At 48.7% G+C, this 144,179-nt stretch overlaps 1 protein-coding gene and 8 non-coding genes across 9 annotated transcripts; all 9 read right to left on the bottom strand.

Moving 5' to 3' along the window:
- Nucleotides 1-71,453: 71,453 nt before the first annotated feature.
- LOC134946878 (U5 spliceosomal RNA) lies at nucleotides 71,454-71,573 on the bottom strand. Its single transcript, XR_010182454.1, has one exon. It is a non-coding gene; the product is annotated as a U5 spliceosomal RNA (small nuclear RNA).
- Nucleotides 71,574-83,068: 11,495 nt separating this feature from the next.
- On the bottom strand, nucleotides 83,069-132,126 carry NOP58 (NOP58 ribonucleoprotein). Its single transcript, XM_063932591.1, has 15 exons — nucleotides 131,962-132,126; nucleotides 96,500-96,576; nucleotides 95,847-95,899; nucleotides 95,525-95,649; nucleotides 95,270-95,406; nucleotides 94,878-94,942; nucleotides 94,663-94,797; nucleotides 93,801-93,946; nucleotides 92,922-93,048; nucleotides 92,460-92,623; nucleotides 92,109-92,243; nucleotides 89,896-89,957; nucleotides 89,388-89,545; nucleotides 83,765-83,868; nucleotides 83,069-83,415 (listed from the first exon to the last, which is right to left on the bottom strand). Exons 1-15 carry the CDS (start codon nucleotides 132,004-132,006, stop codon nucleotides 83,356-83,358), a joined length of 1,593 nt encoding a protein of 530 aa, XP_063788661.1. The 5' UTR covers nucleotides 132,007-132,126; the 3' UTR covers nucleotides 83,069-83,355.
- On the bottom strand, nucleotides 95,734-95,822 carry LOC134946971 (small nucleolar RNA SNORD70). Its single transcript, XR_010182508.1, has one exon. It is a non-coding gene; the product is annotated as a small nucleolar RNA SNORD70 (small nucleolar RNA).
- LOC134946970 (small nucleolar RNA SNORD70) lies at nucleotides 96,013-96,099 on the bottom strand. The gene has a single exon (XR_010182507.1). It is a non-coding gene; the product is annotated as a small nucleolar RNA SNORD70 (small nucleolar RNA).
- On the bottom strand, nucleotides 100,061-100,174 carry LOC134946830 (U5 spliceosomal RNA). Its single transcript, XR_010182415.1, has one exon. It is a non-coding gene; the product is annotated as a U5 spliceosomal RNA (small nuclear RNA).
- LOC134946876 (U5 spliceosomal RNA) lies at nucleotides 104,425-104,539 on the bottom strand. Its single transcript, XR_010182452.1, has one exon. It is a non-coding gene; the product is annotated as a U5 spliceosomal RNA (small nuclear RNA).
- LOC134946461 (5S ribosomal RNA) lies at nucleotides 113,973-114,091 on the bottom strand. Its single transcript, XR_010182168.1, has one exon. It is a non-coding gene; the product is annotated as a 5S ribosomal RNA (ribosomal RNA).
- Nucleotides 117,249-117,362, bottom strand: LOC134946824 (U5 spliceosomal RNA). The gene has a single exon (XR_010182409.1). It is a non-coding gene; the product is annotated as a U5 spliceosomal RNA (small nuclear RNA).
- Nucleotides 119,043-119,153, bottom strand: LOC134946927 (U5 spliceosomal RNA). The gene has a single exon (XR_010182480.1). It is a non-coding gene; the product is annotated as a U5 spliceosomal RNA (small nuclear RNA).
- Nucleotides 132,127-144,179: the final 12,053 nt, after the last annotated feature.

Here is a 144,179-nt window from a genome sequence, read left to right as displayed (position 1 = left end):
CCTGCCGTGGCGTTTGGAACCACGATTCTGCTCTGTATGTGCCGACACGCTGCCTTACCACAGCTGTGTGGTGCTGACGAATCCCCACTAGCCACTTGCTAGGCCTCTACCGGTAGCTGGCGGAAGGTGGAACTTGGAGACGTTTAGGTGCTTCCCTGGACAGCCGGAGGACGGGGCTAGGTTTGGCCTAACCCTGTAGGTCACAAGATGAAGCAATCTTCTTGAGGCAATGATGTTTATTTGCTCAATGATAATAACCTTTAAAAAGGCTCCTCCCTATTGCTAGGGGCAACAGCATACAATCAGATGTTTCAGCAGAATAAAGATGGTACAATACAATCTCTATGGGCCAACTGCCCTCCTTTTATCCCACTCCAATACACATTACCACAGGGGGTAAGCCCGCCCTGTGGTGTACAACCAATCAATGTTTACCCATGAGCTGTGCATGCCTTGGTCACATGCACAGCTAACATTGTTCCCTATGGACAGTGGGGAGTGGTCGTTCTCCTTTGACTGTCCCATCCTTGAGGATCAGGATACGCCCCGGTGCCGTTCAGTCTAGGCTGGGGGAAGTTTTCCCTCCTAAACTGACTTCCAGAAAACTGCCCGGGACCTAGCCCACTGCCTGCAGCCTGGATTTGGGCTCCAGAGCTGGGCAGCCTGGCTCCCCGGTCCAGGTTTCCAGGCCACCACAGGTGATCTCCATGGAGCTCCAAGAAACCACTCAGCTTGTTTCAAAGCTGAGCTTCTTCTCTTTCTCCCAATGCCCCTTTAAAGTGTGAGGCTGGATGGGAAAGCATTCCGTTTTTGGGGAAAGGTCTGGGAGAATCCATCAGCCTGCACAGCCATGGATTTCCCCCCTCCTGGGACACACAACCAAGTAAGTGCAATTTACCTTTAAATACATCACATTTAAATACATGTGTTTCCCTTTAAATATACACTGAGTCTGTGCCCTGCAGACTCTACATACTCAGGCACTGCAGTGCTTTACAACACACTGTACTTTTTATTATATTTAACACAATGTCTTGTTTTTAAATACTGTGCTCAGCGCTGGCTCCCCTAGCCCTGCAGCCTGGCTGCTAGGGCTCTCTCTCTCTCTGTGCTGGAGGTATGGGGCTGGCTTCCCCCATCCTCCAGCCTACCTGCCTGCCACTGGGGTCCAGGGAGCTGGCTCTCCCTGTCTCCCCAGTGTGGCACTATTTCACTGGCCCCGCCACACGGTGCGGCGCACCCCCCTGAGCCGAAGCCCGGTGGCCCGGGACACTTGTCCCGGCCGCCATGGCTCTGAGTCTGTTGCAGCGCTGAGGTGCCGGGAGCGTAGCTCCCGGACGCCAGCGCTCACCAGCCTAATTACACCCACGCCGCTAGGGAGCCGGCAAGCCTGGTCCCCCATGAGCGGCGCTGACTTGTGGCCTCGCCGCAGCGTCCGGTGGGGAGCCGGGCTGCGGCGCACCCCCCTTGCCGCCCAGCAGCCCGGGACTTTCGTCCCGGCTGCCGCGGCTGGCCACCTCCGATGGGCTGAGGCGCCGGGAGCAGAGCTCCCGGCCCCCAGCGGCGGCACACACAGAAAGCGCTGCAGCGGGAGTGGATCTCCCGCCTGCAGCGGCTCTCCCTTCTCCCCGGCGCGCACACAGCTAGTGCGCCCGGGGCTGCACTGACCGCTGCCGGGAGCGGAGCTCCCGGACTCTGGTGGTCAGCGGTTCCCCTCTCCCCCGGCGCGCACACTCTGCTCAGCGCGCTGGGGGCTGCCCTCACTGCCGTGGTCTCCGGAGAGGTCCGGGACCACGGCACATCATTTAAAAATACATTTGTTAAAACATCATTACAAACACGGCGCCTAGCGCCCACAACATTTTGAATATGGCACCAAGCACCCATTGTCCTCAATGGCGCCGGGCACTAGGGGTTAACCCCTTCAGTGCCGCGGCGGCCATTTTCCATGTGGCCGGGCCTTTCCGGCCACACTCCTCCCCCCCCATTCAAGCGGGTCAACCAGGGACCCATGTCCCAACGATTTGGGTCCTGGTCCCGCAGTCCGTTGGGGTGAAGGGGACGCTACCTGGGGGGGTGTAGGCTCTGGCCTAGACAGTTCATCCATAGTGTAGTGGGCCTCTCTTCGTGGGTGCACAATGTTCAAATAGTCCACCGGAAGTCCAAGTTCAAGGCTACACCACAAAAGTCTGTCCAATTTCTCCAAGGTAGGTTGCAGCCACCTAACAGGTGGGTGGTAAGTCACCACGGTGGGGGGCTGGTTACAAACAAGTGCCACCCACGGTGTCCCAATTGTGGCATACCCCACCTCCCACAATAGCAATATACTGCTCAACCAGGCCACAGGGTGCTCCTGCCCATATGGCTCTTTCTGGCTCGGTACTGCTCCCAGTCCGTGCAGTGGCGCAGTAGTGCGTAACACACAGTCCTGGTCCAGAATGTGCGCCATCAGCACTGGAGCGGGTACCCGAGCCTCCTTCAATGACTGGAATGCCAACTCGCAAGCGAGTGCAAAGGCCACTGACTTGGGAATGCCCTTCCTAGCCATCTCTGTCAAGGGGTTCACTACAGGACTAAAGTCAATGACAACATGTCCGTAGGGCCTTACAGGTTCTAAGGTCAATACCGGTCTGGGTGATGTGGGTCGGGGACAGCCTCTGGTTGCCTCCACCCCCTCTGGTTTGGGCCTACCCCTGTCTCCTCCCACATGGTGCCCCAGGCACTGCACCTCCGTCAAACCTATCTGGCAACTGTCTGCCCTAACTGTCAGACCTGCCCTCCAATCCTCTTCTGTCGACCTATGACTCAGGAAACCTACCCTGTCACCTAGGCCTACTCCTTCCTCCTCGTCCGCTACCTGTGCCACAGTGATGGCGGCCAGACTACCAGCCTCTGGATCCTGTGTGGCATCCACTACAGGGAGGCTGCATGTCTTCCCCGATCTACTGCGCACAGGCAGGGGACCTGCTATGTCCACAGCAACTTGCTGCAAGGGTTCCCCTATGGGCAGAGGCACAGAGACAACACAACCGCTGGAGTGCCCCAGCTGCCAACGCATGGCACCAGCCTTACAGTTGGTCTGGGCGTCATCCGACATTCCAGACCAGGGTAAGCTCTGTGTCAGGCACTTCAGGGTACGGTCTATCTCAGGGTTACTGTCCAAAGGGGTTTCGCTGGCAACCGACACCGGTTGCGCAGGAACGTTCCCTGGGGGGACCAGTTGGACACATTCCCTATCTGGTCTATCCCCTCCCACTTTCCTGGCTACCCTGTACCTTAACCCTTCCCGCCAGGTCAAACTTCCCGCCCCAACCCTGTCAAGGCCGCTGCCAGAGTGGCGCCTCATGCCTTTCGGGGATGGGTCAGAGAGTTGAGCCTCCCTAAACTCCTGCCTGTGGCCCTCAATCTCTCCTAAATTGGGACACTCTACAGGGGGATCTAGGTGGGGACTACTAGGGTCAGTCATGGAAAAGTCAGTGTGGTTTCTCATACTTACCGCCGGAGTTGGCAAACCACTTGGGTCAGGAGCATTATTGGGCACCCCCACAGGATCAAACGAGCTGGAACCGACATCCTCTGCATTGCTAGGGGACGTAGGCATACCAGAGGCAAAAGGCATGCGGGGTCGATGTGTCGATCTAGCCGCTGTAATCTTTTCCTCTGGGCTGGTTGATGCTGTGGTTGGCTGTGCTGGCAGTTGTCTAGCAGCTGTAGTCTTTTCCTCTGGGCTGGAGTAGCTGATGTCAACGGTGGTTGTGGAACTTGACTCCGGGGAATGGTGCCAACAAACATAGTGACGATCCCACCACCCAGATCATTTCCTAGGACCACATCAGTTGGGAGACCATCCATGACGGTAACTTCTCGCAACTCTGGTCCAGCTCCCCAGTCCAGGTAGACTCTTGCCATGGGAACCGCTTTCTCCATTCCATCTGCCAGGGTGACCTTGGCAGTGCGACCCTGCAATACTGCAGCAGGATCTATAAGGTGGGGGCTCACCAAAGTGATTGAGGCCCCAGAGTCTCTTAGGCCTTCTCCCTGCAGGGGTCCCATGTGGACCGGCTGCAGGTGCCTCCACATATTGTGTAGGGGCTGTTTGGCCATGCAGGTGACTCTCTCCGCAGAGTGCACCTGTCTCTCGCCACACTCCATCGGACTGACTGGAGGGGGAACAGTCTCTGTAGGCTCATCTCCTCTCGTCAAACAAGCGATCCGGTCTCCAGCACTCGGATTTGGGGCACGAGTCTGGGGTGCTTGGGATGCAGGACAGTTCATCCTCAGATGTCCGATTTTCCCACAGCCGTAGCACTTCTTCTCCAGTCGTGGCACCGATGATCTCTGATCAGTTGCAGGGACGCTGCGGTGCGGTTGCTGGCCAAGAGCACCCGGGTTGGAAGATGCTTGTCTTTGGGGGTTATGAGCTGAAGAGGGGGGTCCCCTTGGTGGTACAGTCTTTTGGAGCTGGCTGCTGGCTGGGCGCTTCTGGCCCTGTGGCCGAATTGCCACATACTTGTCTGCTAATTGGGCAGCCATTTTTAAGCTGGGTGGCTCCCGATCTAGCACCCACTCCTTCACTTCTTGGGCGCACCTGCGGTAGAACTGCTCCCTGCAGATCAGGTCGATCAGTGCGTCCCATGTAGTGGCTTCCGAATCCTTCACCCACTTCACCACGTACTGCCGCAGCTGGGTGGCGAACTGCTCATGGGTGCTGCTAGGATTCTTGGGCAAGTCTCTGAACTTCTTCCTGTAAGACTCTGGAGTGATGAAGAATCGCTGGAGGAGGGCATTCGCAACTTCGTCGTAATTCCCACAGTCCTCCGTGGCCACTCCTCGATAGGCCTCCAAGGCCTCTCCATGCAGAGTGGGCACAAGGTGTCTCACCCACTCCGACTTGGGTAAATCATGTAGTTTACAAGTCCTTTCAAAAACTTGCAAATGTCCATCAATGTCCCCATCACTGTCTGCAAACTGAACTCGTCCTGATCTGTGTACAACAGCTGACAACGGCTCCCGGGGTACCACGGCTTGTGATGCCCGCTCCGCATGCCACATCCGAATGACAAGCATGCGTTCTTGCTCCGTTGCCCTTTCCCCCAATTCCGCTAGCCGATCTGCTAGGGTATCCGGGCCGCCCCCCCCCTGGGACTTTGGGATCCTGGCCCTGCTAGGGATTGCTGGGAAACATGGCTGCTGTGAGAGAGGGCGGGGCTTGTGGATCTCACCGGTTCTGTACGAAGGTCCACTGGTGGGCCGTCCTCTGCGATGCTGACGCCGTCAGTGCTTTCCACCTCTGCCCGATGGGACTCCTCCCAGCTCCTGAGCACCGCCTGCATGACGCTTCTGGACGCGTTGAAAGGGATATCCACACCCTTCTCCTGGCATACGATCTCCAGATCATCCTTGGACATTCCGCCATCTTGTGCGTTCTCCTGCGCTGCAGTTACTCCTCTCCTGAGTAACTCGGCTTCTCCAATCGGGTGATGAAAAGCCGCCTGGGATAGTCCCACTGCTGCCACCAATTTCTGTGACAGGACGGTCCCGTACGAAAGCACTCGCCGCTTTCGCGTCCCGTCTCCTGCGTACAGAATGGAGGGTTAGGTCACACGAGGCCTGACCACAGAGGGGATTCCCGCTTACCGTCAGTAACCGCCTGTTACTGACTCCACCCACTGCGTTGTGGGCGGGTTTATGCTGCCACCACCAAACTCCTAACCTGCCGTGGCGTTTGGAACCACGGTTCTGCTCTGTATGTGCCGACGCACTGCCTTACCACAGCTGTGTGGTGCTGACGAATCCCCACTAGCCACTTGCTAGGCCTCTACCGGTAGCTGGCGGAAGGCGGAACTTGGAGATGTTTAGGTGCTTCCCTGGACAGCCGGAGGACAGGGCTAGGTTTGGCCTAACCCTGTAGGTCACAAGATGAAGCAGTCTTCTTGAGGCAATGATGTTTATTTGCTCAATGATAATAACCTTTAAAAAGGCTCCTCCCTATTGCTAGGGGCAACAGCATACAATCAGATGTTTCAGCAGAATAAAGATGGTACAATACACAATACCTATGGGCCAGCTGCCCTCCTTTTATCCCACTCCAATACACATTACCACAGGGGGTAAGCCCGCCCTGTGGTGTACAACCAATCAATGTTTACCCATGAGCTGTGCATGCCTTGGTCACATGCACAGCTAACATTGTTCCCTATGGACAGTGGTCGTTCTCCTTTGACTGTCCCATCCTTGAGGATCAGGATACGCCCCGGTGCCGTTCAGTCTAGGCTGGGGGAAGTTTTCCCTCCTAAACTGACTTCCAGAAAACTGCCCGGAACCTAGCCCATTGCCTGCAGCCTGGATTTGGGCTCCAGAGCTGGGCAGCCTGGCTCCCCGGTCCAGGTTTCCAGGCCACCACGGGTGATCTCCATGGAGCTCCAAGAAACCACTCAGCTTGTTTCAAAGCTGAGCTTCTTCTCTTTCTCCCAATGCCCCTTTAAAGTGTGAGGCTGGATGGGAAAGCATTCCGTTTTTGGGGAAAAAGTCTGGGAGAATCCATCAGCCTGCACAGCCATGGATTCCCCCCTCCTGGGACACACAACCAAGTAAGTGCAATTTACCTTTAAATACATCACATTTAAATACATGTGTTTCCCTTTAAATATACACTGAGTCTGTGCCCTGCACAGACTCTACATACTCGGGCACTGCAGTGCCTTACAACACACTGTACTTTTTATTATATTTAACACAATGTCTTGTTTTTAAATACTGTGCCCAGCGCTGGCTCCCTTAGCCCTGCAGCCTGGCTGCTAGGGCTCTCTCTCTCTGTGCTGGAGGTATGGGGCTGGCTTCCCCCATCCTCCAGCCTATCTGCCTGCCACTGGGGTCCAGGGAGCTGGCTCTCCCTGTCTCCCCAGTGTGGCACTATTTCACTGGCCCCGCCGCACGGTGCGGCGCACCCCCCTGAGCCGAAGCCCGGCGGCCCGGGACACTTGTCCCGGCCGCCATGGCTCTGAGTCTGTTGCAGCGCTGAGGTGCCGGGAGCGTAGCTCCCGGACCCCAGCGCTCACCAGCCTAATTACACCCACGCCACTAGGGAGCCGGCTAGCCCGGTCCCCCATGAGCGGCGCTGACTTGTGGCCTCGCCGCAGCATCCGGCGGGGAGTCGGGCTGCGGCGCACCCCCCTTGCCGCCCAGCAGACCGGGACGTTCGTCCCGGCTGCCGCAGCTGGCCACCTCCGATGGGCTGAGGCGCCGGGAGCAGAGCTCCCGGCCCCCAGCGGCGGCACACACAGAGAGCGCTGCAGCGGGAGTGGATCTCCCGCCTGCAGCGGCTCTCCCTTCTCCCCGGCAGGCACACAGCTAGTGCGCCCGGGGCTGCATTGACCGCTGCCGGGAGCGGAGCTCCCGGACTCTGGTGGTCAGCGGCTCCCCTCTCCCCCGGCGCGCACACTCTGCTCAGTGCGCCGGGGGCTGCCCTCACTGCCGTGGTCTCCGGAGAGGTCCGGGACCACGGCACATCATTTAAAAATACATTTGTTAAAACATCATTACAAACACGGCGCCTAGCGCCCACAACATTTTGAATATGGCGCCAAGCGCCCATTGTCCTCATAATGGCGCCGGGCACTAGGGGTTAACCCCTTCAGTGCCGCGGCGGCCATTTTCCATGTGGCCGGGGCCTCTCCAGCCACAATAACCTTTGGCTTTACTGTGAGTATTGGTCTCAATATATCATCACTCATCAGTATTTCCCAGTGCTTGTGAAGCACTCTTTCAATACATTTATATTTTGAGTTGTATGTTGTTACAAAGGAAATTGAGAAATCTTCCCATCTTTCTTTCTTTCTTTCTTTCTTTCTGGGCTGCAACAAAACCTCTCTATCTCTTCTATACTTTCCAATGTGTTTTGCAACATAGTTACATCGTATACCTTCTGTACAAATTGATCTTTCATTACCTCAGCTTGCTGTTTATAGACTGTCCCTTCTGTACAGTTCCGTTTTAACCGCCGGAACCGACTACCCGGCACCCCTTTCAACCAACTGGGATGATGGTTACTATATTTTCTTATATAAGAATTACTATCAGTTGGTTTATTATAGTTTTGGGTGCATATGGTCAGATCTTTGATATATACTGTCAAGTCCAAAAAATTAATATTGGATTCACTTTGTACATATGTTAATACCACCCCGTAATCATTAGCATTAAGTTTTTCTTGAAACTTGGAAAGCAGATCTTCTCCACCACTCCAAACAAAGACAATATCATCTATATATCTTTGGTAAAGTACGAGACCCGCCCCCAGCTCGCCCCACACATATTGTTCCTCCCATGCATCCATGAATATGTTTGCGAAACTGGGGGCGAATCTCGTACCCATCGCCATCCCGAGGCGCTGTAGGTAGTGCATATCCTTTAAGAAAAAGTGGTTAATCCGCCTCCCAGTTGTCTACTCCCGGAGTTAATACCGCCGACAATATCACCTGGTGATGCTCGGCCCAATTGAGGATTCGAGCTACTTCCCGCATGGCCATGCGGCTTCTCGTTCCTCCTTGTTTGTTGATGTACGCGACTGCTGTTGCGTTGTCTAACTGCACCTGGACAGTCTGAGACCGGAGCATGTGCACTGCTAGCCGCAGCGCGTTGTAAATTGCCCGGAGTTCCAGGACATTCATAGACAGCAATCTTTCGTGATCTGCCCAGAGACCCTGGAGCTGACAATTTTGGATCACAGCTCCCCAACCTCTGAGACTCGCGTCCGTCGTTAGAATTATCCAATTCCAGGCGCCGAACCGTTTCCCTGCGGTGAGATTGTGTACTTTGAGCCAAAGTAGAGATACTCTGGCCCGTGGCGACAACCGCACCCTGTGGTGAATCTGCAGATGCGAGACCGACCACTGTGCGCGCACATCCAGTTGAAAAGGACGTGAGTGAAATCTTTCAAACTGAAGCGCCACAAAAGCCGCCACCATTTTCCCCAACAGTCGAATGTACAAATGTACAGACACTGTGCGTGGCTTGAGCACTAACTGTACCAGATGACGAATAATCTGTACTTTCTGTTCTGGCAGATAAATTCTTTGATTCACCGTATCGAGAATCATTCCTAGGAATTGAAGTCGTTGAGACGGAATCAGATTTGATTTCTTGAAGTTGACAATCCAACCGTGCTGAACTAGGATATAGTACGTTAGCAACGCATGTTGGAGGAGTATCTGTTGAGACGGAGCTTTGATGAGCAGATCGTCCAAGTACAGAACTATTATCACTCCCAGGGATCTGAGATGAGCTATCATCACAGACATCACTTTGGTGAATACCCGAGGCGCTGACGAGAGGCCAAACGGTAGAGCCTGAAATTGGTAATGGTTTTGCCGCACCGCAAACCGTAAGAACCTCTGATGAGTAAGTACGCATCCTTGAGATCCAGCGCAATCATGAATTCCTGTGGCTCTAAACCTGCAATTACTGACCGCAGGGATTCCATCTGAATCTGTAGTAAGTGACGTACTGATTGAGCCCCTTTAGGTTCAATATTGGTCTGACCGAGCCATCCAGCTTTGGTACTACAAAAAGACTGGAATAACAACCCTGACCTTGTTGGTGACCAGGGACCGGAATCAAAACTGCTGAATCCAGCAGAGACTGAATGGCAATTTTCAGAACCGCCTTCTTGTCTTCCGACACAGGCAGTCCTGTCTTGAAAAACCGCACTGGTGGGAGACAGTCGAACTCTATTTTGTAACCTTTTAACACTAAATTGCGGATCCACCCATCTGTGGATGTCTGGAACCACGCCAAATGGAACATCTGAAGGCGTGCCCCCCACCACTGAAGATCCGAGATGGGCTGGGAGTCTGTTATGCCACTGGCTTGTCGGTGACCTTCGCTTCCTGACGACGGGGTGGTGGTTTGTTGAAAACCACGTCCTCTACCACGTCTACCAGGTGTGGTTGTCCCCCCCCTCCCTCCCCCGTGGCCTCAGAAATCCATTTGTCCAATTCAGGACCAAACAACTTCTCGCCACCGTAAGGTAACGCTTCTATTCCTCTCTTGACCTCTGCCTCCGCCTGCCAAGAACGCAGCCAGAGTGCCTGTCGTGCCGTAACTAGTGACGCTGAAAGGCGAGAACTGACCTGACAGACGTCCGTAGAAGCTGTATATAGATAATCAGCAGCTTCACAGATTTGATCAGCGAGAAGTATAAGGTGATCGTCTTGTAGGGCGGACCTGAGTTCCGTTATCCATACCATTAGCGCCTTAGTTACCCAAATGCCAACCAAACCAGGTCTAAGCAACACCCCTGCTGCTGTATACATGGATTTTAGCATTGCTTCTAGTTTACGCTCTGACGGGTCTTGAAGCGTAGTAGCAGTTGGTACTGGAATGGTTAATTTTTTAGAAAGTTTTGACACAGAAGAATCCACCATTGGAGGATTCTCCCATGTAGATGTCACAGACTCTGGAAACGGGTAACTAAACTTAAACCGGCGAGGTATAGAAAACAGTTTATCCGGATTCTTCCGTGCCTCTATTAACATCTTATTAAGTGATTCCGAAAAAGGAACACACACTGGAGATCTCTGTCGTTTAGTAAATACCTCCTCATCATTTGTCAGAGGTTCTTCAGTCTCTGTAAACTTTAGAGACTGACGCACCGCCCTGATGAGATTATCAATGCCCGGGCTGTCAATATCCTCACTATCTGACTGCTGGTCCAATTCGCCTTCCTCAAGGTTATCTTGCGCAGTAAGGTCTGGCATAGAATCGTCAGAATGCAACATAGCAGAAACTGGTAAATTATAAGACAAATGAAAATTATCCCTTTTACCCGAAGTGGACTTGGACCTTTGCAAAGGCTGAGACCCTTCTGGTATCTCTGGCGGTCTCACCCGAGACTCAGATCTTGCCGTCTCCCGCTCGTGGCGAGCGGCGGCCAATTCTGATTGCAACCCAGCCATTACATCCGCTAGCATTGCCCATGGAGGATCCGGGGATGAAATCAGTTTAGAAATCGGAGCAGAAATCATACTTGTAGCTGAATTTACAAAACATACTGTGCATGTGGTAGAACCATCCGGTAACACACTCTTACAGACACTGCAGGTAAACTGCTTTTTTGTTTTTGCTGGTGCCTTACTCATTGGCCCTCATTCCGAGTTGTTCGCTCGGTATTTTTCATCGCATCGCAATGAAAATCCGCTTAGTACGCATGCGCAATGTTCGCACTGCGACTGCGCCAAGTAACTTTGCTATGTAGAAAGTATTTTTACTCACGGCTTTTTCATCGCTCCGGCGAACGTAATGTGATTGACAGGAAATGGGTGTTACTGGGCGGAAACACGGCGTTTTATGGGCGTGTGGCTGAAAACGCTACCGTTTCCGGAAAAAACGCAGGAGTGGCTGGAGAAACGGTGGGAGTGTCTGGGCGAACGCTGGGTGTGTTTGTGACGTCAAACAGGAACGACAAGCACTGAACTGATCGCACAGGCAGAGTAAGTCTGGAGCTACTCTGAAACTGCTAAGTAGTTAGTAATCGCAATATTGCGAATACATCGGTCGCAATTTTAAGAAGCTAAGATTCACTCCCAGTAGGCGGCGGCTTAGCGTGTGTAACTCTGCTAAATTCGCCTTGCGACCGATCAACTCGGAATGAGGGCCATTATGCAGACAGACAACACAAATATACAAAGACAGACAGCTCGCACGACTCAGTAAAATTACTAAGGTGTGTCTATGGCCGAAGTGCAGTGCACGTGGCCAGTACTATAAGAAACCTCATCCAAAATTCCCACTAACACCCCTGCGCCATCCGGTGGAGTAGAGTTGTAGAACAGGAACGTTCTGGAAGGAAGAACAGGAAGCATGGTTAAAAATGAGTTTTATGGTAAGAACTTACCGTTGTTAAAACTCTTTCTGCGAGGTACACTGGGCTCCACAAGGATGGACAAAGCTTTGACTGTTCCCAAGATGCACCGCGTCGCCTCCTCTATAACCCCGCCTCCCTGCACAGGAGCTCAGTTTTTAGTTAACCAGCCCAATGCAGTAGCAGGCACTAGAGACGACAACGGTTAGTAGCCACATACACCCCACTCTCACGACAGGTGAAGTGTCAGCGGCTAATGCCATACCAACCCAAAGAAGCTAAGAGCATTAGGGTGGGGGCCTTGTGGAGCCCAGTCTACCTCACAGAAAGAGTTTTAACAACGGTAAATTCTTACCATAAAACTCGTTTTCTGCTGCGGGGTACACTGGGCTCCACAAGGATAGACAGAGGATGTCCTAAAGCAGTTCCTTATGGGAGGGGACGCACTGTAGCGGGCACAAGAACCCGGCATCCAAAGGAAGCATCCTGGGAAGCGGCAGTATCGAAGGCATAAAACCTTATGAACGTGTTCACTGAGAACCACGTAGCCGCCTTGCACAATTGGTCAAGGGTCGCACCACGTTGGTCCGCCCAAGAAGGTCCAACAGACAGAGTAGAATGGGCCGTAATGTGAGCAGGAGCTGACCGACCAGCCTTCACATAAGCATGTGCAATCACCATTCTAATCCACCGGGCCAGGGTCTGCTTGTGAGCAGGCCAGCCACGTTTGTGAAATCCAAGCAAAACAAAGAGAATCAGATTTTCGAATAGAAGCAGTTCTCTTCACATAGATATGGAGAGCCCGTACCACATCCAAAGACCGATCTTTGGGAGAAAAGTCAGGAGAGACAAAGGCCGGAACCACAATCTCCTGATTAAGGTGGAACGAGGAAACCACCTTTGGTAAATAACCGGAGCGAGTCCGAAGTACCGCCCAGTCACAGTGAAAAATCAGATATGGGGAACTACAGGAAAGGGCACCCAAATCCGACACTCTTCTAGCAGAGGCAATAGCCAGCAAGAACACCACCTTAAGGGAAAGCCACTTAAGATCAGCTGAACCAAGGGGTTAAAACGGAGGCTCCTGCAACGCCTCCAAAACCACCGACAAGTTCCAAGGAGCCACAGGTGGGACATAGGGAGGTTGGATACGCAACACACCTTGAGTGAAAGTATGATCATCAGGTAAAGTCGCAATTTTTCTCTGAAACCACACCGACAAGGCAGAAATATGAACCTTGAGGGAGGCCAGACGCAGGCCTAAATCCAGGCCTTGCTGCAGAAAAGCCAAAAGTTTGGCTGTACTAAACTTGGAAGCCTCGTAATTGTTAGATGCGCACCAAACAAAGTAGGAATGCCAGACCCTATGGTAAATCCGGGCAGAAGCCGGTTTCCGGGCCCGCAACATAGTTTGAATGACCGCCTCAGAAAATAGGATTTTGGTACTTACCAGGAAAATCCTTTTCTTTGAATCCATAGGGGGCACTGGAGTAATCTTGGGGATATGGACGGCTTCCACAGGAAGAAGGCACTGAATAAATTAATTTTGGAACTACTCCTCCCCTCCATATCCCAGAGTACTTCAGTGTTTTTTACTGAGCCGAACAGGAGCTATAGAGAGGTTGACAATGGAGAATTACATATAACATAACGGACAACAAAAAAGTTGACACAACATTACTGACAACTAAACAGTTGACACCATAACCGATTAGAACTTGTTAATTTGAACCAGTCGGTGAGAATGTGTTACCATAAGATCTACTGAATTTACCCCAAACCAGATAAACTGCTCTGGGTGGGCGTCCAGTGCCCCCTATGGATTCAAAGAAAAGGATTTACCTGGTAAAATCCTATTTTCTTTTTCATCCACTAGGGGTCACTGGAGTACTCTTGGGACGTACCAAAGTTTCCCCCGTGGGCGGGAGAGCTGTTTGGCACCTGTAACACTAGACGGCCAAAGCTAGATGCTGATGCCGCAAACGTATCAAACTTGTAAAAGCGCACAAACGTGTGCACTGATGACCATGTAGCCGCCCGGCAAAGCTGTGTCGTAGAAGCTCCACGACTCGCTGCCCATGACGTTCCCACAGCACGTGTGGAATGAGCCGTTACTGATGTAGGCAGCTGTAACCTAGCATGAAGGTAAGCCTGGCGTATGGTCAGTTTAATCCATCTGGATAAGGTCTGCTTAGAAGCTGGCCAACCCATCTTGGCAGCATCATAGAGAACAAACAACGTATCCATCTTACGAACTGTCGACGTTCGGGATACATAAACGCGTAATGCGCGTACCACATCCAACGTTCCAGAATCTCCTGTTAACACAGGAACTACGATTGGTTGATTGATGTGAAAAGATGACACTACCTTTGGTAGGAAAGCGGGATTCGTCCGAAGTTCCGCTCTGTCATCATGAAACATCAAATACGGTGGCTTGCACGACAAGGTACCCAAATCTGAAACACGCCTTGCTGAAGCTAAGGCTAAGAGAAAAATTTTTTCCAAGTGAGAAATTTAATATCCACTTGTTGTAAGGGTTCAAAGTATAAGGACTGTAAGAAATCTAAAACCAGATTCAAGTCCCATGGCGCTGTAGGTGGAAGGAATGGAGGCTGTACTCTGAGGACACCCTGCAGAAACGTGTGTACCGACGGCAATTGAGCCAATCGTCTTTGAAAGTAAATTGACAATGCAGATATCTGCACCTTTAGTGTAGATAAACGCAGACCTCCATCTAACCCCATCTGTAGAAATAAAAGACGGGATAACTTGAAAGATGATGTCGGAAACTTTCGAGCTTCACACCAACCTATATAGGCACGCCAGATTCTGTAATAATGAGCTGCCGTAATCGGCTTCCTAGCTCGTAACATGGTTGGTATAACCGATTCTGGAATGCCCTCTCTTCTTAAGAGGGCGGTCTCAACAGCCACCCCGTCAAACGCAGCCGCGCTAAATCGGGGTAAAGGAACGGACCCTGTTGTAACAGGTCCGGACGTAGTGGGAGCGGCCAAGGATCGTCTGCGAGTAGTCCGCGGAGATCCGAGAACCAAGCTCTCCGAGGCCAATGAGGTGCCACTAGTATGACTGTGACGGACTCTCTTTTGATCCGTTTTAGCAACAGAGGGAGCAGCGGAAACGGTGGAAACAGATACACGAGGCTGTACGGCCACGCGACTGTGAGAGCATCCACCGCCACCGCCTTTGGATCTCTCGTTCTGGACACATACTGGGGCATTTGGTGATTGTGGCGAGATGCCATCAGATCCACCTGAGGGTAACCCCACCTCTGGACCAACATGTGAAACACTTCTGGATTTAATGCCCATTCTCCTGGATGAAAATCCCGACGACTGAGATAATCCGCCTCCCAGTTGTTCACTCCCGGAATGAACACTGCCGACAATATCACTTGGTGATGTTCGGCCCACCTGAGGATCCGAGCTACTTCCCGCATTGCCATGCGGCTTCTCGTTCCTCCTTGCTTGTTGATGTATGCGACCGCCGTCGCATTGTCTGACTGCACCTGAACAGTCTGAAACCGAAACATGTGCACTGCTTGTCGTAGTGCATTGTAAACTGCCCGGAGTTCCAGGACATTTATAGACAGCAATCTTTCGTGATCCGCCCAGAGACCTTGGAGCCGATAACTTTGAACTACAGCTCCCCAGCCTCTGAGACTTGCGTCTGTCGATAGAATTATCCAATTCCAGGCGCCGAACCGTTTTCCTGCGGTTAGATAGTGTACTTTGAGCCACCAGAGTAGAGATACCCTTGCCCGTGGCGACAACTTCATCCTGTGGTGAATCTGCAGATGCGAGCCCGACCACTGTGCGAGCACATCCAGTTGAAATGGACGTGAGTGAAATCTTCCGAACTGAAGCGCTTCGAAACCCGCCACCATTGTGCCTAAGAGGCGAATGCACAAATGTATCGACACTGTGCGTGGCTTGAGCACTAATTGTACCAGATGACGAATGATCTGTACTTTCTGTTCTGGTAGGTAAATTCTTTGATTTACCGTATCGAGAATCATACCTAGGACTTTTAAGTCGCTGAGACGGAATCAGATGTGATTTCTTGAAATTGACTATCCAACTGTGCCGAACTAGTACATTGTATGTTAGCAACGCCTGTTGGAGAAGCATCTGTTGAGACGGAGCTTTGATGAGCAAATCGTCCAAATACATCACCTTGGTGAATACCCGAGGCGCTGATGAAAGGCCAAATGGTAGAGGCTGAAACTGGTAATGGTCTTGCCATATTGCAAACCGCAAGAACCTCTGATGAGGTGGCCAAATCGGAATGTGTAAGTACGCATCTTTGAGATCCAGTGCAATCATGAATTCCTGTGGCTCTAAACCTGCAATTACTGACCGCAGAGATTCCATCTTGAATCTGTAGTAAGTGAGGTACCGATTGAGACCTTTTAAGTTCAATATTGGGCTGATCGAGCCATCCGGCTTTGGTACCACAAACAGACTGGAATAATAACCCTGCCCCTGTTGGTGTACAGGGACCGGAATCAAAACTGCTGCATTCAGCAGAGACTGAATGGCAATCTGCAGAACCGCCTTCTTGTCGTCCGACACAGGCAGACCTGTCTTGAAAAACCGCATTGGCGGAAGACAATCGAACTCTATTTTGTAACCCTTTAACACTAAATTGCGGATCCACCCATCTGTGGACATCTGAAGCCACGCCCCCTGGAACGTCTGAAGGCGTGCTCCCACAATTGGAGATCCGAGATGGGCTGGGAGCCCGTCATGCCACTGGCTTGTTGGCGACCTCAGCGTCCTGATGACTTGTGTTGGTTTGTTGGAAACCACGTCCCTGACCTCTTCTACCAAGTGTGGCCGCTCCTCTGCCGCGCCCACGAAAGGACTGAGGTCTAAAGGATTTGAACACCGGGCCAGAGTATTTGCGTCTAGGTACCGTTGGAGGCAATGGTAAGAAAACAGACTTTCCTCCCGTGGCCTCAGAAATCCATCTGTCCAATTCAGGACCGAACAGCTTCTCGCCACCGTAAGGTAACACCTCTATACCTTTTTTGACCTCCGCCTCCGCTTACCAAGAACGTAGCCAGAGTGCTCGTCGTGCTGTAACTAGCGATGATGAAAGGCGAGAAGTAAGCTGACAGACGTCAGTAGAAGCTGTACATAGATAGTCAGCAGCTTCCCAGATTTGATCAGCGACTTGAGCTCTTTTATCTATACCATTAGAGCCTTAGTTACCCAAATACCAACCAATCCAGGTCTCAGCAGCTCTCCTGCTGCTATATACATGGACTTTAGCATAGCAGTTGGTACTGGTATGGTTAATTTCTTTGTAAGTTTAGATACGGACGAATCCACCAATGGCGGATTCTCCAATGTAGCTGTCATGGACTCTGGAAACGGGTAACTCGACTTAAATCTGCAAGGTATAGAAAACCGTTTATCCGGATTCTTTCGTGTTTCTAGTAACATTTTATTAAGAGATTCCGAAACAGGAAAACACATCGGAGATCTGTCGTTTAGTAAAGACGACTTCATCATTTGTCAGAGGCTCCTCAGTTTCTGTAAACTTCAGAGACTGACGCACCGCTCTGATGAGATTATCAATGCCTGGGCTGACAAAATCGTCACTATCTGACTGCTGGTCTATTTCGCCCTCCTCACCCTCATCTTGCGCAGTGAGGTCTAGCATAGCAGAAACTGGCAAATCATAAGACAAAAGAAACTTATCCTTTCCACCCAAAGTGGATTTGGACTTTTGGTAAGATTGAGACCCCTCCGGTAACTCTAGCGGTCTCATCTTAGACTCAGATCTTGCCGCTTCCCGCTCTTGACGAGTGGCGGCCAATTCCGATTGCAATCCAACCAGGACATTTGCAAGCATAGCCCATGGAGGGTCCGGAGATGAAACTGGCTTTAAAACCGGAGTGGAAATTGTATTTGTAGCTGAATTCACAAAACATACTGTACATGTGGTAGATCCATCAGGCAACACACTTTTACAGACGTGGCAGGGAAATTGCTTTTTAGTCTTTGCTGGTGCCTTACTCATTATGCAGACAGACAATACAAACTACAAACACAGACAATTTGCACGACTCAGTAAATAGCACTAAGGTTCTGTATATATATATATATATATATATATATATATATATATATATTTCTGGCTAAGTGCAGTGCACGCCAGTAATATGAATAACCTGATCCCAAATTCCCCTAACACCCCTGCGCCTTTAGTGAAGTAGAGATGTAGTATAGGAACTCTGGAAACAGACAGGAAAAAACAGGAAGCATGGTTAAATATGCCGAGTTTCCAGTATAACACAAAATGCAGATTATCCCACTAAACTGCATATATATAACCCGATACCAAGGCTTAATAGCCTACTAAAAAGCGCACATTTTCTATGTGCCTCCCCCACCCCCCCGTGCTCCGTGTACCGCTCTCTGTACACGGAGCCGGGTTTACATGCGGCTGAGAAGAGGCCGGGAGGAGGCTAGCAGGAGCCGGGGAGCGCACAGCATAGAGCCGTGGAGCGGCCTATGCACGTGCGGCTCTGGGTATCGGCGGAGACATGTAAGCGGCGGCGGCGCTGGAAGCGGCGGCCGGGAGGCGGCTAGCAGGAGCCGGGGAGCGCACAGCATAGAGCCGTGGAGCGGCCTATGCACATGCGGCTCCGGGTATCGGCGGGGACCTGTAAGCGGCGGCGGCGCTGGAAGCGGCTAGCGGGAGGCGGGGAGCGCACAGCATAGAGCCGTGGAGCGGCCTATGCACGTGCGGCTCCAGGTATCGGCGGGGACCTGTAAGCGGCGGCAGCGCTGGAAGCGGCGGCGGGCGGCTCTCCCCAATACAGTTCCCCACACAGCGGGGCGGCAGCGTAAGCTGACCGCCCCAACCCAACATACCTGGACTCCCTGTAGTGAGGGCTATGACGGGGCCCTCTTGTTCAAACTCCGTCCAGCTTCCTGCAGGCAGTCCTGCACGTGGTGTAAGGGAGCTCTTTTTAGAGAGGCCCGACACCCACAGCTGCTATAGCAGCTTCCACTATCCCGGACCCACGCCTATTGGAAGGGGGGAAGGGATGTGGAAATTGTTGAAAAACTTAGAAAAAAATCCAATGAAATGTGGACAAACTCCACAAGCCTTCTTGCTGTGTCGAGCATAGAAAAAACACTGAGGTACTCTGGGATATGGAGGGGGGGAGTAGTTCCAAAATTAATTTATTCAGTGCCTTCTTCCTGTGGAAGCCGTCCATATCCCCAAGAGTACTCCAGTGACCCCTAGTGGATGAAAAAGAAAAACCCTTAGCCCTCAAGACGGAAGCTTCAAGAGCCACGCCGTCAAAGACAGCCGGGCTAGGTCCTGATAGACACATGGGCCCTGAACGAGGAGGTCTGGGCGTTGTGGAAGTAGAAGTGGACGCTCTGACGATAGGCCTTGCAGGTCTGAGAACCAGTGCCGTCTGGGCCACACTGGAGCTACGAGAAGCAGAATTCCTTTTTCTTGCTTGAACTTCCGAATTACCCTGGGCAGGAGTGACACCAGAGGAAACACGTACTGCAGCCGAAACCTCCACGGCACCGCCAGCGCATCCACGAATGCTGCTTGAGGATCCCTTGTTCTTGCTCCGAAGATCAGAACCTTGTGGTTGTGTCGAGACGCCATCAGATCCACGTCTGGAAGGCCCCACTTTTCCACTAGGAGTTGAAACACTTCTGGATGGAGGCCCCACTCTCCGGCGTGTACGTCCTGACGACTGAGAAAGTCCGCTTCCCAATTCAGTAATCCCGGGATGAATATCGCCGATATGGCCGGTAGATGGCATTCCGCCCATTGCAGAATCCGTGACACTTCCTTCATTGCTAAGCGGCTTCGAGTGCCGCCTTGATGATTTATGTAAGCCACTGTGGTGGCGTTATCCGACTGTATTTGAACAGGACAGTGCTGTATTAAATGCTGGGCCAGGTTCAATGAGTTGAAGCCCGCCCGCAATTCCAGAATGTTGATCGGGAGGAGAGACTCTTCCCTGGACCACCGACCCTGAAGGGAGTGTTGCTCCAGCACCGCGCCCCAACCTCTTAGACTGGCATGTGTCGTCAGCAGGACCCAGTCGGATATCCAGAAGGGACGGCCCTTACACAATCGTTGGTCCTGGAGCCACCAGTGCAGCGACAGATGGACCTCTGGAGTCAATGATATCATGTGAGACCTGATCCGGTGAGGCAGGCCGTCCCACTTGGCCAGAATCAGCCTCTGGAGGGGGCGAGAATGGAATTGAGCATACTACACCATGTCGAATGCTGACACCATGAGGCCCAGCACCTGCATCGCGAATGTATCGACACTTGCGGACTTGAGAGGAAGCAACGAATCCTGTCCTGAAGCTTCAGGACTTTCTCCTGAGACAAGAACAACCGCTGGTTGTGAGTGTCCAATAGCGCTCCCACCATGCTCTGAGCAGGGACCAGGGAGGATTTCTTCCAGTTGTTGAGCCACCCGTGGGCTTGCAGAAACCGGACAGTCATATCCAGATGACGCAGGAGAAGTTCTGGGGAATTTGCCAGGATCAGCAGGTCGTCTAGATACGGTAGGATCCTGACCCCTTGACGGCGGAGTACCACCATCACCACCGCCATAACTTTGGTGAAGACTCGCGGAGCCGTAGTTAAACCAAAAGGTAACGCCCGAAACTGGTAATGGAGGTTGCCAATCGCGAACCTCAGGTATTGCTGATGCGACACTGCTATAGGAATATGCAGGTAAGCATCCTGTATATCCAGGGAGACCATATAATCCCCCGGTTCCAAGGCCAGAAATATAGAGCAAAGGGTTTCCATACGAAACTAGGAGACTTTAACAAACCTGTTCAATGCCTTGTGATTGAGAATGGGCCAGGAAGACCCATTCGGTTTCAGGACTAGAAACAGCGGAGAATAGTACCCCCGTCCTCTCTGAGCAAGAGGCACCTGTACTACCACTCCTGTGTCCAGGAGGGTCTGTACCACCGAATGTAGAGTTTTTGCCTTTGTCTGGTCCAAAGGGACGTCTGTCAGGCAAAATCGATGAGGGGGACGGTTTTTGAAGGCTATGGCGTAACCTCGAGTGACGACTTCCCGTACCCAGGCATCTGAAGTGATTTTCAACCATTCCTGGGTATATCCTAGAAGCCGGCCCCCCACCCTGGGGTCTCCCAGGGGGAGGCCCGCGCCGTCATGCGGCAGGCTTATTGGTTTTGGAAGCTGGCTGACGGACCGCCCAGGCTCTTTTGGGCTTTGGCTAACCAGATTTGGAAGTGCGGGCCTGCTTGTGGTACGCCTGACCTTTTGCTTTATCTGGATGACGAAAGGAAGCACCTTTAGCCTTCGACGCAGAAGGAGCGGTACTTGGCAGACAGGCAGTTTCGGCATCATTAGCCAAGTCAGCCACCATCTTAGTTAAGTACTTCCCAAATAGAATATCTCCCTTGAAAGGGAGTACCTCCAGGGTTTTTCTAGAGTCCAGATCCACAGACCAGGATCTCAGCCACAATATCCGGAGAGCCAGGACTGACGTAGTAAAGGCCTTGGCTGCTAGAATACCGGCATCAGAAGCCGCCTCTTTAATATAGTGAGAAGCTGTGACAATATATGACAGGCATTGTCTAGCATGGTCAGAAGAGATTTCAGCTTCCAACTCTAGGGCCCATGCTTCAATAGCCTCTGCAGCCCATGTTGCTGCAATAGTGGGCCTTTGTGCAGCACCCGTGAGGGTGTAAATCGCTTTCAGACAACCCTCCACACGTTTATCCGTAGGCTCTTTTAGAGACGTGACGGTAGTGACAGGCAGAGCTGAAGAAACCACCATCCTAGCCACATGCGAGTCCACTGGAGTTGGAGTTTCCCAATTTTTAGAGCGCTCTGGCGCGAGGGGATAGCGAGCCAGCATCTTCTTTTGAGGCACAAACTTCTTCCCTGGGTTTCCCCAGTATTTCCACTAGGTGGTCAGAGTGAGGTAAAACCTGTTTAGTCACCTTCTGACGCTTGAACCTATCTGCTTTCTTAGGAGGGACGGATGGCTCGGGTTCATCCGTAATCTGTAGAATCAACTTAATAGCCTCCAAAAGATTAGGAACACCCACATTTGAACCACTCTCCCCATCAGCAGTATCTGTGTCAGAATCTGTGGGGTCCGTGTAAGCGCCATCTTCATCAGACGAGGTGTCAGAGATAGCCGTGGATTGTGACGAGGTAAGAGCTCGCTTAGAGGGCCCCTTGGTCTTAGGCGAGTGAGAGTCAAGACTTTTTAGTAATCAAGGACTGGTTCAGTTTCTTCAATTGAGCAGACAAGTTATCTGCCCACGGCGGGTTAGCCGTGGGGACCATAAACGGTTGAACCGGCATAGGAGGTCCCATAGGGGGCGTTAGTTTAGTAACTAGCGTACTCAGAAGCATGGAGAAAGTGGCCCACGGAGGGTCATTATGGACCCCCGTTGCTACAGTTCCACTGGGGGGCAAGGAACCCCCTGAACCAGAGCCTGCGGCTGCTATATTCACCTCATAGGTATCTGTGGCTTCAGCAACACCGGTAGTGTGTTCAGCCCCGATACCGTTACCATCAGAAGCAGACATGATATCACTTGCAGTATCAGGTAACACAGTACAATTATTAGCAGCACAATATCCCTAAACCCAAACCCCTGCGCAGTGTAGTCAGCACCAGCAGAGATAAAGGAGAGATATGGTGACTAAAATCACAGAGAAAAAATAAGATTTTACTCACCGGTAATTCTATTTCTCATAGTCCGTAGTGGATGCTGGGAACTCCGTAAGGACCGTGGGGAATAGACGGGCTCCGCAGGAGACTGGGCACTCTAAGAAAGATTTAGTACTACTGGTGTGCACTGGCTCCTCCCTCTATGCCCCTCCTCCAGACCTCAGTTAAGGAAACTGTGCCCGGAAGAGCTGACATTACAAGTAAAGGATTTTGGAATCCAGGGTAAGACTCATACCAGCCACACCAATCACACCGTATAACTTGTGATAAACTTACCCAGTCAACAGTATGAACAACAACAGAGCATCAAACAATGGATGCCAACATAACATAACCCTTTATTAAGCAATAACTATATACACGTATTGCAGAAAGTCCGCACTTGGGACGAGCGCCCAGCATCCACTACGGACTACGAGAAATAGATTTACCGGTGAGTAAAATCTTATTTTCTCTAACGTCCTAGTGGATGCTGGGGACTCCGTAAGGACCATGGGGATTATACCAAAGCTCCCAAACGGGCGGGAGAGTGCGGATGACTCTGCAGCACGGAATGGGCAAACACAAGGTCCTCCTCAGCCAGGGTATCAAACTTGTAGAACTTAGCAAATGTGTTTAAACCCGACCAAGTAGCTGCTTGGCAAAGCTGTAATGCCGAGACCCCCTCGGGCAGCCGCCCAAGAAGAGCCCACTTTCCTTGTGGAATGGGCTTTCACTGATTTTGGATGCGGCAATACAGCCGCAGAATGAGCCTGCTGAATCGTGCTACAGATCCAGCGAGCAATGGTTTGCTTTGAAGCAGGAGCACCCAGCTTGTTGGATGCATACAGGATAAACAGCGAGTCAGTCTTCCTGACTCCAGCCGTTCTGGCTACATAGATCTTCAAAGCCCTGACTACATCAAGCAACTTGGAATCCTCCAAGTCACGAGTAGCCGCAGGCACCACAATAGGTTGGTTCAAATGAAAAGATAACACCACCTTCGGCAGAAATTGCGGACGAGTCCGTAATTCTGCCCTGTCCATATGGAAAACCAGATAGGGGCTTTTACATGACAAAGCCACCAATTCTGACACACGCCTAGCTGAAGCTAAGGCCAATAGCATGACCACTTTCCACGTGAGATATTTTAACTCCACGGTCTTAAGTGGCTCAAACCAGTGAGATTTCAGGAAACTCAACACCACGTTAAGATCCCAAGGTGCCACTGGTGGCACAAAAGGGGGCTGAATATGCAGCACTCCCTTTACAAACGTCTGAACTTCAGGAAGAGAAGCCAGTTCCTTTTGAAAGAAAATGGATAGGGCCGAAATCTGGACCTTTATGGACCCCAACTTCAAGCCCATAGTCACTCCAGACTGTAGGAAGTGCAGGAACCCGGCCCAGCTGGAATTTCTCTGTAGGGGCCTTCCTGGCCTCACACCAGGCCACATATTTTCGCCATATACGGTGATAGTGTTTTGCTGTCACGTCCTTCCTAGCCTTTATCAGCGTAGGAATAACTTCATCCGGAATGCCTTTTTTCGCTAGGATCCTGCGTTCAACCGCCATGCCGTCAAACGCAGCCGCGGTAAGTCTTGGAACAGACAGGGCCCCTGTTGAAACAGGTCCTGTCTGAGAGGCAGAGGCCATGGGTCCTCTGTGAGCAATTCTTGAGGTTCCGGGTACCAAGTCCTTCTTGGCCAATCCGGAACAATGAGTATTGTTCTCACTCCTCTTTTTCTTATGATTCTCAGCACCTTGGGTATGAGAGGAAGAGGAGGAAACACATAGACCGACTGGAACACCCACGGTGTTACTAGTGCGTCCACAGCTATCGCCTGAGGGTCTCTTGACCTGGCGCAATACCTTTTGTAGCTTTTTGTTGAGGCGGGACGCCATCATGTCCACCTGTGGCAGTTCCCATCGATTTGTAATCTGAGTGAAGACTTCGTGATGAAGTCCCCACTCTCCCGGGTGGAGGTCGTGCCTGCTGAGGAAGTCTGCTTCCCAGTTGTCCACTCCCGGAATGAACACTGCTGACAGTACTTGCACATGATTCTCCGCCCAACAAAGAATCCTGGTGGCTTCCGCCATCGCCACTCTGCTTCTTGTGCCGCCCTGGCGGTTTACATGAGCCACTGCGGTGATGTTGTCTGACTGAATCAGCACCGGTTGGTTGCAAAGCAGAGGCTCCGCTTGACTCAGGGCGTTGTATATGGCCCTTAGTTCCAGGATATTTATGTGCAGACAAGCCTCCTGACTAGACCACAACCCTTGGAAGTTTCTTCCCTGAGTGACTGCCCCCCATCCTCGGAGGCTCGCATCCGTGGTCACCAGGACCCAGCCTTGTATGCCGAACCTGCGGCCCTCGAGAAGGTGAGCACTCTGCAGCCACCACAGAAGAGACACCCTGGCCCTTGGGGACAGGGTGATCAGCCGATGCATCTGAAGATGCGATCCGGACCACTTGTCCAACAGATCCAAGGGAATGGCTTCGTACGCTGCCACCATCTTTCCCAGGACTCGCGTGCAGTGATGCACCGACACCTGTTTCGGTTTTAAGAGGTCTCTGACTAGAGTCACGAGCTCCTGAGCCTTCTCCGCCGGGAGAAACACCTTCTTCTGGTCTGTGTCCAGAATCATGCCCACAAAGGGCAGACGCGTCGTAGGAATCAGCTGCGACTTTGGGATATTCAGAATCCAGCCATGCTGCTGCAACACTTCCTGAGAGTGTGCTACGCTGATCAGCAACTGCTCTCTGGACCTCGCCTTTATGAGGAGATCGTCCAAGTATGGGATAACTGACTCCTTGCTTTCTCAGGATCACCATCATTTCCGCCATTACCTTGGTAAATATTCTCGGTGCCGTGAAGAGCCCAAACGGCAACGTCTGGAATTGGTAATGACAGTCCTGTACCACAAATCTGAGGTACTCCTGATGAGGTGGATAAATGGGGACATGCAAGTAAGCATCCTTGATGTCCAGAGACACCATAAAATCCCCCTCTTCCAGGCTTGCAATGACCGCTCTGAGCGATTCCATTTTGAACTTGAATCTTTTCAGATAAATGTTCAGGGACTTTAAATTGAATATGGGTCTGACCGAACCGTCCAGTTTCGGTACCACAAACATTGTGGAATAGTATCCCCTTCCCTGTTGAAGGAGGGGAACCTTTACCACCACCTGCTGGAGATATAACTTGTGAATTGCCGCTAACACTACTTCCCGTTCCATGGGGGAAGCTGGCAGGGCCGATTTGAGGTAACGGTGAGGGGGCATCACTTCGAATTCCAGCTTGTATCCCTGAGACACAATCTGTATAGCCCAGGGATCCACCTGTGAGCGAACCCACTGGTGGCTGAAATTTCGGAGACGCGCCCCCACCGCTCCTGGCTCCACCTGTGGAGCCCCAGCGTCATGCGGTGGATTTAGTGGAAGCCGGGAAGGACTTCTGTTCCTGGGAACTAGCTGTATGGTGCAGCTTCTTTCCTCTACCCCTGCCTCTGGCAAGAAAGGATGCATCTCTGACCTTTTTGCTTCTTTGTGATCGAAAGGACTGCATTTGGTAATACGGTGCTTTCTTAGGCTGTGAGGGAATATATGGCAAAAAATTTGACTTCCCAGCCGTAGGTGTGGAAACTAGGTCCGAGAGACCGTCCCCAAACAATTCCTCACCCTTGTAAGGTAAAACCTCCATGTGCTTTTTGGAGTCGGCATCACCTGTCCATTGCCGAGTCCACAGGACCCTTCTGGCAGAAATTGACATTGCATTTATTCTAGAGCCCAGTAGGCAAATGTCCCTCTGGGCATCCCTCATATATAGGACAGCGTCTTTTATATGCCCCAGGGTCAGTAAAATGGTATCCTTGTCTAAGGTATCCAGTTCCTCAGACAGATTATCTGTCCATGCTGCTACAGCACTACACATCCAGGCCGACGCAATTGCCGGCCTCAGTAGAGTACCTGAATGTGCATAAACAGACTTCAGGATACTTTCCTGCTTCCTATCGGCAGGATCCTTTAGGGAGGCCGTATCCTGTGACGGCAGGGCCACCTTCTTAGATAAGCGTGTCAGCGCTTTGTCTACCCTAGGGGAGGATTCCCAGCGTAACCTGTCCGTTGGCGGGACATAAGTAACCTTTTGGAAATCAGCACTTTCCTATCGGGGGAATCCCACGCTTTTTCACATAACTCATTTAACTCATGTGAAGGGGGAAAAGTCACCTCTTGCTTTTTCTCCCCATACATATAAACCCTCTGGTCAGGGACAGGGTTTACCTCTGATATGTGCAATACATCCTTCATAGCTATAATCATGTAGCGGATGGCTTTAGCCATTTTAGGCTGCAATTTTGCATCATCGTCATCGACACTGGAGTCAGAATCCGTGTCGATATCTGTGTCAACAATTTTGGATAGTGGGCGCTTCTGAGACCCTGACGGCCTTTGCGCTGTAGGATCAGGCATGGGCTGAGACCCCGACTGTCCCAATGCATCAGCTTTATCCAACCTTTTATGCAAGGAGTTTACATTATCATTTAACACCTTCCACATATCCATCCAATCAGGTGTCGGCGGAGACACGTCATTCATCTGCACTTGCTCTGCCTCCACATAGGCCTCCTCGTCAAACATGTCGACACACGCGTACCGACACACCACACACACAGGGGATGCTCTATATGAGGACAGGACCCCCACAAGGCCTTTTGGAGAGAGAGAGAGAGAGTATGCCAGCACACACCCCAGCGCTATATGACCCAGGAATCACACAGTAACTTAGTGTTAACCCAGTAGCTGCTGTATATATGATTAATGTGCTAAATTTATGTGCCCCCCCCCCCCCCTCTCTTTTTACCCTCTTTCTACCGTGAGTCTGCAGGGGAGAGCCTGGGGAGCTTCCTCTCAGCGGAGCTGTGGAGAGAAAATGGCGCTGGTGAGTGCTGAGGAAGAAGGCCCCACCCCTTCGGCGGCGGGCTTCGGTCCTGCGATTTTGTGTAAAATTAATGGCGGGGGCTCATGCATATAACAGTGTCCAACTGTATATATGCTGCTTTTGCCAGGAGGTAATCAATTGCTGCCCAGGGCCCCCCCCCCCCCCCCCCTGCGCCCTGCACCCTACAGTGAACGTTAGGAGCATTCAAGATTGATTCTCTTGAATTAAGACAAGACAAAAATTGAACAGGCTTGTTAGATGGCAATTAGGAGATCTTTAGGAATGTGAACCATGTCACTGATGTCCCAATATGTACACAGTCCTTTAAACAGTGCTTTATAGTATATGTATACTGTTCATATCAGGACTAAGTACTGCATTTATGAAGGCATTTATTACAGGCATTTAATACATATCGTTAATTATGCTCAGTAAATTTCAATGTGCACAATAGAGTCAGACATATATTTTTAAATTGAGCTGTTTCCTATTAATGGAGCACTTAATATATCATTCACTATGCACACTGAATTTCAATATGCACACTGGAGTCAAGTATTCATAATCTAATAAGGCTGTTTCCTATTTCCCCACAGCTTGCGTGGGATGACACTCTTCATAAGATTATATCCTTCCTAATCTAACATTATCCGGTGACTATCTGAGGTGCGCAGCTAGCCTGGCTAATAGGAAACAGCTCAATTGAAAAATATATGTCTGACTCTATTGTGCACATTGAAATTTACTGAGCATAATTAACGATATGTATTAAATGCCTGTAATAAATGCCTTCATAAATGCAGTACTTAGTCCTGATATGAACAGTATACATATACTATAAAGCACTGTTTAAAGGACTGTGTACATATTGGGACATCAGTGACATGGTTCACATTCCTAAAGATCTCCTAATTGCCATCTAACAAGCCTGTTCAATTTTTGTCTTATCTTAATTCAAGAGAATCAATCTTGAATGCTCCTATATGAATTACTTAGGAGCGATTACAGTATAATGATACAGTGATCCCGAGGGGGAAAGCGCCAAGTAATTAATACCGTGATAAGGGAAGACTGATCACTAATCAATACTGTGACGGGGGAATCCTGATTAGTTATTATCAGCAGCGACGTTAGCTGCAAATAAGTCTATCATCATGTCACAATAAAATTAAGACAAGATTATTAGGCATGAACAGCCAAGAGCTATAAGGCTGCTAGAGTACAATTTGAGAATCAGACACCTGCCGTTTCTCTCGCATGTGTTACAATTGTATCATTACACACATGACTCATTCATAGTGGATGTAACAATATTTAAGGAACTCAAGAGAACATGCAGATACTTCTGTGATACAACTGAAGCTTAGCAAGAATTCTGTTACTATTCCAGTGATACAATCAAAACACAGCACACATTGTTGGGAGATCAGTTCATCATGTTTATTTATTATTAGACACAGTAAATCATTAGAGCACTACTATCATTTCACTACAAATATATATTATGAAAACAGGAGTCCTGTTTCCCGAACGGTCTCATACTATATATCCTGAAAGGGATTAGAAAACTAGAGACATTCACTTTAGGAGTTAAAACTAGCAGATATACAGCTATAGAGAAAGTATATACTCCTGAGACACTCTTCATTGTTTCAAAATCAGAATTTAGGAGCTATACGGATGACATCTAGTGCGCAGCTTTTTCAATTTTAATCACGATTTCTTTCTTATTTACACTACTTTACTCTTTTTCTTAAATATTCGCTGGTTTTATTGTATATGGTAATAAAAATTATATTTTAATATAAGATTGTGTGCACCACTTTAGGGCATTCCGAACACTTTCTTCCTTTTTTTTTTGTGCAGATTTACTTTGCCCGTGGTAGCACCCCCTAAACTGTCATGAATAACACAGATGTGTTTGGGACAAAATAAATAAGGGGCCATTCTCATAGAAGCTATTTAACCTGTGCGACCAGTACTACAGTCACCGATTATACCAAAGCTCCAGACCGGGCGGGAGAGTGCGGATGACTCTGCAGCACCGATTGAGCAAACATGAGGTCCTCATCATTCAGGGTATCAAACTTGTAGAACTTTGCAAAAGTGTTTGAACCCGACCAAGTAGCTGCTCGGCAAAGCTGTAAAGCCGAGACGCCTCGGGCAGCCGCCCAAGAAGAGGCCACCTTCCTAGTGGAATGGGCCTTTACCGAATTTGGTACCGGCAATCCAGCCGTAGAATGAGCCTGCTGAATCGTGTTACAGATCCAGTGAGCAATAGTCTGCTTAGAAGCAGGAGCGCCAACCTTGTTGGCTGCATACAGGATAAACAGAGCCTCTGTTTTCCTAACCCGAGCCGTCCTGGCTACATAAATTTTTAAGGCCCTGACTACATAAAGGGACTTGGAATCCTCCAAGTCTCCCGTAGCCACAGACACCACAATAGGTTGGTTCATATGAAACGACGAAACCACTTTAGGCAGAAATTGAGGACGAGTCCTCAATTCTGCTCTATCCACATGGAAAATCAGATAGGGGCTATTGTGAGACAAAGCCGCCAATTCGGACACCCGCCTTGCAGATGCCAAGGCCAACAACATGACCACCTTCCAAGTGAGAAACTTTAATTCAACCATTTGAAGAGGTTCAAACCAGTGAGATTTTAGGAACTGTAATACCACGTTAAGGTCCCACGGTGCCACCGGGGGCACAAAAGGAGCCTGGATGTGTAGCACTCCCTTCACAAAAGTCTGGACTTCTGGGAGAGAAGCTAATTCCTTCTGAAAGAAAATGGATAGGGCCGAAATCTGTACTTTAATGGAGCCTTATTTTAGGCCCATATCCACTCCTGTCTGTAGAAAGTGGAGAGAACGTCCCAGATGGAAATCTTCCGTAGGAGCATTCTTGGCTTCACACCAAGATACATACTTTCTCCAGATACGGTGATAATGTTTCGCCGTCACCTCCTTCCTAGCCTTTATCAGAGTAGGAATGACTTCCTCCGGAATGCCTTTCCCAGCTAGGATTCGGTGTTCAACCGCCATGCCGTCAAACGTAACCGCGGTAAGTCTTGGAACACACAGGGCCCCTGCTGCAACAGGTCCTCCGAGAGGAAGAGGCCACAGATCTTCTGTGAGCATTTCCTGAAGATCTGAATACCAGGCCCTTCGAGGCCAATCTGGAACAATGGAGGTCATTCCGAGTTGTTCGCTCGCAAGCGGATTTTAGCAGATTTGCTCATGCTAAGCCGCCGCCTACTGGGAGTGAATCTTAGCATCTTAAAATTGCGAACGATGTATTCGCAATATTGCGATTACACACCTCGTAGCAGTTTCTGAGTAGCTCCAGACTTACTCGGCATCTGCGATCATTTCAGTGCTTGTCGTTCCTGGTTTGACGTCACAAACACACCCAGCGTTCGCCCAGACACTCCTCCGTTTCTCCGGCCACTCCTGCGTTTTTTCCGGAAACGGTAGCGTTTTTTCCCACACGCCCATAAAACGGCCTGTTTCCGCCCAGTAACACCCATTTCCTGTCAATCACATTACGATCACCAGAACGATGAAAAAGCCGTGAGTAAAATTCCTAACTGCATAGCAAATTTACTTGGCGCAGTCGCAGTGCGGACATTGCGCATGCGCACTAAGCGGAAAATCGCTGCGATGCGAAGATTTTTACCGAGCGAACAACTCGGAATGAGGGCCAATGAGTATTGTCTGCACTCTTTTTCGTCTTATGATTCTCAATATCTTTGAGATGAGCGGAAGAGGAGGGAACACATAGACCGACTGAAACACCCACGGTGTCACCAGGGCGTCCACCGCTACTGCCCGAGGGTCCCTTGACCTGGCACAATACCTCCGAAGCTTCTTGTTGAGGAGCGACGCCATCATGTCTATTTGAGGAATTCCCCAAAGACTTGTTATCTCTGCAAAAACTTCTTGATGAAGTCCCCACTCTCCTGGATGGAGATCATATCTCTGGTGAGGAAGTCTGCTTCCCAGTTGTCCACTCCCGGAATGAAGACTGCTGACCGAGCGCTTATATGATTTTCCGTCCAGCGAAGAATCCTGGTGGCTTCCGCCATTGCCACTCTGCTCCTTGTCCCGCCTTGGCGGTTTACATGAGCCACGGCTGCGACGTTGTCTGATTGGATCAGAACCGGTAGGTCGCGAAGAAGATTCTCCGCTTGTCGTAGGCCGTTGTATATGGCCCTCAATTCCAGTACGTTAATGTGTAGACAAACCTCCTGGCTTGACCATAGTCCCTGAAAATTTCTTCCTTGTGTGACTGCTCCCCATCCTCGGAGGCTCGCGCTGTGGTCACCAGAACCCAGTCTTGAATGCCGAACCTGCGACCCTCTAGAAGGTGAGCACTCTGCAGCCACCACAGGAGAAACAGAAAGGTATACAGCGCTCATTGACACAGTGTAATCTAAAAAGATAAGTATTTAATAATAAGTTTTCTTTAAAAAAGGCTTGGACAATTAAAAAACATGCAATCTAGGATATAATGTGTCTCAATAATGACTTCAGGTGGACTTATATATCTATTAATACTGACACCAACTGGTGAGTTTGGCACTCATCAACATATTTTAAAAACCAGCACAAATACAGTCATAATACCGGACCAAATGTATATTAATTCATCCAATTGGATGTGGTTACCAAGTCTGTGTTCCGTTTTGAGAGGCTCCCGTAAGATACAAGTCCGTATGGCAACGGCGACAGTTGTTGGGGTCCTGGTTCACAGTTCACTTGGAACTCCGTGTTCCATTGTGTGGGTTCTCCTGTGGATGTAATGGGCAATAGCAATGCCGGTAGGAGTCCTGGTTCACGGAGATAAAAGAGATGCAAGGTCCTGACTGTAGATGGTGGCGTAGTGATGGTGCTAGTTGTCAGATGTCCACTTGGGTCTCAACCTAACGCGTTTCGCTGCTCCAGGTAGCTTTATCAAAGGTGATGTAACATTGAGACTGATAACCCTTTTATAGGGGAAGTGATGTAATCATTGGAGACAGCTGGTATTTGATTGTTATACTAAACGTGTTAATAAAAATGATACAAAGATAGATCTGGTATTTAATACTTGTATCAAGGAGTCATTACAAATGAGTAATTATCAGAAATGAAGCTGGAGACGAGAAAAAGTGGTTATTTTTATTATTTAGTTATTCACATAGATTCCGGTCATGTGATCTCTGGTCAGGCAGTAACCAATGAGGGTTTACTTAGTCATGTGAGGATATCACATGATTCTCAGATGAGGAAGTATTGTTAAAGAAACTTTTTTAACAGGTTTAAAGTTTCAGTTGGAACGCATAGTTTTCCGGTCACGTGATCGTACGATTGCCGGTCGCGTGACTATAATCTTGCGTTAGTTGGCGCTGCATATAGCGTGGTTTGTTGGGCGTGTTTGGAGTTTCAATTGGAACGCATAGTGTTCCAGTCACGTGATCGGACAATTGCCGGTCACGTGACTAATCTCGCGTTAATTGGCGCTGCATGTAGCGTGACTTGTCAGACGTGTTGGGCCGGGAGTGGTCATCGTATCAGACTTATCACGTCAGTGTCACGTGATCGGACTATTGCCCGATCACGTGACTATGATCACATGTTGTTACGTTCCAATCAGAGCGGTTACCTGATAAATAGTAAACTGAATCGGTCGCTAGGTGACCGATAGCATTATAGCTTCACATATAAACCTATCTAAAGATATGTAGTCATAATTACTACCGAGCTGATTTAGTATCTTTATGCAGCAATTCGATGTATAGACGGCAAAGGAATATCAAGGAACACGATTTTGGTCTATAATACAAAATAGTTTCCCATATTAAATGGCAAAGGAGAGGAAAGAGATTTAACCCATCCTGAGTGGCTGGATAACATATCCAAGTATATCCAACTCACCATCATTTAAATATGGATATAAATGTTCACGTAAATGGTATCCCTCAAGTTAATTTAGATTGTGAATACCATTGTGTCCGTTATAGATCAGATAAATCAATGGACACAATACTATGTGGTCCATATACGTGAACATTAATACAAACACTATATTAAAATTAAAGAGTATACTGATGAGTATAGCAAAGCTAAATCTTAATTAATACTGTACATTTATTATTGTTGTGTTTATTATTATTCTATATTGTTTATTATTTTTTATATTTTATATATATATATATCCTTATTATTATTCCCATTAGAACTAGAATTAGGTTCACTATATATCAGATAATTAAACAGACTTATTATTCTGTGACGTGTCTTTAACACATATATTAATTTTGGGATAAGTAATATATTAATAGATCTTTCAGATCCATATTTTAATATTAAATTAGTGCTATAAAATTATTACTATTTTTATACGTATTTTTTATTTTTATTTTTAGTGTTTTTGTTATTTATATATTTATTATTATTATTATTATTATTAAAGTGTTTTGTCTTTTTATCCTTAATGTCTTTTAAATTTAGTGTGCTAAAATTCTAATGTGAAGTGCTTATCTAATTTGTACATAAATATTTAGGTTTCTGATATAGATAGTAGATAAATACTAAGTGACTGAATAGGGAAAGATAATAGATTATATTATGTCGTATATTAACTGTTCTTTATTCTTTATCCTAATCCGAAGATAGCACTGTTGTGTCAACAAGGAGGCGATTCATAGTATGGTGTTAAGTTCTAGTGCTTCATTAAGACCTTCAGGATGTAAGGAGTTTAATTGAAAGGTCCAATAAATCTCTTGTTTACAGAATTTTCCAAATCTGTCTCCTCCTCTTTTAGTGATGGGAATGTGTTCAAGACCAATAATTTTTAGGCTTTCCGGGTTCCCCTGATGGTATTTAGTGAAATGTCTTGGGATACTGTGATTAGTTAGTTTATTGAGGATATTTCTCCTATGTTCTGTAAAGCGAGTTTTTAGTGGCCTTGTGGTCCTACCTACATATAATAAATTGCATCCACAGATTAAGACATATACTACCCAGCTTGTATCACATGTGATAAAGCTGGTGATACTGATATCTCTATCAGTAATTGTTTTAGGCAATTTACAGTTTTGTTTAGTGCATGTTTGCAAGTGATGCATTTGTTTTTACTGCATTTATAAAATCCTGTTTGTTTTGGGAACCAGGAGCTCGTATTTTTGGATGTCAATTGTACATTAGAAGGAGGTTTTTTCATACAGCTGGGGGCCAAATAAGAACCCAAAGATCGGTTCTTTTTAAAAATAAACCGAGGTTTGGGTGGTAAAAGGTCCTTCAAGATAGTATCATATCTAAGGATGTTATAGTTATTATTAATTATTTGTTTAATTTCATTAGAACAGTTGTTAAATGTGGAGATGAAAGACAATTCATATTGTTGAGATTTTTGTTTGGACTTAGATTTTGTTTGGAGGAGTTGATTCCTGTCCATTTTATTTACTTCCTCTAGAGCTCTGTACAGTAGTTCTTTTGGATAACCTCTGTTCTCAAAGGCTATCAACATGTCAGAAGCTTGTTTTTGAAAAACAGAGTCAGATGAGCAGTTTCTCCTTATACGCATAAGCTGGCCTTTTGGAATGTTTATCTTCCATGGGATATAATGAGCGCTTTTGTAATGTAGGTAAGCATTGCTTCCTACTTCTTTAATGTGGTTAGAAGTTTGAATATGACCTTCTATAATACTAAGGGTCACATCCAGGAAGGAAATACACGTGGGGTGATAGGAGTGGGTGAAGGTTAAATTAAAATCATTGGCATTGAGAAAAGTGACAAAATTAAGTGCTGACTGTGAATCCCCATCCCAAATAAAAAATAGATTGTCTATGTAACGGCCATAGAAAACCAGGTGCGCGCCATGGCCGCCCCCCCACACAAGGCGGTCTTCGACCGCTCCCATATAGAGGTTGGCGTACCCGGGCGCGAACCTGGTTCCCATGGCCGTTCCCATGACTTGGAGGAAAAAAGTGTCCGAAAAAAGAAAATAGTTGTGCTGGAGAATGTGGAGAATGGAATCTGTGATGAATTGTCTGTCTCTCTGTGAGGTCTCCATCTTGATCTAATTTTTCTTTTATTATTTGAACACCCAAAGTGTGTGGGATGTTAGAGTATAGACTCTGAACATCCAGAGTGAGGAAAGCGTATGTTGGTTTCCACTGGATATTTTGAATTAATTGAATAAAATGTGTAGTGTCTCGTATATGAGACCTCAACAGAGAGACCCGGGGTTGAAGAAAACTGTCAACATAGGCAGACAAATTGGAAGTAAGAGAATTGATACCGGAAATGATAGGGCGACCCGGGGGTGAAGTGAGGGACTTGTGAATTTTTGGAAGATGGTAATAAATGGGAATAGTGGGGAAAGGGGGAAATAAAAAATAAGAATTTACTTACCGATAATTCTATTTCTCGTAGTCCGTAGTGGATGCTGGGAACTCCGTAAGGACCATGGGGAATAGCGGCTCCGCAGGAGACTGGGCACAAAAGTAAAGCTTTAGGACTACCTGGTGTGCACTGGCTCCTCCCCCTATGACCCTCCTCCAAGCCTCAGGATACTGTGCCCGGACGAGCGTACACAATAAGGAAGGATTTTGAATTCCGGGTAAGACTCATACCAGCCACACCAATCACACCGTATAACCTGTGATCTGAACCCAGTTAACAGCATGATAACAGAGGAGCCTCTGGAAAGATGGCTCACAACAATAATAACCCGATTTTTGTAACAATAACTATGTTCAAGTATTGCAGACAATCCGCACTTGGGATGGGCGCCCAGCATCTACTACGGACTACGAGAAATAGAATTATCGGTAAGTAAATTCTTATTTTCTCTGACGTCCTAGTGGATGCTGGGAACTCCGTAAGGACCATGGGGATTATACCAAAGCTCCCAAACGGGCGGGAGAGTGCGGATGACTCTGCAGCACCGAATGAGAGAACTCCAGGTCCTCCTCAGCCAGGGTATCAAATTTGTAGAATTTAGCAAACGTGTTTGCCCCTGACCAAGTAGCTGCTCGGCAAAGTTGTAACGCCGAGACCCCTCGGGCAGCCGCCCAAGATGAGCCCACCTTCCTTGTGGAATGGGCTTTCACAGATTTTGGCTGTGGCAGGCCTGCCACAGAATGTGCAAGCTGAATTGTACTACAAATCCAGCGAGCAATAGTCTGCTTAGAAGCAGGAGCACCCAGCTTGTTGGGTGCATACAGGATAAACAGCGAGTCAGATTTCCTGACTCCAGCCGTCCTGGAAACATATATTTTCAGGGCCCTGACTACGTCCAGCAACTTGGAGTCCTCCAAGTCCCTAGTAGCCGCAGGTACCACAATAGGCTGGTTCAGGTGAAACGCTGAAACCACCTTAGGGAGAAATTGAGGACGAGTCCTCAATTCTGCCCTGTCCGAATGAAAAATTAGGTAAGGGCTTTTATAGGATAAAGCCGCCAATTCTGAGACACGCCTGGCTGAAGCCAGGGCCAACAGCATTACCACTTTCCATGTGAGATATTTTAAGTCCACAGTGGTGAGTGGTTCAAACCAATGTGATTTTAGGAACCCCAAAACTACATTGAGATCCCAAGGTGCCACTGGAGGCACAAAAGGAGGTTGTATATGCAGTACCCCCTTGACAAACGTCTGAACTTCAGGAACTGAAGCCAGTTCTTTCTGGAAGAAAATCGACAGGGCCGAAATTTGAACCTTAAATGGACCCTAATTTTAGGCCCATAGACAGTCCTGTTTGCAGGAAATGCAGGAAACGACCCAGTTGAAATTCCTCTGTAGGGGCCTTCCTGGCCTCGCACCACGCAACATATTTACGCCAAATACGGTGATAATGTTGTGCGGTTACATCCTTCCTGGCTTTGATCAGGGTAGGGATGACTTCATCCGGAATGCCTTTTTCCTTCAGGATCCGGCGTTCAACCGCCATGCCATCAAACGCAGCCGCGGTAAGTCTTGGAACAGACAGGGTCCCTGCTGGAGCAGATCCCTTCTTAGAGGTAGAGGCCACGGTTCCTCTGTGAGCATCTCTTGAAGTTCCGGGTACCAAGTCCTTCTTGGCCAATCCGGAGCCACGAGTATAGTCCTTACTCCTCTCCTTCTTATGATTCTCAGTACCTTGGGTATGAGAGGCAGAGGAGGGAACACATACACTGACTGGTACACCCACAGTGTTACCAGAGCGTCCACAGCTATTGCCTGAGGGTCCCTTGACCTGGCGCAATACCTGTCTAGTTTTTTGTTGAGGCGGGACGCCATCATGTCCACCTTTGGTTTTTCCCAACGGTTTACAATCATGTGGAAGACTTCTGGATGAAGTCCCCACTCTCCCGGGTGGAGGTCGTGTCTGCTGAGGAAGTCTGCTTCCCAGTTGTCCACTCCCGGAATGAACACTGCTGACAGTGCTATCACATGATTTTCCGCCCAGCGAAGAATCCTTGCAGCTTCTGCCATTGCCCTCCTGCTTCTCGTGCCGCCCTGTCTGTTTACGTGGGCGACTGCCGTGATGTTGTCCGACTGGATCAACACCGGCTGACCCTGAAGCAGAGGTCTTGCTTGGCTTAGAGCATTGTAAATGGCCCTTAGTTCCAGGATATTTATGTGAAGTGACGTTTCCAGGCTTGACCACAAGCCCTGGAAATTTCTTCCCTGTGTGACTGCTCCCCAGCCTCTCAGGCTGGCATCCGTGGTCACCAGGATCCAGTCCTGAATGCCGAATCTGCGGCCCTCTAGAAGATGAGCACTCTGCAACCACCACAGGAGAGACACTCTTGTCCTTGGGGACAGGGTTATCCGCTGATGCATGTGAAGATGCGATCCGGACCATTTGTCCAGCAGATCCCACTGAAATGTTCTTGCGTGGAATCTGCCGAATGGAATCGCTTCGTAGGAAGCCACCATTTTTCCCAGGACCCTTGTGCATTGATGCACTGAGACCCGGTCTGGTTTCAGGAGGTTTCTGACTAACTCGGATAACTCCCTGGCTTTTTCTTCCGGAAGAAACACCTTTTTCTGGACTGTGTCCAGAATCATCCCTAGGAACAGCAGACGTGTCGTCGGAATCAGCTGTGATTTTGGGATATTTAGAATCCACCCGTGCTGTCGTAACACTACTTGAGATAGTGCTACTCCGACTACTAACTGTTCCTTGGATCTTGCCCTTATCAGGAGATCGTCCAAGTAATGGATAATTAAGACGCCTTCTCTTCGAAGAAGTATCATCATTTCGGCCATTACCTTGGTAAAGACCCGGGGTGCCGTGGACAATCCAAACGGCAGCGTCTGAAACTGATAGTGACAGTTCTGTACCACAAACCTGAGGTACCCTTGGTGAGAAGGGTAAATTGGGACATGGAGGTAAGCATCCTTGATGTCCAGAGACACCATATAGTCCCCTTCTTCCAGGTTCGCGATCACTGCTCTGAGTGACTCCATCTTGAACTTGAACCTTTGTATGTAAGTGTTCAAAGATTTCAGATTTAAAATAGGTCTCACCGAGCCGTCCGGCTTCGGTACCACAAACAGCGTTGAATAATACCCCTTGCCCTGTTGCAGGAGGGGTACCTTGATTATCACCTGCTGAGAATACAGCTTGTGAATGGCCTCCAATACCGCCTCCCTGTCGGAGGGAGACGTCGGTAAAGCAGACTTTAGGAACCGGCGAGGGGGAGGTGTCTCGAATTCCAATTTGTACCCCTGAGATACCACCTGAAGGACCCAGGGGTCTACCTGCGAGTGAGCCCACTGCGCGCTGAAATTCTTGAGACGTGCCCCCACCGTGCCTAAGTCCGCTTGTAAAGCCCCAGCGTCATGCTGAGGACTTGGCAGAAGCGGGAGAGGGCTTCTGTTCTTGGGGATTTGCTGTCTGTTGCAGCCTTTTTCCCCTTCCTCTGCCCCGGGGCAGAAATGAGGAGCCTTTCGCTCGCTTGCCCTTATGGGGACGAAAGGACTGCGCCTGATAATACGGCGTCTTCTTATGTTGAGAGGCGACCTGGGGTAAAAATGTGGATTTCCCAGCTGTTGCCGTGGCCACCAGATCTGACAGACCTACCCCAAATAACTCCTCCCCTTTATAAGGCAATACTTCCATATGCCGTTTGGAATCCGCATCACCTGACCACTGTCGCGTCCATAACCCTCTTCTGGCAGATATGGACAGCGCACTTACTCTTGATGCCAGTCGGCAAATATCCCGCTGTGCATCACGCATATATAGAAATGCATCTTTTAAATGCTCTATAGTCAGTAATATACTGTCCCTGTCTAGGGTATCAATATTTCCAGTCAGGGAATCCGACCAAGCCAAACCAGCACTGCACATCCAGGCTGAGGCGATTGCCGGTCGCAGTATAACACCAGTATGTGTGTAAATACATTTTAGGATACCTTCCTGCTTTCTATCAGCAGGATCCTTAAGGGCGGCCGTCTCAGGAGAGGGTAGAGCCACCTGTTTTGATAAGCGTGTGAGTGCTTTATCCACCCTAGGGGGTATTTCCCAACGCGCCCTAATCTCTGGCGGGAAAGGATATAATGCCAATAATTTTTTAGGAATTATCAGTTTTTTATCGGGGGAAACCCACGCTTCATCACACACCTCATTTAATTCCTCAGATTCGGGAAAAACTACAGGTAGTTTTTTCTCTCCGAACATAATACCCTTTTTAGTGGTACTGGTATTATCAGAAATATGTAAAACATTTTTCATTGCCTCAATCATGTAACGTGTGGCCCTACTGGAAGTCACGTTTGTCTCTTCCCGTCGACACTGGAGTCAGTATCCGTGTCGACGTCTGTATCTACCATCTGAGGTAACGGGCGTTTTAGAGCCCCTGATGGCTTTTGAGACGCCTGGACAGGCACAAGCTGAGTAGCCGGCTGTCTTATGTCGTCAACTGTTTTTTGCAAAGAGCTGACACTGTCACGTAATTCCTTCCATAAGATCATCCACTCAGGTGTCGACTCCCTAGGGGGTGACATCTCTATTATAGGCAATTGCCCCGCCTCCACATCATTTTCCTCCTCATACATGTCGACACAACGTACCGACACACAGCACACACACAGGGAATGCTCTGACAGAGGACAGGACCCCACTAGCCCTTTGGGGAGACAGAGGGAGAGTATGCCAGCACACACCAGAGCGCTATATATATATACAGGGATAACCTTAAATAAGTGTTTTTCCCCCTTATAGCTGCTATTTGTAGTTATTACGCCAATTAGTGCCCCCCTCTCTTTTTTACCCTGTTTCTGTAGTGCAGGACTGCAGGGGAGAGTCAGGGAGACGTCCTTTCAGCGGAGCTGTGAAGGAAAATGGCGCCTGTGTGCTGAGGAGATAGGCTCCGCCCCCTTCTCGGCGGCCTTTTCTCCCGCTTTTATGTGGAATCTGGCAGGGGTTAAAATTCATCCATATAGCCCTGGGGGCTATATGTGATGTATTTTCGCCAGCCAAGGTGTTTCTATTGCTGCTCAGGGCGCCCCCCCCTAGCGCCCTGCACCCTCAGTGACCGGAGTGTGAAGTGTGCTGAGGAGCAATGGCGCACAGCTGCAGTGCTGTGCGCTACCTTGGTGAAGACAGGATGTCTTCTGCCGCCGATTTTCCGGACCTCTTCTTGCTTCTGGCTCTGTAAGGGGGCAGGCGGCGCGGCTCTGGGACCGGACTCCGAGGCTGGGCCTGTGTTCGGTCCCTCTGGAGCTAATGGTGTCCAGTAGCCTAAGAAGCCCAATCCACTCTGCACGCAGGTGAGTTCGCTTCTTCTCCCCTTAGTCCCTCGATGCAGTGAGCCTGTTGCCAGCAGGTCTCACTGAAAATAAAAAACCTAAAACTAAACTTTCACTAAGAGCTCAGGAGAGCCCCTAGTGTGCACCCTTCTCGGTCGGGCACAAAAATCTAACTGAGGCCTGGAGGAGGGTCATAGGGGGAGGAGCCAGTGCACACCAGGTAGTCCTAAAGCTTTACTTTTGTGCCCAGTCTCCTGCGGAGCCGCTATTCCCCATGGTCCTTACGGAGTTCCCAGCATCCACTAGGACGTCAGAGAAATCTATATTCTTCCCTGGATATGACCCCTTCTTCCACTGCTTCCCGGAGTAGGTTTTCCAGGTCTGAAGAAAATAGAACAGATGGATCTTTGGGTAATTTTTTATAGAAGTTCTGATTTTCTAATTGTCTGGTGGCCTCTTTTATATAATCTCCTCTGTCCTGGATAACAAGTCCGCCACCTTTGTCGGCTTCCTTGATAACCAGTGAGGTATCTTTCATTAGCCTATTTAGGGCTTTTTTCTCCTGTTTCCCAAGATTGCTTTTTATCCGACTGTTCTTTTTGGTGTTTTGTGTACACATCGTCCTAAAGTTGTCAAGTGTGGTCCTGTAAAAGCATTCTATGTTGCTGCTTTTTGATGTGATAGGGAAGAAATCTGATTTCACTTTAAAGTGATCTCTGTTGATATCAAAGATTTTTTGGTCAGGGATGGGGGGTATGGTATCTTTTTGGTTTTCTTGATATAATTCATCAAGAATTCGGAGTATTGGATCATCTGTCTTATCTAAAAGAATTGGAGACAGATTCGGTTCAATTTTCTCCAAACTCTTCTGTGCAAAATATCTCTTCCGGCACAGCGTTCGGATAAACCTATTTGAATCTACAAAAAGATTAAAGATATTGGGTTCCGCTGTCGGAGAGAATTTTAGACCCTTTTGTAACAGGGAAATTTCGTCTTTACTTAATACTTTGCTAGACAGGTTAAAAATACCTATGGGATTCAGATTTTCTATTTTATTAAGTTGGACTCTTAGTTTCTTATATTTCTCTTTTTTCCCACCCCTTCTCCCTCTTGGCTTGTACTTCTGCCTCTTTTTGGGGTTTGTTCCAGGGGGGATCGATTGTCCCACCTTGATTTGTGGTGGTCCTGTTCTAAAAAAAATGGGGGAAGCAGTAGAATCTTTAGATTGGTACATTCTTTGATTAATAGTTGAATTATTTTTGGGTCTGGCGCCTAGGTGACGTTCGTCAGATCTTTCCCTATTTGAACGAGGATAGTATCTTGAGCCAATGTTTTGTGGTCTACGTTCCCTGGATCTAAATTGATCAGGGGAATCGCGCCGTTTTTTGGGGGAACGTCTAGGGGAGGCATTCCTATTATATTTTTGCCCAATATGGTTAGATAGACTTTTTTGGGACTGATGGTAAGTGGATTTATCTTGCTTTTTCTTGTAAGATCTAACCTCTCCCTTGTCGTAATCTTCTAGATCTCTTTTAAATTTTCTACATTTAGTATCCGTAATAGTTTGTTCATATTTAAGAAGCTTTTCAGTAAGTGTTCTATCATATTCCTTGAATTCCTGTGTCGTGTTATGAGGTTCTAGTTTCTTCTTTAGGAACTCTATTTCATTTATTGCTGTTTTGACATTTTCATTACGGAATTGGATAATTAATTCCATAAGGACTAAGGAACATTTATCTAGTGTATTCTCCCACTTAGCCTGAAAGTCCCGATTATCTCCAAAAATAGATGGTTTAAAAATTCGTAATCCCCGTGGGATCATTTTAGTGTCTATGTATTTTTGTAAATTGGTGCTATCTAGCCAGTTTCTCGTCTCCAGCTTCAAAAGATCTTCCAGCCTGAGGAAATCGCCCCTAAGGGATTTTGCCTCAGGTTGGTGACCCATATCCTGTTCTGTATCCCATTTTTGGATATATTTTTGTCTCCTATGATCTCTGTTGTCAAAGTTGGAAAAGCAGCTCATCACTGCAGCCCGAGAGGACTATGTGTAGATGGAAGGTTATATATATCAAGTATATATACAGGCGCTGTGATGTGTGCTTTTCCTAGCAGCTGAATAAATAAGGGGTAGTCAAACCCTTTCAATAGCAAGAAGAAGAAGAAAGGTATACAGCGCTCATTGACACAGTGTAATCTAAAAAGATAAGTATTTAATAATAAGTTTTCTTTAAAAAGGGCTTGGACAATTAAAAAACATGCAATCTAGGATATAATGTGTCTCAATAATGACTTCAGGTGGACTTATATATCTATTAATACTGACACCAACTGGTGAGTTTGGCACTCATCAACATATTTTAAAAACCAGCACAAATACAGTCATAATACCGGACCAAATGTATATTAATTCATCCAATTGGATGTGGTTACCAAGTCTGTGTTCCGTTTTGAGAGGCTCCCGTAAGATACAAGTCCGTATGGCAACGGCGACAGTTGTTGGGGTCCTGGTTCACAGTTCACTTGGAACTCCGTGTTCCATTGTGTGGGTTCTCCTGTGGATGTAATGGGCAATAGCAATGCCGGTAGGAGTCCTGGTTCAAGGAGATAAAAGAGATGCAAGGTCCTGACTGTAGATGGTGGCGTAGTGATGGTGCTAGTTGTCAGATGTCCACTCGGGTCTCAACCTAACGCGTTTCGCTGCTCCAGGCAATTCTCTTACTTCCAATTTGTCTGCCTATGTTGACAGTTTTCTTCAACCCCGGGTCTCTCTGTTGAGGTCTCATATACGAGACACTACACATTTTATTCAATTAATTCAAAATATCCAGTGGAAACCAACATACGCTTTCCTCACTCTGGATGTTCAGAGTCTATACTCTAACATCCCACACACTTTGGGTGTTCAAATAATAAAAGAAAAATTAGATCAAGATGGAGACCTCACAGAGAGACAGACAATTCATCACAGATTCCATTCTCCACATTCTCCAGCACAACTATTTTCTTTTTTCGGACACTTTTTTTCTCCAAGTGATGGGAACGGCCATGGGAACCAGGTTCGCGCCCGGGTACGCCAACCTCTATATGGGAGCGGTCGAAGACCGCCTTGTGTGGGGGGGCGGCCATGGCGCGCACCTGGTTTTCTATGGCCGTTACATAGACAATCTATTTTTTATTTGGGATGGGGATTCACAGTCAGCACTTAATTTTGTCACTTTTCTCAATGCCAATGATTTTAATTTAACCTTCACCCACTCCTATCACCCCACGTGTATTTCCTTCCTGGATGTGACCCTTAGTATTATAGAAGGTCATATTCAAACTTCTAACCACATTAAAGAAGTAGGAAGCAATGCTTACCTACATTACAAAAGCGCTCATTATATCCCATGGAAGATAAACATTCCAAAAGGCCAGCTTATGCGTATAAGGAGAAACTGCTCATCTGACTCTGTTTTTCAAAAACAAGCTTCTGACATGTTGATAGCCTTTGAGAACAGAGGTTATCCAAAAGAACTACTGTACAGAGCTCTAGAGGAAGTAAATAAAATGGACAGGAATCAACTCCTCCAAACAAAATCTAAGTCCAAACAAAAATCTCAACAATATGAATTGTCTTTCATCTCCACATTTAACAACTGTTCTAATGAAATTAAACAAATAATTAATAATAACTATAACATCCTTAGATATGATACTATCTTGAAGGACCTTTTACCACCCAAACCTCGGTTTATTTTTAAAAAGAACCGATCTTTGGGTTCTTATTTGGCCCCCAGCTGTATGAAAAAACCTCCTTCTAATGTACAATTGACATCCAAAAATACGAGCTCCTGGTTCCCAAAACAAACAGGATTTTATAAATGCAGTAAAAACAAATGCATCACTTGCAAACATGCACTAAACAAAACTGTAAATTGCCTAAAACAATTACTGATAGAGATATCAGTATCACCAGCTTTATCACATGTGATACAAGCTGGGTAGTATATGTCTTAATCTGTGGATGCAATTTATTATATGTAGGTAGGACCACAAGGCCACTAAAAACTCGCTTTACAGAACATAGGAGAAATATCCTCAATAAACTAACTAATCACAGTATCCCAAGACATTTCACTAAATACCATCAGGGGAACCCGGAAAGCCTAAAAATTATTGGTCTTGAACACATTCCCATCACTAAAAGAGGAGGAGACAGATTTGGAAAATTCTGTAAACAAGAGATTTATTGGACCTTTCAATTAAACTCCTTACATCCTGAAGGTCTTAATGAAGCACTAGAACTTAACACCATACTATGAATCGCCTCCTTGTTGACACAACAGTGCTATCTTCGGATTAGGATAAAGAATAAAGAACAGTTAATATACGACATAATATAATCTATTATCTTTCCCTATTCAGTCACTTAGTATTTATCTACTATCTATATCAGAAACCTAAATATTTATGTACAAATTAGATAAGCACTTCACATTAGAATTTTAGCACACTAAATTTAAAAGACATTAAGGATAAAAAGACAAAACACTTTAATAATAATAATAATAATAATAAATATATAAATAACAAAAACACTAAAAATAAAAATAAAAAATACGTATAAAAATAGTAATAATTTTATAGCACTAATTTAATATTAAAATATGGATCTGAAAGATCTATTAATATATTACTTATCCCAAAATTAATATATGTGTTAAAGACACGTCACAGAATAATAAGTCTGTTTAATTATCTGATATATAGTGAACCTAATTCTAGTTCTAATGGGAATAATAATAAGGATATATATATATATAAAATATAAAAAATAATAAACAATATAGAATAATAATAAACACAACAATAATAAATGTACAGTATTAATTAAGATTTAGCTTTGCTATACTCATCAGTATACTCTTTAATTTTAATATAGTGTTTGTATTAATGTTCACGTATATGGACCACATAGTATTGTGTCCATTGATTTATCTGATCTATAACGGACACAATGGTATTCACAATCTAAATTAACTTGAGGGATACCATTTACGTGAACATTTATATCCATATTTAAATGATGGTGAGTTGGATATACTTGGATATGTTATCCAGCCACTCAGGATGGGTTAAATCTCTTTCCTCTCCTTTGCCATTTAATATGGGAAACTATTTTGTATTATAGACCAAAATCGTGTTCCTTGATATTCCTTTGCCGTCTATACATCGAATTGCTGCATAAAGATACTAAATCAGCTCGGTAGTAATTATGACTACATATCTTTAGATAGGTTTATATGTGAAGCTATAATGCTATCGGTCACCTAGCGACCGATTCAGTTTACTATTTATCAGGTAACCGCTCTGATTGGAACGTAACAACATGTGATCATAGTCACGTGATCGGGCAATAGTCCGATCACGTGACACTGACGTGATAAGTCTGATACGATGACCACTCCCGGCCCAACACGTCTGACAAGTCACGCTACATGCAGCGCCAATTAACGCGAGATTAGTCACGTGACCGGCAATTGTCCGATCACGTGACTGGAACACTATGCGTTCCAATTGAAACTCCAAACACGCCCAACAAACCACGCTATATGCAGCGCCAACTAACGCAAGATTATAGTCACGCGACCGGCAATCGTACGATCACGTGACCGGAAAACTATGCATTCCAACTGAAACTTTAAACCTGTTAAAACAGTTTCTTTAACAATACTTCCTCATCTGAGAATCATGTGATATCCTCACATGACTGATAAGTAAACCCTCATTGGTTACTGCCTGACCAGAGATCACATGACCGGAATCTATGTGAATAACTAAATAATAAAAATAACCACTTTTTCTCGTCTCCAGCTTCATTTCTGATAATTACTCATTTGTAATGACTCCTTGATACAAGTATTAAATACCAGATCTATCTTTGTATCATTTTTATTAACACGTTTAGTATAACAATCAAATACCAGCTGTCTCCAATGATTACATCACTTCCCCTATAAAAGGGTTATCAGTCTCAATGTTACATCACCTTTGATAAAGCTACCTGGAGCAGCGAAACGCGTTAGGTTGAGACCCAAGTGGACATCTGACAACTAGCACCATCACTACGCCACCATCTACAGTCAGGACCTTGCATCTCTTTTATCTCCGTGAACCAGGACTCCTACCGGCATTGCTATTGCCCATTACATCCACAGGAGAACCCACACAATGGAACACGGAGTTCCAAGTGAACTGTGAACCAGGACCCCAACAACTGTCGCCGTTGCCATACGGACTTGTATCTTACGGGAGCCTCTCAAAACGGAACACAGACTTGGTAACCACATCCAATTGGATGAATTAATATACATTTGGTCCGGTATTATGACTGTATTTGTGCTGGTTTTTAAAATATGTTGATGAGTGCCAAACTCACCAGTTGGTGTCAGTATTAATAGATATATAAGTCCACCTGAAGTCATTATTGAGACACATTATATCCTAGATTGCATGTTTTTTAATTGTCCAAGCCTTTTTTAAAGAAAACTTATTATTAAATACTTATCTTTTTAGATTACACTGTGTCAATGAGCGCTGTATACCTTTCTTCTTCTTCTTGCTATTGAAAGGGTTTGACTACCCCTTGGCCCTCATTCCGAGTTGTTCGCTCGGTATTTTTCATCGCATCGCAGTGAAAATCCGCTTAGTACGCATGCGCAATGTTCGCACTGCGACTGCGCCAAGTAACTTTACTATGAAGAAAGTATTTTTACTCACGGCTTTTTCTTCGCTCCGGCGATCGTAATGTGATTGACAGGAAATGGGTGTTACTGGGCGGAAACACGGCGTTTCAGGGGCGTGTGGCTGAAAACGCTACCGTTTCCGGAAAAAACGCAGGAGTGGCCGGAGAAACGGTGGGAGTGCCTGGGCGAACGCTGGGTGTGTTTGTGACGTCAACCAGGAACGACAAGCACTGAAATGATCGCACAGGCAGAGTAAGTCTGGAGCTACTCTGAAACTGCTAACTCGTTTGTAATCGCAATATTGCGCGTACGTCGGTCGCAATTTTAAGAAGCTAAGATTCACTCCCAGTAGGCGGCGGCTTAGCGTGTGTAACTCTGCTACATTCGCCTTGCGAGCGAACAACTCGGAATGAGGGCCCTTATTTATTCAGCTGCTAGGAAAAGCACACTCATCACAGCGCCTGTATATATACTTGATATATATAACCTTCCAACCACAGGAGAAACACCCTGGCCCTGGGGGACAGGCTTATTTTCTGATGAATGTGTAGATGGGACCCCAACCACTTGTCCAGAAGGTCCCACTGAAAAGTCCTCGCATGGAACCTGCCGAAGGGGATGGCCTCGTAGGTCGCCACCATCTTTCCCAGTACTCGAGTGCATTGATGGACTGACACTTTTTTCGGTTTTAACAGGTCTCTGACCATGTTCTGGAGTTCCTGGGCTTTTTCCATCGGGAGAAAAACCCTCTTTTGTTCCGTGTCCAGAATCATGCCTAAGAAAGATAGCTGAGTCGTTGGAATCAAACTGTGACTTTGGTAGATTTAGAATCCAACCGTGTTGTTGTAGCACTCTCAGGGAGAGCAACACGCTTTTCTGCAATAGATCTCTCGATCTCGCCTTTATCAGGAGATCGTCCAAGTACGGGATAATTGTGACTCCCTGCCTGCGCAGGAGCACCATCATTTCCGCCATTACCTTGGTGAAAATCCTCAGGGCCGTGGAAAGCCCAAACGGCAACGTCTGAAACTGGTAATGACAGTCCTGTACAGCGAATCTCAGGTACGCCTGATGAGGAGGATATATGGAGACATGAAGGTATGCATCATTTATGTTTAGTGACACCATAAAATCCCCCCCTTCCAGGTTGGAGATAACTGCCCGGAGCGATTCCATCTTGAATTTGAACTTTTTCAAGTACAGGTTTAGGGATTTTAAATTTAGAATGGGTCTGACCGAGCCATCCGGTTTCGGGACCACAAACAGGGTTGAATAGTACCCCTTCCCCTGTTGAACTAGGGGAACCTCGACAACCACTTGTTGTTGACACAGTTTTTGAATTGCAGCGAACACTATCTCCCTTTCTGGGGAAGAAGCTGGTAAAGCCGATTTGAAAAATCGTCGAGAAGGCATGTCTTCGAATTCCAGCTTGTAGCCTTGGGATACAATTTCCATTGCCCAAGGATCCACGTCTGACTGAACCCAGACGTGGCTGAAGAGTCGAAGACGTGCTCCCACCGGTGCGGACTCCCTCAGTGGAGCCCCAGCGTCATGCGGTGGATTTAGTAGAAGTCGGGGAGGACTTCTGCTCCTGAGAACTAGCCATAGCAGGCATTCTTTTCCCTCTACACTTACCTCTGGCGAGGAAGGAAGAGCCCCGACCTCTTCTGGACTTATGCGACCGAAAGGACTGCATCTGATATTGTGGTGTTTTCTTTTGCTGTGGGGGAACATAAGGTAAAAAAGTAGATTTACCCGCGGTAGCTGTGGAAACCAGGTCCGCGAGACCTTCCCCAAATAAAACCTCACCCTTGTAAGGCAAAACTTCCATATGCCTCTTTGAGTCGGCATCACCTGTCCATTGGTGGTCATTCCGAATTGTTCGCGCGGTAATTTTCTTCGCATCGCAGCGATTTTCCGCTTATTGCGCATGCACAATGTTCGCACTGCGACTGCGCCAAGTAAATTTGCTATGAAGATTGGTATTTTACTCACGGCATTACAAGGTTTTTTCTTCGTTCTGGTGATCGTAATGTGATTGACAGGAAGTGGGTGTTTCTGAGCGGAAACTGGCCGTTTTATGGGAGTGTGTGAAAAAACGCTACAGTTTCTGGGAAAAACGCGAGTGGCTGGAGATACGGAGGAGTGTCTGGGCGAACGCTGGGTGTGTTTGTGACGTCAAACCAGGAACGACAAGCACTGAGCTGATCGCACTGGAAAAGTCTCGAGCTACTCAGAAACTGCACAGAGAAGTCTTTTCGCAATATTGCGAAACTTTCGTTCGCAATTTTGATAAGCTAAGATTCACTCCCAGTAGGCGGCGGCTTAGCGTGTGCAATGCTGCTAAAAGCAGCTTGCGAGCGAACAACTCGGAATCACCCCAATTGGCGGGTCCACAGGGCTCGCCTAGCAGAAATCGCCATTGGCTCTTGAACCTAGCAGCCCAACGTCTCTCGAAGCGTCTCTCATATATAAGACTGCGTCTTTAATGTGACCCAAGGTCAATAAAATGGTATCCCTATCTAGGGTATCAATGTCAGCTGACTAGGTATCTGCCCAAGCTGCTACAGCGCTACAAACAAACCCAAGCTGACGCTATTGCCGGTCTGAGCAAGGCACCCGTATGCACATAGATTGATTTTAAGGTAGTTTCCTGTCTGCGATCAGCAAAATCCTTGAGGGTTGCCGTGTCTGGAGACGGTAGCGCCACCTTTTTGGACAAGCGCGTTAAAGCCTTGTCCACCCTGGGTGAGGATTCCCACCGTACCCTGTCCTGTGCAGGGAAAGGTTACGCCATAAGAATTCTCTTGGGAATCTGCAGTTTCTTGTCTGGAGTTTCCCAAGCCTTTTCAAATAACGCGTTCAGCTCATGAGATGGGGGAAAGGTTACCTCAGGTTTCTTTTCCTTATACATGCGCACCCTCATGTCAGAGACAGAGCATCTGTGATATACAAAACATCTTTTATTGCAATAATCATATAATGAATACTTTTGGCCACCCTTGGGTGTAACCTCGCATCATCGTAGTCGACACTGGAGTCAGAATGCGTGTCGGTATCAGTGTCTGCTACTTGGGACAGGGGACGTTTCTGAGACTCTGGAGGGCCCTGTGTTACAGCCAAAGCTATGGATTGACTCCCTGTCTTTTCTCTGGATTCTGCTTTGTGTAATAAAGACACATTTGCATTTAAAACATTCCACATATCCAGCCAATCGGGTGTCGGCGTTGCCGACGGAGACACCACAAACATCTGCTCCACCTCCTCCTTAGATGAGCCTTCCGCCTCAGACATGCCGACACACATACCGACACCCCCACACTCAGGGATAATAGGATTTTGGTACTTACCAGGTAAATCCTTTTCTTTGAATCCATAGGGGGCACTGGAGTACTCTTGGGATATGGACGGGCGTAGCCGAACAAAGGCACTGAATATTCAAATTTAGGACTCTCCCCCCCTCCATATCCCCAAGTACCTCAGTGTACTTTGCCAGTGTTTTTTACTGAGCGAACAGGATATAGAGAGGTTGACAATGGAGAATCCCTATAACATAACGGACAACCACAAAGTTGACCCGTAACCTTATTGTCAACTAAACAGTTGACACCTTAACCGATAGAACTTATAATTTGAACCAACCGGTGAAAATGTGTTACCATAAGCTCCTTTGAGCTTAATACCATCCAAGTTAAATATGTTCACTAAGCTCCCTTGAGCTTAAAACAACCCAGGTAAAACTGCTCTGGGTGGGCGTCCAGTGCCCCCTATGGATTCAAAGAAAAGGATTTACCTGGTAAGTACCAAAATCCTATTTTCTTTATCATCCACTAGGGGTCACTGGAGTACTCTTGGGACGTACCAAAGCTTCCCTCGTGGGCGGGAGAGCTGTTTGATACTTGTAACAGTAGGCAGCCAAAGCTAAATGCTGATGGCGCCACCATTCATAACATGTAAACGTGCACAAACGTGGTGCACTGAAGGCTATGTAGCCGCGTCGTAGACGCTCCACGACCCGCTGGGTCTGACATTCCCACAGAACCTGTGGGATGAACTATTACTGACGTAGGCGAATGTAACTTAGCCTTAAAGTAAGCCTGACTTGTAGTCATTATTATCTGGATAATGTCTGCTGAGAAACTGGCTAACCCCAGTTTGCAGTATCATATATAACAACAACGTATTCATATCACGTACTGTAGACGTTCGGTACATATATAAACGCGTAACGCGTGTACCACAATCAGAATTTTAGAATGTGCTGTCCACACAGGAACCACTATTGGTATATTGATGTGAAGAATACGAAAGCGGATTTCGTCCGAAGATCTGCTTTGTCATGAGAAAACTCAAATACGGTGGCTTGGAATACAAGGCACCCAAATATGAAAACAAACCCCTTGTCGAAGCACCATTGCCGAAGCCAAGGCTAGAAGAAAAATGTTTTCCAAAGTGAGAAACTTAATCCCCATTTGTTGAAAGGATTCCAAAATATGAAACTGTAAGAAAATCTGAACCCAACCTCAAATCGCCTGGCGCTGTAGGTGGGATAAATAGAGTCTGAACTTTGGTGACACCTTGTAGAAAGATGTTGACAGACGCAAATAGAGGCAAACGCTTTGAAAATAAGTTTACCACACAGATACCTGCCCTCTTAGTGCAGATGAACGCAGTTTGCCATCCCATCCCGTTTAACAGAATACGGGTACTTGAAGTATGATGTTGGAAACTTCCGAGGTTTACACCCTATGAAAGCACACGAAATTTTTTTTTTTTTAGTCATGAGCTGCCTTAAGCGGCTTAGTATTTCGTAACATGGTTGGTATAACCGATACTGTAATGCTCTATTTTTTAAGAGGGCGGTCTGAACCCTCCCCCCGTCAACCGCAGCTGCGGTACATAGATAATAGGTACATAGGTAACTATGGGTAAAAGAACGTTCCCTGATGTAACAGGTTGGACGTATTATGAGCGGGCCAAGATCGTGTGCAAGTATTCCTTGAAAATTCGAGAAGCAAACTTCTCTGAAACCCATGAGATACCACCAGTATGACTGTGACGAACTGTCTACTGATCCGTTTTGGCAACGAAGAAAGAAGCGGAAAATGGTGGAGCCAGATACACGATGCTGCATGACCCCATGAATGTGATGTACACATACTGAGCTTTTGTAATTGTGGCGAGATGCCCTCATGTATACTTGAGGGTAACCCCCTTCTGTGGACTCACATATGAAACACCTCTGGATTTAATGTCCAGTTTTTAAGATCCAAACCCTGACGGGTGAGATCGCCTGTCTAACAGATGTCCACTCACGGATTGATCTCTTGACATTTTCACATAATGGCGTTCTGAGCCATTGAAGATTTGAGTTACCTACCGCCTTGCCATGCGGCTTATTGGTTCTCACTGGTTGTTGAGTATGCAACTGCCTTTGCTTTGTTTGACTGCTTAAGGGCAGCGTGAGCTAGGCATGAAAAAACAAAATTACATGAAACTCACGGTTGTTCCTCTCCACAGAAATATTTTTTATTTGTCCTGAAGAGAAACCAGAGTCTATCCCTGGTCAGACTGAAAGCGAATCATTTATTGCATTGTAAAATGCACAGAGTTGTAGTACCTTTATCGACAGCAATCTGTCGTGTTTAGAACCTTTGCGTTGATTTCAACTACAAATCCTGACTCTCTGTGACTGTCGTCCAGAGTATACGCACCCCTGTCCCTCTGTGGGAAACGCGAGTGAAGGGTGGCGAACTAAATTGAAAACACATCTTTATTCTTAATAATTGAATACACCAATGTACCGCTAGTCTGCGTGTACTTTTGCTCTTGCTGTTGTAGTAGGTAAAAGTCTTTGATTTACCGTATTTATAATCTTACCTAGGAATTGACATCGTTTAGACAGACTTAGATGTGATTGTTTTCGAACTTAATCTGCTACCGCAGTATAACTTAGTAGCGCAAGATAGAGGAACTTTGTTGATACATAGTTCTTATGTGAGATGAGCTATTATTCCAACATCACTTTGGTAAATACCGGAAGCGATAAGCAACGGTATAAATGAAATGGTTAATGGTTGTGGCGATTTGCCAACGCTAGAACCTGTGATGAAGAAACCGGACTGGGTAAATACGCATTGTGAAGATCAAATGCAATTATACAATTTTGTGGCTGCAATAAGCAAAAACTAACAGCAGAAAATCCATTTCCTAACTGTAGTAAATGACTTGCTGATTGATATTGCAACGGAGCTTTTGATTTTGCTCAAACAGAGGGGAATAAGTAACTTTGACTCTGTTGGCGTACTATTGGCTGGTTTATAAACCAGCAAAGACTAAATGACAACCTGCCAAACCGTTCGCCAGAAGCAGTTTTGTACTCTAAGCTGTAAATAGCTGAGACATATATGAGTTGAAGTCATGAAACCTCGCAAATGTAACATGAAAAGACGCACTTCCACAATTGTAAAAGAGGTCATCAAACCACTGGCTTGCTGACTGTAACGTCCTGTCGTTACAAGGCGTGACTGTTTCTTATAAAGGAATAAAACGCCGTTACAAGTATACTGTATGCGCTAATGGCAGAATATCCTAAAGGGATAAAATGTCGTTACACATATATCAAATTTAGGAGCAAACAAGCTCTGGTCTTGTCGCACTTAACTAGCGACAATGAAAATAACCGGCGTTGGCAGAAGCTTTACAGATATACTCTGCAGCTTCTTTTAACCGTGATCGGCATGGTTTCATACATAGATTCTAGTGACCCAAATGTATCTGTGGTTTTTATAATGTTTGACAGAAACGCATATACCAATGGCGGATCGCGTCCTTTTGGAAACGATTATGTATGGTTGTCCAAAACCCCGCACTATCTGAATGCTGGACTAATGTACCCTTCTCACTTGTAGTTATCGGTGTGAGATTTGACATAGAATCGTGCATTAAATTATAAGACTAGTGAAATAAACACTCTGGTACCCAAAGGAAAATTGTCACTTTGGAAAGACTGTCTTTTGTTAGCGCTGGCGGAGTTATTCTGAGACTCTGATTACCGCTGTTTTAATTTGAATTGCCAATGTTAACATTTTTAGTCTGCACTAGAGCCTTATTTGCTATGTAGACAGACATCATAATAGGCAACAGACAGACACTTGCACGACTTAATAACATTATTATATGGCATATATATCTATATATATATGTTATTGCTGAACAGCATATTTATTAGGAAACTAAAGTGTTCTTTATGTGAAAAGCAGTTCACATGGGTATGAAACCCGAACCAAATTCCTACTAACACCCCTGCGCCTTCTGGTGGCTTAAAGATGTAGGGCAGGAATGTTCTAGAATTATCCTGAAGTAAAAATTCCCACTAACACCCCTGCGCCTCCTTGTGGAGTAGAGGTGTATGGTCTGGAATTATAACTGGAAAACCAGCAATGATTAAAATGGCCGTCATGCCATGCTTTCACAGAAAATCACAGTACAGGTTACCTGCTGCAGTTTTAATATAGGCTTAATAGCCTATTATACAGTTACTATGCTTAATAGCCTATTATACAGTGATAACCCAGGTGTAGGTTACAGTAAAATATATGCATTTAGTCAATTAATATGAGCACTGCCTGCAGTGTATTTATTTTGCAACCTTAACCAAAAATAACAGAAAACATGGTTAAACGTGCAATAGGTTATGCCACTGATAACCTAATGCCAGCCAAAGCCTCATATATATATTATATATATATATATACAAAGTGTTTACACATATAATCACAGTTCATACTGATATTATAGACAGTTCTGCCAGCAAAAGCTTCATTATATATTATATATATAAAACGTGCTGAATCACAGTACACAGTGTACATTGTTTAAAGTGCTGCGCTGCTTGTTTATTTTGAACCCATGCAGCCTTTGCTGCTGCTATGGGTATTATTCCCCCTCCCCCCCCCCCCCCCCCTGCATCCCCATGTTACCTGCAGCGTACGGGGATCGGGTGCAGGGAGAGCAGGAGAGCCTGAATCTAGCGCCGGGGAGCCGACCGGAAGCTCCTTCCTACAGCAGTACACAGTCTCCCTGTGTCTGCGGTGTCTCACTGGGAGAGTGGCCGGCGTCCTTGAGTGACGTGCGGCCGCTCTTTAGTACACAGGAGAGTGTCGGCGGCGTGCCGGGCCATCCGAGCAGTGAGAGCGGCCGGCGTCTGAGTGACGTGCGGCCGCTCTGTTTAGTTCAGCGCCCGGAGAGTGTCGGCGGCGTGTAGCGGTGCCGCATCAGAGCAGTGAGAGCGGCCGGCGTCTGAGTGACGTGCGGCCGCTCTGCTTAGTTCAGCCAAGGAGAGTGTCGGCGGCGTGTAGCGGTGCCGGGCCATCAGAGCAGTGAGAGCGGCCGGCGTCTGAGTGACGTGCGGCCGCTCTGCGCGTATAATGTGAGGAGAACCTGTAAAGCTCTCATTCTATCAGGTGGAACTTCATATATAAGAAGTGCTCCTTACTACTTCAGCGGGACCCGTCAGCGGCGTGCTCAGCGGCGGCCAGCTCCCTGTACAGTTAACACTCACACAGCAGGGCGGCAGCGTGAGCTGACCGCCCTGACACCCATACCTTGCTCCATACTGGCTGTGACGAGCTTCTCTCTGTAAGCTCCGTTTCAGCCTCCAGCTTCTCCACTCGTGTCTGCTGTAAGCTCCTTCTTCCAGCTCTTTGTCTCATCCTGGCTGTAACGGATCTTCTTTCTGTAAGCTCCGTTCAGCTTGCAGGAGACAGTGGCTGCCTGTGGCTGTGAGGGTGCTCTTTGTGAGGACCGACACGCCATGCGCTGCCCTATAGCGCCTGTGGCTGTGAGGGTGCTCTTTGTGAGGACCGACACGCCATACGCTGCCTTGCAGCGGCACCATCCCGGACCCAAGTTTTTCCAGAAACTGGGACGGGAAGTGTAAAAATTAAAAATAAAAATAAAAATAAAAATCTTCTGAAAAGTGGCCATTGCCACAAGCCGATGTTCATCTGTGAGCACCGAAAAAACACTGGCAAAGTACACTGAGGTACTTGGGGATATGGAGGGGGGGAGAGTCCTAAATTTGAATATTCAGTGCCTTTGTTCGGCTACGCCCGTCCATATCCCAAGAGTACTCCAGTGACCCCTAGTGGATGATAAAGAAATATATCTATGGAGACAGTTCCCCAATAAGGCCCTTTGGAGAGACAGAGAGAGTGTATGCCAGCACACACACCCAGCGCCACCGAACACTTGAATAAATCCCAGTCAGTACAGCGCTTTTACAAATATACTCACTGCGCACAATAAATGTGCCCGCCCCCCCTCTTTTTTATGCCCTCTGTACTTTGTTCAGCAGTGGAGAGTCCGGGGAGCCAGCTTCTCTGCAGCGTGCTGTGAAGAAAATGGCGCTGGTTAGTGCTGAGGAATCAAGCTCCGCCCCCTCACCGGCGGGATTCGATCCCGCTCAAATCTTTATACTGACGGGGTTTTTTTGCAACATACTGCCTCCGCAGTATATAACTATGCCAGTGTCCCTATAGGTTTATTAAATGCTGCCCAGGGCGCCCCCCCCTGCGCCCATACAGTGCCGCCAGTGTGTGTGTGTTGGGAGCAATGGCGCGCAGCGTTACCTCATAGAAGATCCGAAGTCTTCTGCCGCCTTTGAAGTCTTCTATCTTCTCATACTCACCCGGCTTCTATCTTCCGGCTCTGTGGCGGCGGCGCGGCTTCGGGACGCACGGCGAGGGTGAGACCTGCGTTCCAACCCTCTGGAGCGAATAGTGTCAAAAAGTCTTTTTTCAGAGAAACTCAGTAGAGCTACCCTGCAGTGCACCCAGTCTCCTCTGGGCACAGGATCTAACTGAGGTCTGGAGAAGGGGCATAGAGGGAGAAGCCAGTGCACACCCACCTAAAGTTCTTTAGAGTGCCCATGTCTCCTGCGGAGCCAGTCTATACCCCATGGTCCTTACGGAGTCCCCAGCATCCTCTAGGACGTAAGAGAAACTGGATGTATATCACAGGGTACTTGTACCAGAGAACCCTGACTAAATGCACTCTTTTTTGACTATCACTGTTAAATAGGTAGGTAGAATACGTGTCATGTAAAGTCACAGCACTGACAACCAGGCGGCTTTACAAAGGAGGATTTGCCCAAGCAGTCCCAGGAACAGTGTAGCTGAGAGAAATGGCGCCCAGACACTGACCGGGAGTGAGGGAGAGACAGATATGCAGCTCCAGGGCGGGAACATTTACTGGCAAATGGCGCCCTGGGGGAGGGGCTCCAGGTCTAAGCCTTATCCCCCTGCTGGCAAAACCACCTGGTACTGTGGGCTACTTGTACAAAATAAGAATTTACTTACCGATAATTCTATTTCTCGTAGTCCGTAGTGGATGCTGGGAACTCCGTAAGGACCATGGGGAATAGCGGCTCCGCAGGAGACTGGGCACAAAAGTAAAGCTTTAGGACTACCTGGTGTGCACTGGCTCCTCACCCTATGACCCTCCTCCAAGCCTCAGTTAGGATACTGTGCCCGGACGAGCGTACACAATAAGGAAGGATTTTGAATCCCGGGTAAGACTCATACCAGCCACACCAATCACACCGTATAACTTGTGATTTAAACCCAGTTTACAGCATGATAACAGAGGAGCCTCTAGAAAAGATGGCTCACTACAGCAATAACCCGATTTTTTGGTAACAATAACTATGTACAAGTATTGCAGACAATCCGCACTTGGGATGGGCGCCCAGCATCCACTACGGACTACGAGAAATAGAATTATCGGTAAGTAAATTCTTATTTTCTCTGACGTCCTAGTGGATGCTGGGGACTCCGTAAGGACCATGGGGATTATACCAAAGCTCCCAAACGAGCGGGAGAGTGCGGATGACTCTGCAGCACCGAATGAGAGAACTCCAGGTCCTCCTCAGCCAGGGTATCAAATTTGTAGAATTTAGCAAACGTGTTTGCCCCTGACCAAGTAGCTGCTCGGCAAAGTTGTAAAGCCGAGACCCCTCGGGCAGCCGCCCAAGATGAGCCCACCTTCCTTGTGGAATGGGCTTTTACAGATTTTGGCTGTGGCAGGCCTGCCACAGAATGTGCAAGCTGAATTGTACTACAAATCCAACGAGCAATCGTCTGCTTAGAAGCAGGAGCACCCAGCTTGTTGGGTGCATACAGGATAAACAGCGGGTCAGATTTTCGGACTCCAGCCATCCTGGAAACATATATTTTCAGGGCCCTGACTACGTCCAGCAACTTGGAGTCCTCCAAGTCCCTAGTAGCCGCAGGTACCACAATAGGCTGGTTCAAGTGAAACGCTGAAACCACCTTAGGGAGAAATTGAGGACGAGTCCTCAATTCTGCCCTGTCCGTATGAAAAATTAGGTAAGGGCTTTTATAGGATAAAGCCGCCAATTCTGAGACACGCCTGGCTGAAGCCAGGGCCAACAGCATTACCACTTTCCATGTGAGATATTTTAAGTCCACAGTGGTGAGTGGTTCAAACCAATGTGATTTTAGGAACCCCAAAACTACATTGAGATCCCAAGGTGCCACTGGAGGCACAAAAGGAGGCTGTATATGCATTACCCCCTTGACAAACGTCTGAACTTCAGGAACTGAAGCCAGTTCTTTCTGGAAGAAAATCGTCAGGGCCGAAATTTGAACCTTAATGGACCCTAATTTTAGGCCCATAGACAGTCCTGTTTGCAGGAAATGCAGGAAACGACCCAGTTGAAATTCCTCTGTAGGGGCCTTCCTGGCCTCGCACCACGCAACATATTTACGCCAAATACGGTGATAATGCTGTACGGTTACATCCTTCCTGGCTTTGATCAGGGTAGGGATGACTTCATCCGGAATGCCTTTTTCCTTCAGGATCCGGCGTTCAACCGCCATGCCGTCAAACGCAGCCGCGGTAAGTCTTGGAACAGACAGGGTCCCTGCTGGAGCAGGTCCCTTCTTAGAGGTAGAGGCCACGGGTCCTCTGTGAGCATCTCTTGAAGTTCCGGGTACCAAGTCCTTCTTGGCCAATCCGGAGCCACGAGTATAGTCCTTACTCCTCTCCTTCTTATGATTTTCAGTACCTTGGGTATGAGAGGCAGAGGAGGGAACACATACACTGACTGGTACACCCACGGTGTTACCAGAGCGTCCACAGCTATTGCCTGAGGGTCCCTTGACCTGGCGCAATACCTGTCTAGTTTTTTGTTGAGGCGGGACGCCATCATGTCCACCTTTGGTTTTTCCCAACGGTTCACAATCATGTGGAAGACTTCTGGGTGAAGTCCCCACTCTCCCGGGTGGAGGTCGTGTCTGCTGAGGAAGTCTGCTTCCCAGTTGTCCACTCCCGGAATGAACACTGCTGACAGTGCTATCACATGATTTTCCGCCCAGCGAAGAATCCTTGCAACTTCTGCCATTGCCCTCCTGCTTCTTGTGCCGCCCTGTCTGTTTACGTGGGCGACTGCCGTGATGTTGTCTGACTGGATCAGCACCGGCTGACCTTGAAGCAGAGGTCTTGCTAGGCTTAGAGCATTGTAGATGGCCCTTAGCTCCAGGATATTTATGTGAAGTGATGTCTCCAGGCTTGACCACAAGCCCTGGAAATTTCTTCCCTGTGTGACTGCTCCCCAGCCTCTCAGGCTGGCATCCGTGGTCACCAGGACCCAGTCCTGAATGCCGAATCTGCGGCCCTCTAGAAGATGAGCACTCTGCAACCACCACAGGAGAGACACCCTTGTCCTTGGTGACAAGATTATTCGCTGATGCATCTGAAGATGCGACCCGGACCATTTGTCTAGCAGATCCCACTGGAAGGTTCTTGCGTGGAATCTGCCGAATGGGATTGCTTCGTAAGAAGCCACCATCTTTCCCAGGACCCTTGTGCATTGATGCACTGAGACTTGGCCTGGTTTTAGGAGATTTCTGACTAGTTCGGATAACTCCCTGGCTTTCTCCTCCGGGAGAAACACCTTTTTCTGGACTGTGTCCAGGATCATCCCTAGGAATAGAAGTCGTGTCGTCGGGATCAGCTGCGATTTTGGAATATTGAGAATCCAACCGTGCTGGCGCAGCACTATCTGAGATAGTGCTACTCCGACTTCCAACTGTTCCCTGGATCTTGCCCTTATCAGGAGATCGTCCAAGTAAGGGATAACTAAAACTCCCTTCCTTCGAAGGAGTATCATCATTTCGGCCATTACCTTGGTAAAGACCCGGGGTGCCGTGGACAATCCAAACGGCAGCGTCTGAAACTGATAGTGACAGTTCTGTACCACAAACCTGAGGTACCCTTGGTGAGAAGGGTAAATTGGGACATGTAGGTAAGCATCTTTGATGTCCAGAGACACCATATAGTCCCCTTCTTCCAGGTTTGCAATCACTGCTCTGAGTGACTCCATCTTGAATTTGAACCTTTGTATGTAAGTGTTCAAGGATTTTAGGTTTAAAATTGGTCTCACCGAGCCGTCCGGCTTCGGTACCACAAATAGTGTGGAATAGTACCCCTTTCCCTGTTGTAGGAGGGGTACCTTGATTATCACCTGCTGGGAATATAGCTTGTGAATGGCTTCCAATACTGCCTCCCTGTCTGAGGGAGACGTCGGTAAAGCAGACTTTAGAAAACGGCGAGGGGGAGACGTCTCGAATTCCAATTTGTACCCCTGAGATACCACCTGAAGGATCCAGGGGTCCACTTGCGAGTGGGCCCACTGCGCACTGAACTTCTTGAGACGGGCCCCCACCGTGCCTGAGTCCGCTTGTAAAGCCCCAGTGTCATGCTGAGGACTTTGCGGAGGCGGGAGAGGGCTTTTGTTCCTGGGAACTGGCTGTTTGTTGCAGCCTTTTTCCTCTCCGTCTGCCACGGGGCAGAAATGAGGCGCCTTTTGCCCGCTTGCCCTTATGGGGCCGAAAGGACTGCGCCTGATAATACGGCGTCTTCTTAGGTTGAGAAGCTACCTGGGGTAAAAATGTGGATTTTCCAGCAGTTGCCGTGGCTACCAGGTCTGATAGACCTACCCCAAATAACTCCTCCCCCTTATAAGGCAATACTTCCATGTGCCTTTTAGAATCCGCATCACCTGACCACTGCCGCGTCCATAAACCTCTTCTTGCAGAAATGGACAGCGCGCTAACTCTTGATGCCAGTCGGCAAATATCCCTCTGTGCATCACGCATATATAGAAATGCATCCTTCAAATGCTCTATAGTCAGTAATATACTGTCCCTATCTAGGGTATCAATATTTTCAGTCAGGGAATCCGACCACGCCAGGCCCGCACTGCACATCCAGGCTGAGGCGATTGCTGGTCGCAGTATAACACCCGTGTGAGAGTATATATATTTTAGGATATTCTCCAGCTTTCTATCGGCAGGTTCCTTTAGGGCGGCCGTATCAGGAGAGGGTAGTGCTACCTGTTTAGACAAGCGTGTGAGCGCTTTATCCACCCTAGGGGGTGTTTCCCAACGTGCCCTATCCTCTGGCGGGAAAGGGTACGATGCCAATAACCTTTTAGGAATTATCAGTTTTTTATCGGGGGAAACCCACGCCTCATCACACACTTCATTTAATTCCTCGGATACAGGAAAAACTACAGGCAGTTTTTTCTCACCAAACATAATACCCTTTTTAGTGGTACTTGTATTATCAGAGATATGCAATACATTTTTCATTGCTTCAATCATGTAACGTGTGGCCCTAGTGGAAGTCACGTTTGTCTCCTCATCATCGACACTGGAGTTAGTATCCGTGTCTGCCATTTGAGGTAACGGGCGTTTTAAAGCCCCTGATGGCGTTTGAGACCCCTGGACAGGCACAAGCTGAGTAGCCGGCTGTCTCATGTCGTCAACTGTCTGTCGTAAAGAGCTGACACTGTCACGCAATTCCTTCCATAAGCTCATCCACTCAGGTGTCGACTCCCTAGGGGGTGACAACTCTATAATAGGCAATTGCCCCGCCTCCATCTCATTTTCCTCCTCAAACATGTCGACACAATCGTACCAACACACCGCACACACACAGGGAATGCTCTGATAGAGGACAGGACCCCACTAGCCCTTTGGGGAGACAGAGGGAGAGTATGCCAGCACACACCAGAGCGCTATATATAGACAGGAATACCACTATAAAATGTGCTTTTCCCTTTATAGCTGCTGTTAGTATCAAAACTGCGCCACATTAGTGCCCCCCTCTCTTTTTTACCCTTTTCTGTAGTGCAGGACTGCAGGGGAGAGTCAGGGAGACGTCCTTCCAGCGGAGCTGTGATGGAAAATGGCGCCCGTGTGCTGAGGAGATAGGCTCCGCCCCCTTCTTGGCAGCCTTTTCTCCCGCTTTTTGGTGAGTTCTGGCAGGGGTTAAAATACATCCATATAGCCCTGGGGGTTATATGTGGTGTATTTATGCCAGCCAAGGTGTTTACATTGCTGCTCAGGGCGCCCCCCCCTAGCGCCCTGCACCCTCAGTGACCGAAGTGTGAAGTGTGCCTGAGTAACAATGGCGCACAGCTGCAGTGCTGTGCGCTACCTTGATGAAGACTGATGTCTTCTGCCGCCGATTTTTCCGGACCTCTTCTTGCTTCTGGCTCTGTAAGGGGGCCGGCGGCGCGGCTCTGGGACCGAGCTCCGAGGCTGGGCCTGTGTTCGGTCCCTCTGGAGCTAATGGTGTCCAGTAGCCTAAGAAGCCCAAGCTGGCTGCAAGCAGGCAGGTTCGCTTCTTCTCCCCTTAGTCCCTCGCTGCAGTGAGCCTGTTGCCAGCAGGTCTCACTGAAAATAAAAAACCTAAAACTAAACTTTCACTAAGAAGCTCAGGAGAGCCCCTAGTGTGCACCCTTCTCGGCCGGGCACAAAAATCTAACTGAGGCTTGGAGGAGGGTCATAGGGGGAGGAGCCAGTGCACACCAGGTAGTCCTAAAGCTTTACTTTTGTGCCCAGTCTCCTGCGGAGCCGCTATTCCCCATGGTCCTTACGGAGTCCCAGCATCCACTACGGACTACGAGAAATAGAATTACCGGTGAGTAAATTCTTATTTTCTCTAACTTCCTAGTGGATTGCTGGGGACTCCGTAAGGACCATGGGGATTATACCAAAGCTCCCAAACGGGCGGGAGAGTGCGGATGACTCTGCAGCACCGAATGGGCAAACACAAGGTCCTCCTCAGCCAGGGTATCAAATCTGTAGAATTTTGCAAAAGTGTTTGAACCCGACCAAGTAGCAGCTCGGCAAAGCTGTAATGCCGAGACCCCTCGGGCAGCCGCCCAAGAAGAGCCCACCTTCCTCGTGGAATGGGCTTTTACTGATTTTGGATGCGGCAATCCAGCCGCAGAATGAGCCTGCTGAATCGTGTTACAGATCCAGCGAGCAATGGTTTGCTTTGAAGCAGGAGCACCCAGCTTGTTGGATGCATACAGGATAAACAGCGAGTCAGTTTTCCTGACTCCAGCCGTCCTGGCTGCATAGATCTTCAAAGCCCTGACTACATCTAGTAACTCGGAATCCTCCAAGTCACGAGTATCCGCAGGCACCACAATAGGTTGGTTCAGATGAAAAGATGACACCACCTTTGGCAGAAACTGCGGACAAGTTCGCAATTCTGCCCTGTCCATATGGAAAACCAGATAGGGGCTTTTACATGACAAAGCCGCCAATTCTGACACACGCCTAGCTGAGGCTAGGGCCAACAGCATGACCACTTTCCACGTGAGATACTTTAGCTCCACCGTCTTAAGAGGCTCAAACCAGTGGGATTTCAGGAAAGCCAATACCACGTTAAGATCCCAAGGTGCCACTGGTGGCACAAAAGGAGGCTGAATATGCAGCACTCCCTGAACCTCAGGCAGTGAAGCCAGTTCTTTTTGAAAGAAAATGGATAGGGCCGAAATCTGGACCTTTATGGACCCTAATTTTAGGCCCATAGTCACACCCGACTGTAGGAAGTGCAGGAATCGACCCAGTTGGAATTCCTCTGTAGGGGCCTTCCTGGCCTCACACCAAGCAACATATTTACGCCATATACGGTGATAATGTTTTGCTGTCACGTCCTTCCTAGCCTTTATCAGCGTAGGAATAACTGCTTCCGGAATGCCCTTTTCTGCTAGGATTCGGTGTTCAACCGCCATGCCGTCAAACGCAGCCGCGGTAAGTCTTGGAACAGACAGGGCCCTTGTTGTAACAGGTCCTGTCTGAGAGGCAGAGGCCATGGGTCCTCTGTGAGCATTTCTTGCAATTCCGGGTACCAAGTCCTTCTTGGCCAATCCGGAACAATGAGTATTGTTCTCACTCCTCTTTTTCTTACAATTCTCAGCACCTTTGGTATGAGAGGAAGAGGAGGAAACACATAAACCGACTGGTACACCCACGGTGTCACTAGTGCGTCCACAGCTATCGCCTGAGGGTCCCTTCATGTCCACCTGTGGCAGTTCCCATCGATTTGCAATCTGCGTGAAGACTTCTTGGTGAAGTCCCCACTCTCCCGGGTGGAGGTCGTGTCTGCTGAGGAAGTCTGCTTCCCAGTTGTCCACTCCCGGAATGAACACTGCTGACAGTGCTAGTACGTGATTCTCCGCCCACCGAAGAATCCCGGTGGCTTCTGCCATTGCCACCCTGTTTCTTGTGCCGCCCTGGCGGTTCACATGGGCCACTGCCGTGATGTTGTCTGACAATCAGCACTGGTTGGTTTCGAAGCAGAGGCTCCGCTTGACTCAGGGCGTTGTATATGGCCCTTAGTTCTAGGATATTGATGTGCAGACAAGTCTCCTGACTTGACCACAACCCTTGGAAGTTTCTTCCTTGAGTGACTGCCCCCCACCCTCGGAGGCTTGCATCCGTGGTCACCAGGACCCAGTCCTGTATGCCGAATCTGCGGCCCTCGAGGAGGTGAGCACCTTGTAGCCACCACAGAAGAGACACCCTGGCGGACAGGGTGATCATCCGATGCATCTGAAGATGCGATCCGGACCACTTGTCCAGCAGATGCCACTGAAAGATCCTTGCATGGAACCTGCCGAAGGGAATGGCTTCGTATGACGCCACCATCTTTCCCAGGACTCGCGTGCAGCGATGCACCGACACCTGTTTTGCCTTTAGGAGGTCTCTGACCAGAGTCACAAGCTCCTGAGCCTTATCCTCCGGGAGAAACACCTTCTTCTGGTCTGTGTCCAGAATCATGCCCAGGAAGGGCAGACGCGTCACAGGAATCAGCTGCGACTTTGGAATGTTCAGAATCCAGCCGTGCTGGCGCAACACTTCCTGAGAGTGTGCTACGCTGATCAGCAACTGCTCCCTGGACCTCACCTTTATGAGGAGATCGTCCAAGTATGGGATAATTGTAACCCCTTGCTTCCGAAGGAGCACCATCATTTCCGCCATCACCTTGATAAACACTCTCGGTGCCGTGGACAGGCTAAACGGCAACGTCTGGAATTGGTAATGACAGTCCCGTACCACAAACCTGAGGTACTCCTGATGAGGCAGATAAATGGGGACATGCAAGTAAGCATCCTTGATGTCCAGAGACACCATAAAATCCCCTTCCTCCAGGCTTGCAATGACCGCTCTGAGCGATTCCATTTTGAACTTGAATTTCTTCAGATAAACGTTCAGGGATTTAAAATTTAAAATGGGTCTGACCGAACCGTCCGGTTTCGGTACCACAAACATAGTGGAATAGTAGCCCCTTCCCCGTTGAAGGGGGGGGGACCTCTACCACCACTTTCTGGAGAAAAAGTTTGTGAATTGCCTCCAACACTATCTCCCTTTCCATGGGGAAAGTTAGTAAGGCCGATTTTAGGTAACGGTGAGGAAGCATCACCTCGAATTACAGCGTGTAACCCTGAGACACAATTTGTATAGCCCAAGGATCCACCTGTGAGCGAACCCACTGGTGGCTGAAATGTCGGAGACGCGCCCCCACAGCTCCTGGCTCAACCTGTGGAGCCCCAGCGTCATGCGGTGGATTTAGTGGAAGCCGGGGAAGACTTTTGTTCCTGGGAACTAGCTGCATGGTGCAGCTTTTTTCCTCTACCCCTGCCTCTAGCATGAAAGGACGCACCTCTGACCTTCTTGCTCCTCTGAGAACGAAAGGACTGCATTTGGTAATACGGTGCTTTCTTAGGCTGTGGAGGGACATAAGGCAAGAAATTTGACTTCCCAGCCGTAGCTGTGGAAACTAGGTCCAAGAGACCTTCCCCAAACAATTCCTCACCCTTGTAAGGTAAAACCTCCATGTGTTTTTTAGAGTCGGTATCCCCTGTCCATTGCCGAGTCCATAAGACCCTTCTGGCAGAAATGGACATTGCGTTAACTCTAGAGCCCAGCAGGCAAATGTCCCTCTGGGCATCCCGCATATATAGGACCGCGTCCTTGATATGTGCCAGGGTCAGTAGAACAGTGTCCCTGTCCAGGGTATCTAACTCCTCAGACAGAGAATCCGTCCATGCAGCTACCGCACTACACATCCAGGCCGAAGCAATTGCTGGCCTCAGCAGTGTGCCAGAATGTGTATAAACAGACTTCAGGATAGCTTCCTGCTTTCTATCCGCAGGATCCTTTAGGGCGGCCGTATCCGGAGACGGCAGGGCCACCTTCTTAGATAAGCGTGTCAACGCCTTGTCTACCCTAGGGGAGGATTCCCAGCGTAACCTATCCGTTGGCGGGAAAGGATACGCCATGAGTAATCTCTTGGAAACTATCACCTTCCTGTCAGGGGAATCCCACGCTTTTTCACATAATTCATTTAATTCATGTGAAGGGGGAAAAGTCACTTCATGCTTTTTCTCCCCATACATATAAATCCTCTTGTCAGGGACAGGATTTTCCTCAGAAATGTGTAATACATCCTTCATAGCTACAATCATGTAGCGGATGGCTTTAGTCATTTTAGGCTGCAACTTTGCCTCATCATCATCGACACTGGAGTCAGATTCCGTGTCGACATCTGTGTCAACTATCTGGGATAGTCTGCGCTTTTGAGACCCTGACGGCCTCTGCGCTGAAGGATCAGGCATGGGTTGAGACCCTGACTGTCCCTTGGTTACAGTTTTATCCAATCTGTTATGCAAGTAGTTTACATTATCATTTAACACCTTCCATATATCCATCCAATCAGGTGTCGGCACCGTCACCACACTCAGCTGCACTTGTTCTGCCTCCACGTATCCTTCCTCATCAAACATGTCGACACAGGCGTACCGACACACAGCACACACAGGGAATGCTCTGACTGAGGACAGGACCCCACAAAGGTCTTTTGGGGAGACAGAGAGAGAGAGAGTATGCCAGCACACACCCCAGCACTATATAACCCAGGGATTACACTGTAACTTAGTGTTTACCCTGTAACTGCTGTTAATATATATATACTGCGCCTAAATTTATGTGCCCCCCTCTCTTTTTTACCCTTTAATGCACCTGTGTACTGCAGGGGAGAGCCTGGGGAGCGTCCTTCCAGCGGAGCTGTGAAGAGAAAATGGCGCTGGTGTGCTGAGGAAGAAGGCCCCGCCCCCTCAGCGGCAGGCTTCTGTCCCGCTCTAATGTGTAAAAAATGGCGGGGGCTCGGGCATATATACAGTCCCAGACTGTATATATGTCTCTTTTTGCCAAAAAAGGTACTTAATTGCTGCCCAGGGCGCGCCCCCCCCCCCCCTGCACCCTACAGTGACCGGAGTGTGCGGTGTGCTGTGGGAGCAATGGCGCACAGCTGCAGTGCTGTGCGCTACCTTAAGTGAAGTCAGGAGTCTTCAGCCGCCGATTTCAATGTCTTCATGCTTCTGCTGCTTCTGTTCTTCTGGCTCTGCGAGGGGGACGGCGGCGCGGCTCCGGGAACGGACGATCGAGGTTAGGTACCTGTGTTCGATCCCTCTGGAGCTAATTTTGTCCAGTAGCCTAAGAAGCGCTACCTAGCTGCCGTGAGTAGGTTTGCTTCTCTCCCCTCAGTCCCACGTAGCAGAGAGTCTGTTGCCAGCAGAAGCTCTCTGAAAATAAAAAACCTGACAAAATACTTTTTCTAGCAAGCTCAGGAGAGCCCACTAGGAGCACCCAGCTCGGCCAGGCACTGATTCTAACTGGAGGAGGGGCATAGAGGGAGGAGCCAGTGCACACCAGATCGTACTAAATCTTTCTTTAGAGTGCCTAGTCTCCTGCGGAGCCCGCTATTCCCCATGGTCCTTACGGAGTCCCCAGCATCCACTAGGACGTTAGAGAAATAAAAATAATTAAGTATGTGTGGAAGAATCCACTCCTGTTCGGCTCAGTAAAAATAGGATTTTGGTACTTACCAGGTAAATCCTTTTCTTTGAATCCATAGGGGGCACTGGAGTACTCTTGGGGATATGGACGGGCGTAGCCGAACAAAGGCACTGAATATTCAAATTTAGGACTCTCCCCCCCTCCATATCCCCAAGTACCTCAGTGTACTGTGCCAGTGTTTTTTACTGAGCGAACAGGATATAGAGAGGATTGACAATGGAGAATTCCTATAACATAACAGACAACCACAAAGTTGACCTGTAACCTTATTGTCAACTAAACAGTTGACACCTTAACCGATAGAACTTTATAATTTGAACCAATCGGTGAAAATGTGTTACCATAAGCTCCTTTGAGCTTAATACCACCCAAGTAAAATTTGTTTACTAAGCTCCCTTGAGCTTAAAACAACCCAGGTAAAACTGCTCTGGGTGGGCGTCCAGTGCCCCCTATGGATTCAAAGAAAAGGATTTACCTGGTAAGTACCAAAATCCTATTTTCTTTATCATCCACTAGGGGTCACTGGAGTACTCTTGGGACGTACCAAAGCTTCCCTCGTGGGCGGGAGAGCTGTTTGATACTTGTAACAGTAGGCAGGCCAAAGCTGAATGCTGATGGCGCCACCATTCATAACGTGTAAACGTGCACAAACGTGGTGCACTGAAGGCTATGTAGCCGCGTCGTAGACGCTCCACGACCCGCTGGGTCTGACATTCCCACAGAACCTGTGGGATGAGCTATTACTGACGTAGGCGATTGTAACTTAGCCTTAAAGTAAGCCTGACTTGTAGTCATTATTATCCAACTGGATAATGTCTGCTGAGAAACTGGCTAACCCCAGTTTGCAGTATTATAGAGAACAAACAACGTATTTATATCACGTAATGTAGACGTTCGGAACATATATAAACGCGTAATGCGTGTACCACATTCAGAATTCTAGAATGTGCTGTCCCCACAGGAACCACTATTGGTATATTGATGTGAAGAATACGAAAGCGGATTTCGTCCGAAGATCTGCTTTGTCATGAGAAAACTTAAATACGGTGGCTTGGAATACAAGGCACCCAAATATGAAAACAAAACCCTTGCCGAAGCACCCTTGCCGAAGGCAAGGCTAGAAGAAAAATGTTTTCCAAAGTAAGAAACTTAATTCTCATTTGTTGTAAAGGTTCAAAAAATATGAAACTTAATTCCCCTTTGTTGAAAGGGTTCCAAAATATGAAAACTGTAATAAATCTGAACCCAACCTCAAATCGCCTGGCGCTGTAGGTGGGATAAATAGAGTCTGAACTTTGGTGACACCTTGTAGAAAGATGTTTACAGACGCAAATAGAGGCAAACGTCTTTGAAAATACGTTTACCACACAGATACCTGCACTGTTAGTGCAGATGAACGCAGTTTTCCATCCCATTTAACCGAATACGGGTACTTGAAGTATGATGTTGGAAACTTCCGAGGTTTACAACCTATGTAAGCACACGAAATTTTTTAATAATGAGCTGCCTTAAGCGGCTTACTATTTCGTTACATGGTTGGTATAACCGATACTGTAATGCTCTATTTTCTAAGAGGGCGGTTTGAACCCTCACCCCGTCAACCGCAGCTGCGGTACACAGATAATAGGTATACAGATAATAGGTATATAGGTAACTATGGATAAAAGAACGTTCCCTGATGTAACAGGTTGGACGTATTATGAGAGGGCTAAGATCGTGTGCAAGTATTCCTTGAAAATTCGAGAAGCAAACTTCTCCGAAACCCATGAGCTACCACCAGTATGACTGTGACGAACTGTCTTCTGATCCGTTTTGGCAACGGAGAGAGAAGCGGAAAATGGTGGAGCCAGATACACGATGCTGAATGACCCCATGAATGTGAGAGATTTCACCGCCACTGCCCTTGTGAACTGTTTTGTACACCTACTGAGCTTTTGTAATTGTGGCGAGATGCCATCATGTATACTTGAGGACAACCCCCTTCTGTGGACTCACATATGAAACACCTCTGGATTTAATGTCCAGTTTTCAAGATCCAAATCCTGACGGGTGAGATCATCTGTCTAACAGATGTCCACTCACTGATTGATCTCTTGACATTTTCACCTAATGGCGTTCTGAGCCATTGAAGATTTGAGTGACCTGCTGCATTGCCATGCGGCTTCTTGGTTCTCACTGGTTGTTGTGTATACAACTGGCGTTGCTTTGTTTGACTGCTTAAGGCCAGCGTGATCTAGGCATGAAAAAACAAAATTACATGAAACTCACGGTTGTTTCTCTCCACGGAAATCTTTAGTAAAAAGCGAAAGATGTATTCGTTCTGAAGAGAAACCAGAGTCTATGCCTGGTCAGACTGAAAGTGAATCATTTATTGCATTGTAAAATGCACAGAGTTCTAGGACATTTATCGACAGCAATCTGTCGTGTTTTAGAACCTTTGAGTTGATTTTAACTACAAATCCTGACTCTCTGTGACTGTCGTCCAGAGTATAAGCACCCTTGTCCCTCTGTGGAAAACGCGAGTGAATGGTGGCGAACTAAATTGAAAACACATCTTTATTCTTAATAGATGAATACACCAATGTACCGCTAGAGTGCGTGTACTTTTGTTCTTGCTGGTGTAGTAGGTAAAAGTCTTTGACTTACCATATTTATAATCTTACCTAGGAATTGACATCGTTTAGACAGACTTAGATGCGATTGTTTTCGAACTTGATCTGCTACCGCAGTATACTTTAGTAGCGCAAGTTAGAAGAACTTTGTTGATACATAGTTCTTATGTGAGATGAGCTATGATCCCAACATCACTTTGGTAAATACCGGAAGCGATAAGCAACGGTAGAAATGAAATGGTTAATGGTTGTGGCGATTTGCAAACGCTAGAACCTGTGATGAAGAAACCGGACTGGGTAAATACGCATTGTGAATTTCAAATGCAATTATGCAATTTTGTGGCTGCAAAAAGCAAATACTAACTACAGAAAATCCATTTTCTAACTGTAGTAAATGACTTGCTGATTGATACTGCAACGGAGCTGTTTGGTTTTGCTCAAACAGAGGGGAATAAGTAACTCTGACTCTGTTGGCGTACTATTGGCTGGTTTATAAACCAGCAAAGACTAAATGACATATTGCCAAACCGTTCGACAGAATCAGTTTTGTACTTTAAGCTGTAAATAGCTGAGACATATATGAGTTGAAGTCATGAAATCTCGCAAAAGTAACATGTAAAGACGCGCTTCCACAATTATAAAAGAGGTCATCAAACCACTGGCTTGCTGACTGTGACGTCCCTTCGTTACAAAGCGTGACTGTTTGTTATAAAGGGTTAAAATGCCGTTACAAGTATATTATTTTAGGAGCAAACAAGCTCTGGCCTTGTCGCGCTTAACTAGCGACAATGAAAATAACCGGCGTTAGCAGAAGCTTAACAGATATACTCTGCAGCTTCTTTTAACAGTGATCGTCATGGTTTCATACATAGATTCTAGTGACCCAACTGTATCTTGGGTTTTTGTAATGTTTGACAGAAACGCATCTTCCAATGGTGGATCGCGTCCTTTTGGAAACGATTATGTATGGTTGTCCAAAACCCCGCACTATTCGGTGTGAGATTTGACATAGAATCGTGCATTAAATTATAAGACCAGTGACATAAACCCTTTGGTATCCAAAGGGAAATTGGCCCTTTGTAAAGACTGTCTTTTGTTAGAGCTGGCAGAGTCATTTCGAGACTCCGATTACCGCTCTTTTAATTTGAAATGCCAATGTTAACATAGGTTTCTTAAAAAAAATAATTAAATATTTTTAGTCTGCACTAGAGCCTTATTCGCTATGTAGACAGACATCATAATCGGCAACAGACAGACACTTGCACGACTTAATGAAGTTATTATATGGCATATATATATATATATATATATATATATATATATATATATATATATATATATATATATAAATATGTTATTGCTGAACAGCATATTTATCTCTACGGAAATCTTTAGGAAACTAAAGTGTTCTTTATGTGAAAAGTAGTTCACATGGCATATGAAACCCGAACCAAATTCCTACTAACACCCCAGCGCCTTCTGGTGGCTTAAAGATGTAGGGCAGGAATGTTCTAGCATTATCCTGAACTAAAAATTCCCACTAACACCCCTGCGCCTCCTTGTGGAGTAGAGGTGTATGGCCGGAATGTTCTGGAATTATAACTGGAAACACAGCAATGATTAAAATGGCCGCCATGCCATGTTTTCACATAAAATCACCGTACAGGTTATTTGCTGCAGTTTTAATATATAGGCTTAATAGCCTATTATACAGATTATACAATGATAACACAGGTGTAGGATACAGTAAAAATACATGAATTTAGTTATCCATTACACTGGCTGCAGTTAATGTTATTATCTTGCAGCCTTAACAGAAAATAACAGAAAACATGGTTAAACGTGGAATAGATTATGCCACTGATAGCCTATTGCAAACCAAAGCCTCATATATATATTATATATATATAAATTGCTTAAACATATAATCACAGTTTATACTGATATCAGACACAGTTCTGGCAGCAAAAATCTTCATTATATATTATATATATAACATGTATAATCACAGTTCTGTGATATTATAGCCCCTGACACTGTATAAAAATCGCTTTGCTGCTTGTGTCTATTTTTAACCCATGCAGCCTTTGCTGCTGCTATGGGCATTACTTCCCCTCCCCCATCCCCATGTTACCTGCAGCGTACGGGTATCGGGTGCAGGGAGAGGAGGAGAACGCTGTATATAGCGCCGGGGAGCCGTCCGGAAGAGCGGGCGGCGGCGGGCCTTCCAACAATAGTACCCAGTTTCTGTGTCCGGCATCAGCATGCGGTGACTGGAAGAGCGGCCGGCGTCCGTGAGTGACGTGCGGCCGCTCGTTAACACACGGGAGACTCTCGGCGGCGCCTCTGTATTGGTGCCGGTCCATCAGCGCAGTGAGAGCGGCCGGCGTCTGAGTGACGTGCGGCCGCTCTTTAGCACACGGTAAAGTCTCGGCAGCGTGTACAGTGAGAGCGGCCGGCGGCTGAGTGACGTGCGGCCGCTCTGTGGGGTAGTTAAGCAGGAACCCTTCAGCGGCGTGCTTAGCGGCGGGTACAGTGAGAGCGGCCGGCGGCTGAGTGACGTGCGGCCGCTCTGTAGGGTAGTTAAGCAGGAACCCTTCAGCGGCGTGCTTAGCGGCGGGTACAGTGAGAGCGGCCGGCGTCTGAGTGACGTGCGGCCGCTCTGTAGGGTAGTTAAGCAGGAACCCTTCAGCGGCGTGCTTAGCGGCGGGTACAGTGAGAGCGGCCGGCGTCTGAGTGACGTGCGGCCGCTCTGTAGGGTAGTTAAGCAGGAACCCTTCAGCGGCGTGCTTAGCGGCGGGTACAGTGAGAGCGGCCGGCGTCTGAGTGACGTGCGGCCGCTCTGTAGGGTAGTTAAGCAGGAACCCTTCAGCGGCGTGCTTAGCGGCGGGTACAGTGAGAGCGGCCGGCGTCTGAGTGACGTGCGGCCGCTCTGTAGGGTAGTTAAGCAGGAACCCTTCAGCGGCGTGCTTAGCGGCGGGTACAGTGAGAGCGGCCGGCGTCTGAGTGACGTGCGGCCGCTCTGTGGGGTAGTTAAGCAGGAACCCTTCAGCGGCGTGCTTAGCGGCGGGTACAGTGAGAGCGGCCGGCGTCTGAGTGACGTGCGGCCGCTCTGTAGGGTAGTTAAGCAGGAACCCTTCAGCGGCGTGCTTAGCGGCGGGTACAGTGAGAGCGGCCGGCGTCTGAGTGACGTGCGGCCGCTCTGTAGGGTAGTTAAGCAGGAACCCTTCAGCGGCGTGCTTAGCGGCGGGTACAGTGAGAGCGGCCGGCGTCTGAGTGACGTGCGGCCGCTCTGTAGGGTAGTTAAGCAGGAACCCTTCAGCGGCGTGCTTAGCGGCGGGTACAGTGAGAGCGGCCGGCGTCTGAGTGACGTGCGGCCGCTCTGTGAGGTAGTTAAGCAGGAACCCTTCAGCGGCGTGCTTAGCGGCGGGTACAGTGAGAGCGGCCGGCGGCTGAGTGACGTGCGGCCGCTCTGTAGGGTAGTTAAGCAGGACCCCTTCAGCGGCGTGCTTAGCGGCGGGTACAGTGAGAGCGGCCGGCGGCTGAGTGACGTGCGGCCGCTCTGTGGGGTAGTTAAGCAGGAACCCTTCAGCGGCGTGCTTAGCGGCGGGTACAGTGAGAGCGGCCGGCGGCTGAGTGACGTGCGGCCGCTCTGTAGGGTAGTTAAGCAGGACCCCTTCAGCGGCGTGCTTAGCGGCGGGTACAGTGAGAGCGGCCGGCGGCTGAGTGACGTGCGGCCGCTCTGTGGGGTAGTTAAGCAGGACCCCTTCAGCGGCGTGCTTAGCGGCGGGTACAGTGAGAGCGGCCGGCGGCTGAGTGACGTGCGGCCGCTCTGTGGGGTAGTTAAGCAGGAACCCTTCAGCGGCGTGCTTAGCGGCGGGTACAGTGAGAGCGGCCGGCGTCTGAGTGACGTGCGGCCGCTCTGTAGGGTAGTTAAGCAGGAACCCTTCAGCGGCGTGCTTAGCGGCGGGTACAGTGAGAGCGGCCGGCGGCTGAGTGACGTGCGGCCGCTCTGTAGGGTAGTTAAGCAGGACCCCTTCAGCGGCGTGCTTAGCGGCGGGTACAGTGAGAGCGGCCGGCGGCTGAGTGACGTGCGGCCGCTCTGTGGGGTAGTTAAGCAGGACCCCTTCAGCGGCGTGCTTAGCGGCGGGTACAGTGAGAGCGGCCGGCGGCTGAGTGACGTGCGGCCGCTCTGTGGGGTAGTTAAGCAGGACCCCTTCAGCGGCGTGCTTAGCGGCGGGTACAGTGAGAGCGGCCGGCGGCTGAGTGACGTGCGGCCGCTCTGTGGGGTAGTTAAGCAGGACCCCTTCAGCGGCGTTACAGTATAACATCACACACAGTAGGGCGGCAGCGTGCGCTGACCGCCCTGACACCCATACCTTGTGCCGTTTTCATCCTGGCTGTGACGAGCTTCTCTCTGCAAGCTCTGTTTTAGCCTCCAGCTTCTCTTGTGACGGGCTTTCTGTAAGCTCCTTGCAGCTGTAGTTTCTTCCAGCTCTTTGTCTCATCCTGGCTGTGACGGGCTTTCTGTAAGCTCCGTTCAGTTTGCAGGAGACAGTGGCTGCCTGTGGCTGTGAGGGTGCTCTTTGTGAGGACCGACACGCCATTCGCTGCCCATGCAGCGGCACTATCCCGGACCCATGTTTTTCCAGAAACTGGGAAGGGATGTGCTAAGTGTAAAAATAAAAATTAAAAATAAAAATTACAAATCCAAGTGTGGTTATACCACAAGCCAATGTTCGTGCTGTGAGCACCGAAAAAACACTGGCACAGTACACTGAGGTACTTGGGGATATGGAGGGGGGAGAGTCCTAAATTTGAATATTCAGTGCCTTTGTTCTGCTACGCCCGTCCATATCCCCAAGAGTACTCCAGTGACCCCTAGTGGATGATAAAGAAAAACACTGAGGTACTCTGGGAGTATGGAGGGGAGGAGAGTTACTAAATGTAAATATTCAGTGCCTGTCCTGCTAAAGCCGTCCATATCCCAAGAGTACTCCAGTGCCCCCTAGTGGGTGAAAAAGAAACATGGCTCCATGTAATAACTGTCCTGGCAGGAGTTTAGCAAACCTCAGTCACAGGCATTTACACTAACATATAAAATGTTTGGTTGAAGTTTTCATTTTCAGTTTTAAACAGTCTCAGTCCCCTCTATTGTCACTTGGTAAACTATCCGTAGAACACAGACATTGGTGGATGAAAAGTCACAATTGTCATTTATCAGGACACAACGTACAATATCGCAGACTGAGCCGGGGACTCAGGTTTATTATAAAGAACGTGTTTTATAATAACCACCTAGGGGTGAAATCATAGGTAAAAATAAGAATTTACTTACCGATAATTCTATTTCTCGGAGTCCGTAGTGGATGCTGGGGTTCCTGAAAGGACCATGGGGAATAACGGCTCCGCAGGAGACAGGGCACAAAAAGTAAAGCTTTAGGATCAGGTGGTGTGCACTGGCTCCTCCCCCTATGACCCTCCTCCAAGCCTCAGTTAGGATACTGTGCCCGGACGAGCGTACACAATAAGGAAGGATTTTGAATCCCGGGTAAGACTCATACCAGCCACACCAATCACACCGTATAACTTGTGATCTGAACCCAGTTAACAGTATGATAACAGCGGAGCCTCTGAAAAGATGGCTCACAACAATAATAACCCGATTTTTGTAACTATGTACAAGTATTGCAGACAATCCGCACTAGGGATGGGCGCCCAGCATCCACTACGGACTCCGAGAAATAGAATTATCGGTAAGTAAATTCTTATTTTCTCTATCGTCCTAGTGGATGCTGGGGTTCCTGAAAGGACCATGGGGATTATACCAAAGCTCCCAAACGGGCGGGAGAGTGCAGATGACTCTGCAGCACCGAATGAGAGAACTCCAGGTCCTCCTCAGCCAGGGTATCAAATTTGTAGAATTTAGCAAACGTGTTTGCCCCTGACCAAGTAGCTGCTCGGCAAAGTTGTAAAGCCGAGACCCCTCGGGCAGCCGCCCAAGATGAGCCCACTTTCCTTGTGGAATGGGCTTTTACTGATTTTGGCTGTGGCAATCCTGCCACAGAATGTGCAAGCTGAATTGTACTACAAATCCAACGAGCAATCGTCTGCTTAGAAGCAGGAGCACCCAGCTTGTTGGGTGCATACAGGATAAACAGAGAGTCAGATTTTCTGACTCCAGCCGTCCTGGAAACATATTTTCAAGGCCCTGACAACGTCAAGCAACTTAGAGTCCTCTAAGTCCCTGGTAGCCGCAGGTACCACAATAGGTTGGTTCATGTGAAATGCAGAAACCACCTTAGGTAGAAATTGAGGACGAGTCCTCAATTCCGCCCTGTCAGAATGAAAAATTAAGTAAGGGCTTTTATATGATAAAGCCGCCAATTCTGACACACGCCTGGCTGAAGCCAAGGCTAACAGCATCGACACCATCCATGTGAGATATTTTAAGTCCACAGTGGAAAGTGGTTCAAACCAATGTGACTTTAGAAAACTCAACACCACATTGAGATCCCAAGGTGCCACTGGAGGCACAAAAGGAGGCTGTATGTGCAGGACCCCTTTTACAAATGTCTGAACTTCAGGTACTGAAGCCAGTTCTTTCTGGAAGAAAATCGACAGGGCCGAAATTTGAACCTTAATGGACCCTAATTTTAGGCCCATAGACAGTCCTGTTTGCAGGAAATGAAGGAAACGACCCAGTTGAAATTCCTCTGTAGGGGCCTTCTTGGCCTCACACCACGCAACATATTTACGCCAAATGCGGTGATAATGTTTTGCGGTTACGTCCTTCCTGGCTTTGACCAGAGTAGGGATGACTTCTTCTGGAATGCCTTTTTCCCTCAGGATCCGGCGTTCAACCGCCATGCCATCAAACGCAGCCGCGGTAAGTCTTGGAACAGACAAGGCTCCTGCAGTAGCAGGTCCTTTCTTAGAGGTAGAGGCCACGGTTCGTCCGTGAGCATCTCTTGAAGTTCCGGGTACCAAGTCCGTCTTGGCCAATCCGGAACCACGAGTATAGTTCTTACTCCTCTCCTTCTTATGATTCTCAGTACTTTTGGTATGAGAGGCAGAGGAGGGAACACATACACGGACTGGTACACCCACGGCGTTACCAGAGCGTCCACTGCTATTGCCTGAGGGTCCCTTGACCTGGCGCAATATCTGTCCAGTTTTTTGTTGAGGCGGGACGCCATCATGTCCACCTTTGGTTTTTCCCAACGGTTTACAATCAGGTGGAAGACTTCTGGGTGAAGTCCCCACTCTCCCGGGTGAAGGTCGTGTCTGCTGAGGAAGTCTGCTTCCCAGTTGTCCACTCCCGGAATGAATACTGCTGACAGTGCTATCACATGATTTTCCGCCCAGCGAAGAATCCTTGCAGCTTCTGCCATTGCCCTCCTGCTTCTCGTGCCGCCCTGTCTGTTTACGTGGGCGACTGACGTGATGTTGTCCGATTGGATCAACACCGCCTGACCCTGAAGCAGAGGTTTTGCTCGACTTAGGGCATTGTAAATGGCCCTTAGTTCCAGAATGTTTATATGAAGAGACGTTTCCAGGCTTGACCACAGGCCCTGGAAATTCCTTCCCTGTGTGACTGCTCCCCAGCCTCTCAGGCTGGCATCCGTGGTTACCAGGATCCAATCCTGAATGCCAAATCTGCGGCCCTCTAGTAGATGAGCACTCTGCAGCCACCACAGGAGAGACACCCTTGTCCTTGGCGACAGGGTTATCCGCTGATGCATCTGCAGATGCGATCCGGACCATTTGTCCAGTAGATCCCACTGAAATGTTCTTGCATGGAATCTTCCGAATGGAATCGCTTCGTAAGAAGCCACCATTTTCCCCAGGACCCTCGTGCACTGATGCACTGAGACCTGTCCTGGTTTTAGGAGGTTCCTGACTAGCTCGGATAACTCCCTGGCCTTCTCCTCCGGGAGAAACACCTTCTTCTGGACTGTGTCCAGAATCATTCCTAGGAACAGTAGACGTGTCGTTGGAATCAGCTGCGATTTTGGAATATTTAGAATCCACCCGTGCTGACGTAACACTACCTGAGATAGTGCTACTCCGACTTCTAACTGTTCCCTGGATCTTGCCCTTATCAGGAGATCGTCCAAGTAAGGGATAATTAAAATGTCTTTTTCTTCTTAGAAGAATCATCATTTCGGCCATTACCTTGGTAAAGATCCGAGGTGCCGTGGACAATCCAAACGGCAGCGTCTGAAACTGATAATGACAGTTTTGTACTACAAACCTGAGGTACCCTTGGTGAGAAGGGTATATCGGGACGTGGAGATAAGCATCCTTGATGTCCAGAGACACCATATAGTCCCCTTCTTCCAGGTTTGCTATCACTGCTCTGAGTGACTCCATCTTGAATTTGAACCTTTTTATGTAAGTGTTCAAGGATTTCAGATTTAAAATTGGTCTCACCGAGCCGTCCGGCTTCGGTACCACAAACAGCGTGGAATAATACCCCTTTCCCTGTTGTAGGAGGGGTACCTTGATTATCACCTGCTGGGAATACAGCTTGTGAATGGCTGCCAAAACTGCCTCCCTGTCGGAGGGAGACTTTGGTAAAGCAGACTTCAGGAACCGGCGAGGGGGAAACGCCTCGAATTCCAGTTTGTACCCCTGCGATACCACCTGTAGAATCCAGGGATCCACTTGCGAGTGAGCCCACTGCGCGTTGAAATTCTTGAGACGGGCCCCCACCATATCTGAGTCTGCTTGTAAAGCCCCAGCGTCATGCTGAAGACTTGGCAGAAGCAGGGGAGGGCTTCTGCTCCTGGGAAGCGGCTGCATGGTGCAGTCTTTTTCCTCTTCCTCTGCCCCGGGGCAGAAAAGAGTGGCCTTTTGCTCGCTTGTACTTATGGGAACGAAAGGACTGAGTTTGAAAAGACGGTGTCTTTTTCTGCTGATGTGGAGTGACCTGGGGTAAAAAGGTGGATTTTCCAGCCGTTGCCGTGGCCACCAGGTCCGATAGACCAGCCCCAAATAACTCCTCCCCTTTATACGGCAATACTTCCATGTGCCGTTTGGAATCCGCATCCCCTGACCACTGTCGCGTCCATAACGCTCTTCTGGCAGAGATGGACATAGCACTTATTCTTGATGCCAGGGTGCAAATATCCCTCTGTGCATCACGCATATATAGTAGTGCATCCTTCAAATGCTCTATAGTTAACAAAATATTGTCCCTATCCAGGGTATCAATATTCTCGGTCAGGGAATCCGACCATGCGACTCCAGCACTACACATCCAGGCTGAGGCGATTGCTGGTCGCAGTATAACACCAGTATGTGTGTATATACTTTTTAGGATATTTTCCAGCCTTCTATCAGCTGGTTCTTTGAGGGTAGCCGTATCAGGAGACGGTAACGCTACTTGTTTTGATTAAACGTGTGAGCGCCTTATCTACCCTAGGGGGTGTTTCCCAACGCGCCCTAACCTCTGGCGGGAAAGGATATAATGCTAATAATTTTTTAGAAATTAGCTGTTTTTTATCGGGGGAAACCCACGCTTTTTCACACACCTCATTTATTTCCTCTGACTCAGGAAAAAATATTGGTAGTTTTTTCTCTCCCCACATAATACCCTTCTTTGTGGTACTTGTAGTGTCAGAAAGGTTCAATGCCTCTTTCATTGCCGTGATCATGTAACGTGTGGCCCTACTGGACATTACGTTTGTCTCGTCACCGTCGACACTAGACTCGGTATCTGTGTCAGGGTCTGTGTCGACCCACTGAGGTAACGGGCGTTTTAGCGCCCCTGACGGTGTCTGAGACACCTGGACAGGCACTAATTGATTTGCCGGCTGTCTCATGTCGTCAACAGTTTTCTGCAAATTGCTGACATTATCACTTAATTGTTTAAATACAATCATCCAGTCAGGTGTCGACTCCCTAGGGGGTGACATCACCAACACAGGCAACTGCTCCGCCTCCACATAATTTTCCTCCTCATACATGTCGACACACGCGTACCGACACAGCACACACACCGGGAATGCTCTGATAGAGGACAGGACCCCACTTAGCCCTTTGGAGAGACAGAGGGAGAGTCTGCCAGCACACACCCAGCGCTATATATATATATATATATATATATATATATATACAGGGATAACCTTATATAAGTGTTATTCCCTTATAGCTGCTGTTATTATCGTTATTTGCTGCCAAAAATGCCCCCCCTTCTCTTTTTTACCCTGATTCTGAAGCAGGACTGCAGGGGAGAGTCAGGGAGCCGTCCTTCCAGCGGAGCTGTGAGGGAAAATGGCGCTTGTGTGCTGAGGAGATAGGCTCCGCCCCTTCACGACGTCCTTATCTCCCGCTTTTCTGTGTAAAATGGCAGGGGATTAAAATACATCCATATAGCCCAGGAGCTATATGTGATGTATTCTGTTTTGCCACCTAAGGTATTCCGTTATATTGCGTCTCAGGGCGCTCCCCCCCCAGCGCCCTGCACCCTCAGTGACCGGAGTGTGAAGTGTGCCGAGAGCAATGGCGCACAGCTGCGGTGCTGTGCGCTACCTTAGTCTGAAGACAGGATGTCTTCTGCCGCCGATTTCACCGGACCTCTTCGTCTCTTCTGGCTCTGTAAGGGGGACGGCGGCGCGGCTCCGGTGACCCATCCAGGCTGAACCTGTGATCGTCCCTCTGGAGCTAGTGTCCAGTAGCCTAAGAAACCCGATCCACTCTGCACTCAGGTGAGTCCGTTTCTTCTCCCCTTAGTCCCACGATGCAGTGAGCCTGTTGCCAGCAGGACTCACTGAAAATAAAAAAACCTAACTAAACTTTTATTCTAAGCAGCTCAGGAGAGCCACCTAGATTGCACCCTTCTCGGCCGGGCACAAAAATCTAACTGAGGCTTGGAGGAGGGTCATAGGGGGAGGAGCCAGTGCACACCACCTGATCCTAAAGCTTTACTTTTTGTGCCCTGTTTCCTGCGGAGCCGCTATTCCCCATGGTCCTTTCAGGAACCCCAGCATCCACTAGGACGATAGAGAAATACAATAAACACATTCAGGTTATAGGTATCCTTCTCAGAGTGCTACCATCTAAACTGGACACGAGCTGTTGCTGCATTCTGCTTTTATCCATGTAATACTGGGCACGCCAGGACGTCTAGGCTGCGTGTCCCAAGTACACTGACTGCATCCACAAACAGGTCTCAACAGCTCAACCCATAGAATGTGTAAATGAACACCACCAGGATTATGGTTAGAACAATGTATTTTTGGAAGGGAAACCATAAATGTATGTACAAAGTCAGCGGCTGAGTCTCCATCTTACAAAACAGTCATTCGCTCAGTACAAAATCAATTAATTCAGGCCAAGATGTATAAAACAAAATATAACCGGAACGTTCCGCTTGGTTGATATGGACAGAACGTCCTAAACCTAATATAAGGCACCTTTCCACACATCTGGAAAAGTGCTGTAAAATCTCTGCCCCCAGGCACCAGGGTCACCAGTTCATAAAGGAAAAGTCCCCAATGTTCTTAGTCCTCCTCTTCCTCCTGCTTAATCTTCTTTTTCTTCTTCTTCTTTTTCTTGGAAGGCTGTAAGGACAGACAACAGACATCAGGAATCAGAGCACAAACCAGCTACGTACAGCCTGGAAATAACCCGAGGACTACAGCTGGGTACACACCGGAGCCACGTGCACCCGGATGATATGGTGGTCAACATTACTGCTATAGGACGGAACGTTTCCTCATTACATTACACTGCATAGCGCTGCATGCACACTGGGAGCGCGCAGATTAGCCGTACACACAACTATCGGGCTGATATGTTGAACAGATTCTGCTAGGAACAACATATCAACCGATATCGCTCCAGTGCGTACCCAGCTTAAGCTGCGGACAAACAAATGGAGGCCACATTTATACGTGTTTGGAGGCTGACCTCAGCTGTGCTTGTTGAAGGCTCTTCCTCATCTGGGTCCAATGGTTCTTCTTTAATCTTTTTCTTTTTCTTCTTTGGGGGTTCCTCAACTTCTTCTGGCTCTTCTGAAAAGAGACACAACTTAAACAGCGTGGCTGAAGATTTGATATTTTATTTCTATGGTGCCACCAAGTGTCTAGCACCGTACGTGGAGGATTGGAAGAGGGTAATAAACCACACAATATAAACTGAAGTACACAGTACAGAGACAAATTACACCATGAAGTAAATAAATTGAGACTTATTAACAGTAAATGATCGTGTGCCAGGGAAGGGCGGACAGAAAGGACCAGAATCTCCTGACAGAGTGCAGGGGGAGAACCAAGCGGGCGGAGGGTCCTGCTCGTGAGAGCTTACAATCTGAGGGGGTATGGGATAAAACTGGGAGTTGAGGTGAACAGATGGGAAGGGTGGACACACAGCCGACGTGAGATAAGTGAGGGGAGACTGCTGGGCTTTAATGAACAGGCGCATTGATCAGGACACATGGGAATCCCTGCAGGCTGGCAGACACCCGGATAGGGTGGGGGAGCGAGCTCCAGGAGTGGGAGGAGGTAACACTCATAGGAGCGATGTACAGGGCGAGAGGGAGTGCTGACTCAGAGGAGCGATGTACAGGGCGAGAGGGAGTGCGGACTCAGAGGAGCGATGTACAGGGCGAGAGGGAGTGCGGACTGAGGAGCGATGTACAGGGCGAGAGGGAGTATGGACTGAGAGGAGCGATGTACAGGGCGAGAGGGAGTGTGGACTGAGATGAGCGATGTACAGGGCGAGAGGGAGTGTGGACTGAGATGAGCGATGTACAGGGCGAGAGGGAGTGTGGACTGAGAGGAGCGATGTAGAGGGTGAGAGGGAGTGTGGACTGAGAGGAGCGATGTAGAGGGTGAGAGGGAGTGTGGACTCAGATGAGCGATATAGAGGGTGAGAGGGAGTGTGGACTGAGAGGAGCGATGTACAGGGCGAGAGGGAGTGTGGACGGAGATGAGCGATGTACAGGGCGAGAGGGAGTGTGGACGGAGATGAGCGATGTACAGGGCGAGAGGGAGTGTGGACGGAGATGAGCGATGTACAGGGCGAGAGGGAGTGTGGACGGAGATGAGCGATGTACAGGGCGAGAGGGAGTGTGGACGGAGATGAGCGATGTACAGGGCGAGAGGGAGTGTGGACGGAGATGAGCGATGTACAGGGCGAGAGGGAGTGTGGACGGAGATGAGCGATGTACAGGGCGAGAGGGAGTGTGGACTGAGATGAGCGATGTACAGGGCGAGAGGGAGTGTGGACTGAGATGAGCGATGTACAGGGCGAGAGGGAGTGCGGACTGAGGAGCGATGTACAGGGCGAGAGGGAGTATGGACTGAGAGGAGCGATGTACAGGGCGAGAGGGAGTGTGGACTGAGATGAGCGATGTACAGGGCGAGAGGGAGTGTGGACTGAGATGAGCGATGTACAGGGCGAGAGGGAGTGTGGACTGAGAGGAGCGATGTAGAGGGTGAGAGGGAGTGTGGACTGAGAGGAGCGATGTAGAGGGTGAGAGGGAGTGTGGACTGAGAGGAGCGATGTAGAGGGTGAGAGGGAGTGTGGACTCAGATGAGCGATATAGAGGGTGAGAGGGAGTGTGGACTGAGAGGAGCGATGTACAGGGCGAGAGGGAGTGTGGACGGAGATGAGCGATGTACAGGGCGAGAGGGAGTGTGGACGGAGATGAGCGATGTACAGGGCGAGAGGGAGTGTGGACGGAGATGAGCGATGTACAGGGCGAGAGGGAGTGTGGACGGAGATGAGCGATGTACAGGGCGAGAGGGAGTGTGGACGGAGATGAGCGATGTACAGGGCGAGAGGGAGTGTGGACGGAGATGAGCGATGTACAGGGCGAGAGGGAGTGTGGACGGAGATGAGCGATGTACAGGGCGAGAGGGAGTGTGGACTGAGATGAGCGATGTACAGGGCGAGAGGGAGTGTGGACTGAGATGAGCGATGTACAGGGCGAGAGGGAGTGTGGACTGAGATGAGCGATGTACAGGGCGAGAGGGAGTGTGGACTGAGAGGAGCGATGTACAGGGCGAGAGGGAGTGTGGACGGAGATGAGCGATGTACAGGGCGAGAGGGAGTGTGGACGGAGATGAGCGATGTACAGGGCGAGAGGGAGTGTGGACTGAGATGAGCGATGTAGAGGGTGAGAGGGAGTGTGGACTCAGATGAGCGATATAGAGGGTGAGAGGGAGTGTGGACTCAGATGAGCGATATAGAGGGTGAGAGGGAGTGTGGACTGAGAGGAGCGATGTAGAGGGTGAGAGGGAGTATGGACTGAGAGGAGCGATGTAGAGGGTGAGAGGGAGTGTGGACTGAGAGGAGCGATGTAGAGGGTGAGAGGGAGTGTGGACTCAGATGAGCGATATAGAGGGTGAGAGGGAGTGTGGACTCAGAGGAGCGATGTAGAGGGTGAGAGGGAGTATGGACTGAGAGGAGCGATGTAGAGGGTGAGAGGGAGTGTGGACTGAGAGGAGCGATGTAGAGGGTGAGAGGGAGTGTGGACTGAGAGGAGCGATGTAGAGGGTGAGAGGGAGTGTGGACTGAGAGGAGCGATGTAGAGGGTGAGAGGGAGTGTGGACTGAGAGGAGCGATGTAGAGGGTGAGAGGGAGTGTGGACTGAGAGGAGCGATGTAGAGGGTGAGAGGGAGTGTGGACTGAGAGGAGCGATGTAGAGGGTGAGAGGGAGTGTGGACTGAGAGGAGCGATGTAGAGGGTGAGAGGGAGTGTGGACTGAGAGGAGCGATGTAGAGGGTGAGAGGGAGTGTGGACTCAGATGAGCGATAGAGGGTGAGAGGGAGTGTGGACTGAGAGGAGCGATGTACAGGGCGAGAGGGAGTATGGACTGAGATGAGCGATGTAGAAGGTGAGAGGGAGTGTGGACTGAGAGGAGCGATGTAGAGGGTGAGAGGGAGTGTGGACTCAGATGAGCGATATAGAGGGTGAGAGGGAGTGTGGACTGAGAGGAGCGATGTACAGGGCGAGAGGGAGTGTGGACTGAGAGGAGCGATGTAGAGGGTGAGAGGGAGTGTGGACTCAGATGAGCGATATAGAGGGAGAGAGGGAGTGTGGACTCAGATGAGCGATATAGAGGGTGAGAGGGAGTGTGGACTGAGAGGAGCGATGTAGAGGGTGAGAGGGAGTATGGACTGAGAGGAGCGATGTAGAGGGTGAGAGGGAGTGTGGACTGAGAGGAGCGATGTAGAGGGTGAGAGGGAGTGTGGACTCAGATGAGCGATATAGAGGGTGAGAGGGAGTGTGGACTGAGAGGAGCGATGTACAGGGCGAGAGGGAGTGTGGACTGAGAGGAGCGATGTAGAGGGTGAGAGGGAGTGTGGACTCAGATGAGCGATATAGAGGGTGAGAGGGAGTGTGGACTGAGAGGAGCGATGTAGAGGGTGAGAGGGAGTATGGACTGAGAGGAGCGATGTAGAGGGTGAGAGGGAGTGTGGACTGAGAGGAGCGATGTAGAGGGTGAGAGGGAGTGTGGACTCAGATGAGCGATATAGAGGGTGAGAGGGAGTGTGGACTGAGAGGAGCGATGTAGAGGGTGAGGGAGTGTGGACTGAGAGGAGCGATGTAGAGGGTGAGAGGGAGTGTGGACTGAGATGAGCGATGTAGAAGGTGAGAGGGAGTGTGGACTGAGAGGAGCGATGTAGAGGGTGAGAGGGAGTATGGACTGAGAGGAGCGATGTAGAGGGTGAGAGGGAGTGTGGACTGAGAGGAGCGATGTAGAGGGTGAGAGGGAGTGTGGACTCAGATGAGCGATATAGAGGGTGAGAGGGAGTGTGGACTGAGAGGAGCGATGTACAGGGCGAGAGGGAGTGTGGACTGAGAGGAGCGATGTAGAGGGTGAGAGGGAGTGTGGACTCAGATGAGCGATATAGAGGGTGAGAGGGAGTGTGGACTGAGAGGAGCGATGTAGAGGGTGAGAGGGAGTGTGGACTGAGATGAGCGATGTAGAAGGTGAGAGGGAGTGTGGACTGAGAGGAGCGATGTAGAGGGTGAGAGGGAGTATGGACTGAGAGGAGCGATGTAGAGGGTGAGAGGGAGTGTGGACTGAGAGGAGCGATGTAGAGGGTGAGAGGGAGTGTGGACTCAGATGAGCGATATAGAGGGTGAGAGGGAGTGTGGACTGAGAGGAGCGATGTACAGGGCGAGAGGGAGTGTGGACTGAGAGGAGTGATGTAGAGGGTGAGAGGGAGTGTGGACTGAGATGAGCGATGTAGAAGGTGAGAGGGAGTGTGGACTGAGAGGAGCGATGTAGAGGGTGAGAGGGAGTATGGACTGAGAGGAGCGATGTAGAGGGTGAGAGGGAGTGTGGACTGAGAGGAGCGATGTAGAGGGTGAGAGGGGAGTGTGGACTCAGATGAGCGATATAGAGGGTGAGAGGGAGTGTGGACTGAGAGGAGCGATGTACAGGGCAAGAGGGAGTGTGGACTGAGAGGAGCGATGTAGAGGGTGAGAGGGAGTGTGGACTCAGATGAGCGATAGAGGGTGAGAGGGAGTGTGGACTGAGAGGAGCGATGTAGAGGGTGAGAGGGAGTATGGACTGAGAGGAGCGATGTAGAGGGTGAGAGGGAGTGTGGACTGAGATGAGCGATGTAGAAGGTGAGAGGGAGTGTGGACTGAGAGGAGCGATGTAGAGGGTGAGAGGGAGTATGGACTGAGAGGAGCGATGTAGAGGGTGAGAGGGAGTGTGGACTGAGAGGAGCGATGTAGAGGGTGAGAGGGGAGTGTGGACTCAGATGAGCGATATAGAGGGTGAGAGGGAGTGTGGACTGAGAGGAGCGATGTACAGGGCAAGAGGGAGTGTGGACTGAGAGGAGCGATGTAGAGGGTGAGAGGGAGTGTGGACTCAGATGAGCGATAGAGGGTGAGAGGGAGTGTGGACTGAGAGGAGCGATGTAGAGGGTGAGAGGGAGTATGGACTGAGAGGAGCGATGTAGAGGGTGAGAGGGAGTGTGGACTGAGAGGAGCGATGTAGAGGGTGAGAGGGAGTGTGGACTCAGAGGAGCTCAGATATGCAGGAGATGGGAGTAGTGATGACTGAATGTTAGGGTGAGGATCTTCTACTGTATTCTGTAGGGAAGGAGAGTCAGAGGGGGAGATGAAGACAAGACAGTTAGAGGTTACAGTAGTCCAGGCAGGAGAGAACAAGGGCACAAGTACGATACTTGCTATCAGGAAGGATCTGATCCCGGAGATAATGTGCAGGTGACATGATTTCGAGATAGAATGAATGTGGGGTGAGCAGGACCCCCCCATAGAGCACACCCGAGGGAAAGGATTGTGACATGGGGAGGAAGCACCCCAGGAAAGGGGGTAGATAATAAGCAGAGTCCTACATGCAGGAAGGATTGGGGGGAGGAGAGGTAGATGAAGGTGACATTGCAGACTGACGAGATGGAGAGAGAATGGGAACAAGGACATGGGTCTATACTTACACTGTGACATTAGGCAATACTAACAGGACCATTGCACCCATGTAACACATACTGCCGCTAGCTGTACCCATTACATGTCACCAGTGCCTGCTCTATACTGGAGCACTTACCTTTTACTTCTACCAACTCTGTTATCTTGTGCTTTTTAGCTTTTTTTACTATGACCTCAGGCGGCTTCTCTTCCTCCTGTTCCACTTCTTCAAACTTCCGCTTTTTGGGAACAGCCGGCAGCGTGGAATCTCCGGATGGGTCATAAGTTCTGACCTCACTGACAGCAGAGAAAGTATAAGACTGCATTACTACAGAGCATCGCCGTAACCGCCGGGGGCGGAGCCAAAAGCATAACCAGCGGGGAAAGGAGGCGCCGAGCCATACATTACAAATAAAACACAATATAAGTATTTAAACCTCAACCGTTTGCAACAATAGATGTGACAATGTCAGAGAAGATGGGTAGGTAGAAGCTGAATTTAACATTCACCGCACTGACCGTTCTGCGGAGTAACATTTTTATTTTATTTTTTAATCTGTGCAATGCAAGAGATTATCTGCAAATTTAACCGGAAAATAAAAATGTACAATTTAGAGACATTTTATCTAGAAAGAGACAGAAATTACCTTTTATGCTGATATTTGTCTGCTCTGGCGAGTGCTTTCCCAGTGCCGCTAATTCTCTTTATCTAGGTAGAGGAAAAAGCGTTCAGCACAAGAGCAGGTTTCTGCTTATAGCGCCAGGCTCTGTATATCCCTGGGACGGTGACATGGGCCGTATTCACTAAACTCTGCTCTGTATAACACCAGACACTGTATAGCCCTGTGACAGTGACATGGGCCCTATTCACTAAACTCTGCTCTGTATAACGCCAGACACTGTATAGCCCTGTGACAGTGACATGGGTCCTATTCACTAAACTCTGCTCTGTATAACACCAGACACTGTATAACCCTGTGACAGTGACATGGGCCGTATTCACTAAACTCTGCTCTGTATAACGCCAGACACTGTATAGTCCTGTGACAGTGACATGGGCCGTATTCACTAAACTCTGCTCTGTATAACGCCAGGCACTGTATAGCCCTGTGACAGTGACATGGGCCGTATTCACTAAACTCTGCTCTGTATAACGCCAGGCACTGTATAGCCCTGTGACAGTGACATGGGCCCTATTCACTAAACTCTGCTCTGTATAACGCCAGGCTCTGTATATCCCTGTGACAGTGACATGGGCCCTATTCACTAAACTCTGCTCTGTATAACGCCAGACACTGTATAGCCCTGTGACAGTGACATGGGCCCTATTCACTAAACTCTGCTCTGTATAACGCCAGAAACTGTATATCCCTGTGACAGTGACATGGGCCCTATTCACTAAACTCTGCTCTGTATAACGCCAGACACTGTATAGCCCTGTGACAGTGACATGGGCCCTATTCACTAAACTCTGCTCTGTATAGCGCCAGACACTGTATAGCCCTGTGACAGTGACATGGGCCGTATTCACTAAACTCTGCTCTGTATAACGCCAGACACTGTATAACCCTGTGACAGTGACATGGGCCATATTCACTAAACTCTGCTCTGTATAACGCCAGACACTGTATAGCCCTGTGACAGTGACATGGGCCGTATTCACTAAACTCTGCTCTGTATAACGCCAGACACTGTATAGCCCTGTGACAGTGACATGGGCCCTATTCACTAAACTCTGCTCTGTATAACGCCAGACACTGTATAGCCCTGTGACAGTGACATGGGCCGTATTCACTAAACTCTGCTCTGTATAACGCCAGACACTGTATAGCCCTGTGACAGTGACATGGGCCCTATTCACTAAACTCTGCTCTGTATAACGCCAGACACTGTATAGCCCTGTGACAGTGACATGGGCCGTATTCACTAAACTCTGCTCTGTATAACGCCAGGCTCTGTATAGCCCTGTGACAGTGACATGGGCCGTATTCACTAAACTCTGCTCTGTATAACGCCAGACACTGTATATCCCTGTGACAGTGACATGGGCCATATTCACTAAACTCTGCTCTGTATAACGCCAGGCACTGTATAGTCCTGTGACAGTGACATGGGCCATATTCCCTAAACTCTGCTCTGTATAACACCAGACACTGTATAGCACTGTGACAGTGACATGGGCCCTATTCACTAAACTCTGCTCTGTATAGCGCCAGACACTGTATAGCCCTGTGACAGTGACATGGGCCGTATTCACTAAACTCTGCTCTGTATAACACCAGACACTGTATAGCCCTGTGACAGTGACATGGGCCCTATTCACTAAACTCTGCTCTGTATAGCGCCAGGCTCTGTATAGCCCTGTGACAGTGACATGGGCCGTATTCACTAAACTCTGCTCTGTATAGCGCCAGGCTCTGTATAGCCCTGTGACAGTGACATGGGCCGTATTCACTAAACTCTGCTCTGTATAACACCAGACACTGTATAGCCCTGTGACAGTGACATGGGCCCTATTCACTAAACTCTGCTCTGTATAACGCCAGACACTGTATAGCCCTGTGACAGTGACATGGGCCGTATTCACTAAACTCTGCTCTGTATAGTGCCAGACACTGTATAGTCCTGTGACAGTGACATGGGCCGTATTCACTAAACTCTGCTCTGTATAACGCCAGACACTGTATAGCCCTGTGACAGTGACATGGGCCGTATTCACTAAACTCTGCGCTGTGGTAGATGTAGCGCGTCTCAGATGAGGTAGTGACTGATATTGCCCTCATAGAAATATCAGGCAATAGAAAGGAATCATCATCACAGACCACGCACGTAGGATATTATGGGGGCTCGGTGTACGTACCCCTTTCTCCTCCAGGATTCGTAGACGCGCCTCCAGCTTCGCTCTGGTCTCCACTCCCAGTTCTGCACTGGAGTCCTCGGCAAAGGCATCATATCTGATAGCGAGGGCCGCCTTAGCAGCCAGCATACGGGAAATCTGAGAGAAGAGGAATTGGGAGACATTATATAAGGACGAAAACACTAAATACGAAGAACGGATTCATTGAATTCCCAAAACACTACATAATAATGTGGCAGGTGCTGTACAGCGGTGATGCAGTCATATGGTACAATGCTACCCATTCAGATAACAGCTGACGGGCTGCATACAGGGAGCAGAGACATAAGAATGGACATTTTGGAGCAGACTCACCTTGCCCTTATTTTTGGGGGTCGTCTGTCCAACCAGGGAAGCATGATAAATCAGACCATATTTCGGAGTGTCCCGCTTTGTCTTCAGAGCTCTGAACAAGGCCTTTTCTGCGCCTAAGATCTGCACAGTGGAAGCTGGGTGCTTTGCCAGGTTCAGAAGGGAGCCTGGGAGAAAACGGACTCGATCAGTAATGGACGAGCCCCCAAGATCAGGAAAGAGCAGCAATGAGAGGATAAGCGACTATATACCAGGAGGGCAGGGAGAATGGTATATGAAAGAACATTAATGGCTGAAGGCATAAAGTAAAAGGTTCCAGACAGATGTCCCAGCACATTATAGAAAAACGCGCCCTCTCATGTGTAGACAACCTGCCATCACGGCAAGTCAGGCAACAGAATAAAATCACCGCTGATCCCTTTGTATACAGATAATATGGAGCCAACGTGGCATGTGGAAACGTACCTGCGTGGGCAATGAGTCGGGCACCAACCAGCTCCCCCACCAGGATCGTGAGGTTTGGGGCGATGGCCATCATTCTGTTCTTCAGGTAATCATACAGTTGTGTCCTGTACTCCGAGATCTCTATCACCTGCAACCAATCAAAACAATCGATACTGGAAGATAAATGTAGGTTCCTCATTCACCAGCTTAATACAGTGTGCAGATGAACCAATTATCAGCGGATTCACAATTAGTTGTGTCCAAAGCCACTCGCACAGCTAAGTCTTTGTGGCATTGATACATTACGATAAGCTGAAGCGGACGGGATAACCAGTGTTCTCTGTAGATTTTGTAAAACATTCAATGCAGCGTTTCAGGTTTATCACAAATCAGCAGAATTTATTACATCACCAGTGAATGGTCAGCATGACAGAGGACGAGCGTCGCAGTGACTTCACTACTTTACAATCTGACCCGGCGTCCTGCGGGAGGATTATAGTAATTATTATTAATGGCTAGCCGCGCAGAGACATCACTAAGGGCTGCACTGTCAGGAGCTCTGCATAAGACACATTTACAGTAATATATTCCATCAGTCACAGTGTGTTCCCAGAGAGTCCGGCACGCCTTCACAGGACACGTTCCAAGGCCTCCGACCGCACTAGGAAGCAGCAACCACCTACGTTACTGTTCCAAACACTTACGGCTTACTTGTTCCGAACGCACCAGCTGACCGCGTTACCATGTACACAAGGTCTGCCTGTCATTGTTAGGTCACTGTGTATATAAAAGCTTCATGCCACACTCATTGGGGAGTTACCATTCATTCCTAACCCGGCTGCATCTAATGAAACCCACATGAAGGCACCTGGGTATCGGCGTGGAAGAGGCGACACTCACCTGGTCGCACAGGTGCAGGATGTTAATGATGTCCTCCTCTGACACCTCTGTACCCATTGATATCTCCGCAGCAGCTTTTACCTCTGCCTCCACCTCCTCTGGCAGGATCTCCGAAAGATCAAAGGTGGCAAAGTTTACTCGGTCACCTATGGGAAGAGGATATAGAGAATAAATGGAGGGAACAGAACAGCGTCTACCAGGATTAGTAGCTACAAAGAGTCCCTGGAAAAGAACTAAGAGCAGCACAACCAGGAGGCATCAGGTTATTCTGCATCAATTCCCGTCTCAGATGAGGTAGTGACTGATATTGCCCTCATGGAAAGATCAGGCAATTAGACAGAAATCATCATCATAGACCAGAAACAAAGAAGAGACTGTGCACCCACGCTGCAATGCAAGCGGGGGGGATACATCATGTGTGCATGCAGGATAAATACCGGCTGCGTTTAGATGTAGCCCACACATGCTGGCAGCTTTATTCTCACACTGTAATGTAACTCAGCTAGGACATGACCCTCTCACACCTAACTCTCTGCACATGTTACATCTGCCCCCCTGCAGTGCAGCATGGTGTTACCCAGGTGCTCCGTTACTGGCTGCTTCTGCATGTAGCCCACACCTAACTCTGCACATGTTACATCTGCCCCCCTGCAGCGAAGCATGGTGTTACCCAGGTGCTCAGTCACAGCCCCCACATTAGTAGCTATCACATGGGAAGTATTCGGATCTAGATAAAATTGCGTTATGGTAGCCCATTTAATTACCAAAACTCCTCCACGTTTATAGCATACGCAGTTAGCACGCGGGTCTAACATCTACTCCATAAAAAGCAATGCAATGCGCTGCACCTCCGGTCACTTACCCACAGCACGCACACACTTGCAGAACGCCAGGTTATCAGTAATAATTTTGCCCAGCTCAGGGAAATGCCATCCGTACCACTCTCTGCACCGCATGATATAATTATTCAGCTCCTTATCCAGGTCATCCAGGAGGGCTGGTGGGGGGGGAAGAGGAGTCAGCAGCTGTTCTTCCACATGTAACGTCACATAATGATGACAGTGACAGATTACTTACATATAGCTTGCACAATCATTGTATCCACTTTGTCGGGGCTGAACTTCAGTTTGTAGCGAGACAGGCTGTAAAGAATGTACAATGGCCACAGTAAGCAACACACACTACTCCATGTTGTGACCGTTACCCAACACAAAACGCACCATTGCAACACACCCCAGGTTACTGCGAGCTACAGACGCCGCCTCCACCGAGTAGCGGCAAATACTGCAGCGCAACCTCAAGTGCGGCATCTTCTGTAACCTTCCCATGCACAAAATAAGCTTCATACTTGTAACTTCCGCTGTTACAGGACAGGCGTGCAACAGTAACACAAGACCTGGCCCTGCCTGTGTGCTAGTGATGATACTCCGCAGAAGCCACTGACTGTAAATAATTCCCAGGGTACTCACCTGTGCGCCAACCCAAGTGACATTGCGGCCATCTCCCGGGATGACAGTCCTGTGATGAGGCCGTCTATCTGGTTCCGGATACCACGCATCAGCTCGGTCACCATGGCGCTGTGCACACAGCTGATGTTGGCCTTTTCCTGAGGATGAGAAGGACAATAGTCTGACAACAATTGCGGAACAAGCCCACCCTGACCCAAGCAGAACCACGGAGCATTCGCCACATGAAGCTGCACCACCACACTGCCATATTAATACCTTGATTACGCCTCCAAGTTTGGCATCTGAAATCGCCAGCTGCTCGTGCGCTTCCTTTGCCGCGATTTTTCTTAGGACTTTCTTCAAGTTTTTGCTGATCTTGCCCTCCACCAGAGCCGTGGCCGCTGCGCAGACACAAAGCGAGATTTCACATGAATAGAAAATACACAACCTGCGTCTAGTGTCACACTGCACACGCTCACAGCGCAGGAACGGCCGCCTCAGTGGTAGTGACGAAATGTTCAGTCAAAATCATTTTGCTTCAGCTTAAACATAATCCATCATCGGCAGCCGGTGACCTCATAACATACAACAAACTTACCGGCTAGCGCTTCCGTCGTGTCCTGGAACTTCTCAAAGTGTTTCAACTTTACACTAGGAAAAAACAAAATCTGTTATAGTGTGTATTGTGATTACACACCGGCTGCACTCATACGCCAGACAGGCCAACGGGAACGGGCGACAATGTGACATCACAGCGCAGCAGCTGCTTGTTGCCTCAGTGGTAGTGACGAAGCTGATGAATAATCACAGATATTCATTTCAACTATAGATCCATCATCGGCAACACTGCATCTACTCTAGTCTGACCACACAACTGAGAAGACATGGGACAACACCGTGCAATAGTGCCGCCTCCCCCGGCCTTGGCACAGGGGTCACCGCGGCCCCCTCCCCCAACCTTGGCACAGGGGTCACCGCGGCCCCCTCCCCCGGCCTTGGCACAGGGGTCACCGCGGCCCCCTCCCCCGGCCTTGGCACAGGGGTCACCGCGGCCCCCTCCCCCGGCCTTGGCACAGGGGTCACCGCGGCCCCCTCCCCCGGCCTTGGCACAGGGGTCACCGCGGCCCCCGGCTGTGCACATGGGTGGTAAACTGGATCAGATTCCGCTGTTTGGCTCTTACAGCTGCAGTCCTATGCGGAACCTGGTAAGACTGGATTATATGGCAGCTTGCACTCGTCAGCAGAACTCACACTTTATTGGCCTTCTCTGGCGTTTCAAATTCCTTCCATATACTGTCTACTTCCTGCAGCTTGCTCTCATTCAGCACCTGTGAGACAAAGCGGAGAGAAGACTCTGATCACACAGATACGAGGACAACGGCAAGTAACATACAGAGCTCTGGGTAACTCAGTGTGAGCCATATAATCGTATACCGACCCCCGCCTGTAGCGGCACACACCCGTATCTAGTATACAGGCCCCCGTCCATAGCAGCACACACCCGTATCTAGTATACAGGCCCCTGCCTGCAGCGGCACACACCCGTATCTAGTATACAGACCCCTGCCTGTAGCAGCACACACCCGTATCTAGTATACAGACCCCCGTCCATAGCGGCACACACCCGTATCTAGTATACAGACCCCCGTCCATAGCAGCAAACACCCGTATCTTGTATACAGACCCCCGCCTGTAGCGGCAGACACCCGTATCTAGTATACAGACCCCCGTCCATAGCAGCACACACCCGTATCTAGTATACTGACCCCCGCCTGTAGCGGCACACACCCGTATCTAGTATACAGACCCCTGCCTGTAGCAGCACACACCCGTATCTAGTATACAGACCCCCGTCCATAGCGGCACACACCCGTATCTAGTATACAGACCCCCGTCCATAGCAGCAAACACCCGTATCTTGTATACTGACCCCCGCCTGTAGCGGCACACACCCGTATCTAGTATACAGACCCCCCCCTCTGTAGCGGCACACCCCCGTATCTAGTAGACAGACCCCCCTCTGTAGCGACACACCCCTGTATCTAGTATACAGACCCCCCTCTGTAGCGGCACACCCCCGTATCTAGTATACAGACCCCCCCTCTGTAGCGGCACACCCCCGTATCTAGTATACAGAGCCCCCTCTGTAGCGACACCCCCCCGTATCTAGTATACAGACCCCCCTCTGTAGCGGCACAACCCCGTATCTAGTATACAGGCCCCCCCCCCCTCTGTAGCGGCACCCCCCCGTATCTAGTAGTGTTCACTCTAGCCTTCTTTCGCGGGGCGCTGCGCCCTGCCCCTTTTCTGAGTGTCAGAATGCGCCCTGCCCGTTTGTGCCCGCCCTACTGATTACTAAAGGACTGCCGCGCCGCACTGAAAATCGTCCCGCCGCACTGCCACGCCTCCCCAGTACGTTGCCTCAGGCTTGTCGCGCTAATACGCTCAACAGCTCTCGGTAATACTGTAGGCTGCTGGTGAGATGAGGAGGGCTGGGTTTGCCTCTCCCGCTGAGGCAAACCCAGCCCTCCTCTGTGTACATGACCCTATAAAATAGGATTTTGGTACTTACCAGGTAAATCCTTTTCTTTGAATCCATAGGGGGCACTGGAGTACTCTTGGGATATGGACGGGCGTAGCCGAACAAAGGCACTGAATATTCAAATTTAGGACTCTCCCCCCCCTCCATATCCCCGAGTACCTCAGTGTACGACCTCAGTGTTTTTTACTGAGCGAACAGGAACGATAGAGAGGTTGACAATGGAGAATACCTATAACATAACGGACAACACAATGTTGACCCATAACCTTACTGTCAACTAAACAGTTGACACCATAACCGATAGAACTCTATAATTTGAACCAATCGGTGAAAATGTGTTACCATAAGCTCCTCTGAGCTTAATATCAATCAAGTAAAACTTGTTACCCTAAGCTCCCTTGAGCTTAAAACAACCCAGGTAAAACTGCTCTGGGTGGGCGTCCAGTGCCCCCTATGGATTCAAAGAAAAGGATTTACCTGGTAAGTACCAAAATCCTATTTTCTTAATCATCCACTAGGGGTCACTGGAGTACTCTTGGGACGTACCAAAGCTTCCCTCGTGGGCGGGAGAGCTGTTTGATACTTGTAACAGTAGGCAGCCCAAAGCTAGATGCTGATGGCGCCACCATTTATAACGTGTAAACGTGCACAAACATGGTGCACATGAAGGCTATATAGCCGCGTTTTAGACACTCCACGACCCACTGGGTCTGACATTCCCACAGAACCTGTGGGATGAGCTATTACTGACGTAGGCGATTGTAACTTAGCCTTAAGGTAAACCTGACTTGTAGTCATTATTATTACCCAACTGGATAATGTCTGCTAAGAAACTGGCTAACCCCAGTTGGCAGTATCATAGAGAACAAACAACGTATTCATATCACGTACTGTTGACGTCCGGGACATATATAAACGCGTAATGCGTGTACCACAGTCAGAATTCTAAAATGTGCTGTCCACACAGGAACCCCTATTGGTATATTGATGTGAAGAATACGAAAGCGTGATTCGTCCGAAGATCTGCTTTGTCATGAGAAAACTCAAATACGGTGGCTTGGAATACAAGGCACCCAAATATGAAAACAAAACCCTTGCCGAAGCCAAGGCTATAAGAAAATTGTTTTCCAAAGTGAGAAACTTAATTCCCATTTGTTGAAAGGGTTCAAAATATGAAAACTGTAAGAAAACTGAACCCAACCTCAAGTCGCCTGGCGCTGTAGGTGGGATAAATAGTCTCTGAACTTTGATGACACCTTGTAGAAAGATGTGTACAGACGCAAATAGAGGCAAACGTCTTTGAAAATAAGTTTACCACACAGATACCTGCACTCTTAGTGCAGATTAACGCAGTTTTCCATGCCACCCCGTTTAACAGAATACGGGTAACTTGAAGGATGATGTTGGAAACTTCCAAGGTTTACAACCTATGTAAGCACACGAAATTTTGTAATAATGAGCTGCCTTAAGCGGCTTACTAGCTCGTAACATGGTTGGTATAACCGATACTGTAATGCTCTATTTCGTAATAATGAGCTGCCTTAAGCGGCTTACTAGCTCGTAACATGGTTAGTATAACCGATACTGTAATGCTCTATTTCTTAAGAGGGCGGTCTGAACCCTCACCCCGTCAGCCGCAGCTGCGGTACATAGATAATAGGTACCTAGGTAACTATGGGTAAACGAACGTTCCCTGATGTAACAGGTTGGACTTATTATGAGCGGGCCAAGATCGTGTGCCAGTATTCCTTTAAAATTCGAGAAGCAAACTTCTCCGAAACCCATGAGATACCACCAGTATGTTGTGACGAACTGTCTTATGATCCGTTTTGGCAACGGAGAGAGCAGTGGAAAATGGTAGAGCCAGATACCCGATGCTGAATGACCACACGAATGTGAGAGACTCCACCGCCACTGCCCTTGTGATCTGTTTTGTACCCATACTGATCTTTTCTAATTGTGGCGAGATGCCATCCTGTATACTTGAGGGTAACCCCCTTCTGTGGACTCACATATGACACACCTGTGGATTTAATGTCCAGTTTTCAGGATCCAAATCCTGACGGGTGAGATCCTCTGTCTAACAGATGTCCACTCACGGAATGATCTCTTGACATTTTCACATAATGGTGTTCTGAGCCATTGAGGATTTGAGTCACATGCCGCATTGCCATGCGGCTTCTTGGTTCTCATGCCGCATTGCCATGCGGCTTCTTGGTTCTCACTGGTTGTTGTGTATGCAACTGCCGTTGCCTTGTTTGACTGCTTAAGGCCAGCGTGAGGCAGGCATCAAAAATTTACATGAAACTCACGGTTGTTCCCCTCCACGGAAATCTTTAGTAAAAGGCGAAAGATTTATTCGTTCTGAAGAGAAACCAGAGTATATCCCTGGTCAGACTGAAAGCGAATCATGTATTGCATTGTAAAATGCACAGAGTTCTAGGACATTTATCGACCGCAATCTGTCGTGTTTTAGAACCTTTGTCGCTGATTTTAACTACAAATCCTGACCCTCTGCGACTGTAGTCCAGAGTATATGCACCCTTGTTCCTCTGTGGGAAACGCGAGTGAAGGGTGGCGAACTAAATTGAAAACACATCTTTATTCTTAATAGGTGAATACACCAATGTACCGCTAGTGTGCGTGTTTTGCACTAATTACTAGATGTACATTTGTTCTTGCTGGTGTAGTAGGTAAAAGTCTTTGATTTACCGTATTTATAATCTTACCTAGGAATTGACATCGTTTAGACGGAATTAGATGCGATTGTTTTCGAACTTGATCTGCTACCGCAGTATACCTTAGTAGCGCAAGTTAGAGGAACTTTGTTGAGACAGAGTTCTTATGTGAGATGAGCTATCATCCCAACATCACTTTGGTAAATACCCAAAGCGATAAGCAACGGTAGACATGAAATGGTTAATGGTTGTGGCGATTTGCAAACGCTAGAACCTGTGATGAACAAACCGGACTGGGTAAATACGCATTGTGAAGATCAAATGCAATTATGCAAATTTTGTGGCTCCAATAAGCAAATACTAACCGCAGAAAATCCATTTTCTAACTGTAGTAAATGACTTGCTGACTGATATTGCGACAGAGCTGTTTGGTTTTGCTCAAACAGAAGGGAATAAGTAACTTTGACTCTGTTGGCGTACTACTGCCTGGTTTATAAACCAGCAAAGACTAAATGACAACCTGCCAACCGTTCGACAGAGACAGTTTTGTACTTTAAGCTGTAAATAGCTGAGACATGTATGAGTTGAAGTCCTGAAACCTCGCAAATGTAACATGTAAAGACACGCTTCCCCAATTGTAAAAGAGGTCATCAAACCACTGGCTTGCTGACTGTAACGTCATGTCGTCAACGTCAGCGTGACTGTTTCTTATAAAGGGATAAAATGCCGTTACAAGTAGATCAAATGTATGAGCAAACAAGCTCTGGCATTGTCGCGCTTAACTAGCGACCATGAAAATAACCGGCGTTAGCAGAAGCTTTACAGATATGCTCTGCAGCTTATTTTAACCGTGATCGGCATGGTTTCATACATAGATTCTAGTGACCCACATGTATCTGTGGTTTTTATAATGTTTGACAGAAACACATATACCAATGGCGGATCGCGTCCTTTTGGAAACGATTATGTATGGTTGTCCAAAACCCCGCACTATCTGCGTGCTGGACTAATGTACCCTTCTCACTTGTAGTTATCGGTGTGAGATTTGACATAGAATCGTGCATTAAATTATAAGACCAGTGAAATAAACACTCTGGTACCCAAAGGAAAATTGGCCCTTTGGAAAGACTGTCTTTTGTTAACGCTGGCGGAGTCATTCCGAGACTCCAATTACCGCTGTTTTAATTTGAATTGCCAATGTTAACAATTTTAGTCTGCACTAGAGCCTTATTCGCTATGTAGACAGACATCATAATAGGCAACAAACAGACACTTGCACGACTTAATAAAGTTATTATATGGCATATATATCAATATATATATGTTATTGCTGAACAGCATATTTATTAGGAAACTAAAGTGTTCTTTATGTGAAAAGCAGTTCACATGGGCATGAAACCCGAACCAAATTCCTACTAACACCCCTGCGCCTTCTGGTGGCTTAAAGATGTAGGGCAGGAATGTTCTAGAATCATCCTGAACTAAAAATTCCCACTAACACCCCTGCGCCTCCTTGTGGAGTAAAGGTGTATGGCCGGAATGTTCAGGAATTATAAGCTGGAAAAACAGCAATGATTAAAAATGGCCCTTATGCTTTCACTGAAAATCACAGTACAGGCAGTGTTAATATAGGCTTAATAGCCTTTTATACAGGTAATATATGCTTAATAGCGTATATGTTATTACAGGTCTATTATACAGTAAACCCATACACTTAGTTAACTTCCAGTTACTCTAAATCCAGCCTGCAGTGTATATATTATATTGCAGCCTTAACCCATTCACTGCTTAATAAACTGAACAGCCTTTTTGTTAACCCATGCTGCCTCTGCTGCTATGGGCATTTACTCCCCCCTCACCCCCCCTGCAGCTGCGCTGCTTGTGAGGTAACTTCTATCCTATGTTACCTGCAGCGGATTGGAGCGGGTGCAGGGAGAGCGTATCAGCCCCTTGTGTCCCGCGATTTCCCCCTGTTCAGCCGTAGTGCTGTCCCCTCTTACACCGCAATAGCTAGCAGAGGGGTGCCGGGGAGCCGGATAGCAGCGGGGGACGGATGTAGGAGGCCAGCGGCAGCAGCCTGTCTGTCCGCGGCTGGCTGTATAGCGGACAGCGGGAGCCGGCCGGAAGATCGTGGGGCGCCGGATATGAGCGGCGTCGCTGGCTCTCTGCAGAGTAGCTGGCTCGGGCGGCGCTTTGTACAGCGGTGGCCGGGTACCAGCGTTGGGAGAGCGGCCGGCGTCTGATTGACGTGCGGCCGCTCGGAGCTGTGTAATCTCAGTTACCACCCCCTAGCTATACTGCAGTGTCCAGCTTAGCGATGGGAGAGCGGCCGCCGTCTGTGATTGACGTGCGGCCGCTCGGAGCTGTGTCCTCGCTGGGAGAGCGGCCGGCGTCTGTGATTGACGTGCGGCCGCTCTGCTGCTTGGAACGGGTGCAGGGAGATAATTCAGCGGGGCATGAGCGGCGGCTGTAATCAGCTGTGGGCAACAGAAAAAATAAACACTTTCCCCACACTGCAGGGCGGCAGCGTGAGCTGACCGCCCTGACCCCACCATACCTTGTGCTGCAAGCTCCGTCCAGCTTGAGACGGGCTTCTGATGCTGGCTGTGACGGACTTCTAAGCTCTGTCCAGCTTTCAGATCATCATCTTGGCTGTGCTATCCTGGCTGTGACGGAGCTTCTTCTGTAAGCTCCGTGCAGCCTGCAGGAGACAGCTGCCTGTGGCTGTGAGGGTGCTCTTTGTGAGGACCGACACGCCATGCGCTGCCTTGCAGCGCCTGTGGCTGTGAGGGTGCTCTTTGTGAGGACCGACACGCCATACGCTGCCTTGCAGCGGCACCATCCCGGACCCCTGTTTTTCAAGAAACTGGGGAAGGGAAGTGTAAAATAAAAAGAAAAATAAAATCTCAAATGTGGGCTCTTCCCACAAGCCTTGATGTTCGTGCTGTGAGCACCGAAAAAACACTGAGGTCGTACACTGAGGTACTCGGGGATATGGAGGGGGGGGAGAGTCCTAAATTTGAATATTCAGTGCCTTTGTTCGGCTACGCCCGTCCATATCCCAAGAGTACTCCAGTGACCCCTAGTGGATGATAAAGAAATAAGTTTACCACACAGATACCTGCACTCTTCGTGCAGATCAACGCAGTTTTCCATCCCACCCCGTTTAACAGAATACGGGTTACTTGAAGGATGATGTTGGAAACTTCTGAGGTTTACAACCTATGTAAGCACACGAAATTTTGTAAAAATGAGCTGCCTTAAACGGCTTACTATTTCGTAACATGGTTAGTATAACCGATACTGTAATGCTCAATTTCTTAAGAGGGCGGTCTGCACCCTCACCCCGTCAACCGCAGCTGCGGTACCTAGATAATAGGTACATAGGTAACTATGGGTAAACTAACGTTCCCTGATGTAACAGGTTGGACGTATTATGAGCGGGCCAAGATCGTGTGCAAGTATTCCTTGAAAATTCGAGAAGCAAACTTCTCCGAAACCCATGAGCTACCACCAGTATGACTGTGACAACTGTCTTATGAGCCGTTTTGACAACAGAGAGAGCAGCGGAAACTGGTGGAGCCAGATACACGATGATGAATGACCACATGAATGTGAGAGACTCCACCGCCACTGCCCTTGTGATCTGTTTTGTACACATACTGAGCTTTTGTAATTGTGGCGAGATGCCATCATGTATACTTGAGGGTAACCCCCTTCTGTGGACTCACCTATGAAACACCTCTGGATTTAATGTCCAGTTTTCAGGATCCAAATTCTGACGGGTGAGATCCTCTGTCTAACAGATGTCCACTCACGTAATGATCTCTTGACATTTTCACATAATGGTGTTCTGAGCCATTGAGGATTTGAGTTACCTGCCGCATTGCCATGCGGCTTCTTGGTTCTCACTGGTTGTTGTGTATGCAACTGCCGTTGCCTTGTTTGACTGCTTAAGGCCAGCGTGAGCCAGGCATCAAACATTTACCTGAAACTCATGGTTGTTCCTCTCCACAGAAATCTTTAGTAAAAGGCGAAAGATTTATTCGTTCTGAAGAGAAAATAGAGTATATACCTGGTCAGACTGAAAGCGAATCATGTATTGCATTGTAAAATGCACAGAGTTCTAGGACCTTTATCGACAGCAATCTGTCGTGTTTTAGAACCTTTGTCGCTGATTTTAACTACAAATCCTGACCCTCTGCGACTGTCGTCCAGAGTATATGCACCCTTTTCCCTCTGTGGGAAACGCGAGTGAAGGGTGGTGAACTAAATTGAAAACACATCTTTATTCTGAATAGGTGAATACACCAATGTACCGCTAGTGTGCGTGTTTTGCACTAATTACTAGACGTACATTTGTTATTGCTGGTGTAGTAGGTAAAAGTCTTTGATTTACCGTATTTATCATCTTACCTAGGCATTGACATCGTTTAGACGGAATTAGATGCGATTGTTTTCGAACTTGATCTGCTACCGCAGTATACCTTAGTAGCGCAAGTTAGAGGAACTTTGTTGAGACAGAGTTCTTATGTGAGATGAGCTATCATCCCAACATCACTTTGGTAAATACCCAAAGCGATAAGCAACGGTAGATATGAAATGGTTAATGGTTGTGGCGATTTGCAAACGCTAGAACCTGTGATGAACATACCGGACTGGGTAAATACGCATTGTCAAGATCAAATGCAATTATGCAAATTTTGTGGCTCCAATAAGCAAATACTAACCGCAGAAAATCCATTTTCTACTGTAGTAAATGACTTTTGATATTGCGACAGAGCTGTTTGGTCTTGCTAAAACAGAGGTGAATAAATAACTCTGACTCTGTTGGCGTACTACTGCCTGGTTTATAAACCAGCAAAGACTAAATGACAACCTGCCAAACCGTTCGACAGAGGCAGTTTTGTACTTTAAGCTGTAAATAGCTGAGACATGTATGAGTTGAAGTCCTGAAACCTCGCAAATGTAACATGTAAAGACGCGCTTCCACAATTGTAAAAGAGGTCATTAAACCACTGGCTTGCTGACTGTAACGTCCTGTCGTTACAAGGCGTGACTGTTTCTTATAAAGGAATAAAACGCCGTTACAAGTATTGTATGCGCTAATGGCAGAATATCCTAAAGGGATAAAATGGCGTTACACATATATCAAATTTAGGAGCAAACAAGCTCTGGTCTTGTCGCACTTAACTAGCGACAATGAAAATAACCGGCGTTAGCAGAAGCTTTACAGATATACTTTGCAGCTTCTTTTAACAGTGATCGGCATGGTTCCATACATAGATTCTAGTGACCCAAATGTATCTGTGGTTTTTATAATGTTTTCCAAAACCCCGCACTATCTGAATGCTGGACTAATGTACACTTCTCACTTGTAGTTATCGGTGTGAGATTTGACATAGAATCGTGCATTAAATTATAAGACTAGTGAAATAAACACTCTGGTACCCAAAGGAAAATTGTCACTTTGGAAAGACTGTCTTTTGTTAGCGCTGGCGGAGTTATTCTGAGACTCCGATTACCGCTGTTTTAATTTGAATTGCCAATGTTAACATTTTTAGTCTGCACTAGAGCCTTATTTGCTATGTAGACAGACATCATAATAGGCAACAGACAGACACTTGCACGCCTTAATAACATTATTATATGGCATATATCTCTATATATATATTGCTGAACAGCATATTTATTAGGAAACTAAATTGTTCTTTATGTGAAAAGCAGTTCACATGGGCATGAAACCCGAACCAAATTCCTACTAACACCCCTGCGCCTTCTGGTGGCTTAACGATGTAGGGCAGGAATGTTCTAGAATTATCCTGAAGTAAAAATTCCCACTAACACCCCTGCGCCTCCTTGTGGATTAGAGGTGTATGGTCTAGAATTATAACTGGAAAACCAGCAATGATTAAAATGGCCGTCATGCCATGCTTTCACAGAAAATCACAGTACAGTTTACCTGCTGCAGTTTTAATATATATAGGCTTAATAGCCTATTATACAGTTACTATGCTTATATACAGTTATAACCCAGTTGTAGGATACAGTAAAATATATGCATTTAGTCAAATAATATGAGCACTGCCTGCAGTGTATTTATTTTGCAACCTTAACCAAAAATAACAGAAAACTTGGTTAAACGTGCAATAGGTTATGCCACTGATAACCTATTGCCAGCCAAAGCCTCATATATATATTATATATATATACAAAGTGTTTACACATATAATCAGTTCATACTGATATTATAGACAGTTATGCCAGCAAAAGCTTTATTATATATTATATATATATAAAACGTGCTGTATATCACAGTACACAGTGTACATTGTTTAAAGTGCTGCGCTGCTTGAACCCATGCAGCCTTTGCTGCTGCTATGGGTATTATTCCCCCTCCCCCCCCCCCCCCCCTGCATCCCCATGTTACCTGCAGCGTACGGGGATCGGGTGCAGGGAGAGCAGGAGAGCCTGTATCTAGCGCCGGGGAGCCGACCGGAAGCTCCTTCTTTCAGCAGTACACAGTCTCCCTGTGTCTGCGGTGTTTCACTGGGAGAGTGGCCGGCGTCCTTGAGTGACGTGCGGCCGCTCTTTAGTACACAGGAGAGTGTCGGCGGCGTGCCGGGCCATCCGAGCAGTGAGAGCGGCCGGCGTCTGAGTGACGTGCGGCCGCTCTGTTTAGATGAGCGCCCGGAGAGTGCGGCATAGCGGTGCCGCATCAGAGCAGTGAGAGCGCCCGGAGAGTGCGGCATAGCGGTGCCGCATCAGAGCAGTGAGAGCGGCCGGCGTCTGAGTGACGTGCGGCCGCTCTGCTTAGTTCAGCCAAGGAGTCGGCGCTGCGTAGTGGTGGCGGGCCCTCAGAGCAGTGAGAGCGGCCGGCGTCTGAGTGACGTGCGGCCGCTCTGCGCGTATAATGTAAGGAGAACCTTTCTCATTCTAACCACTATCAGGTGGAACTTCATTGCTTCAGCGGGACCCGTCAGCGGCGTGCTCAGCGGCGGCCAGCTCCCTGTACAGTTAACACTCACACAGCAGGGCGGCAGCGTGAGCTGACCGCCCTGACCCCCTCACCATACCTTGTAGTGTCGTACTTCTGTAAGCTCCGTCCAGATTGTGACGGGGCTTCCATCCTGGCTGTGACGGGGCTTCTTACTGTAAGCACCGTCCAGTTTTCAGCTCTCCTCCTGGCTGTGACGGGCTTGTAATCTCCGTCCAGTTGCAGTAGGAGACAGTCTGCCTGTGGCTGTGAGGGTGCTCTTTGTGAGGACCGACACGCCATGCGCTGCCTTGTAGCGCCTGTGGCTGTGAGGGTGCTCTTTGTGAGGACCGACACGCCATTCGCTGCCCATGCAGCGGCACTATCCCGGACCCATGTTTTTCCAGAAACTGGGAAGGGATGTGCCAAGTGTAAAAATAAAAAGTAAAAATTTAAAAATAAAAATCCAAGTGTGGATATACCACAAGCCTTGTTCGTGCTGTGAGCACCGAAAAAACACTGAGGTCGTACACTGAGGTACTCGGGGATATGGAGGGGGGGGAGGGTCCTAAATTTAAATATTCAGTGCCCTTGTTCGGCTACGCCCGTCCATATCCCAAGAGTACTCCAGTGACCCCTAGTGGATGATAAAGAAAAGGGGACGTCGGGGAGGATCAGTGTGGCGGCCATTTTCATCCAGCTCCGCAGTATGTGAGGGGGGGCAGTGCGATCACTCCCGCAGAATCAGCCCTTAGTAAGTTGAATTGACACAAGACTAGTGCTGTCACACAGCTATTTATCCTACTGTATATAGGTCGCCTGGTGCCCCTTTAATTGTAATCTGGCAGCACTCAACTAATCTTATAGTTTAATGAACTATATAAACTTGATTGAGACTTCAGAAATACACTGGCAGCACATGAATGTTATATAAACCAACCTGGGAGACCTTCGCTTCAATCTGACAGCACATTTAAAATACGATGTGCTGCCAGTTTCATTCGGAAGTGTATCAATCAGGTTTATATAGCAACACGTGCTGCCAGTTTCATTCGGAAGTGTATCAATCAGGTTTATACAGGTTGAGTATCCCTTATCCAAAATGAAAAATCCCACATTTTTGGGCCCCCTACTGAGATAACATATATATTATATATTATGTGTATATATAGATATATTACATAGATATATTCTATAATATAAATGTCAATGTGTCATTATTTCAATAGGGGAACGAAAAATGTGTGATTTTTAATTTTGGATAAGGGATACTCAACCTGTATAGCAACACGTGCTGCCAGTTTCATTCGGAAGTGTATCAATCAGGTTTATATAGCAACACGTGCTGCCAGTTTCATTCTGAAGTGTATCAATAGGGTTTATATAGCAACACGTGCTGCCAGTTTCATTCTGAAGTGTATCAATAGGGTTTATATAGTTTAATAACCCTATTGAGACTTCAGAAATAAACTGGCAGCACATTAATGATATATAAACCATTCTGGGACACCTTCGCTTCAATCTGACGGCACATTTAAACTTAAAATGTGCTGTCAGATTGAAGCGAAGGTGTCCCAGGATGGTTTATAAGATACAATGTGCTGCCAGTTTAAGACACCTACATACATATTACAGTATGTACATCATTTTGCCCTTCTAAATTAAAAATAGGATTTTGGTACTTACCAGGTAAATCCTTTTCTTTGAATCCATAGGGGCACTGGAGTACTCTTGGGATATGGACGGGCGTAGCCGAACAAAGGCACTGAATATTTAAATTTAGGACTCTCCCCCCCCTCCATATCCCCAAGTACCTCAGTGTACTCTCTCAGTGTTTTTTACTGAGCGAACAGGAACGATATAGAGAGGTTGACAATGGAGAATTCCTATAACATAACGGACAACAACAATGTTGACCCATAACCTTACTGTCAACTAAACAGTTGACACCATAACCGATAGAACTTTATAATTTGAACCAATCGGTGAAAATGTGATACCATAAGCTCCTCTGAGCTTAATATCAATCAAGTAAAACTTGTTACCCTAAGCTCCCTTGAGCTTAAAACAACCCAGGTAAAACTGCTCTGGGTGGGCGTCCAGTGCCCCCTATGGATTCAAAGAAAAGGATTTACCTGGTAAGTACCAAAATCCTATTTTCTTTATCATCCACTAGGGGTCACTGGAGTACTCTTGGGACGTACCAAAGCTTCCCTCGTGGGCGGGAGAGCTGTTTGATACTTGTAACAGTAGGCAGCCCAAAGCTAGATGCCGATGGCGCCACCATTTATAACGTGTAAACGTGCACAAACGTGGTGCACATGAAGGCTATATAGCCGCGTTTTAGACGCTCCCCGACCCACTGGGTCTGACATTCCCACAGAACCTGTGGGATGAGCTATTACTGACGTAGGCGATTGTAACTTAGCCTTAAAGTAAGCCTGACTTGTAGTCATTATTATTACCCAACTGGATAATGTCTGCTGAGAAATCAGGATTTTGGTACTTACCGATAAATCCCTTTCTCCGATTCCACAGGGGCCACTGGAGTGTAGTTACAATGGGGAGATAGTAGGTGGTATTGGTAGCTGGCACTTTAAAAATTCTCACACTGTGGCTAGCTCCTCCCCTACTATCTCCCCTCCAAGCCAGTCTACGTTAAACTGTGCCCGAGGAGAGCTGTAATAAACAAACCGTAAGGTAGAGGAGGTTAACGACGCCCTGTAAACCAGGCGAACACAAACTAAACCTGGAACAGAACCTGACAAAAAACCAGGCTAGCCTGAACCCAACAAGCAGTCATATGGTGATCTGCAATCGTTAATCAAACAAAAATCAGGAGAAACAGCGCTGGGCGGGCGTCCAGTGGCCCCTGTGGAATCGGAGAAAGGGATTTATCGGTAAGTACCAAAATCCTGATTTCTCCTTCATCCACTAGGGGCCACTGGAGTGTAGTTACAATGGGGACGTCCCAGAGCTCCCAAAAAACGGGTGGGAAAGCGCTGAGAGTCCTGTAAAAACTGCTCGGCCAAACAGTGATGCAGAGGCCGTAAAAGTGTCAAACTTGTAGAATTTGACAAAACGAATGTCGGTTTGACCAAGTAGCCGCCCGACAAAATATTCATGGAGACCCCGCGGGCGGCTGCCCACGAAAGTCTTACAATGCGCGTAAAGCGCGCTGAAATGGAAAACGGAGGTTCCCTAGTAACCGCCAAGAAGACTGTCTGATGATCAGATGTATCCAACTGTCCAGCATATGCTGGGGCCCCGGCTATTTAGTACGGGAGCATCATCCAGAGCAAAGAAGAAAAAACACTTCATCGAATAGCCTGAGACCTCTGTAGAGAGAGTTGACGAGCCCTGACAACATTCAGAGAGGATTGAAAACCACTAGTGTCAGATTTATATGAAAAATGGACCTCCCCTCTGGAAGAAACGACCGCTGAGGCCGAAGCCGAGCCCGGGGAGTTGCCAATAGAGTACTCCCTGAACAAGAGGCCGAACTTACGGCCGCTAGGCTAATCTCATTTGGAAGAAAAGCGAAAAAGGCAGAGACCTAAAATTCCGGTCAGTGTGGTTTGAAGCGCAGCGGAGCAAAAAACCTCCCAGAGAAACCAAAGATGAATGGTAACTGGAAGAAGGGGGAAAAAACCCCTTTTATCTTCATTATGTTCCATAAAGTTTTCCCAAAGTGGCAAAAGCGAGAAGAGGTAATAGACTTCTGAAATCGGAGCCCAGTAGGCCTAACCGAACTAGGGAACTCCTCCCTTCTGAGGTCTCGTGAACAGTCACACGGGTAACCGAAACCAGTGTAAAATTGAACAAGGAGAAAAAAGGAGCCTGTTGAAGTAGACAGTCCAGTCGAGGTAGGAGCCAAGGCTCCTCTACTGACAACAGGCGTATCTGTATCTTCAAGTCATGCGTGGCCCAACCAGCGCCACCGAGAGGACTAGCACGCATAATCCCCTCCTGTGTTACTGAACATGAAGTAGAAATAGAAAAAGGAGGCAGGATAGAATAACCAGAAAACTCCCCGGAGCCCTGAGGGCCTCCACGGCTACTGCCGTCCGAGAGTAATAAAGGGTTAACGAGTCAGTCAGAACGCCCTGAGGTCGATCCGAAATCTCCGCCCACAGCGGACCAGCTGACAAAACTCCGGGGCATGTTCCCTCACCCAGGAGTCTGACCTGGTGGCTTGATCTGGAAACAAGATTGTTGTCCCCCGTTCCGAGAGGAATGGAGGCGACCACTCATTACGTCGCAACTTGACTGAAGAAATAGAGTCTCTGGTGCCGAGGAATGAAAAAACCTCTGACGGACCGTGTTGAGAAACGTCTATGCGGAGCATAAATTGGATCTGTGTCGAATCAGAAGCTCGTGGATCCTCCGGATATTCAGAAGCCACCTAATGTACAGAGTGGGATAGTAGCAGTAAATTGTCCCATTAGGGAACCAACGTCACCCACTGCCCCTGAAAAAGAGTTATTCTGTTATCTTTCTAAACTCTGTGGGAGCGGAAGAGAGAAGAGTAAAGGACTTACAGTGAAAATGAGAATCCTGTTAAGGGGGAATCTGAGAAAAGCCTGTCCAACGGAAATCAGTAAACAGGCATCTCTGAAGACAAGGGACACGTAAAACTCCCTTTCTTGTTTAAACTAGCAATCACAGACTAAAAGGATTGTAAGGCCAGAATAGGCCTGTCCGAGCCACTTGGCTTCGGAACGTGAAAAGAAAACAAAGGCCTGAGAACTGTCCTAATTCAAATGATATGTGAAAAACAGGGATCAACACCCTTTGCGGTTAGAAACCTATGGAGCGCAGCCTGCAGTATGACTCTCTTGTCATCGTAAATCAGCCGACCTATGCCGAGGGACTCCTGAGACGGTTGTAACCGCCCAAGCCTTCTCCCATCGACCTGCGCCTACCCTGGGACCCTGCAGGTGTAATGGGTGTATAGGATGACATAAAATCAGACTGGACTGAGGATGTTGAACCTCTGCTTCAGCCTTTTTACCCTGAGAACCCCTGGCGACGAAGATATCACCCGTGTGGAGTCAAAAACCTGAAAGGGCACGAAAAAATCTAAAGGGAAGACCAGTAAAGGTCTGTCTTGGAGCTGGGGCAGTAGTAGGAGAAATCAAAGTGGACCTACCTCCATTGGTTCAAGAAATCCTGCAGAAAGTTCCTTCCCCAGAACCATCTGCCCCGTAGGATTTCATGTTTACTTGTCACTGTCGCAGCCCCAGAGGTCGTCGGGTTAAGACAGCCCAAGCGAAGATGCAGGGTCCGAGTCTGTAGACATGGAGACCTCCAAGGAACATAAAGCAGAATCGTGATTCTGACCTGTATCAAAGTATCAATTGATCCTGATGCGAAGCATCCTGTAACCTAGAGGACAATTGTTCCCCAACCTACCTGCTCCGGATACGGTAGAACCATGCTGCCGCATATGTCGATGGATCCCTGAGCAAGGTTGCCTCAGGAAAACGGCGGCTTGATGGACCGGCGATACACCGAGGTGTATACCCTAGAGAGGTTCTGATACCATCTCCTGCCATCTGCGGGGAAAAGATAGGAAAACAAACCTTGTTTGATACCCGATATTGTGTATTCGGGTGTCTGTCGGCCGCCTACCGGAGCCTGCCCAGCTCATCCGAAACTGAACCAGTCGCTGTCATTTTCGTCAATGGCGTGGAACCCTGATGGACTTGACGTGTCCTCCTCCTTTACCTGCAGTATCAGATGAACTGCTGTATTATGTACCTGTATATTCTGAGACACTGGTTCAGATCCACAGAAAACAGACATCAGTAATGCATGGAATGTTAGCAAAGTTTCTTTTTGGAAAGGTGTGTTTGGTCCCGCTGTGATTTGATCCTGTGACCTTGGAAACCAAAGTCCAAGGGCTTACCTAATGAGTTATTGTCTGGTTAATAGTGACATTACCTGCATCATTGATCAAACAGGGGTGTGCAGGTGCGTGGAGGGCGAAGCAGATGGCTCCGCCGCATACTTCACACCTAAGAGGGAATTCTTCGACTATCCCAGGAGAGACAAACGAAAGGAGAAAAGGTGGGTTAAATAAACAGAGCCCTACGTAAGGTGTGCACTATAATGTGTAGTGACCGATACGATTAAAATAAACTTTCTGGAGCAGCGGAGACCTGAACCAGCAACGCTGCGCTGTGGGACAGGAGTCTTAGCCCTAGGCTATAGGAGTTCTCCTTAAAGTTTTGTTTGGATTCAAACCCCTGTTCAGATACCCGCTACTAGCGTACTGAGCCGCAGCGCTATTTGTCTTATGCCTTACACGCATTCCACAATTACAAATAGCATTAGTAACTAGTGACAACAAGGAATAATAAAGGGAAGGCAACACCCCGCCCTGTATTTAGTGTACCGCTAATTAAGGTGCACCAGATGTTTCTCTGAGGTTCCGCTGGCTTTTCAAAATGGTGACCAGCCTGTGAGAAAGATGGGGGAAAATGTTATGTGCAAGATGTTGTTATTAGAAAACATTGCGGAAGTAGCCTACAGCACCTGGTATTCCCAGGCGGTCTCCCATCCAAGTACTAACCGGGCCTGACCCTGCTTAGTTTCCGAGATCAGACGAGATCGGGCGTGTTCAGGGTGGTGTGGCCATAGGCTTTTATCCCCTATATCTGGTATTTTATGGATTTATCTATATACATACCTACACGCACTTAAATATATATATCTATATATATACATGCACAAACATAACTATATATGTATATATACACACACACCGTAGGTAAATAAATACTGCACAGTAGATCCTTTTAATTATTATTGAGCTGAGTCCCAGCTACTGTAATAGAGCAGGTTCCCTGATTTGCAAGTAGGAAAATGCTGGGTAGAGGACTCTACTGCAGGAGGAATGTATCTATATTTCAGCAGCCTGAAGTATCGAAAAGTTACAAATCCCAGAGCTGTTGCCTAGCGACGGGGAGACCTGGGAGCCCGCTGAGTAAAGCAGGTTAACTGTTAATATACCTGGGACTTTATTTGTATTTGTCTCTGAGTATGCAAGATTAGCCCACTGGGCTATAGGAGACACTGCAAATATGAAGCCAGGTCTGTGCATGGAGGAAATGGCCGCCAGAGTGAAACTCCTCTGGGCTATGCGATAAAATCTATATAGTGGATAACTGGATTAGTGCTGAGCCACTCTGACTATATCACATTCTCCTCAGCACCATGTGCATTAAACTCACATAAATGCCTATTACACTATAACAGTGGCCGGGGAGCGGAGAATGCTGAGCCCGCTGTACAGAGCGGGAGTTAGCTCCGCCCCCCGGCTATGGCGCCTTATTGCAAAACTAAGCGGGAAGCGAGCTGTACCCTCCGCTGGGCCTGCGAGTCACCGCCGAGCGCTGAGCGCTGAGCCCGCTATACAGCGCTAGTAGAGCCCTGTATCTGCTAGCCGCCGCCGGGGAGTGTTGCGCTGAACAGAGCGCGAGTCGCCGCCTGGGAGCAGGGAGCGCTGAGCTCGCTCTACAGAGCGGGACTTAGCTCCGCCCCCTCCGTACAAGGCGCCAAATTTAAACATTGCTTTGCGCTCGAGCGGGATCCCTGTGCCGGCTCTGTGAGTCGCGCTGAGTGGGGATCTGTGCGGGGGGTGCGGGGAGCTGGGGGAGCAGAGGGTTATCAGAATGACACACACCCGTTTTTCAGTCAGGGTTGTATAAACACATACTCAGCCTCCCCCAATCATCCTGTCTGTTTCTCCATGAGGAGGACAGGTAAGGATACAATAAAGTACATTACAGCCCCAGAGAGCCCTTCTGGAGTGGGTTGTACAACAATAAACAGTGCATTGCTCTAAAAACATACATAGCCACCACAAATAAAGTATACTTCACTCACCACTGTGTTCTTGGTGGATCGGCCCCGACACACGCCGCACGCAGCGGCGTCCAGCCGGAATCTTCTGTGGTGGGGTGGTCCCGACACAAGCCGCACGCAGCGGTGTCCGACCATTTTTTGATACTCACCGCTGCCATGCTGCCGGAATCTTCTGCTGGATGGAGTGGCCGCGACACGCGCCGCACGCAGCGGTGTCCGCCAACTCAGGAGAGCTCAGTGTCTCCCTCAGCCGGGGCCCATCCCTAGCCGCACGCAGCTGCGATGGGACCCCGCCGGCAGCTCCCACGGTGCAGACTGGCAGTGGCAGAGCTGCCAGTCTGTGAGTGTGTGTAAGAAAAATAAAATAATAAAGAAAAAAGAAGAAAATTCTTCAGCTAAACCCAAGTGAACCAGCTACCTCGGGCACTTAACTAAGACTGGCTTGGAGGGGAGATAGTAGGGGAGGAGCTAGCCACAGTGTGAGAATTTTTAAAGTGCCAGCTACCAATACCACCTACTATCTCCCCATTGTAACTACACTCCAGTGGCCCCTAGTGGATGAAGGAGAAACTGGCTAACCCCAGTTGGCAGTATCATAGAGAACAAACAACGGATTCATATCACGTACTGTTGACGTTCGGGACATATATAAACGCGTAATGCGTGTACCACATTCAGAATTCTAGAATGTGCTGTCCACACAGGAACCCCTATTGGTATATTGATGTGAAGAATACGAAAGCGTGATTCGTCCGAAGATCTGCTTTGTCATGAGAAAACTCAAATACGGTGGCTTGGAATACAAGGCACCCAAATATGAAAACAAAACCCTTGCCGAAGCCAAGGCTAGAAGAAAAATGTTTTCCAAAGTGAGAAACTTAATTCCCATTTGTTGAAAAGGTTCAAAATATGAAAACTGTAAGAAATCTGAACCCAACTTCAAGTCGCCTGGCGCTGTAGGTGGGATAAATAGAGTCTGAACTTTGATGACACCTTGTAGAAAGATGTGTACAGACGCAAATAGAGGCAAACGTCTTTGAAAATAAGTTTACCACACAGATACCTGCACTCTTAGTGCAGATCAACTCAGTTTTCCATCCCACCCCGTTTAACAGAATACGGGTAACTTGAAGGATGATGTTGGAAACTTCCGAGGTTTACAACCTATGTAAGCACACGAAATTTTGTAATAATGAGCTGCCTTAAGCGGCTTACTATTTCGTAACATGGTTGGTATAACCGATACTGTAATGCTCTATTTCTTAAGAGGGCGGTCTGAACCCTCACCCCGTCAACCGCAGCTGCGGTACATAGATAATAGGTACATAGGTAACTATGGGTAAACTAACGTTCCCTGATGTAACAGGTTGGACGTATTATGAGCGGGCCAAGATCGTGTGCAAGTATTCCTTGAAAATTCGAGAAGCAAACTTCTCCGAAACCCATGAGATACCACCAGTATGACTGTGACAAACTGTCTTATGATCCGTTTTGGCAACGGAGAGAGCAGCGGAAAATGGTGGAGCCAGATACACGATGCTGAATGACCACATGAATGTGAGAGACTCCACCGCCACTGCCCTTGTGATCTGTTTTGTACACATACTGAGCTTTTCTAATTGTGGCGAGATGCCATCATGTATACTTGAGGGTAACCCCCTTCTGTGGACTCACGTATGACACACCTCTGGATTTAATGTCCAGTTTTCAGGATCCAAATCCTGACTGGTGAGATCCTCTGTCTAACAGATGTCCACTCACGGAATGATCTCTTGACATTTTCACATAATGGTGTTCTGAGCCATTGAGGATTTGAGTCACATGCCGCATTGCCATGCGGCTTCTTGGTTCTCATGCCGCATTGCCATGCGGCTTCTTGGTTCTCACTGGTTGTTGTGTATGCAACTGCCGTTGCCTTGTTTGACTGCTTAAGGCCAGCGTGAGGCAGGCATCAAAAATTTACATGAAACTCACGGTGGTTCCTCTCCACGGAAATCTTTAGTAAAAGGCGAAAGATTTATTCGTTCTGAAGAGAAACCAGAGTATATCCCTGGTCAGACTGAAAGCGAATCATGTATTGCATTGTAAAATGCACAGAGTTCTAGGACATTTATCGACCGCAATCTGTCGTGTTTTAGAACCTTTGTCGCTGATTTTAACTACAAATCCTGACCCTCTGCGACTGTCGTCCAGAGTATATGCACCCTTGTCCCTCTGTGGGAAACGCGAGTGAAGGGTGGCGAACTAAATTGAAAACACATCTTTATTCTTAATAGGTGAATACACCAATGTACCGCTAGTGTGCGTGTTTTGTGCTAATTACTAGATGTACATTTGTTCTTGCTGGTGTAGTAGGTAAAAGTCTTTGATTTACCGTATTTATAATCTTACCTAGGAATTGACATCGTTTAGACGGAATTAGATGCGATTGTTTTCGAACTTGATCTGCTACCGCAGTATACCTTAGTAGCGCAAGTTAGAGGAACTTTGTTGAGACAGAGTTCTTATGTGAGATGAGCTATCATCCCAACATCACTTTGGTAAATACCCAAAGCGATAAGCAACGGTAGACATGAAATGGTTAATGGTTGTGGCGATTTGCAAACGCTAGAACCTGTGATGAACAAACCGGACTGGGTAAATACGCATTGTGAAGATCAAATGCAATTATGCAAATTTTGTGGCTCCAATAAGCAAATACTAACCGCAGAAAATCAATTTTCTAACTGTAGTAAATGACTTGCTGATTGATATTGCGACGGAGCTGTTTGGTTTTGCTCAAACAGAAGGGAATAAGTAACTCTGACTCTGTTGGCGTACTACTGCCTGGTTTATAAACCAGCAAAGACTAAATGACAACCTGCCAAACCGTTCGACAGAGGCAGTTTTGTACTTTAAGCTGTAAATAGCTGAGACATGTATGAGTTGAAGTCCTGAAACCTCGCAAATGTAACATGTAAAGACGCGCTTCCACAATTGTAAAAGAGGTCATCAAACCACTGGCTTGCTGACTGTAACGTCCTGTCGTTACAAGGCGTGACTGTTTCTTATAAAGGGATAAAACGCCGTTACAAGTATACTGTATGCGGTAATGGCTGAATATCATAAAGGGATAAAATACCGTTACAAGTATATCAAATTTATGAGCAAACAAGCTCTGGCCTTGTCGCGCTTAACTAGCGACAATGAAAATAACCGGCGTTAGCAGAAGCTTTACAGATATACTCTGCAGCTTCTTTTACCAGTGATCGTCATTGTTTCATACATAGATTCTAGTGACCCAAATGTATCCTGGGTTTTTATAATGTTTGACAGAAAATCATCTACCAATGGCGGATCGCGTCCTTTTGGAAACGATTATGTATGGTTGTTAAAAAGCCCCCGCACTATCCGAGTGCTGGACTAATGTACCCTTCTCACTCGTAGTTATCGGTGTGAAATTTGACATAGAATCGTGCATTAAATTATAAGACCAGTGAAATAAACACTCTGGTACCCAAAGGGAAATTGGCCCTTTGGAAAGACTGTCTTTTGTTAGAGCTGGCGGAGACATTCCGAGACTCCGATGTTACCGCTCTTTTAATTTGAATTGCCAATGTTAACATAGGATTTTTAAAATTATTTTTAGTCTGCACTATAGCCCTACTCGCTATGTAGACAGACACCACAATAGGCAACAGACAGGCACTTGCACGGCTTAATGAAGTTATTATGTGTCATATATATATATGTTATTGCTGAACAGCCTATTCATATGAAACTCAAGCTTGTTTCTCTCTTCGGAAATCTTTAGCAAAAACCGAAAGATTTATTCGATATGAAGAGAAATCAAAGTATTCTTTATGTGAAAAGCAGTTCACATGGGCATATGAAACCCGAACCAAATTCCTACTAACTTCCCTGCGCCTCTGGTGGCTTAGAGATGTAGGGCAGGAATGTTCTAGAATTAAGTAGAAATACAGATTACATGGCTAACTTATGTGAAACTGAACCAAAAACTTCCCACTAACACCCCTGCGCCTCCTTGTGGAGTATAGGTGTATGGGCGGAATGTTCTGGAATTATAACCTGTAAGAACAGCAATGATTAAAATGACCGTCATGCCATGCTTCCACTGAAAATCACAGGACAGGTTACCTGCTGCAGTGTTAATATAGGCTTAATAGCCTATTATACATTAAATATAGGCTTAATAGCCTATTCTACAGTTACAGGTCTATTATACAGTAAAATCCGTGCAGTTTACAATACATTATCTTGCAGCCTTATGCTTTAGCTAGCCTTCCAGTTATTTCCATTAACTGTTTAAACACTAAGCAGTCTCTTAACCCATGCAGCCTTCTGCTGCTATGGGCTTTACTCAACACTGCCTGCAGTGATGTATTATTTCCAATATATCTTATTCCCAAGCAGCCTTTGCTGCTGCTATGGGTCAATAACTTGTTTAAAACTGAGCAGTCTCTTATTTAAAACTGAGCAGTCTCTTAACCCATGCAGCCTTTGCTGCTGCTATGGGCTTTACTCACCGTCACCCCCCTGCAGTCGCGCTGCTTGTGATGTAGCTTTTAGCTTCTCCCTGTGCAGCGGCCGGAAGCGAGTGCAGGGAGCCTAGGGAAACCCGGGGAGCGCTGCTATATTGCGCCGGGGAGCCCTCCGGAAGAACGGGCGGCGCCTCATACAGCAGTGGCCGGGTGCAGCGCTGGAAGAGCGGCCGGCGTCTTTAGTGACGTACGGCCGCTCGGAGCTTTAGACACGGGTACGCAGAGTGGCTGCTTGGGCGGCGCTCGCGTACAGTGGCTGGGAGAGCGGCCGGCGTCTTTGAATGACGTGCGGCCGCTCGGATACGTTTCTACAGTGGCAGAGTTCTGGTACAGTGGCTGGGAGAGCGGCCGGCGTCTGTGAGTGACGTGCGGCCGCTCTCTTCGTTCAGCGGGGTATCCTGCTAATGAGCGCGCTGTAAGCGGCGGGCAAAGCGGTGGTAACAATAAAGGCTTTCCCCACACAGCAGGGCGGCAGCGTGAGCTGACCGCCCTGACCCCCCACCATACCTTGTAGTGCCGCACTCTGTAAGCTCCGTCCAGATTGTGACGGGGCTTTCATCCTGGCTGTGACGGGGCTTCTTTCTGTAAGCTCCGTCCAGTGGCAGTAGGATACAGTGTCTGCCTGTGGCTGTGAGGGTGCTCTTTGTGAGGACCGACACACCATGCGCTTAGCGCCTGTGGCTGTGAGGGTGCTCTTTGTGAGGACCGACACGCCATTCGCTGCCCGTGCAGCGGCACTATCCCGGACCCATGTTTTTCCAGAAACTGGGAAGGGATGTGCTAAGTGTAAAAATAAAAATTAAAAATAAAAATTAAAAATAAAAATCCAAGTGTGGTTATACCACAAGCCAATGTTCGTGCTGTGAGCACCGAAAAAACACAGAGAGTACACTGAGGTACTCGGGGATATGGAGGGGGGGAGAGTCCTAAATTTAAATATTCAGTGCCTTTGTTCGGCTACGCCCGTCCATATCCCAAGAGTACTCCAGTGACCCCTAGTGGATGATAAAGAAATGTGCCCTCCCCAAGGTCAGCACCCTGCCCTAAAAAAATCCTAGAGTTTACACTATCTAGTATACAGACCCCCCTCTGTAGCGGCACACCCCCGTATCTAGTATACAGACACCCGTCCATAGCAGCACACCCCCGTATCTAGTATACAGACACCCGTCCATAGCAGCACACACCCGTATCTAGTATACCGACACCCGTCCATAGCAGCACACACCCGTATCTAGTATACCGACACCCGTCTGTAGCAGCACACACCCGTATCTAATAAGAATTTACTTACCGATAATTCTATTTCTCATAGTCCGTAGTGGATGCTGGGGACTCCGTAAGGACCACGGGGAATAGCGGCTCCGCAGGAGACTGGGCACATCTAAAGAAAGCTTTAGGACTAACTGGTGTGCACTGGCTCCTCCCCCTATGACCCTCCTCCAAGCCTCAGTTAGGATACTGTGCCCGGACGAGCGTACACAATAAGGAAGGATTTTGAATCCCGGGTAAGACTCATACCAGCCACACCAATCACACCGTATAACTTGTGATCTGAACCCAGTTAACAGTATGATAACAGAGGAGCCTCTGAAAAGATGGCTCCCAACAATAATAACCCGATTTTTGTAACAATAACTATGTACAAGTATTGCAGACAATCCGCACTTGGGATGGGCGCCCAGCATCCACTACGGACTACGAGAAATAGAATTATCGGTAAGTAAATTCTTATTTTCTCTAATGTCCTAAGTGGATGCTGGGGACTCCGTAAGGACCATGGGGATTATACCAAAGCTCCCAAACGGGCGGGAGAGTGCGGATGACTCTGCAGCACCAATTGAGAGAACTCCAGGTCCTCCTCAGCCAGGGTATCAAATTTGTAGAATTTATCAAACGTGTTTGCCCCTGACCAAGTAGCTGCTCGGCAAAGTTGTAAAGCCGAGACCCCTCGGGCAGCCGCCCAAGATGAGCCCACTTTCCTTGTGGAATGGGCTTTTACAGATTTTAGCTGTGGCAGGCCTGCCACAGAATGTGCAAGCTGAATTGTACTACAAATCCAACGAGCAATAGTCTGCTTAGAAGCAGGAGCACCCAGCTTGTTGGGTGCACACAGGATAAACAGCGAGTCAGATTTCCTGACTCCAGCCGTCCTGGAAATATTTTCAGGGCCCTGACAACATCCAGCAACTTGGATTCCTCCAAGTCCCTAGTAGCCGCAGGCCCCACAATAGGTTGGTTCAGGTGAAAACGCTGGAACCACCTTAGGGAGAAACTGAGGACGAGTCCTCAATTCCGCCCTGTCCGAATGGAAAATCAGATAAGGGCTTTTACAGGATAAAGCCGCCAATTCTGACACGCGCCTGGCCCAGGCCAGGGCCAACAGCATGACCACTTTCCATGCGAGATATTTTAACTCCACAGATTTAAGTGGTTCAAACCAATGTGACTTTTGGAACTAAACTACATTGAGATCCCAAATTGCCACTGGAGGCACAAAAGGAGGCTGTATATGCAGTACCCCTTTTACAAACGTCTAAACTTCAGGGACTGAAGCTAGTTCTTTTTTGGAAGAAAATTGACAGGGCCGAAATCTGAACCTTAATGGACCCCAATTTCAGGCCCATAGACACTCCTGTTTTCAGGAAATGTAGGAATCGACCCAGTTGAATTTCCTCCGTCGGGCCTTACTGGCCTCGCACTACGCAACATATTTTCGCCAATTGTGGTGATTATGTTTTTGCGGTTACATCCTTCCTGGCTTTTGATCAGGATAGGGATGACTTCATCCGGAATGCCTTTTTTCCTTCAGGATCCGGTGTTCAACCGCCATGCCGTCAAACGCAGCCGCGGTAAGTCTTGGAACAGACAGGGTCCTTGCTGGAGCAGGTCCCTTCTTAGAGGTAGAGGCCACGGATCCTCCGTGAGCCTCTCTTGAAGTTCCGGTTACCAAGTCCTTCTTGGCCAATCCGGAGCCACGAATATAGTGCTTACTCCTCTCCATCTTATCAATCTCAGTACCTTGGGTATGAGAGGCAGAGGAGGGAACACTAAAGGTGGCCATCCACTACTCAGACTTGTCTGAACTGCAGATAGCATCAGATTTCTCTTGAACTCTCCCGGGAGCGTCCCGGGAATTGGATCAGACCCTGGCTTTAATTTTAATTACATTCACTTCAGATATATCTGATGCGATATATCATGTGCCAGATCGCATCAGATATATCTGATGCACACATGCTACATGCGATTGATCTGATGCTGCTGCTGCCGCTGTTCCCCCTCTTGGTGGGTGGGAGTGGTCAGGGAGATGCCAGTCAAGTGACGCTTCAGATGAATCTGATCCGATACATCTGAAGTAAAAAAAAACAATCCGATGTGCACCTGTTTTCTTCAGATTCAGATAAATAGTTGAGGCAGCCTCAGAGATTTGTAGTTCAGATATATCTGACACGGGAGTGCGCATCGGATCGGAAGAGCCATCCGATGCGACACTTTTCTTCAGATATGACGGTCAGATGTGTCGAAATCTGAAGAAAACTGCCCAAATCGGACTAGTGGATGGGGGCCTATACACTGACTGGTACACCCACGGTGTTACCAGAGCGTCTACAACTATTGCCTGAGGGTCTCTTGACCTGGCGCAATACCTGTCGAGTTTTTTAATCATGTGGACGACTTCTGGGTGAAGTCCCCACTCTCCCGGGTGGAGGTCGTGCTGAGGAAGTCTGCTTCCCAGTTGTCCACTCCCGGAATGAATACTGTTGACAGTGCTATCACATGATTTTCCGCCCAGCGAAGAATCCCTGCAGCTTCTGCCATTGCCCTCCTGCTTCTTGTGCCACCCTGTCTGTTTACGTGGGTGACTGCCATGATGTTGTCCGACTGGATCAACACCGGCTGACCTTGAAGCAGAGGTCTTGCTAAGCTTAGAGCATTGTAAATGGCCCTTAGCTTCAGGATATTTATGTGAAGTGATGTATCCAGGCTTGACCCTAAGCGCTGGATATTCCTTCCCTGTGTGACTGCTCCCCAGGCTCGCAGGCTGGCATCCGTGGTCACCAGGACCCAGTCCTGAATGCCGAATCTGCAGCCCTCTAGAAGATGAGCACTCTGCAACCACCACAGGATGGATACCCTTGTCCTTGGTGACAGGGTTATCCGCTGATGCATCTGAAAATGCGACCCGGACCATTTGTCCAGTAGGTTCCACTGGAAAGTTCTTGCGTGGAATCTAACGAATGGGATTGCTTCGTAGGAAGCCACCATTTTTACCCAGAACCCTTGTGCATTGATGCACTGAGACTTGGTTCGGTTTTAGGAGGTTCCCGATTAGCTCAGATAACTCCCTGGCTTTCTCATCCGGGAGAAACACCTTTTTTCTGGACTGTGTCCAGGATCATCCCTAGGAAACAGAAGACAAGTCGTCGGAACCAGCTGCGATTTTGGAATATTGAGAATCCAATCGTGCTGCCGCAACACTACCTGAGATAGTGCTACACCGACCTCCAACTGTTCCCTGGATCTTAGTAAAGACCCGGGGTGCCGTGGACCATCCCTACGGCAGCGTCTGAACTGATAGTGACAGTTCTGTACCATAACCTGAGGTACCCTTGGTGAGAAGGGTAAATTTTGACATGAAGGTAAGCATCCTTGATGTCACGAGACATCATGTAGTCCCCTACTTCCAGGTTCGCAATCACTGCTCTGAGTGACTCAATCTTGAATTTGAACCTCTGTATGTAAGTGTTCAAGGATTTTAGATTTTAAAATCGGTCTCACCGAGCCGTCTGGCTTCGGTACCACAATAGTGTGGAATAATACCCCGTTCCCTGTTGCAGGAGGGGTACCTTGATTATCACCTGCTGGGAATACAGCTTGTGAATGGCTTCCAAAACTGCCTCCCTGTCAGAGGGAGACGTCGGTAAAGCCGACTTTTGGAAACGGCGAGGGGGAGACGTCTCGAATTCCAATATGTATCCCTGAGATATTACCTGAAGGATCCAGGGGTCTACTTGCGAGTGAGCCCACTGCGCACTGAAATTTATTGAGAACGGGCCCCCACCGTGCCTGAGCTTGTAAAGCCCTAGCGTCATACTGAGGGCTTGGCAGAGGCGGGAAAGGGTTTCTGTTCCTGGGAACTGGCTGATTTCTGCAGCCTTTTTCCTCTACCTCTGTCACGAGCAGAAAAGAGGAACCTTTTGTCCGCTTGCCAACAAAGGACTGCGCCTGATAATACGGCGTCTTATTTTGAGAGGCGACCTGGGGTACAAACGTGGATTTCCCAGCTGTTGCCGTGGCCACCAGGTCTAAAAGACCGACCCCAAATGTCCCCTTTAAAAGGCAATACTTCCAAATGCCGTTTGGAATCCGCATCACCTGACCATTTTACTGGTAGAATTGGACAACGCACTTATACTTGATGCCAGTCGGCAATTATTCCGCTGTGCATCATGCATATATAGAAATGCATCTTTTAAATGCTCTATAGGCAATAATATACTATCCTTATCTAGGATATCAATATTTCCAGTCAGGGAATCCGACCATGCCAACCCAGCACTGCACCTCCAGGCTGAGGCGATAGCTGGTCGCAGTATAACACCAGTATGTGTGTGAATACCTTTTTGGATACCCTCCTGCTTTCTATCAGCAGGATCCTTAAGGGCGGCCATCTCATGAGAGGGTAGAGCCCTTGTTCTTACAAGCGTGTGAGCGCCTTATCCCCCCTAGGGGGTGTTTCCCAACGCACCCTAACCTCTGGCGGGAAAGGGTATGCAGCCAATACTTTTTAAGAAATTATCAATTGTTATCGGGGGGAAACCCACGCATCATCACACACCTCATTTTATTTCTCAGATTCAGGAAAACTACAGGTAGTTTTTCCCTCACCGAACATAATACCCCTTTTTGGTGGTACTCGTATTATCAGAAATGTATAAAACATTTTCCATTGTCTCAATCATGTAACGTGTGGCCCTACTGGAAATCACGGTTGTCTCTTCACCGTCGACACAGGAGTCAGTATCCGTGTCGGCGTCTGTATCTGCCATCTGAGGTAACGGCCGCTTTATAGCCCCTGACAGCCTATGAGACGTCTGGACAGGCACAAGCTGAGTAGCCGGCTGTCTCATGTCAACCACTGTTTTTTTATACAGAGCTGACACTGTCACGTAATTTACAACAGTTCATCCACTCAGGTGTCGACCCCCTAGGGGGTGACATCACTGTTACAGACACTCTGCTCCGTCTCCACATCATTTTTCTCCTCATACATGTCGACACAAACGTACCGACACAGCACACACACAGGGAATGCTCTGATAGAGGACAGGACCCCACTAGCCCTTTGGGGAGACAGAGGGAGAGTATGCCAGCACACACCAGAGCGCTATATATATACAGGGATAACCTTATATAAGTGTTTTTCCCCTTATAGCTGCTGTATGTTTTAATACTGCGCCTAATTAGTGCCCCCCTCTCTTTTTTTAACCCTTTCTGTAGTGTAGTGACTGCAGGGAAGAGCGAGGGAGCTTCCCTCCAACTGAGCTGTGAGGGAAAATGGCGCCAGTGTGCGGAGGAGATAGGCTCCGCCCCCTTTTCGGCGGCCTTATCTCCCGGTTTTTTGTATATTCTGGCAGGGGTTAAATGCATCCATATAGCCCAGGAGCTATATGTGATGTATTTTTTGCCATGTAAGGTATTTCTGTCATGTTTTATTGCGTCTCAGGGCGCCCCCCCCCAGCGCCCTGCACCCTTAGTGACCGGAGTATGAAGTGTGCTGAGAGCAATGGCGCACAGCTGCAGTGCTGTGCGCTACCTTATTGAAGACAGGAACGTCTTCTGCCGCCGATTTTTCCGGACCTCTTCGCTCTTCTGGCTCTGTAAGGGGGCCGGCGGCGCGGCTCCGGGACCCATCCAGGCTGGACCTGTGATCGTCCCTCTGGAGCTAATGTCCAGTAGCCAAGAAGCCCAATCCACTCTGCACGCAGGTGAGTTCGCTTCTTCTCCCCTTAGTCCCTCGCTGCAGTGAGCCTGTTGCCAGCAGGTCTCACTGAAAATAACAAACCTAAACTAAAACTTTCACTAAGAAGCTCAGGAGAGCCCCTAGTGTGCACCCTTCTCGTCGGGCACAGAAATCTAACTGAGGCTTGGAGGAGGGTCATAGGGGGAGGAGCCAGTGCACACCAGTTAGTCCTAAAGCTTTCTTTAGATGTGCCCAGTCTCCTGCGGAGCCGCTATTCCCCATGGTCCTTACGGAGTCCCCAGCATCCACTTAGGACGTTAGAGAAATACTGTTACCCGTCTGTAGCAGCACACACCCGTATCTAGTATACTGACACCCGTCTGTAGCAGCACACACCCGTATCTAGTATACTGACACCCGTCCGTAGCAGCACACCCACATATCTAGTATACCGACACCCGTCTGTAGCAGCACACACCCGTATCTAGTACACTGACACCAGTCTATAGCAGCACACACCCGTATCTAGTATACTGACACCCGTCCATAGCAGCACACACCCGTATCTAGTATACTGACACCCGTCCATAGCGGCACACCCCCGCATCTAGTATACCGACACCCGTCCATAGCAGCACAGACCCGTATCTAGTATACTGACACCCGTCTGTAGCAGCACACACCTGTATCTAGTATACTGACACCCGTCCATAGCGGCACACCCCCGTATCTAGTATACCGACACCCGTCCATAGCAGCACACACCCGTATCTAGTATACTGACACCCGTCCATAGCAGCACACAACCGTATCTAGTATACTGACACCCGTCCGTAGCAGCACACACCCGTATCTAGTATACTGACACCCGTCCATAGCAGCACACACCCGTATCTAGTATACTGACACCCGTCTGTAGCAGCACACACCCGTATCTAGTATACTGACACCCGTCCATAGCAGCACACACCCGTATCTAGTATACTGACACCCGTCTGTAGCAGCACACACCCGTATCTAGTATACTGACACCCGTCTGTAGCAGCACACACCCGTATCTAGAGTTAAGATATGTGCTGAGCGAGGGGGACGCTCATTTCAGTGAAGCAATCTACTAGATTAGGCATACATGCCAAAACTAGAGCCGGCGATAGCGACACGCGGGGTCGCACATCTCTGTCGCCGGCACCCTACACACGGAGAGATGAGTGCTCCATTTCTAAGCAATCTAGGCAGATCTCTCTGTGTGTACCCCCCCTTTAGAGGTTTTGTGGATCCTCACTACCGAGGTTACACTGAGGTTTGGGGGCTGCTGGCAGGGGCAGGAGACATTCAGGCTGGGTAAGTGGACTCAGGTAGGTACACAGCGCTCTATACTGCAGCGGTGATACACAGTAATGGGCACTTGGCACGTACTGTACATTAGTGAGAGGCCCCACACTGACGGCACACCCAGCAGCAGTGTCTGGTAGATGTATGGCACCACCTCCTGGACACTACAGTGTATGACCATACAGATTACAGAAGTGCTGAGAATGCACATACCACCTCCAAAAGTGGCACAGTGAGTACAACCCCCTCAGGCAGTGCAGTGAGCACATACCTCCTTCACAAGCGGCACACCGAATACGACCCCCCCAGGCAGTGCAATGAGCACATACTCCCTCCACGAGTGGCACAGTGAGTATGACCCCCCTCAGGCGGTGCAGTGAGCCCATTACACGAGTGGCACAGTGAGTATGACCCCCCTCAGGCGGTGCAGTGAGCCCATTACACGAGTGGCACAGTGAGTATGACCCCCCTCAGGCGGTGCAGTGAGCCCATTACACGAGTGGCACAGTGAGTATGACCCCTCAGGCGGTGCAGTGAGCACATTACACGAGTGGCACAGTGAGTATGACCCCTCAGGCGGTGCAGTGAGCACATTACAGAGTGGTACAGTGAGTATGACCCCCTCAGGCGGTGCAGTGAGCACATTACACGAGTGGCACAGTGAGTATGACCCCTCAGGCGGTGCAGTGAGCACATTACACGAGTGGCACAGTGAGTATGACCCCTCAGGCGGTGCAGTGAGCACATTACACGAGTGGCACAGTGAGTATGACCCCTCAGGCGGTGCAGTGAGCACATTACACGAGTGGCACAGTGAGTATGACCCCTCAGGCGGTGCAGTGAGCACATTACAGAGTGGCACAGTGACGGATGGTGTAATGGTTAGCATTACTGCCTCACAGCACTGAGGTCATGGGTTCGATTCCCACCATGGCCCTAACTGTGTGGAGTTTGTATATTCTCCCCGTACTTGCGTGGGTTTCCTCCGGGTACTCCGGTTTCCTCCCACAATCCAAAAATATACAGGTAGGTTAATTGGCTCCCAACAATATATTAACCCTAGTGCGAATGTGTATGTGTGTGTAAATGTGATAGGGAATATAGAGTGTAAGCTCCACTGGGGCAGGGGCTGATGTGAATGGGCAAATATTCTCTGTACAGCGCTGCGGAAGATGTGTGCGCTATATAAATAACTGGTAATAAATAAATAAATAATGACCTTCTCAGGCGGTGCAGTGAGCACATTACAGAGTGGCACAGTGAGTATGACCCCCTCAGGCGGTGCAGTGAGCACATTACAGTGTGGCACAGTGAGTATGACCCCCTCAGGCGGTGCAGTGAGCACATTACAGAGTGGTACAGTGAGTATGACACCCTCAGGCGGTGCAGTGAGCACATTACAGAGTGGTACAGTGAGTATGACCCCCCCTCAGGCGGTGCAGTGAGCACATTACAGAGTGGCACAGTGAGTATGACCCCCTCAGGCGGTGCAGTGAGCACATTACAGAGTGGCACAGTGAGTATGACCCCCCTCAGGCGGTGCAGTGAGCACATTACAGAGTGGCACAGTGAGTATGACCCCCTCAGGCGGTGCAGTGAGCACATTACAGAGTGGTGCAGTGAGTATGACCCCCCTCAGGCGGTGCAGTGAGCACATTACAGAGTGGTACAGTGAGTATGACCCCCTCAGGCGGTGCAGTGAGCACATTACAGAGTGGCACAGTGAGTATGACCCCCTCAGGCGGTGCAGTGAGCACATTACAGTGTGGCACAGTGAGTATGACCCCCTCAGGCGGTGCAGTGAGCACATTACAGTGTGGCACAGTGAGTATGACCCCCTCAGGCGGTGCAGTGAGCACATTACAGAGTGGTACAGTGAGTATGGCCCCCTCAGGCGGTGCAGTGAGCACATTACAGAGTGGCACAGTGAGTATGACCCCCTCAGGCGGTGCAGTGAGCACATTACAGGGTGTTAGCGAGTATGACCCCCTCAGGCGGTGCAGTGAGCACATTACAGAGTGGTACAGTGAGTATGACCCCCCTCAGGCGGTGCAGTGAGCACATTACAGAGTGGCACAGTGAGTATGACCCCCCTCAGGCGGTGCAGTGAGCACATTACAGAGTGGTACAGTGAGTATGACCCCCCTCAGGCGGTGCAGTGAGCACATTACAGAGTGGTACAGTGAGTATGACCCCCCTCAGGCGGTGCAGTGAGCACATTACAGAGTGGTACAGTGAGTATGACCCCCTCAGGCGGTGCAGTGAGCACATTACAGAGTGGTACAGTGAGTATGACCCCCTCAGGCGGTGCAGTGAGCACATTACAGAGTGGCACAGTGAGTATGACCCCTCAGGCGGTGCAGTGAGCACATTACAGAGTGGCACAGTGAGTATGACCCCTCAGGCGGTGCAGTGAGCACATTACAGAGTGGCACAGTGAGTATGACCCCCTCAGGCGGTGCAGTGAGCACATTACAGAGTGGCACAGTGAGTATGACCCCCTCAGGCGGTGCAGTGAGCACATTACAGAGTGGCACAGTGAGTATGACCCCTCAGGCGGTGCAGTGAGCACATTACAGAGTGGCACAGTGAGTATGACCTCCTCAGGCGGTGCAGTGAGCACATTACAGAGTGGCACAGTGAGTATGACCCCCTCAGGCGGTGCAGTGAGCACATTACAGGGTGGTACAGTGAGTATGACCCCCTCAGGCGGTGCAGTGAGCACATTACACGAGTGGTACAGTGAGTATGACCCCTCAGGCGGTGCAGTGAGCACATTACAGAGTGGCACAGTGAGTATGACCCCCTCAGGCGGTGCAGTGAGCACATTACAGAGTGGCACAGTGAGTATGACCCCCTCTGGCGGTGCAGTGAGCACATTACAGAGTGGCACAGTGAGTATGACCCCCTCAGGCGGTGCAGTGAGCACATTAGAGTGGCACAGTGAGTATGACCCCCTCAGGCGGTGCAGTGAGCACATTACAGAGTGGTACAGTGAGTATGACCCCCTCAGGCGGTGCAGTGAGCACATTACAGAGTGGTACAGTGAGTATGACCCCTCAGGCGGTGCAGTGAGCACATTACACAGTGGTACAGTGAGTATGACCCCCTCAGGCGGTGCAGTGAGCACATTAGAGTGGCACAGTGAGTATGACCCCCTCAGACGGTGCAGTGAGCACATTACAGAGTGGTACAGTGAGTATGACCCCCCTCAGGCGGTGCAGTGAGCACATTACAGAGTGGTACAGTGAGTATGACCCCCTCAGGCGGTGCAGTGAGCACATTACAGAGTGGTACAGTGAGTATGACCCCCTCAGGCAGTGCAGTGAGCACATTACAGAGTGGCACAGTGAGTATGACCCCTCAGTCGGTGCAGTGAGCACATTACAGAGTGGTACAGTGAGTATGACCCCCTCAGGCGGTGCAGTGAGCACATTACAGAGTGGTACAGTGAGTATGACCCCCTCAGGCAGTGCAGTGAGCACATTACAGAGTGGCACAGTGAGTATGACCCCTCAGTCGGTGCAGTGAGCACATTACAGAGTGGTACAGTGAGTATGACCCCCCTCAGGCGGTGCAGTGAGCACATTACAGAGTGGCACAGTGAGTATGACCCCTCAGGCGGTGCAGTGAGCACATTACAGAGTGGTACAGTGAGTATGACCCCCCTCAGGCAGTGCAGTGAGCACACACGCAGCAGCACAGTACATACACTGGATACAGCACGTGTTACACAGCGGCCGATGCAGCGCACATGGCCTCCCCTACCGTCCCGGACCCCCGCACTCCCCCGGCGTCACCTCACCTTGAATATAGCGTATCCCGCTGCGGTCTCAAACAGCACCAACATGGCGGCGGCGGGGAGCTCCGGGCGCGGGGAGACTGAGGCCGCTCACACCACGTGTAACTCCGGCTCTCACTGAGGAACACACGCGGCACTGCCACGCCCCGCCCACCGCGTCACCTCCTGTGCCCAGGCCCCGCCTACCTCGTCACCTCCCGTGCCCAGGCCCCGCCCATCGCGTCACCTTCTGCGCCCAGGCCCAGCCCGCCGCCGTGCGTCACTTCCGCCCAAACCTGTGCCCACAGCTACGCCACTTCCTGTTTTCCCACGCCACGCCCCCTATGTCTGCCTCAGTGGTACATGTAGCGCACCCTGACAGCTGCTTGCCAGTCATGTAATAATAATCCTCACCAGATACAGGGGGAGATGTGCTAAGCCTTGGAGAGAGATAAAGTAGTAGCCAATCGTTGTCATGCACAGCCTGTGACATGGCAGCTAGAAGCTGATTGGCTGCTACTTTATCTCTCTCCAAGCCTTAGTACATAGGGGGTAATTCTGAGTTGATTGCAGCAGGAATTTTGTTAGCAGTTGGACAAAACTATGGCCCTCATTCCGAGTTGTTCGCTCGGTATTTTTCATCGCATCGCAGTGAAAATCCGCTTAGTACGCATGCGCAAAGTTCGCACTGCGACTGCGTCAAGTAACTTTACTATGAAGAAAGTATTTTTACTCACGGCTTTTTCTTCGCTCCGGCGATCGTAATGTGATTGACAGGAAATGGGTGTTACTGGGCGGAAACACGGCGTTTCAGGGGCGTGTGGCTGAAAACGCTACCGTTTCCGGGAAAAACGCAGGAGTGGCCGGAGAAACGGTGGGAGTGCCTGGGCGAACGCTGGGTGTGTTTGTGACGTCAAACAGGAACGACAAGCACTGAACTGATCGCACAGGCAGAGTAAGTCTGAAGCTACTCTGAAACTGCTAAGTAGTTAGTAATCGCAATATATTGCGCATACATCGGTCGCAATTTTAAGAAGCTAAGATTCACTCCCAGTAGGCGGCGGCTTAGCGTGTGTAACTCTGCTAAATTCGCCTTGCGACCGATCAACTCGGAATGAGGGCCCATGTGCACTGCTGGGGGGGGGGGGGGGGGGACAGATGTAACATGTGCAGAGAGAGTTAGACTTGGGTGGGTTATTTTGTTTCTGTGCAGGGTAAATACTGGCTGCTTTATTTTTACACTGCAAATTAGATTGCAGATTGAACTCACCCCACCAAATCTAACTCTCTCTGCACATATTACATCTGTCTCCCCTGGTTTTGTCCAATTGCTAACAAAAATAAGAATTTACTCACCGGTAATTCTATTTCTCGTAGTCCGTAGTGGATGCTGGGAACTCTGTAAGGACCATGGGGAATAGCGGCTCCGAAGGAGACTGGGCACTCTAAGAAAGAATTAGGACTACCTGGTGTGCACTGGCTTCTCCCTCTATGCCCCTCCTCCAGACCTCAGTTAGGATACTGTGCCCGGAAGAGCTGACACAATAAGGAAGGATTTTGAATCCCGGGTAAGACTCATACCAGCCACACCAATCACACCGTATAACTCGTGATACTATACCCAGTTAACAGTATGAAATATAACTGAGCCTCTCAACAGATGGCTCAACAATAACCCTTTAGTTAAACAATAACTATATACAAGTATTGCAGACAATCCGCACTTGGGACGGGCGCCCAGCATCCACTACGTACTACGAGAAATAGAATTACCGGTGAGTAAATTCTTATTTTCTCTGACGTCCTAGTGGATGCTGGGAACTCCGTTAGGACCATGGGGATTATACCAAAGCTCCCAAACGGGCGGGAGAGTGCGGATGACTCTGCAGCACCGAATGAGCAAACTCAAGGTCCTCCTCAGCCAGGGTATCAAACTTGTAGAATTTTGCAAACGTGTTTGAACCCGACCAAGTAGCAGCTCGGCAAAGTTGTAAAGCCGAGACCCCTCGGGCAGCCGCCCAAGAAGAGCCCACCTTCCTCGTGGAATGGGCTTTTACAGATTTAGGCTGCGGCAGACCAGCCGCCGAATGTGCAAGTTGAATCGTGCTACAGATCCAGCGAGCAATAGTCTGCTTTGAAGCAGGAGCACCCAGCTTGTTGGGTGCATACAGGATAAATAGCGAGTCAGTTTTTCTGACTATAGCTGTCCTGGAAACATATATTTTCAGGGCCCTGACTACGTCCAGCAACTTGGAATCCTCCAAGTCCAGAGTAGCCGCAGGCACCACAATAGGTTGGTTAACATGAAAAGCTGATACCACCTTTGGAAGGAATTGGGAACGAGTCCTCAATTCCGCCCTATCCATATGAAAAATCAGATAAGGGCTTTTACATGACAAAGCCGCCAATTCTGATACACGCCTGGCCGACGCCAAGGCCAACAGCATGACCACCTTCCACGTGAGGAACTTTATCTCCACGGTTTTAAGTGGCTCAAACCAATGCGACTTTAGGAAATCCAACACCACGTTGAGATCCCAAGGTGCCACTGGGGGCACAAAAGGGGGCTGAATATGCAGCACTCCCTTTACAAAAGTCTGAACTTCAGGCAGTGACGCCAGTTCTTTTTGGAAGAAAATCGACAGAGCCGAAATCTGGACCTTAATGGAACCCAATTTAGGCCCATAGTCACCCCTGACTGTAGGAAGTGCAGAAATCGACCTAGCTGAAATTCCTCCGTTGGGGCCTTCCTGGCCTCACACCAAGCAACATATTTCCGCCATATGCGGTGATAATGTTTTGCGGTCACATCTTTCCTAGCTTTAATCAGTGTAGGAATGACGTCCTCCGGAATGCCCTTTTCTTTTAGGATCCGGTGTTCAACCGCCATGCCGTCAAACGCAGCCGCGGTAAGTCTTGGAACAGACAGGGCCCCTGCTGCAGCAGGTCCTGTCTGAGCGGCAGAGGCCATGGGTCCTCTGAGATCATTTCTTGAAGTTCTGGGTACCAAGCTCTTCTTGGCCAATCAGGAACCACGAGTATAGTTCTTACTCCTCTCCTTCTTATTAGTCTCAGTACCTTGGGTATGAGAGGCAGAGGAGGGAACACATAAACCGACAGGTACACCCACGGTGTCACTAGAGTGTCCACAGCTATCGCCTGAGGATCCCTTGACCTGGCGCAATATCTTTTTAGTTTTTTGTTGAGGCGGGACGCCATCATGTCCACCTGTGGCCTTTCCCAACGGTTTACAATCTTTTTGAAGACTTCTGGATGAAGTCCCCACTTTCCCGGGTGGAGGTCGTGTCTGCTGAGGAAGTCTGCTTCCCAGTTGTCCACTCCCGGAATGAACACTGCTGACAGTGCTATCACATGATTTTCCGCCCATCGGAGAATCCTTGTGGCTTCTGCCATCGCCAACCTGCTTCTTGTGCCGCCCTGTCGGTTTACATGGGCTACCGCCGTGATGTTGTCTGACTGAATCAGCACCAGCTGGTGTTGAAGCAGGGGTCTTGCCTGACTTAGGGCATTGTAAATGGCCCGTAGTTCCAGAATAATTATGTGTAGGGAAGTCTCCTGGCTTGACCATAGTCCTTGGAAGTTTCTTCCCTGTGTGACTGCCCCCCAGCCTCGAAGGCTGGCATCCGTGGTCACCAGGACCCAGTCCTGTATGCCAAATCTGCGGCCCTCTAGAAGATGAGCACTCTGCAGCCACCACAGCAGAGACACCCTGGTCCTTGGAGACAGGGTTATCAGCCGATGCATCTGAAGATGCGATCCGGACCACTTGTCCAACAGATCCCACTGAAAGATCCTTGCATGGAACCTGCCAAATGGAATTGCTTCGTAGGAAGCTACCATCTTTCCCAGGACTCGCGTGCAGTGATGCACCGACACCTGTTTTGGTTTCAGGAGGTCTCTGACTAGAGATGACAACTCCTTGGCTTTCTCCTCCGGGAGAAACACTTTTTTCTGGTCTGTGTCCAGAACCATCCCCAGGAACAGTAGGCGCGTTGTAGGAACCAGCTGCGACTTTGGAATATTCAGAATCCAGCCGTGCTGTTGTAGCACTTCCCGAGATAGTGCTACGCCGACCAACAACTGCTCCCTGGACCTCGCCTTTATAAGGAGATCGTCCAAGTATGGGATAATTAAAACTCCCTTTTTCCGAAGGAGTATCATCATTTCGGCCATTACCTTGGTAAATACCCTCGGTGCCGTGGACAGACCAAACGGCAACGTCTGGAATTGGAAATGACAGTCCTGTACCACAAATCTGAGGTACTCCTGGTGAGGAGGGTAAATGGGGACATGCAGGTAAGCATCCTTGATGTCCAGTGATACCATGTAATCCCCTTCATCCAGGCTTGCAATAACCGCCCTGAGCGATTCCATTTTGAACTTGAACCTTCTTATATAAGTGTTCAAGGATTTCAAATTTAAAATGGGTCTCACCGAACCGTCCGGTTTCGGTACCACAAACATTGTGGAATAGTAACCCCGTCCTTGTTGAAGGAGGGGTACCTTGATTATCACCTGCTGAGAATACAGCTTGTGAATCGCCTCCAGCACTGCCTCCCTGTCTGGGGGAGCTGTTGGCAAGGCTGATTTGAGGAAACGGCAAGGGGAGACGTCTCGAATTCCAGCTTGTACCCCTGAGATACCACTTGTAGAATCCAGGGATCCACCCGTGAGCGAGCCCACTGGTCGCTGAAGTTCCAGAGACGGGCCCCCACCGCACCTGGCTCCGCCTGTGGAGCCCCAGCGTCATGCGGTGGACTTAGAGGAAGCGGGAGAGGACTTTTGTTCTTGGGAAGTGGCTGTATGGTGCAGCTTTTTCCCCCTACCTCTGCCTCTGGGCAGAAAGGATGCGCCTTTAACCTGCTTGCCTTTCTGGGGCCGAAAGGCAACCTGATAATACGGTGCTTTCTTTAGCTGTGAGGGAACATGGGGTAAAAATGTCGACTTCCCAGCTGTTGCTGTGGAAACGAGGTCCGAGAGACCGTCCCCAAACAATTTCTCACCTTTGTAAGGCAAAACCTCCATGTGCCTTTTAGAATCTGCATCACCTGTCCACTGCCGAGTCCACAATCCTCTCCTGGCAGAAATGGACATTGCATTAATTCTAGATGCCAGCCGGCAAATATCCCTCTGTGCATCTCTCATGTACAAGACTACGTCTTTAATATGCTCTATGGTTAGCAATATAGTGTCCCTGTCGAGGGTATCAATGTTATCAGACAGGGAATCTGACCACGCAGCAGCAGCACTGCACATCCATGCTGAAGCAATAGCCGGTCTCAGTATAATACCTGAGTGTGTATATACAGACTTCAGGATAGCCTCCTGCTTTCTATCCGCAGGCTCCTTTAAGGCGGCCGTATCCTGAGACGGTAGTGCCACCTTCTTTGACAAGCGTGTGAGCGCTTTATCCACCCTAGGGGATGTCTCCCAACGTATCCTGTCCTCTGGCGGGAAAGGGTACGCCATTAGCAACTTTTTAGAAATCACTAATTTCTTATCGGGGGAAGCCCACGCTTCTTCACACACTTCATTCAACTCATCAGATGGGGGAAAAACCACTGGTTGCTTTTTCTCCCCAAACATAATACCCTTTTTTGTGGTACCTGGGTTAATGTCAGAAATGTGCAACACATTTTTCATTGCCGTAATCATGTAACGGGTGGCTCTGTTGGAATGTACACTAGTCTCATCGTCGTCGACACTGGAGTCAGTATCCGTGTCGACATCTGTGTCAGCCATCTGAGGTAGTGGGCGTTTTTGAGCCCCTGATGGCTTTTGAGACGCCTGGGCAGGCACGGGCTGAGAAGCCGGCTGTCCCACATCTGCTATGTCGTCAAACCTTTTATGTAAGGCGTTGACACTGTCGCGTAATTCCTTCCACATATCCATCCACTCAGGTGTCGACCCCGCAGGGGGTGACATCACATTTATCGGCACTTGCTCCGCCTCCACATAAGCCTCCTCATCAAACATGTCGACACAGCCGTACCGACACACCGCACACACACAGGGAATGCTCTGACTGAGGACAGGACCCCACAAAGTCCTTTGGGGAGACAGAGAGAGAGTATGCCAGCACACACCACAGCGCTATATAATGCAGGGAGTTACACTACACAAGTGATTTACCCTATAGCCGCTATATATATAGTATTTGCGCCTAAATTTAGTGCCCCCCGTCTCTTTTTTACCCTATTGAGCCTGGAAACTGCAGGGGAGAGCCTGGGGAGTGTCCTTCCAGCGGAGCTGTGAGAAGAAATGGCGCCAGCGTGCTGAGGGAGATAGCCCCGCCCCTTTTTCGGCGGACTTCTCCCGCTTTTATAATAATAATGTGGCAGGGGTATTTTACACATATATAGCTTCTTAGGCTATATTATGTGTGATTAGCCACTTTAAGGTACTCTAATTGATGCCCAGGGTGCCCCCTCCCCAGCGCCCTGCACCCATCAGTGACCGGAGTATGTGGTGTGCACAGGGAGCAATGGCGCACAGCTGCAGTGCTGTGCGCTACCTTAATGAAGACCGGAGTCTTCAGCCGCCGATTTCCGTGAAGATCTTCATGCTTCTGGCTCTGCAAGGGGGACGGCGGCGCGGCTCCGGACGACCGAGGCTGGGCCTGTGTTCGATCCCTCTGGAGCTAATGGTGTCCAGTAGCCTAGAAGCCCAAGCTAGCTGCAAGCAGGTAGGTTCGCTTCTCTCCCCTCAGTCCCACGTAGCAGTGAGTCTGTTGCCAGCAGATCTCACTGAAAATAAAAAACCTAACAAATACTTTCTTTTCTAGGAAGCTCAGGAGAGCCCCTAGTGTGCATCCAGCTTTGGCCGGGCACAGATTCTAACTGAGGTCTGGAGGAGGGGCATAGAGGGAGGAGCCAGTGCACACCAGGTAGTCCTAATTCTTTCTTAGAGTGCCCAGTCTCCTTCGGAGCCCGCTATTCCCCATGGTCCTTACGGAGTTCCCAGCATCCACTAGGACGTCAGAGAAAATCCTGCTGTGATCAACTCAGAATTACCCCCATGAGCCCCTGGGGAACTGCGAGTAGTGAGAAGCTGGTGAGGCAGGACCTCGCCGGGGAATGTCTTGTAGCGCACACAGGCGCAATGTATTTATGGTTGTCGGTGTAAGAGATATCCATCGCTGTGTGAGACCCCACCCCCTCACCCCCGGCATCTGAGCGACGGCCTCTCAGGGGTAGGTTTACTAAAGTTTGTAAAAATGAAAAGTGATGATGTTGCCTGTAACAACCAATCAGATTCTGTTGTTTCTCTTGTGCATGCTAGAGAATGATAGACAGAATCTGATTGCTATGGCAACACCTCTTTTAATTTTTAGACGCTTTAGTAAATGTGCCCCTTTCTCCTCTCAGAAAGAACATCTAGGTGTGGATGATGCATCGGTCACTGGTGTGGATGACGCATCGGTCAATGGTTTGGATGACGCATCGGTCACTGGTGTGGATGACGCATCGGTCACTGGCGTGGATGACGCATCGGTCACTGGCGTGGATGACGCATCGGTCACTGGTGTGGATGACGCATCGGTCACTGGTGTGGATGACGCATCGGTCACTGGCGTGGATGACGCATCGGTCACTGGTGTGGATGACGCATCGGTCACTGGTGTGGATGACGCATCGGCCACTGGTGTGGATGACGCATCTAGGTGTGGATGATGCATCAGTCACTGGTGTGGATGACTCATCGGTCACTGGTGTGGATGACTCATCGGTCACTGGCGTGGATGACGCATCGGTCACTGGTGTGGATGACTCATCGGTCACTGGTGTGGATGACGCATCGGTCAATGGTGTGGATGACGCATCGGTCAATGGTGTGGATGACGCATCGGTCAATGGTGTGGATGACGCATCGGTCACTGGCGTGGATGACGCATCGGCCACTGGTGTGGATGACTCATTGGTCACTGGTGTGGATGACGCATCGGTCACTGGCGTGGATGACTCATCGGTCACTGGTGTGGATGACTCATCGGTCACTGGTGTGGATGACGCATCGGTCAATGGTGTGGATGACGCATCGGTCAATGGTGTGGATGACGCATCGGTCACTGGTGTGGATGACGCATCGGTCACTGGCGTGGATGACTCATCGGTCACTAGTGAAGACGTTCTGAGGCCAAGGTAGTTCCAGGAGCATTCCCCAGCCGCTGCAACCCGCAGAGAGTCAGGGCGGCACAATGGCTGTGACCCAGACTACTTCTCCTAATGTCTTAGTGCAATGGGCGCGCTTCCAACTGGAATAACCTGCTCACTGAGCCTGTTGTTGGTTCACCAATTATCCTTCCTTGGACCACTTTTGGTAGGTACAGTATGAACCGCCCCCTACCGGAAACACCCCACAAGACCTGCTGCTACGGAGATGCTTTGACCCAGGCGTCTAGCCACCAGTCATGCAGATCCTTACGCTTGGCTATTTCTCTTACGTGCTAGAGGATACTGGGGATCCATTTAGTACCATGGGGTATAGACGAGTCCACTAGGAGTCATGGGCACTTTCAGAATTTGATAGTGTGGGCTGGCTCCTCCCTCTATACCCCTCCTACCAGGCTCAGTTTAGAAAATGTGCCCGAGGAGCCGGTCACGCTTATGGAAGCTCCTGAAGAGTTTTCTGCATTTATTTTCTATGTTTGTTATTTTCAGGCAGGTCTTGTTGGCACCAGCCTGTCTGCTTCGTGGGACTTAGGGGGAGAACCGCCTAACCTCTTGAAGGGTTAATGGTCCCGTTCCCCGCTGACAGGACACTAGATCCTGAGAGAACTATTCGCAAGCCCCACCACGGCGAGCGTACTATCCCGCAGCACGCCGCCACCCCTAACAGAGCCAGAACAGTGGTAAGTACTAATCCGGCGTCCCGGTTAGCAGGTCGCCGGCCATTATGGTGGCATGAGGGCACGGAGACGCACGGCTTCTAACCAGGGCGGACTGCGTCTCCAGACTCAAGGGGTAATTCAGACCTGATCGCTAGGCTGCATTTTCATAAAGCCTGCGATCAGGTCTAAACTGCGCATGTGTATGCACCGCAATGCACAGGCGCGTCGCACGGGTACAAAGCGGATCGCTGCTCAGCGATGGCTTTGTGCGAAGAATGCATTCGCATGGGCGATCGCAAGGAGATTGACAGGAAGAAGGCGTTTGTGGGTGGCAACTGACCATTTTCAGGGAGTGGTTGGAAAAACACAGGTGTTTCCAAGCGTTTGCAGGGCGGGTGTCTGACGTCAATTCCGGGACCGGACAGGCTGAAGTGATCGCAGCGGCTGAGCAAGTCCTAGACTGCGCAGAGACTACACAAGGGGCCTAATTCAGACATGATCGCACCAGCAAATTTGTTAGCAGTTGGGCAAAACCATGTGCAGTGCAGGTGGGGCAGATGTAACATGTGCAGAGAGAGTGAGATTTGGGTGGGGTGTGTTCAAACTGAAATGTAAATTGCAGTGTAAAGATAAAGCAGTCAGTATTTACCCTGTGGCATACTGGAATGTTAACAGATATTGGAAAGTTCCAAAAGCCATTTAATTCTTATCAGTGAGTGGGGGAGTTTTATGGCCCCAAAACCAGTTCTGGCAGACCCTGCCACATCTGGGGGGTTAGGACAGGAAATGCAGGGGGATTTTAGAAAAAGGAACAAAGCAGCACAGGACAGTTCAGTATGAGCTGAGGACTGAGATGGAAGGCACAGGCTAGTGTCCAGGAGAAACACAGTCTGGGGACTGTGGAACAAGCATGGTACTCCACAGTCCCTGGCATTATGGAACAGCATGTAGGTGCTGCTAGGAAGAGCAAGAGATATCCAGATTTGCAGTGTGAGAGCAGCTACAGCATGAGCAATCAGTGGAAGAAATAAAGGGGATCCCCACCTTCAGGGGTACCCAAGAAGCAGGACGGGAGGTGTGAGTCTGCGGGAGAGGACGATCTGGGTGAGTGATAGGAAATCACGCGTGGCGGAAGGCCCCCAGTAACGTGTCCATGAGAGATCCCGTTTAGATAGAGCCCCTAGAGAATGGGGGCGAGCACACTGAAATGAATCTCAGTTTGCGGAAGCCGCACTACTGATTCCCAGAGACTCCGCTGGTATGTACTATACTGTAATGCTGTCACATCACTGTAAATGCTGTTATTGCCAGTGAAGCAAGTAAAAGGAGATGTAACCTGATGTAACCCATATGAATATTGTGCTGGAGAGAAGAAAAAGAAGTTAAATGTTACTGTCGTGATAACCCTGTCTGATCTGTGAATAAACTGCTTGCTTATGTGATGAGAAGGCCTGGCGTGACAGTGCTTTTTAAAATCACTGATGGACCTGCCGCTGCCCGGCTATCACACTAGCGATCAGGTCTGAATTAGGCCCTCAGTACACAGTGCAGACGCACAGCTTCTGAGGGGGCGAACTGCATCTCAGTACACAGTGCAGACGCACAGCTTCTGAGGGGGCGAACTGCATCTCATTACACTGTACTCAGTACCCACACTGGCAACAAAGACTTAAAACAGATCTGGCTCCATTTTAAGCACTAAATTTCCTCAGCCAGTATATAAAAAGCGGGAAGCCCGCGCGCCATGGAAGGGGCGGGGCTCAATATGAGCGGATCCAGCAGCTCACCAGCGCCATTTTCCCTCTGCAGTGGACACAGACGCTGACTGATAGGGATGTGCAGCTCCTCCGGAGAGACTCCAGATTACCTCAGCGGTACCAGGGGGTCATCGCAGGGGGGGAGCGACTATTAGTGTACTAAGGTGGTCATTTCGAGTTGATCGCTAGCTGCTTTCGTTCGCTGTGCAACGATGAGGCAAAAAAACGGCACTTCTGCACATGCGTATGCGGCGCAATGCGCACACGCAAAGTAATATTACAACGAACGATGTAGTTTCACACAAGGTCTAGCGAAGCTTTTCAGTCGCACTGCTGGCCGCAGAGTGATTGACATGAAGTGGGCAATTCTGGGTGTCAACTGACCGTTTTCAGGGAGTGTTCGTAAAAAACGCAGGCGTGGCTGGGCGAACGCAGGGTGTGTTTGTGACGTCAAAACAGAAGCTGAATAGTCTGAAGTCATCGCAAGCGCTGAGTAGGTATTGAGCTCTAAAACTGCACAAAAAAATTATTCCGCCACTCTGCGATCCTTTCGTTCGCACTTCTGCTAAGCTAAAATACACTCCCAGTGGGAGGCGGCATAACGTTTGCACGGCTGCTAAAAACTGCTAGCGAGCGATCAACTCGGAATGACCACCTAAGTCCCCAATCTGGGTACTTCGTCTGCGACCTGGCTGAGATTGGCATTAGCGATACGGGCGCTGTGTGCTGGCTCCTTAATACTCCGTGTCTCCCTGGAAGGGCTCTTTGTGGGTTAATTGTGCTTTTAACGTTTTCAGGTGTGTGTGTGTGCTGTGACATTTACAATATGTCAGGCAAAGAGTGTGTTTCATATATGGCAGAGTGTTCCTCTTCCTCAGGGGGCTCACTACTATGTACTCAGTTTAGTGCACCTTCCCAGGCTAGCGGGGCTGAACCAGCATGGCTGGATTCCATTAAATGAATGACTTCCAATATTTCTACAAAGTTGTCCCGTAATGAGAAAGAGACACAATACTTAGTCTGTGGATGAGTTTATGAGCAGAGACTCAGTCCCCAAACCAGCGTCTCAGACCCCTACCATGTGTCCGCAAAAACGTACTCTGGCCCATATCCTGCAGTCTATTTCTGATGAGACGGGGTCAGACATGGAGGAGGGTAAGGTGGACTCAGAAGGGGGGGGGGGGATGCTGCTCTGTCACAGGGAATGGAGGCTCTTATAGAGGCTATCAGAGATGTTCTGCATATTCCTGATAAGGTGACAGAGGAGTGTGAGGAATCTTATTTTAATGTAACGAAGAAATCCTCAGTCACTTTTCCTGTGTCAAAGGAACTGAACAGGGGCGGATCCAGAAGAAAATGATGGGGGGGGGGTGGGCACCATGGAAGGGGCAAGTACATTTGCGTGCAGCTTCGGTGCATGTGAGGTGGCGCTTCTTATACAATGCCCACAGTTGTAGCGCTCATTATGCAATGTCCACTGTACTGGTAGTGCCCCTTATATAGACCCCATAGTAGTGGTGCCCCTTATGCAATGCCCGTATTGCCCCCAGCAGTAATGTTGCCTGTAGTAATGCTCCCAGTCATTTAGCGCCCTAGTAGTTATGCCCCCAGTGGTAATGCCCCTGCAGTTATGA

Source organism: Pseudophryne corroboree, chromosome 7, assembly GCF_028390025.1.
Source record: "Pseudophryne corroboree isolate aPseCor3 chromosome 7, aPseCor3.hap2, whole genome shotgun sequence".
NCBI lineage: Eukaryota > Metazoa > Chordata > Amphibia > Anura > Myobatrachidae > Pseudophryne > Pseudophryne corroboree.
Note: the sequence above shows the minus strand (reverse complement) of the source record. Positions and strands in the feature narration are given on the sequence as shown.

Bases quoted from the DNA above. Each gene is read 5' to 3' on its own strand.
- NOP58 (XM_063932591.1), bottom strand. From the start codon at position 132,006: ATGTTGGTGCTGTTTGAGACCGCAGCGGGATACGCTATATTCAAG. The intron at 94,798-94,877 runs GTAAGTAATCTG...CCCCCCCACCAG, and splicing joins AATGATTGTGCAAGCTATAT to CCCTCCTGGATGACCTGGAT. The intron at 93,049-93,800 runs GTGAGTGTCGCC...GATTGGTTGCAG, and splicing joins TCCTGCACCTGTGCGACCAG to GTGATAGAGATCTCGGAGTA.